This window comes from Eleutherodactylus coqui, chromosome 10 (genome assembly GCF_035609145.1).
Source record: "Eleutherodactylus coqui strain aEleCoq1 chromosome 10, aEleCoq1.hap1, whole genome shotgun sequence".
NCBI classification, from domain to species: Eukaryota; Metazoa; Chordata; class Amphibia; order Anura; family Eleutherodactylidae; genus Eleutherodactylus; species Eleutherodactylus coqui.
The window spans coordinates 1,865,245-2,009,423 of NC_089846.1; the positions used below are offsets into that span (position 1 = coordinate 1,865,245).

General features: G+C 49.2%; 3 protein-coding genes across 8 annotated transcripts; 1 reads left to right on the forward strand and 2 right to left on the reverse strand.

Annotated features, from left to right (window-relative positions):
• Positions 1-2,211: 2,211 nt before the first annotated feature.
• LOC136579890 (methyl-CpG-binding domain protein 1-like) lies at positions 2,212-85,440 on the forward strand. Of its 6 annotated transcripts, none has more exons than XM_066579970.1 (17): positions 2,212-2,277; positions 6,206-6,330; positions 6,943-7,054; positions 7,903-8,048; positions 8,787-8,872; positions 10,571-10,611; positions 11,588-11,731; positions 13,603-13,737; positions 14,326-14,379; positions 14,791-14,925; positions 17,739-17,783; positions 18,059-18,223; positions 25,596-25,697; positions 69,005-69,088; positions 69,283-69,384; positions 69,459-69,539; positions 82,564-85,440. In XM_066579970.1, exons 2-17 carry the CDS (start codon positions 6,221-6,223, stop codon positions 83,008-83,010), a joined length of 1,989 nt encoding a protein of 662 aa, XP_066436067.1. In that variant the 5' UTR covers positions 2,212-2,277; positions 6,206-6,220; the 3' UTR covers positions 83,011-85,440. The 6 variants fall into 6 exon arrangements, with proteins under 6 accessions (XP_066436067.1, XP_066436066.1, XP_066436068.1 ...); XM_066579969.1 differs by having other exon boundaries at positions 2,228-2,353; XM_066579971.1 differs by having other exon boundaries at positions 2,228-2,353; positions 18,062-18,223.
• A 21,456-nt stretch (positions 85,441-106,896) lies between these two features.
• LOC136579936 (olfactory receptor 1J21-like) lies at positions 106,897-107,853 on the reverse strand. The gene has a single exon (XM_066580043.1). It carries the CDS (start codon positions 107,851-107,853, stop codon positions 106,897-106,899), a length of 957 nt encoding a protein of 318 aa, XP_066436140.1.
• An 11,939-nt stretch (positions 107,854-119,792) lies between these two features.
• Positions 119,793-120,734, reverse strand: LOC136579937 (olfactory receptor 5V1-like). Its single transcript, XM_066580044.1, has one exon. The coding sequence runs from the start codon at positions 120,732-120,734 to the stop codon at positions 119,793-119,795; it is 942 nt and encodes a 313-aa protein (XP_066436141.1).
• Positions 120,735-144,179: the final 23,445 nt, after the last annotated feature.

Sequence of the window (144,179 nt, forward strand, 5' to 3'; positions counted from 1 at the left end):
GATTCTCCTCAGTATATACACATAGAGGGGAGGTAGATTCTCCTCAGTATATACACATAGAGGGGAGGTAGATTCTCCCCAGTATATACACATAGAGGGAAGGTAGATTCTCCTCACTATATATACACATGGAGGTGAGGTAGATTCTCCTCAGTATATACACATAGCGGTGAGGTAGATTCTCCTCAGTATATACACATAGAGGTGAGGTAGATTCGCCTCAGTATATACACGTAGAGGTGAGGTAGATTCTCCTCAGTATATACACATAAAGGTAAGGTAGATACTCCTCAGTATATACACATAGAGGGGAGGTAGATTCTCCTCAGTATATACACATACAGGTGAGGTAGATTCTCCTCAGTATATACACATACAGGGGAGGTAGATTCTCCTCAGTATATACACATAGAAGGGAGGTAGATTCTCCTCAGTATATACACATAGAGGTGAGGTAGATTCGCCTCAGTATATACACATAGATGGGGGTAGATTCTCCTCAGTATATACACATAGAGGTGAGGTAGATTCTCCTCAGTATATACACACATAGGGGTGAGGTAGATTCTCCTCAGTATATACACATAGAGGTGAGGTAGATTCTCCTCAGTATATACACATAGAGGGAAGGTAGATTCTCCTCAGTATATACACATGGAGGTGAGGTAGATTCTCCTCAGTATATACACATAGAGGGGAGGTGGATTCTCCTCAGTATATACACATAGAGGTGAGGTAGATTCTCCTCAGTATATATACATAGAGGTGAGGTAGATTCTTCTCAGTATATACACATAGAGGTGAGGTAGATTCGCCTCAGTATATACACGTAGAGGTGAGGTAGATTCTCCTCAGTATATACACATAAAGGTAAGGTAGATACTCCTCAGTATATACACATAGAGGGGAGGTAGATTCTCCTCAGTATATACACATACAGGTGAGGTAGATTCTCCTCAGTATATACACATACAGGGGAGGTAGATTCTCCTCAGTATATACACATAGAAGGGAGGTAGATTCTCCTCAGTATATACACATAGAGGTGAGGTAGATTCTGCTCAGTATATACACATAGAGGTGAGGTAGATTCTCCTCAGTATATACACACATAGGGGTGAGGTAGATTCTCCTCAGTATATACACATAGAGGTGAGGTAGATTCTCCGCAGTATATACACACAGAGGTGAGGTATATTCTCCTCAGTATATACACATAGAGGGGAGGTAGATTCTCCTCAGTATATACACATAGAGGTGAGGTAGATTCTCCTCAGTATTTACACATAGAGGTGAGGTAGATTCTCCTCGGTATATACACATAGAGGTGCGGTAGATTCTCCTCAGTATATACACATAGAGGTGAGGTAGATTCTCCTCAGTATACACAGAGAGGTGAGGTAGATTCTCCTCAGTATATACACATAGAGGGGGGGTAGATTCTCCTCAGTATATACACACGGAGGTGAGGTAGATTCTCCTCAGTATATACACATAGAGGTGAGGTAGATTCTCCTCAGTATATACACATAGAGGGGAGGTAGATTCTCCTCAGTATTTACACATAGAGGTGAGGTAGATTCTCCTCAGTATATACACATAGAGGTGAGGTAGATTCTCCTCAGTATATACACATAGAGGTGAGGTAGATTCTCCTCAGTATATACACATAGAGGGGAGGTAGATTCTCCTCTGTATATACACATAGAGGTGAGGTAGATTCTCCTCTGTATACACACAGAGGTGAGGTAGATTCCCCTCAGTATATACACATAGAGGTGAGGTAGATTCCCCTCAGTATATACACATAGAGGTGAGGTAGATTCTCCTCAGCATATACACACATAGGGGTGAGGTAGATTCTCCTCAGTATATACACACAGAGGGGGGGGGGTAGATTCTCCTCAGTATATACACATGGAGGGAAGGTCGATTTTACTCAGTATATACACATAGAGGATGAGGTAGATTCCAGCAACCTAATTGGTTGTTTAGGTTGGCTGTTTCAACCTGATTGGTTGTTTAGGTTGGCTGTTTCAACCTCATTGGTTGTCAGGGCAGAGGTGTAGCAGAAACTGATAATATGCCCGCGCATATGGCCTCCACTTCCCTCTTCCTGTTTACACTCTATATGCTGGGGAGGTTGGGGGCGTGTCCTGCGTGTGACGTCAGGGCAGTGGGCGGGGAGCCGTTTGCGTTCCAGCCCGTCTTCCTGATGCTTCCTGGTGGCGGATTATGGCCGCCTTGATCGTCTTGTACCTCGTTTGACCGGAAGAGGTAAGCAGTGTGCTTCCGGTTCCTGCAGCGCTCCCGCCCGCGGTTCGTCTCTTGCCCTGAGGATCAGTGTGAGCCGGTAAGTGGTGGCGGGGACAGTTAGTGGTGTGCGCGGAGCTGCCAATCACTGAGTCACGTGACTCCATATAACGTGTACCTCTCCTTCCAGCGCCAGTATACAGTGCCCCTCCTCCCCCTCCCCACTGTATACTGTCCCGAGTCCCCCTCCCCGCTATATACTGTCCCGAGTCCCCCTCCCCGCTATATACTGTCCCGAGTCCCCCTCCCCGCTATATACTGTCCCGAGTCCCCCTCCGTGCTATATACAGTGCCCCTCCTTCCCCTCGCCGCTATATACTGTCCCGAGTCCCCCTCCCCGCTATATACTGTCCCGAGTCCCCCTCCGTGCTATATACAGTGCCCCTCCTTCCCCTCCCCGCTATATACAGTGCCCCTCCTTCCCCTCCCCGCTATATACCGTCCCGAGTCCCCCTCCCCGCTATATACAGTGCCCCTCCTTCCCCTCCCCGCTATATACTGTCCCGAGTCCCCCTCCCCGCTATATACTGTCCCGAGTCCCCCTCCCCGCTATATACTGTCCCGAGTCCCCCTCCCTGCTATATACAGTGCCCCTCCTTCCCCTCCCCGCTATATACTGTCCCTCCTCCCCCTCCCCGCTATATACTGTCCCGAGTCCCCCTCCCCGCTATATACTGTCCCGAGTCCCCCTCCCCGCTATATACTGTCCCGAGTCCCCCTCCCTGCTATATACAGTGCCCCTCCTTCCCCTCCCCGCTATATACTGTCCCGAGTCCCCCTCCCCGCTATATACAGTGCCCCTCCTTCCCCTCTCCGCTATATACTGTCCCGAGTCCCCCTCCCCGCTATATACTGTCCCGAGTCCCCCTCCCCGCTATATACAGTGCCCCTCCTTCCCCTCCCCGCTATATACTGTCCCGAGTCCCCCTCCCCGCTATATACTGTCCCGAGTCCCCCTCCCCGCTATATACAGTGCCCCTCCTTCCCCTCCCCGCTATATACAGTGCCCCTCCTTCCCCTCCCCGCTATATACAGTGCCCCTCCTTCCCCTCCCCGCTATATACAGTGCCCCTCCTTCCCCTCCCCGCTATATACTGTCCCGAGTCCCCCTCCCCGCTATATACAGTGCCCCGCCTCCCTCTCCCCGCTATATACAGTGCCCCTCCTTCCCCTCCCCGCTATATACAGTGCCCCTCCTTCCCCTCTCCGCTATATACTGTCCCGAGTCCCCCTCCCCGCTATATACTGTCCCGAGTCCCCCTCCCCGCTATATACAGTGCCCCTCCTTCCCCTCCCCGCTATATACTGTCCCGAGTCCCCCTCCCCGCTATATACTGTCCCGAGTCCCCCTCCCCGCTATATACAGTGCCCCTCCTTCCCCTCCCCGCTATATACAGTGCCCCTCCTTCCCCTCCCCGCTATATACAGTGCCCCTCCTTCCCCTCCCCGCTATATACAGTGCCCCTCCTTCCCCTCCCCGCTATATACTGTCCCGAGTCCCCCTCCCCGCTATATACAGTGCCCCGCCTCCCTCTCCCCGCTATATACAGTGCCCCGCCTTCCCCTCCCCACTATATACTGTCCGGCGTCCCTCTGCTCAGGTGTACCTCCCCTCCCCGTGGCACGCCGCCCCCGCGTCCCTCCCCTCCTGTCCTAAGTGGGCCGCGGGGGTCCGCCCTCCCCCAGTGTCCTAGGTGGGCCGCGGGGGTCCGCCCTCCCCCAGTGTCCTAGGTGGGCCGCGGGGGTCCGCCCTCCCCCAGTGTCCTAGGTGGGCCGCGGGGGTCCGCCCTCCCCCAGTGTCCTAGGTGGGCCGCGGGGGTCCGCCCTCCCCCAGTGTCCTAGGTGGGCCCCGGGGGTCCGCCCTCTCCCAGTGTCCTAGGTGGGCCCCGGGGGTCCGCCCTCCCCCAGTGTCCTAGGTGGGCCGCGGGGGTCCGCCCTCCCCCAGTGTCCTAGGTGGGCCCCGGGGGTCCGCCCTCTCCCAGTGTCCTAGGTGGGCCCCGGGGGTCCGCCCTCTCCCAGTGTCCTAGGTGGGCCCCGGGGGTCCGCCCTCTCCCAGTGTCCTAGGTGGGCCCGGTGTTGGAGGTTTTGGTGTCCAGTCATGTGTTGGTCCCCGGGGGCCCTTTTGGTGCTGCCTCCTCCCCCATCACTATAACTACTACTCCCAGCATTTCTCCTACTACTATCGTCTTCTGCTATTGAAGTCCTTCTTATCCACCGTCAGACGATCGCTGCACCTCAGCGGAATTCACATTGTGGCCCCGGGAGTCTGCTGGGAGTTGTAGTGTCTCACCGTCCGTCTCTCTATTACAGTTTTCTGGATAACACATGCCGCCCCCTCCGTGTATATACCGCCCCGTGTATACGCACACTGCCGCCCCCTCCGTGTATATACCGCCCCGTGTATACACACACTGCCGCCCCCTCCGTGTATATACCGCCCCGTGTATACGCACACTGCCGCCCCCTCCGTGTATATACCGCCCCGTGTATACGCACACTGCCGCCCCCTCCGTGTATATACCGCCCCGTGTATACACCGCCCCATGTATACGCACACTGCCGCCCCCTCCGTGTATATACTGCCCCGTGTATACGCACACTGCCGCCCCCTCCGTGTATATACCGCCCCGTGTATACACCGCCCCGTGTATACGCACACTGCCGCCCCCTCCGTGTATATACTGCCCCGTGTATACGCACACTGCCGCCCCCTCCGTGTATATACTGCCCCGTGTATACGCACACTGCCGCCCCCTCCGTGTATATACTGCCCCGTGTATACGCACACTGCAGCCTCCTCCCTGTATATACTGCCCCGTGTATACGCACACTGCAGCCTCCTCCCTGTATATACCGCCCCGTGTATACGCACATTGCCGCCTCCTCCCTGTATATACCGCCCCGTGTACACGCACACTGCCGTCCCCTCCGTGTATATACTGCCCCGTGTATACGCACACTGCCCCCCCCTCCCTGTATATACCGCCCCGTGTATACGCACACTGCCGCCCCCTCCGTGTATATACTGCCCCGTGTATATACTGCCCCGTGTATACGCACACTGCCGCCCCCTCCCTGTATATACTGCCCCGTGTATATACTGCCCCGTGTATACGCACACTGCCGCCCCCTCCCTGTATATACTGCCCCGTGTATACGCACACTGCGGCCCCCTCCCTGTATATACTGCCCCGTGTATACGCACACTGCCGCCCCCTCCCTGTATATACTGCCCCGTGTATATACTGCCCCGTGTATACGCACACTGCCGCCCCCTCCTCTCTGACGTGCCGCTCCCCCTTCCAGCTCAGCGGCCATGTTTATGGCAGATCCTTGTTTTTACGTTTGCCTATTCTCTTTCTGTAACTCGTGCCTCCATGTGAAGCGACTGCTGTCCCCCATGCTTTACACTGCAGCTCTGCTTGTCTACTGTTTGGTGACTTTGCTGGCGTGCGTTCTGTGATTAAATCTTCATATGTAAAGTGATTTGCACCCATGTACGTTGTCACCCAGCTCTTCCAGGCTCCTGACCGGCAGATCTGGCTCTTGTTCTGTGGGTCTGCCCCTAGGTGGGCCGCTTCTCCCTGCAGGGGTTCAGCAGCATGGCTGCCATCTGCCGGAGGGGACTGTAGTGGCGGTATATTGGACATCTCAGTGACCCGTGTGTATAGCGGGCGTAGGATACGGATTTGGCACGGTGTAGTAATGTGACGTGTGAGACTACAACTCCCAGCATGCCGAGCTGCAGCCGGCGCATTGCAGGGTGTTCCTGTCTGCTGGGCTTCCTCCCACGGGCAGCGGCAGCAGGAATGTAGTGAGTCAGAGGCGGCGGCCGGCGGGGAGCATCCATGTGTGTCGGCGGCTCATTGATCATCTCCTCTCATTGTCTCAGGCGGCTCCCTCCACCATGTCCGAGGGCTGGCAGGACTGGCCCATCCTGGGCCCCAGCTGGAAGAGGCGGACGGCCGTGCGCAAATCCGGAGCGTCTTCTGGACAGTCGGACACCTACTATCAGAGGTACGGGGGGGCAGCAGAAGGCTTTCTCAGCTTTGCCGTTCAGGAGGCCAAGAAAGCTGGGTGACCGCTTGTAATGGCGCCATGTTGTTAACTGGCTTGACTAGCGTTCTTCATGCCGCCTGCTGACAGACGGTCAGCCCAACTTCCCAGGATCCGGCAATATGGCTGCTGGTAGGGCTTGTCCAGGGCTCTGGCACCCAGAGCCCATTTGACCCAGCTTTCTTGGTCTCCTGAATGGCTGTCATAAGGGGAAGATCCAGGTTGGGTGATGAGACTAGCCGGACAATGCGGCCGCCATCACAGGGCTTACACCCAGCTTTCTTGGGCTCCTGAATGAGATAGTGGCTGTTATACCTGGGTTCGGGAAAGCTGGGTGACATAACCGCTGTGTGCGCCGTAGTGACGGCCATATTGGTCTTACAAATGCATCTTTCATGGCCCTGTGGGAGAGATGGAGGCCGTTTCTTAAATGTCTCAGTTCCTGGGAAAGCTGAGTGGCATCCAATATGGCCGTCATCATGGCCCCCTTATGAGCCACCCCACGACACGGCGGATGTGCCAGTCAGGGCTGTAGACAGCTGTGTGACCGGGTTGGCTCTTTTTCCTCGGCAGCCCCTGCGGACAGCGCTTCCGGAGCAGGAATGAGCTGGCCAAGTTCCTGGGGGAGTCCGTGGACCTCTCGTGGTTCGACTTCAAGAGCGGGACGGTGTTACCAGCAGAGAAGGTAGGCAGTGCCGGGACCCCCGTGTCACCCCCGCGGCGTTTCCTGTCCTCATTAACCCCTTAGTGACGCCCACCTTGTGTTCTCCGCACCTTATAATGGCCTGAAGACTCTTAGAACCTCCAAGTGAAGTGACAGTGGAGTCCGGCCATCTTTGGGGCCGCGTGTCTGCGGTAAGGCCGCCCCGTTACGTTATTCTGCGGGTCGCATGACTTTTAACCAACCCAATATCTTGCACGTTTCTCTTCTGCCGCCGTCGCGGTGCGAGCGCTGGTATGTTTGCGGGACGTCCGGCGGTCTTTGGCACCACTTTGGGGTTCATACAGCCTTTTATTGTGGTAACGCGGCCTCAGAGGTGCAGCTCCGCTGCTGTGGCCGCGAGGTGAATGCCTTCCTCTGATCAGACGGTTGGGGGGGGGGGTCTCAGGTTTTCTGTCTTGTGAAGTAAGGTTTCTTCCATTTTTATCATATTTGGTATTTTTTACTTAGTTTTTCCTTTTTTTACTTTCTCGGTCCAGAAGGGGACTTGAACTCGTGAATGTTTGATTACCGGCCATCAGCAGAAGTACATGGCGGCCCTCACAAGACTCTGTGCTGCCATGATAGTCACATGAGCACTCACGATCTTGTCGCGTTTGGGGGGGCGCGTTCGGGACCCCCAAGCACGGAGCGGGACATTTAAATGCTGCTGTCAGAGACTAACTGGTATCTGCCTTGTATGGAGCAGGATCGGACCCCCAACCCTGACGTAGGTGTACATCCAGCAGCGTCGGGGGTCCGCGGGCCCTCAGTTCTGCCCCTTCCGTGTCTCTGTGACGCCCTCATATAACATTTCTGTGTTTTGCCCCCAGAGGAAGCCCCTTAGGAAGTACGTCCGAACTCCAAAGCCTTCAAAGGGCACGACCAACGCTCAGCCGAAAAAGCAGCCACCGCCTCCTCCTGTGGAGCCGGACCCCGACCTGCAGAACGGAAAGGACGAGGAGTCGTCGCAGATAGCGTAAGTGCGAGCGGCGTGTGCCGTGATGTCATGGAGGGTTATGGCGGTAGACGTCCTTACGTTTTTCTGACCCCTTTTATCCTGGGGGTTGCCATAGTGGATGCCACCCGCCGTGTATACCCGTACGGCAGTAGTGACTGACTTGGTCATTCGCCACACCCATGGTTATGGTCGTAGGGTGTACTGCGGACTATTCACTGTGACGCCCTCCTTGGCTACACACCGGCAATGTCGTCAGCTCCTCCTTGGTAGAGATGGTGCTGCCGGTAGACCAGCGCCGTGCACAAGGTCATCAAGTCAACTGCATAGCTGCTTCCTTCCAAGAACAGCGCCATCCCTGTGCACTGGCTGTTTGGGGTATTGCAGCTCAGCCCCATTCCCTGCATTACCAGACACTGCCTCTAGAGGAAGGAGCTGCCTTTCTTTTGTCCTGTACAACCGGCCCGATATCACGCTTGTGCCCGTGTGATGTACCATCAGGGACAGGCCACGCTTTTTTTTTTCTCCTGCACCGTGATGCGATTTCGGGAAAAAAATGGCTGACATGTGAAACCTCCCCCTCCCCCCCCTCCCCCCCAAAAAAAGAATGGGGTTCATATTAGTGCATCCTGCAGCACACACCGTGCCTGATCTTCCTGGTCGTATGGAGGCAAGAAGGAGGAGAGTCGGTAACGGTAGCACGTATAGAAGTGGCGCGGCCCTGTGGCTGCCAGCTGACGGCGCCCCCTTCTCTTGCAGGTGCTGCTCCGGCTGTGGCGCTTGGTTTACTGGAGTGGAGTTTGGTAAATCGAAGCAGGCGGTGTGGTTCTGCGCGGACTGCAGAGGTTAGTACTTGTGGCTATGGTTGTGGAGGCCTGTGAGCCGCGACGTCACGCAGCCGTACCCCCCAACTGTGAGAGAGGGGCAGCTGTGCGAGAAAAGCTTAACCCCTTCCTGACCGCGCACACTGACCTACATCGCTGCTCTTGTGCTTAGTGGGCGATGGCGCCGGCAGCAGATAACACATCCAACAGGATCTGGTTGACAGTCTGCGGTTTGAGGGCCGTTATCAAGACATGATTGGTTCAGGTCTTGAAGATGTCATTAGTGACACCCAATCACAGCGCAGGCCGGGGAAGGTTAAACTTGCAGAATTTGACACCGATCCGCAGCTAATTTCAAATATAGGAGTGAAATCTGCTGCGGATCCGCGTGATCCTCCGCAGCCGGCGGAATGCAGAGTTGGATGCAGATTGTGGTGCTGATCTTCTGCAGTAAAAATATGTGAAAATTCTGCTAAACATCAATTTTAAAGGGTCTGGTTACTGGAGACCCCCGCAGCAACATCACTGCCTGCATGAAAACAATCAGCTGAACTACACGAACCCCTCTGGTCGCTGGGAGCAGCGCTGATCCGCCAGCTGCGGAGGGGTCAATCCCCGGGGCTGCAGCGCTGATCCGCCAGCTGCGGAGGGGTCAATCCCCAGGGCTGCAGCGCTGATCCGCCAGCTGCGGAGGGGTCAATCCCCAGGGCTGCAGCGCTGATCCGCCAGCTGCGGAGGGGTCAATCCCCGGGGCTGCAGCGCTGATCCGCCAGCTGCGGAGGGGTCAATCCCCGGGGCTGCAGCGCTGATCTGCCCGCTGCGGAGGGGGTCAATCCCCGGGGCTGCAGCGCTGATCCGCCAGCTGCGGAGGGGGTCAATCCCCGGGGCTGCGGCGCTGATCCGCCAGCTGCGGAGGGGTCAATCCCCGGGGCTGCAGCGCTGATCCGCCAGCTGCGGAGGGGTCAATCCCCGGGGCTGCAGCGCTGATCCGCCAGCTGCGGAGGGGTCAATCCCCGGGGCTGCAGCGCTGATCCGCCAGCTGCGGAGGGGTCAATCCCCGGGGCTGCAGCGCTGATCCGCCAGCTGCGGAGGGGTCAATCCCCCGGGGCTGCAGCGCTGTCATTCCATAAACTTATTACATCACGTAGTATAATCATCATCAATACCGTGTGCAATAAGTAAAATTATACCCCCCCCCCCTCCTGGTCATGGACAGCCGGGAGGGCCACCCAACCCCCACTACCGCCCCACACTCGTGTAGACTGAGTTGAAGGAGCCGCAATCTGATGTTGATGGCGCTCGCTCCTGGTAGTGACCGGGCTGCTCTGTAACCATGGAGACGCACCATCTAACAGTGAGGCGCTCCTTGTTACCCTTAGCAACCAATCACAGCACAGCTATAATTTTTCCAGCGCAATTTCAGAAATGAAAGCTGCGCAGTGATTGGTTGCTGTTAGACGGCCCTGGATGCGGAGCGTCGCCTGCAGGGGCCGGAGCGGAGTTCATTCTTCATCAAAGCTATGTGAGAGGTTGCTGCTTTTTTATTTTAGCAGTAATGTGCAGAAGTATCCACCCCCGCGGGGGCCCCCACTCGGAGCCCCTGAGTCTGGTCCTCGAGCCCCCTGGATGTGACGACTCGCCCGTCACTGTTTATGGCGCCCGTGTACCCGCTGGTGGTTCTCTGCCAGCCTGCCGCAGTTACGTTTTCTTTCTTCGCAGCTTCCAGACGCGCCTTCAACAAGCAACAGAAGCTGTTAAAGGTGAGTCCTCCGTGCGCCCGGTGCGGACCCCCAGGAACACTGGACAGGTCCTGTTTTCTCCCGCCCTGCAGATCTTTCGGTGGATTGTTTTATGTCGGGCGGTCTGCGGTCTCTACTGCTGCCCTTTAACCTAATAACTAAAGGTCACCCCACATATTTGGTGTCGTCGTGTACGTAAAAGTCCGAACTGTTAGGGCTCACACCCAGAGGCGGAGCGGGATACACCATGGGGTTAAACAAAAAAGTCCCCGCCGGTGATCGTGGAAAAACGTTCTTTTTACGGCGTTTTCTGCGGTCTCCATTAATACTCTATCACTATAGTGGAAAAATGCGGTAAAATGGAACAGGCAGCAGAATCCGGCCTGTGAGGACTGGGGTATCGGGTTCAATAGAACCTAATGGCCGCATTGTCCGCCGCGGGGAGCGCGGCATTAATCCGTCCGTGGCCATGAGCCCTTAACCTGTCCTGCATGTAACATCACAGCCGTCTGAAGCGGCCGCTGCCTGCAGTCACGTACATTAATGGGGTCTTCCATCTCGGGAACCGCGCTCCGGTGTGAGTACAGCGCTCACCGATTACACGTGTTACTAAAACGCTTCTTTTTCTTGAAAAGCAGTAATGTTCATTGCGGTTGTTTACTGCTCGTTGCCAGGGCAACGGACCACCTCCACTGCGGACTTGTATGGACCTGGAAGCCCTTCTATGCGGTAGTTGGTGGCCGGGAGCGGTCGTGCTCCTGAGACCCCAGCAAATCGTTGTATGTGGAGGTAGGAGTGCGCCAGCAGCGAGCGGTAAGCAACGGCGCATTGTAGGAACACGTGTCGCTGGCGAGCGCTTTATATTCACGGTTGCTGCACACTGGGTAATACTCCTACGAGGGGTTAAACATTAGTGCATTGGCCATTTTGGGGCCTAGCGGTGTGACGCCATCATGCATCCTGGAGGATCCTGTAACCCGCTCTCCTCTCACCACAGACCAGCGGTTGCGGGACCTGCACCGCCTGCCGGCTCACCGAGAACTGCGGCCACTGCTCCGTGTGTCTCCTCCGCTCCCAGAACGCAGAATTCGGAAGCTCCTGGAAGTGCGTGAGAAGACGCTGCCTGCTGGTCATCAGGAAGGTTGGAGAGGGGTAGCTGATGGGGGTCTGCTCCGTGCTGGGGGCGGTAGTTACCAGGGGTCTTCACGTCCAGCGCCTCTTCAGGGTTAGATCAACATGGCGCCCCTGCTGGTAGTCAGGAAGGTTGGAGAGGGGTAGCTGATGGGGGTCTGCTCAGTGCTGGGGGCGGTAGTTACTAGGGGTCTTCACGTCCAGCGCCTCTCCAGGGTTAGATCAACATGGCGCCCCTGCTGGTCATCAGGAAGGTTGGAGAGGGGTAGCTGATGGGGGTCTGCTCAGTGCTGGGGGCGGTAGTTACTAGGGGGCTCCACGTCCAGCGCCTCTCCAGGGTTAGATCAACATGGCGCCCCTGCTGGTAGTCAGGAAGGTTGGAGAGGGGTAGTTGATGGGGGTCTGCTCAGTGTTGGGGCGGTAGTTACCAGGGGTCTTCACGTCCAGCGCCTCTCCAGGTTTAGATCAACATGGCGCCCCTGCTGGTCATCAGGAAGGTTGGAGAGGGGTAGCTGATGGGGGTCTGCTCAGTGCTGGGGGCGGTAGTTACTAGGGGGCTCCACGTCCAGCGCCTCTCCAGGGTTAGATCAACATGGCGCCCCTGCTGGTCATCAGGAAGGTTGGAGAGGGGTAGCTGATGGGGGTCTGCTCAGTGCTGGGGGCGGTAGTTACTAGGGGGCTCCACGTCCAGCGCCTCTCCAGGGTTAGATCAACATGGCGCCCCTGCTGGTCATCAGGAAGGTTGGAGAGGGGTAGCTGATGGGGGTCTGCTCAGTGCTGGGGGCAGTAGTTACTAGGGGTCTTCACGTCCAGCGCCTCTCCAGGGTTAGATCAACTGGCGCCCCTGCTGGTCATCAGGAAGGTTGGAGAGGGGTGGCTGACGGGGGTCTGCTCCGTGCTGGGGCGGTCGTTACTAGGGGTACAGATGTACTCGCTGCGTCCCCCCACAGTCGGTGAGCCCGGCCTTACTCATGGGGCCGGTGTGATTATGACAACACCACCATTATTTATTTTGTGTGTTCAGAGTTCCGTATCTCGCTTTCCCCGGACGGCGCTCCGCAAGGGCTTGTGTTTTAGTTGGTACCATTTTGGGGTGTATACGGCTTTTTTTGATATTTTAGTGTGTTATTTTGGGAGACGAAGCTTACAGAAATGTATTGGACGGGGCAGAAGAGCCCAAGAAAGGCTTTACTATTTTCTCCAAGTGTTTTTTCTTCTGGCCCTGTAGGGGACTTGAACCTGCGACCCCTGTGGTGGTGATGCATTATCACTATACAGAGTGAACCTAGGCTACGGCAGACTAGTGCCATTACATGGCGAAGGCCGGTGACATCACGGAGGGAGCGGTGGTTGTGGCATGTAAGGGGTTAACAGTGCCATCCGTAATACATAGGTTTACAGTAATGGGGGGGAAGGGGTTAAAGAAAGCAGCCGTGTTTTCCTAATCCTGCAGGCCCCTTTTACCCCTTATGCCATATGCTATAAACGTGCGGTGGGTCAGGCTCCAACGGCCCCTAATATGCTTTGTGTCCAATTCCTCACCACTTTCAACATCTCTGCTTGCTTTCAATGATTGCTGAAGACCCTGATGGCCACATCCTGCTGGCACAGCTGGGCGTCTGGTTACAGTGTGTTGGCGTTGGCTGTCCTCTAAACCCCGCAGGGCTGCACAGACTGCCGACTGATGGCTCTTACCTGTCCAGGTGCATTCATGTTTCCATTCCGTGACAGCAAGCAGAGATATTGGAAATTGTGAAGGGAATTGAGACACTAAGTGTATGGGGCACGCTTTCCTGCAGAGTGTAGCGCAGGACACATTTGTAGGGTTAATGGCAGAACTATTAGCCCCCATCCCCCACAATGACTGCTCTGTGTCCGCAGGGGGGTGTCTGCGGCCGCTGTCCTGGCTGCTGCATGAAGGAGGACTGCCGTACCTGCACCGTGTGTCTCCGCAGGCAGCAGAGTCCGGAGCCGGGCATCAGCGAGAAGTGTCTGAAGCGATGGTGCCACAATACGGTGAGGGCGCAGTAACGTCATGGAGCCCATGTCACCGGGGACACTGATGGACTTCCATCCACCTCTAGGGGAGTCCCAGGTCTGCCACTCCCTCCTCGGCCCCCATTGGCAATCTGGGCTAGTAAAATATCCCCAACCTGTGCTGCTCCAGGAAATTATGGTTAAATTGACATGTGGGCATTACCTTCCCCTTGTTGATGGGGTTCCCCAATACGGTCAGACTGTCGGGACTCCCCATTCAGAACAGGAATTATAGTTCCAAGTTGTCAGTTTATACCTACATTTCCAGGAGGAATGAAGGAGGAACAGTGTTGTAAGAAGAGATGCTCCAGTGTTGTTTTATGGAGATAGGAGTATCTAGTAAAGCACCCGAGCGGAGAGCAGCGCCTCCTCTGGACAAGTGCAGTGACGCAGGGGGTTTCTTGCCATGTGAACAGTCTGAGGTGACGGCCCTGTGCCAGCGGGTTGTTGGATCACTGGTGAAAGTGGTCTGGCCTGTAATACCAGACGCAGCCAGCAGAGGGCCCTGGCGCTGTTTCTGCCTCTCCTTCTGCCTTCATTGCATTTAACTTTTCCTTTTTCATGCAGAAACAAAAGATCAAAGCGCCCGCGTCCAAAAAGCTAACCAAGAAGCTGAACATGGTATGTGTCCTATGACCTGCCGGAGAACAGGAGCTGCAAACTATTGATGGCCTAGCCTTGGTCATCAGTGGTAGATTAGTGGAGGTCTATCGCCCAGGATCCCCGCCGGTGCACTTGTGAATGCAGACAGCTCCGTTCTCATTGCAGTGGCCGGGCTTGGTATTACAGGCTAAGTTCGCAGTGAAATAAATGGAACAGAACGTGTAATACCGAGCCTGGCCACTGCAATGAGAACAGAGCTGTGTGCTCCCTGCAAAAATCAGCTACATGCACAAGTGCATCGGCCCAGAGAACAACTGATGGGCGGCAGACCCCCACCAATCTACTATTGATGATTTATCTGGGATACGCCATCAGCAGTTCAGACTGGACAACCCCTTTAATGCTCTCTTGTATGATTTGATTCTGCAGGGAGGAAACTGCGGTCACTGCCTTGGCTGTTGCACATTAGACAACTGCGGCGTCTGTTCTCTGTGTGTCCGAAAACAGCAGAACCCAGGAAGGAAGATCAAAGGGAAGTGCGTGAGGCGGCGGTGCCACAATAAGGTAAGGGGGAGCCATGCGGCAGGGTCAGGGGTCGCCCTCTGTAATCCCAGGGTGGACAACTGGCTGACCAACTGCAGGGACCTCCACCAATCCCCAGATGTCAGTCCTGCTGCAGCCCAAGGTTCTGGCAGTGCAGGCGGCACTTGTGGGGCCACCGGAGATAGCCGGCTGCTTGAACTCTATCTCGGGCGTTCCATTGAAGTGAATGGAGCGGAGGCGCAGGGGTGTCCTCCTCTGTGGGGGCGGAAGTCTCTGGACTGGTGGGATGGAAATACCCCCTTAACCCTTTCCATTCCAAGGATGTAAGCTTATGTCCTATGGATGGCACAGCTCGGCTTCTGAGGCCACGCCATCCGCAGCAGCAGCACCAATCCCCACTATTAACCCCTTACATGCTGACCGCAGCATCTAAAGGGTACACAGAGGGCATGTAATTCTGGAAGGCTGATGGGTTGCTATAGCGATTGGATGCCAGACACTGGGGTCCAGGACTGCCATGGCCTGTGGTCGCTGCTATTAGAGATAAGTACTGCAGTGTATTATCAGTGTGCTCACCGCATCGCAGGGACATAAATGTGCATATAATATTCATGTGGAAGTTTTGTGCACTTGAGCTTTTAGTTTAACGGTACCCGTGTGGCGTTGGCACCCCTGGCACAGCCCTACCATAAATTGAACAAAGTTTTTATCCTCCACTGCAAACACTATAAAAAAATCAGACCAAATGCTAATAACAATAAAAGTGATCAAACAAGCCCATGTGAACCCAAAATGGTACAATATAAGCTACAGCTCGTCACGCAACAAGACCTGCAGCCTCAGAGCGCCGCGGGGGAAGGAAGACGTTACGGGAGGCGGCGATGCGAAGAAAGAAGGGGAAAATGTGCAATAGTTTAGTTCTTGTGATTGTTGTGACCCGCAGAGCGTTGTCCTTCAGGGGGTACTATGGGGCGGCACGCAGAGCGTTGTCCTTCAGGGGGCACTATGGGGCGGCACGCAGAGCGTTGTCCTTCAGGGGGCACTATGGGGCGGCACGCAGAGCGTTGTCCTTTAGGGGGTACTATAGGGCGACCCACAGAGCGTTGTCCTTCAGGGGGTACTATGGGGCAGCACGCAGAGCGTTGTCCTTCAGGGGGTACTATGAGGCGACCCGCAGAGCGTTGTCCTTCAGGGGGTACTATGGGGCAGCACGCAGAGCGTTGTCCTTCAGGGGGTACTATGGGGCGACCCGCAGAGCGTTGTCCTTCAGGGGGTACTATGGGGCGGCATGCAGAGCGTTGTCCTTCAGGGGGTACTATGGGGCGACCCACAGAGCGTTGTCCTTCAGGGGGTACCATGGGGCGACCCACAGAGCGTTGTCCTTTAGGTGGTACTATGGGGCGGCACGCAGAGCGTTGTCCTTCAGGGGGTACTATGGGGCGACACGCGGAGCGTTGTCCTTCAGGGGGTACTATGGGGCGGCACGCGGAGCGTTGTCCTTCAGGGGGTACCATGGGGCGGCACGCAGAGCGTTGTCCTTCAGGGGGTACTATGGGGCGGCACGCGGAGCGTTGTCCTTCAGGGGGTACTATGGGGCGGCACCCAGACACACTCTATGGGGCTGATCAGTCGCTGCACATCCCCTTCTTGGCTGTCTTCACGGATGAGGGTCGGACCTCCACGTGTGTCCGGGCGGTCATGTGATTCAGGACTTGGTGTACATTTCCAGACCTGTCTTTAACCCCTTAGTGACGCGCCCTGTTCTGCTCCTAAACACAATTTTCAGGAGATTTTCATTTCCACCTTTCCAAAGCCATGACTTCACTAGTTTCCTGCTGCAGCGGCCGTGCCAGGGCTTGTTGGTTGCGTGGCGAGGTGTAGCTGTCACTGGTACCTTTTTGGGTTCATATGGCTTTTTTTGATCACTTTTATTGCATTTTTTTGGGAGGCGAAGCAAACCGAAGAAGCATTTTGTCTCCCTGCTTCTGCTTGCTGTGGCGTTTGTATGCAGGTAAAAGGTTCCATCTACCTGTTGGGTCGCTGTGGATGTGACGATGATGCCAGGGTGCTTCTGTTCAGTTTTTTTAAAACCACTTGGAAAGTGGCAAAAGTAGTTTAATTTTTCTTACTTTTTTCCCCACTCTGTCCCTGTAAGGGACCTGAAACTTCTGGTGCTACAATCACACTGATAATACATTGCAGTACTAAGGTACTGCAATGCATTATCGCTTCTTATAGCGATCACAGGCCATGGCAGACTTGGACGCAATTCTCTGGTTTCTGTTGCTGTGACGTCATCTGCCCTTTACGAATATGCGGCAGAGGGAAGATGACGTCACAGGGGGCTCCCTCTCTCAGTGAACCCTTTACATGCCATGATAAGTGAGAGTATTGTTGCAGTAGAAGCCCGGCTGTCCTTTGCAGGAACCCATTCCCAGCCAGGATGTACATTTATGTCCTGGGCCCCCTTCCATACGCCCCATTATAGCATATCCACATCAGAGGAGGGTTCTTGCCTGGAATGCCCCTATACAGCCTCCTGTCCACGGGCGATATGTCACTGCATTACCCGCGGCGATAATCCGCATAGGATAACTATGGAGAGTGCAGCCCAGTGTGCAGCAGCGGACAATCAGTGCTTCCCTGCGGCGGCATATCGCTACGCCCGCGGACAGCCAGCTTAATTACGAGAATGTAGGCTTCAGTTCTGGAGGAGCCATGCAGTACTTCATCTCACCTGTAGGGGCATGAGACAAGGGAAGGCAGGGACCTAATTGGCTGCTCGGGGGGCCTCCAGTGCTGCTAATGATTTCTGGGGTTTTTTGTATTTCCAGAAAAAGAAAATAAAAGTAAAGTCGAGAATTGGGCTGAAAGGACAGGTGGGTGATAGGGGGTGATGGGGGGCGATGCGGGGCGAGAGTGCTGTCTGCAGCCGCTCCATCTCTCATGTCCTCCCATGCACGACCTCCCCTCCCTGTAGTAAGTTTCCTCTCCTCCCACTTCCTCTCATCACGGGGTCTCCTCTCTCGCTCTTCTGCATGTTCAGCTTGGGGACCCCCTGTACGCCCGTATTCATCTGCCGCAGCCTTTCTTTTGGCGGACGGCGAGCTCCTGATCGTTTCTTCTTGTCCCCCCCCTCTCCCCTGTGTTCCAGCAGTTTGCAGGCCGCCGCAAGAATCGGAAATGTGGAGAGTGCGATGCTTGCCTCAGGAGCGTGGACTGCGGTGAATGCGACTTCTGCCAAGACAAACCCAAATTCGGTGGCCGTAATCTAAAGCGGCAGAAGTGTCGCTGGAGGCAGTGCCTGCGCTTCGCCGTGGTGGGTTAATGTCTGCATGGGGGGTCTCTGGGGACCAGTGAAGAATGACTGCTGTGTATGGCAGCCTGCCGACAGGCGGCGCTGACCACCATATGACAGCGGTAACGCTGCTGTCATTCTCTGCAGCACAATAAGCAACTTCTGTTTACCCCTTCAGAGTGCGGCCCTTTTTTTTTTTCTTTTCCACAGTTCTTCCCACTTTCAAAAATAAAAGCTTTATCCGTCGCTGTCGAAGGGCTGCTTGTATTTTTCAGTGCTTTTATTTAATGTTCTGAAAAACTTTTAAAAAGTCCCAAGTGGAATGAAATGGGGAAAAAAGGTGCAATTCTGCCATCTTTGGTCTTATTTCTATGGCAAACACAATGCAGTAAAAACGACACGCTTCCTTTTATTCTGCGGGTTGGTACAACGGCAACGAGACCAGATTCATAAAGTCGGTAGTGTTGCAGTACTAATTAAAAAATAGATACAGGTTTTCTGGCACCATAAAGTTTTCATATTGCCATCAGTAAGGTTGTGCTCCCCCTTGTGTTTAGCGGGACGTCCTGTAGTTCATCTTGCCGTGGGTAAGGTTGTGCTCCCCCTTGTGTTGAGCGGGACGTCCTGTGGTTTATCTTGCCGTGGGTAAGGTTGTGCTCCCCCTTGTGTTTAGCGGGACGTCCTGCGGCTTATCTTGCCGTGGGTAAGGTTGTGCTCCCCCTTGTGTTTAGCGGGACGTCCTGCGGTTTATCTTGCCGTGGGTATGGTTGTGCTCCCCCTTGTGTTGAGCGGGACGTCCTGTGGTTTATCTTGCCATGAGTACGGATGTGCTCCCCCTTGTGTTTAGCGGGACGTCCTGCGGTTTATCTTGCCTTGGGTATGGTTGTGCTCCCCCTTGTGTTTAGCGGGACGTCCTGCGGTTTATCTTGCCGTTGGTAAGGTTGTGCTCCCCCTTGTGTTTAGCAGGACGTCCTTTGGTTTATCTTGCCATGGGTAAGGTTGTGCTCCCCCTTGTGTTTAGTGGGACGTCCTGTAGTTCATCTTGCCTTGGGTAAGGTTGTGCTCCCCCTTGTGTTTAGTGGGACGTCCTGTGGTTTATCTTGCCGTGGGTATGGTTGTGCTCCCCCTTGTGTTTAGCCGGACGTCCTGTAGTTTATCTTGCCTTGGGTACGGCTGTGCTCCCCCTTGTGTTCAGTGGGACGTCCTGTAGTTAATTTTGCCATCAGTAAGGTTGTGCTCCCCCTTGTGTTTAGCGGGACGTCCTGCAGTTTATCTTGCCATCAGTAAGGTTGTGCTCCCCCTTGTGTTTAGCAGGACGTCCTGTGGTTTATCTTGCCGTGGGTAAGGTTGTGCTCCCCCTTGTGTTTAGTGGGACGTCCTGTGGTTTATCTTGCTGTGGGTAAGGTTGTGCTCCCCCTTGTGTTTAGCGGGACGTCCTGCGGTTTATCTTGCTGTGGGTAAGGTTGTGCTCCCCCTTGTGTTTAGTGGGACGTCCTGTGGTTTATCTTGCCGTGGGTAAGGTTGTGCTCCCCCTTGTGTTTAGTGGGACGTCCTGTAGTTCATCTTGCCGTGGGTAAGGTTGTGCTCCCCCTTGTGTTTAGTGGGACGTCCTGTGGTTTATCTTGCCATGGGTAAGGTTGTGCTCCCCCTTGTGTTTAGTGGGACGTCCTGTGGTTTATCTTGCCGTGGGTCGGGTTGTGCTCCCCCTTGTGTTTAGCGGGACGTCCTGTGGTTTATCTTGCCGTGGGTAAGGTTGTGCTCCCCCTTGTGTTTAGCCGGACGTCCTGTAGTTTATCTTGCCTTGGGTACGGCTGTGCTCCCCCTTGTGTTCAGTGGGACGTCCTGTAGTTAATTTTGCCATCAGTAAGGTTGAGCTCCCCTTTGTGTTTAGCAGGACGTCCTGTGGTTTATCTTGCCGTGGGTAAGGTTGTGCTCCCCCTTGTGTTTAGTGGGACGTCCTGTGGTTTATCTTGCTGTGGGTAAGGTTGTGCTCCCCCTTGTGTTTAGCGGGACGTCCTGCGGTTTATCTTGCCTTGGATAGGGTTGTGCTCCCCCTTGTGTTTAGTGGGACGTCCTGTAGTTTATCTTGCCATCAGTAAGGTTGTGCTCCCCCTTGTGTTGGGTGGGACGTCCTGTGGTTTATCTTGCCGTGGGTAAGGTTGTGCTCCGCCTTGTGTTTAGCGGTACGTCCTGCAGTTTATCTTGCCATCAGTAAGGTTGTGCTCCCCCTTGTGTTTAGCGGGACGTCCTGTAGTTCATCTTGCCGTGGGTAAGGTTGTGCTCCCCCTTGTCTTTAGCGGGACGTCCTATGGTTTATCTTGCCGTGGGTAAGGTTGTGCTCCCCCTTGTGTTTAGCAGGATGTCCTGTAGTTTATTTTGCCTTGGGTATGGTTGTGCTCCCCCTTGTGTTTAGCGGGACGTCCTGTGGTTTATCTTGCCGTGGGTAAGGTTGTGCTCCCCCTTGTGTTTAGCGGGACGTCATGTAGTTAATTTTGCCGTGGGTAGGGTTGTGCTGCCCCTTGTCTTTAGCGGGACGTCCTGTAGTTAATTTTGCCGTGGGTACAGTTGTGCTCCCCCCTGTGTTTAGCGGGACGTCCTGTAGTTTATCTTGCCGTGGGTAAGGTTGTGCTCCCCCTTGTGTTTAGCGGGACGTCCTGTAGTTTATTTTGCCTTGGGTATGGTTGTGCTCCCCCTTGTGTTTAGCAGGATGTCCTTTAGTTTATTTTGCCTTGGGTATTGTTGCGCTCCCCCTTGTGTTAAGCGGGACGTCCTGCGGTTTATCTTGCCGTGGGTAAGGTTGTGCTCCCCCTTGTGTTTAGCCGGACGTCCTGTAGTTTATTTTGCCTTGGGTATTGTTGTGCTCCCCCTTGTGTTTAGCGGGACGTCCTCTGGTTTATCTTGCCGTGGGTAAGGTTGTGCTCCCCCTTGTGTTTAGTGGGACGTCCTGCGGTTTATCTTGCCGTGGGTAAGGTTGTGCTCCCCCTTGTGTTTAGCAGGACGTCCTGTGGTTTATCTTGCCGTGGGTAAGGTTGTGCTCCCCCTTGTGTTTAGCGGGACGTCCTGTGGTTTATCTTGCCGTGGGTAAGGTTGTGCTCCCCCTTGTGTTTAGCGGGACGTCCTGCGGTTTATCTTGCCTTGGGTAAGGTTGTGCTCCCCCTTGTGTTTAGCGGGACGTCCTGCGGTTTATCTTGCCGTGGGTAAGGTTGTGCTCCCCCTTGTCTTTAGCGGGACGTCCTGTAGTTTATTTTGCCTTGGGTATGGTTGTGCTCCCCCTTGTGTTTAGCGGGACGTCCTGTGGTTTATCTTGCCGTGGGTAAGGTTGTGCTCCCCCTTGTGTTTAGCGGGACGTCATGTAGTTAATTTTGCCGTGGGTAGGGTTGTGCTGCCCCTTGTCTTTAGCGGGACGTCCTGTAGTTAATTTTGCCGTGGGTACAGTTGTGCTCCCCCCTGTGTTTAGCGGGACGTCCTGTAGTTTATCTTGCCGTGGGTAAGGTTGTGCTCCCCCTTGTGTTTAGCGGGACGTCCTGTAGTTTATTTTGCCTTGGGTATGGTTGTGCTCCCCCTTGTGTTTAGCAGGATGTCCTGTAGTTTATTTTGCCTTGGGTAGGGTTGTGCTCCCCCTTGTGTTTAGCGGGACGTCCTGTGGTTTATCTTGCCGTGGGTAAGGTTGTGCTCCCCCTTGTGTTTAGCGGGACGTCCTGCGGTTTATCTTGCCTTGGGTAAGGTTGTGCTCCCCCTTGTGTTTAGCGGGACGTCCTGCGGTTTATCTTGCCGTGGGTAAGGTTGTGCTCCCCCTTGTGTTTAGCGGGACGTCCTGTAGTTTATTTTGCCTTGGGTATGGTTGTGCTCCCCCTTGTGTTTAGCGGGACGTCCTGTGGTTTATCTTGCCGTGGGTAAGGTTGTGCTCCCCCTTGTGTTTAGCGGGACGTCATGTAGTTAATTTTGCCGTGGGTAGGGTTGTGCTGCACCTTGTCTTTAGTGGGACGTCCTGTGGTTTATCTTGCTGTGGGTAAGGTTGTGCTCCCCCTTGTGTTTAGCGGGACGTCCTGCGGTTTATCTTGCCTTGGATAGGGTTGTGCTCCCCCTTGTGTTTAGTGGGACGTCCTGTAGTTTATCTTGCCATCAGTAAGGTTGTGCTCCCCCTTGTGTTGGGTGGGACGTCCTGTGGTTTATCTTGCCGTGGGTAAGGTTGTGCTCCGCCTTGTGTTTAGCGGGACGTCCTGCAGTTTATCTTGCCATCAGTAAGGTTGTGCTCCCCCTTGTGTTTAGCGGGACGTCCTGTAGTTCATCTTGCCGTGGGTAAGGTTGTGCTCCCCCTTGTCTTTAGCGGGACGTCCTATGGTTTATCTTGCCGTGGGTAAGGTTGTGCTCCCCCTTGTGTTTAGCAGGATGTCCTGTAGTTTATTTTGCCTTGGGTATGGTTGTGCTCCCCCTTGTGTTTAGCGGGACGTCCTGTGGTTTATCTTGCCGTGGGTAAGGTTGTGCTCCCCCTTGTGTTTAGCGGGACGTCATGTAGTTAATTTTGCCGTGGGTAGGGTTGTGCTGCCCCTTGTCTTTAGCGGGACGTCCTGTAGTTAATTTTGCCGTGGGTACAGTTGTGCTCCCCCCTGTGTTTAGCAGGATGTCCTTTAGTTTATTTTGCCTTGGGTATTGTTGCGCTCCCCCTTGTGTTAAGCGGGACGTCCTGCGGTTTATCTTGCCGTGGGTAAGGTTGTGCTCCCCCTTGTGTTTAGCCGGACGTCCTGTAGTTTATTTTGCCTTGGGTATTGTTGTGCTCCCCCTTGTGTTTAGCGGGACGTCCTCTGGTTTATCTTGCCGTGGGTAAGGTTGTGCTCCCCCTTGTGTTTAGTGGGACGTCCTGCGGTTTATCTTGCCGTGGGTAAGGTTGTGCTCCCCCTTGTGTTTAGCAGGACGTCCTGTGGTTTATCTTGCCGTGGGTAAGGTTGTGCTCCCCCTTGTGTTTAGCGGGACGTCCTGTGGTTTATCTTGCCGTGGGTAAGGTTGTGCTCCCCCTTGTGTTTAGCGGGACGTCCTGCGGTTTATCTTGCCTTGGGTAAGGTTGTGCTCCCCCTTGTGTTTAGCGGGACGTCCTGCGGTTTATCTTGCCGTGGGTAAGGTTGTGCTCCCCCTTGTCTTTAGCGGGACGTCCTGTAGTTTATTTTGCCTTGGGTATGGTTGTGCTCCCCCTTGTGTTTAGCGGGACGTCCTGTGGTTTATCTTGCCGTGGGTAAGGTTGTGCTCCCCCTTGTGTTTAGCGGGACGTCATGTAGTTAATTTTGCCGTGGGTAGGGTTGTGCTGCCCCTTGTCTTTAGCGGGACGTCCTGTAGTTAATTTTGCCGTGGGTACAGTTGTGCTCCCCCTTGTGTTTAGCGGGACGTCCTGTAGTTTATCTTGCCGTGGGTAAGGTTGTGCTCCCCCTTGTGTTTAGCGGGACGTCCTGTAGTTTATTTTGCCTTGGGTATGGTTGTGCTCCCCCTTGTGTTTAGCAGGATGTCCTGTAGTTTATTTTGCCTTGGGTAGGGTTGTGCTCCCCCTTGTGTTTAGCGGGACGTCCTGTGGTTTATCTTGCCGTGGGTAAGGTTGTGCTCCCCCTTGTGTTTAGCGGGACGTCCTGCGGTTTATCTTGCCTTGGGTAAGGTTGTGCTCCCCCTTGTGTTTAGCGGGACGTCCTGCGGTTTATCTTGCCGTGGGTAAGGTTGTGCTCCCCCTTGTGTTTAGCGGGACGTCCTGTAGTTTATTTTGCCTTGGGTATGGTTGTGCTCCCCCTTGTGTTTAGCGGGACGTCCTGTGGTTTATCTTGCCGTGGGTAAGGTTGTGCTCCCCCTTGTGTTTAGCGGGACGTCATGTAGTTAATTTTGCCGTGGGTAGGGTTGTGCTGCACCTTGTCTTTAGCGGGACGTCCTGTAGTTAATTTTGCCGTGGGTAAGGTTGTGCTCCCCCCTGTGTTTAGCGGGACGTCCTGTAGTTTATCTTGCCGTGGGTAAGGTTGTGCTCCCCCTTGTTTTTAGCGGGACGTCCTGTAGTTTATTTTGCCTTGGGTATGGTTGTGCTCCCCCTTGTGTTTAGCAGGATGTCCTGTAGTTTATTTTGCCTTGGGTAGGGTTGTGCTCTCCCTTGTGTTTAGCGGGACGTCCTCTGGTTTATCTTGCCGTGGGTAAGGTTGTGCTCCCCCTTGTGTTTAGCGGGACGTCCTGCGGCTTATCTTGCCGTGGGTAAGGTTGTGCTCCCCCTTGTGTTTAGCCGGACGTCCTGTAGTTTATTTTGCCTTGGGTATTGTTGTGCTCCCCCTTGTGTTTAGCGGGACGTCCTCTGGTTTATCTTGCCGTGGGTAAGGTTGTGCTCCCCCTTGTGTTTAGCAGGATGTCCTGTGGTTTATCTTGCCTTGGGTAAGGTTGTGCTCCCCCTTGTGTTTAGCGGGACGTCCTGCGGTTTATCTTGCCGTGGGTAAGGTTGTGCTCCCCCTTGTCTTTAGCGGGACGTCCTGTGGTTTATCTTGCCGTGGGTAAGGTTGTGCTCCCCCTTGTGTTTAGCGGGACGTCCTGTGGTTTATCTTGCCTTGGGTAAGGTTGTGCTCCCCCTTGTGTTTAGCGGGACGTCCTGCGGTTTATCTTGCCTTGGGTAAGGTTGTGCTCCCCCTTGTGTTTAGCGGGACGTCCTGCGGTTTATCTTGCCTTGGGTAAGGTTGTGCTCCCCCTTGTGTTTAGCGGGACGTCCTGCGGTTTATCTTGCCGTGGGTACGGTTGTGCTCCCCCTTGTGTTTAGCAGGATGTCCTGTGGTTTATCTTGGACACGCTCTGACCAGTGATGCACGAGTCTGGCCCTGCCTATTTTTTTCCTGGCTCCGCTCACCCAGAGATACATAATCCGTTCCTTTCGTGGATCGGACCTGTAGTTTCCTCTCTTGTTACTTGTGATTGTGCCATCACGCCGGCCTCACTCTGCAGGGCTCTGCTATAGATCGTGCTCCTGCATTCCATTAGGATGGACAGGCAAACATACCAGTCAGCCCTGGGGTCCTTCAGAAGGCCCTGACCTACCATGATAACCGAGTGCCAGCCTGCCATCTGCCTCTGGGCGGCCCGCTCACTGCATTAAAATGCCAGGATCAGTCGGCAGGGGCAATTGGCGATCCACGTAAACGCTGATTGTAGCGATCGGCTTCTGATTCCGCTCCTTACAAATCCCGGTGTCTGAGGGCAACGTGTATGCACAAAGTGTCAAGAGGTTCAGCGTGCCGACCGCACACACGGCCGACTATCACATGCCACTTGCATTTATTTGCCAGCAGTGGTTTTGGCATCCTGTATGGCTAGGAAGTGCCATTTGAGAAGCCAATGATAACTGCTAGTAAGCGCCCCCTACTGACTCCTCTTGTGACGGTTTATCCCATAGGAGAAGAACATACCGCTATATATCAAATCTTCCAATCACCCCATAATACTGGAGCGGATACAGAAGGAGGCGGAAGAGGCTGCAGAGACCATGGAAGTCCTGGTGAGTCTGGTAGAAGGGAGCAGAGCGACGATCCTTCTTGGGACCAAGCGGCAGCAAAAAACTAGTTCTACCACTAGTAGGCAGACGACTGGGTGCTGCCGGCCGAGCAACAGTCATTAGTGTAACACTATGAGATGAAAGATGAAAAAGAACTACAGCTCTGGAGGTACCTGCTGGGGGACATCAACTGTAGGAGGAAGGCAAGTCGGTGCAATGAATCCTGTAGAAGAACGCATTATTCCAGAAATCCTCCACATGTGGCCCAAACAAGTACTAAGGGTGCCCTGTGTAGCCATGTCTGGTCTATATATATTAGGACAAGTACTAAGGGTGCCCTGTATAGTCGTGTCTGGTCCCTATATATTAGGACAAGTACTAAGGGTGCCCTGTGTAGTCATGTCTGGTCTATATATATTAGGACAAGTACTAAGGGTGTCCTGTGTAGTCATGTCTGGTCTATATATTAGGACAAGTACTAAGGGTGTCCTCTGTACTCATGTCTGGTCCCTATATATTAGGACAAGTACTAAGGGTGCCCTGTGTAGTCATGTCTGGTCTATATATTAGGACAAGTACTAAGGGTGTCCTGTGTAGTCATGTCTGGTCCCTATATATTAGGACAAGTACTAAGGGTGTCCTGTGTAGTCATGTCTGGTCTATATATTAGGACAAGTACTAAGGGTGTCCTGTGTAGTCATGTCTGGTCTATATATTAGGACAAGTACTAAGGGTGTCCTGTATAGTCATGTCTGGTCCCTATATATTAGGACAAGTACTAAGGGTGTCCTGTGTAGTCATGTCTGGTCTATATATTAGGACAAGTACTAAGGGTGCCCTGTGTAGTCATGTCTGGTCTATATATTAGGACAAGTACTAAGGGTGTCCTGTGTAGTCATGTCTGCATCTCCTATATATTAGGACAAGTACTAAGGGTGTCCTGTGTAGTCATGTCTGGTCTGTATTTTAGGACAAGTACTAAGGGTGCCCTGTGTAGTCGTGTCTGGTCTATATATTAGGACAAGTACTAAGGGTGTCCTGTGTAGTCGTGTCTGGTCTATATATTAGGACAAGTACTAAGGGTGCCCTGTGTAGTCGTGTCTGGTCTATATATTAGGACAAGTACTAAGGGTGCCCTGTGTAGTCATGTCTGGTCCCTATATATTAGGACAAGTACTAAGGGTGCCCTGTGTAGTCATGTCTGGTCCCTATATATTAGGACAAGTACTAAGGGTGTCCTGTGTAGTCATGTCTGGTCCCTATATATTAGGACAAGTACTAAGGGTGCCCTGTGTAGTCATGTCTGGTCCCTATATATTAGGACAAGTACTAAGGGTGCCCTGTGTAGTCATGTCTGGTCTATATATTAGGACAAGTACTAAGGGTGCCCTGTGTAGTCGTGTCTGGGTCTCCTATATATTAGGACAAGTACTAAGGGTGCCCTGTGTAGTCATGTCTGGTCCCTATATATTAGGAGCAGTACTAAGGGTGCCCTGTGTAGTCATGTCTGGTGTCCTATATATTAGGACAAGTACTAAGGGTGTCCTGTGTAGTCGTGTCTGGTCCCTATATATTAGGACAAGTACTAAGGGTGCCCTGTGTAGTCATGTCTGGTCTCTATATATTAGGACAAGTACTAAGGGTGCCCTGTGTAGTCATGTCTGGTCCCTATATATTAGGACAAGTACTAAGGGTGTCCTGTGTAGTCGTGTCTGGGTCTCCTATATATTAGGACAAGTACTAAGGGTGCCCTGTGTAGTCATGTCTGGTCTGTATATATTAGGACAAGTACTAAGGGTGCCCTGTGTAGTCATGTCTGGTCCCTATACATTAGGACAAGTACTAACAGTGCCCTGTGTAGTCATGTCTGGTCTATATATTAGGACAAGTACTAAGGGTGCCCTGTGTAGCCATGTCTGGTCCCTATATATTAGGACAAGTACTAAGGGTGTCCTGTGTACTCATGTCTGGTCTAGATATTAGGACAAGTACTAAGGGTGTCCTGTGTAGTCATGTCTGGTCCCTATATATTAGGACAAGTACTAAGGGTGCCCTGTATAGTCATGTCTGGTCTATATATATTAGGACAAGTACTAAGGGTGTCCTGTGTAGTCATGTCTGGTCCCTATATATTAGGACAAGTACTAAGGGTGTCCTGTGTAGTCATGTCTGGTCCCCTATATATTAGGACAAGTACTAAGGGTGTCCTGTGTAGTCATGTCTGGTCTATATTTTAGGACAAGTACTAAGGGTGCCCTGTGTAGTCGTGTCTGGTCTATATATTAGGACAAGTACTAAGGGTGTCCTGTGTAGTCATGTCTGGTCACTATATATTAGGACAAGTACTAAGGGTGCCCTGTGTAGTCATGTCTGGTCTATATATTAGGACAAGTACTAAGGGTGTCCTGTGTAGTCATGTCTGGTCTATATATTAGGACAAGTACTAAGGGTGTCCTGTATAGTCATGTCTGGTCCCTATATATTAGGACAAGTACTAAGGGTGTCCTGTGTAGTCATGTCTGGTCTATATATTAGGACAAGTACTAAGGGTGCCCTGTGTAGTCATGTCTGGTCTATATATTAGGACAAGTACTAAGGGTGTCCTGTGTAGTCATGTCTGCATCTCCTATATATTAGGACAAGTACTAAGGGTGTCCTGTGTAGTCATGTCTGGTCTGTATTTTAGGACAAGTACTAAGGGTGCCCTGTGTAGTCGTGTCTGGTCTATATATTAGGACAAGTACTAAGGGTGTCCTGTGTAGTCGTGTCTGGTCTATATATTAGGACAAGTACTAAGGGTGTCCTGTGTAGTCATGTCTGGTCCCTATATATTAGGACAAGTACTAAGGGTGCCCTGTGTAGTCATGTCTGGTCCCTATATATTAGGACAAGTACTAAGGGTGCCCTGTGTAGTCATGTCTGGTCCCTATATATTAGGACAAGTACTAAGGGTGCCCTGTGTAGTCATGTCTGGTCCCTATATATTAGGACAAGTACTAAGGGTGCCCTGTGTAGTCATGTCTGCATCTCCTATATATTAGGACAAGTACTAAGGGTGCCCTGTGTAGTCATGTCTGGTCTATATTTTAGGACAAGTACTAAGGGTGCCCTGTGTAGTCGTGTCTGGTCTATATATTAGGACAAGTACTAAGGGTGTCCTGTGTAGTCATGTCTGGTCTATATTTTAGGACAAGTACTAAGGGTGCCCTGTGTAGTCGTGTCTGGTCTATATTTTAGGACAAGTACTAAGGGTGCCCTGTGTAGTCATGTCTGGTCTATATATTAGGACAAGTACTAAGGGTGCCCTGTGTAGTCATGTCTGGTCTATATTTTAGGACAAGTACTAAGGGTGCCCTGTGTAGTCGTGTCTGGTCTATATATTAGGACAAGTACTAAGGGTGTCCTGTGTAGTCATGTCTGGTCACTATATATTAGGACAAGTACTAAGGGTGTCCTGTGTAGTCATGTCTGGTCTCCTATATATTAGGACAAGTACTAAGGGTGCCCTGTGTAGTCATGTCTGGTCTATATATTAGGACAAGTACTAAGGGTGTCCTGTGTAGTCATGTCTGGTCCCTATAAGGACAAGTACTAAGGGTGCCCTGTGTAGTCATGTCTGGTCTATATATTAGGACAAGTACTAAGGGTGCCCTGTGTAGTCGTGTCTGGTCTATATATTAGGACAAGTACTAAGGGTGCCTGTGTAGTCATGTCTGGTCTATATATTAGGACAAGTACTAAGGGTGTCCTGTGTAGTCATGTCTGGTCACTATATATTAGGACAAGTACTAAGGGTGTCCTGTGTAGTCATGTCTGGTCTCCTATATATTAGGACAAGTACTAAGGGTGCCCTGTGTAGTCATGTCTGGTCTATATATTAGGACAAGTACTAAGGGTGTCCTGTGTAGTCATGTCTGGTCCCTATAAGGACAAGTACTAAGGGTGCCCTGTGTAGTCATGTCTGGTCTATATATTAGGACAAGTACTAAGGGTGCCTGTGTAGTCATGTCTGGTCCCTATATATTAGGACAAGTACTAAGGGTGCCCTGTGTAGTCATGTCTGGTCTATATATTAGGACAAGTACTAAGGGTGTCCTGTGTAGTCATGTCTGGTCTATATATTAGGACAAGTACTAAGGGTGTCCTGTGTAGTCGTGTCTGGTCTATATATTAGGACAAGTACTAAGGGTGTCCTGTGTAGCCATGTCTGGTCCCTATACATTAGGACAAGTACTAAGGGTGCCTGTGTAGTCATGTCTGGTCCCTATATATTAGGACAAGTACTAAGGGTGCCCTGTGTAGTCATGTCTGGTCTATATATTAGGACAAGTACTAAGGGTGCCCTGTGTAGTCATGTCTGGTCTATATATTAGGACAAGTACTAAGGGTGTCCTGTGTAGTCGTGTCTGGTCTATATATTAGGACAAGTACTAAGGGTGCCCTGTGTAGTCATGTCTGGTCCCTATATATTAGGACAAGTACTAAGGGTGCCCTGTGTAGTCATGTCTGGTCCCTATATATTAGGACAAGTACTAAGGGTGCCCTGTGTAGTCATGTCTGGTCCCTATATATTAGGACAAGTACTAAGGGTGCCCTGTGTAGTCGTGTCTGGTCTATATATTAGGACAAGTACTAAGGGTGTCCTGTGTAGTCGTGTCTGGTCTATATATTAGGACAAGTACTAAGGGTGCCCTGTGTAGTCGTGTCTGGTCTATATATTAGGACAAGTACTAAGGGTGCCCTGTGTAGTCATGTCTGGTCCCTATATATTAGGACAAGTACTAAGGGTGCCCTGTGTAGTCATGTCTGGTCTATATATTAGGACAAGTACTAAGGGTGCCCTGTGTAGTCGTGTCTGGGTCTCCTATATATTAGGACAAGTACTAAGGGTGCCCTGTGTAGTCATGTCTGGTCCCTATATATTAGGAGCAGTACTAAGGGTGCCCTGTGTAGTCATGTCTGGTCTATATATTAGGACAAGTACTAAGGGTGTCCTGTATAGTCATGTCTGGTCCCTATATATTAGGACAAGTACTAAGGGTGCCCTGTGTAGTCGTGTCTGGTCTATATATTAGGACAAGTACTAAGGGTGTCCAGTGTAGTCATGTCTAGTCTCCTATATATTAGGACAAGTACTAAGGGTGCCCTGTGTAGTCATGTCTGGTCTGTATATATTAGGACAAGTACTAAGGGTGTCCTGTGTAGTCATGTCTGGTCCCTATACATTAGGACAAGTACTAACAGTGCCCTGTGTAGTCATGTCTGGTCTATATATTAGGACAAGTACTAAGGGTGCACTGTGTAGTCATGTCTGGTCTATATATTAGGACAAGTACTAAGGGTGTCCTGTGTAGTCATGTCTGGTCCCTATATATTAGGACAAGTACTAAGGGTGCCCTGTGTAGTCATGTCTGGTCCCTATATATTAGGACAAGTACTAAGGGTGCCCTGTGTAGTCATGTCTGGTCTATATATTAGGACAAGTACTAAGGGTGTCCTGTGTACTCATGTCTGGTCTATATATTAGGACAAGTACTAAGGGTGTCCTGTGTAGTCATGTCTGGTCCCTATATATTAGGACAAGTACTAAGGGTGCCCTGTATAGTCATGTCTGGTCTATATATATTAGGACAAGTACTAAGGGTGTCCTGTGTAGTCATGTCTGGTCCCTATATATTAGGACAAGTACTAAGGGTGTCCTGTGTAGTCATGTCTGGTCCCCTATATATTAGGACAAGTACTAAGGGTCCCCTGTGTAGTCATGTCTGGTCTATATATTAGGACAAGTACTAAGGGTGCCCTGTCTAGTCATGTCTGGTCCCTATATATTAGGACAAGTACTAAGGGTGTCCTGTGTAGTCATGTCTGGTCTATATATTAGGACAAGTACTAAGGGTGTCCTGTGTAGTCATGTATTGTCCCTATATATTAGGACAAGTACTAAGGGTGCCCTGTGTAGTCATGTCTGGTCTCATATATTAGGACAAGTACTAAGGGTGCCCTGTGTAGTCATGTCCGGTCCCTATATATTAGGACAAGTACTAAGGGTGTCCTGTGTAGTCATGTCTGGTCTCATATATTAGGACAAGTACTAAGGGTGTCCTGTGTAGCCATGTCTGGTCTATATATTAGGACAAGTACTAAGGGTGTCCTGTGTAGTCATGTCTGGTCTATATATTAGGACAAGTACTAAGGGTGCCCTGCGTAGCCATGTCTGGTCCCTATATATTAGGACAAGTACTAAGGGTGCCCTGTGTAGTCATGTCTGGTCTATATATTAGGACAAGTACTAAGGGTGTCCTGTGTAGTCATGTCTGGTCCCTATACATTAGGACAAGTACTAAGGGTGTCCTGTGTAGTCATGTCTGGTCCCTATATATTAGGACAAGTACTAAGGGTGTCCTGTGTAGTCATGTCTGGTCCCTATATATTAGGACAAGTACTAAGGGTGTCCTGTGTAGTCATGTCTGGTCCCTATATATTAGGACAAGTACTAAGGGTGCCCTGTGTAGTCATGTCTGGTCTATATATTAGGACAAGTACTAAGGGTGTCCTGTGTAGTCATGTCTGGTCCCTATATATTAGGACAAGTACTAAGGGTGCCCAGTGTAGTCATGTCTGGTCCCCTATATATTAGGACAAGTACTAAGGGTGCACTGTGTAGTCATGTCTGGTCTATATATTAGGACAAGTACTAAGGGTGTCCTGTGTAGTCATGTCTGGTCCCTATGTATTAGGACAAGTACTAAGGGTGTCCTGTGTAGTCATGTCTGGTCTATATATTAGGACAAGTACTAAGGGTGTCCTGTGTAGTCATGTCTGGTCTATATATTAGGACAAGTACTAAGGGTGCCCTGTGTAGTCATGTCTGGTCTCTATATATTAGTACAAGTACTAAGGGTGCCCTCTGTAGTCATGTCTGGTTTCTATATATTAGGACAAGTACTAAGGGTGCCCTGTGTAGTCATGTCTGGTCTATATATTAGGACAAGTACTAAGGGTGTCCTGTGTAGTCATGTCTGGTCTATATATTAGGACAAGTACTAAGGGTGTCCTGTGTAGTCATGTCTGGTCTATATATTAGGACAAGTACTAAGGGTGCCCTGTGTAGTCATGTCTGGTCTATATATTAGGACAAGTACTAAGGGTGCCCTGTGTAGCCATGTCTGGTCTATATATTAGGACAAGTACTAAGGGTGCCCTGTGTAGTCATGCCTGGTCTATATATTAGGACAAGTACTAAGGGTGCCCTGTGTAGTCATGTCTGGTCCCTATATATTAGGACAAGTACTAAGGGTGCCCTGTGTAGTCATGTCTGGTCCCTATATATTAGGACAAGTACTAAGGGTGCCCTGTGTAGTCATGTCTGGTCTGTATATTAGGACAAGTACTAAGGGTGCCCTGTGTATTCATGTCTGGTCTATATATTAGGACAAGTACTAAGGGTGTCCTGTGTAGTCATGTCTGGTCTATATATTAGGACAAGTACTAAGGGTGCCCTGTGTAGTCATGTCTGGTCCCTATATATTAGGACAAGTACTAAGGGTGTCCTGTGTAGTCATGTCTGGTCTATATATTAGGACAAGCAGTAAGGGTGTCCTGTGTAGTCATGTCTGGTCCCTATATATTAGGACAAGTACTAAGGGTGTCCTGTGTAGTCATGTCTGGTCTATATATTAGGACAAGTACTAAGGGTGTCCTGTGTAGTCATGTCTGGTCCCTATATATTAGGACAAGTACTAAGGGTGTCCTGTGTAGTCATGTCTGGTCCCTATATATTAGGACAAGTACTAAGGGTGTCCTGTGTAGTCATGTCTGGTCCCCTATATATTAGGACAAGTACTAAGGGTGCCCTGTGTAGTCATGTCTAGTCCCTATATATTAGGACAAGTACTAAGGGTGTCCTGTGTAGTCATGTCTGGTCTATATATATTAGGACAAGTACTAAGGGTGTCCTGTGTAGTCATGTCTGGTCCCTATATATTAGGACAAGTACTAAGGGTGTCCTGTGTAGTCATGTCTGGTCCCCTATATATTAGGACAAGTACTAAGGGTGCCCTGTGTAGTCATGTCTGGTCCCCTATATATTAGGACAAGTACTAAGGGTGCCCTGTGTAGTCATGTCTAGTCCCTATATATTAGGACAAGTACTAAGGGTGCCCTGTGTAGTCATGTCTAGTCCCTGTATATTAGGACAAGTACTAAGGGTGTCCTGTGTAGTCATGTCTGGTCTATATATTAGGAGAAGTAATAAGGGTGCCCTGTGTAGTCATGTCTGGTCTATATATTAGGACAAGTACTAAGGGTGCCCTGTGTAGTCATGTCTGGTCTATATATTAGGACAAGTACTAAGGGTGTCCTGTGTAGTCATGTCTGGTCCCTATATATTAGGACAAGTACTAAGGGTGTCCTGTGTAGTCATGTCTGGTCTATATATATTAGGAGAAGTACTAAGGGTGTCCTGTGTAGTCATGTCTGGTCCCTATATATTAGGACAAGTACTAAGGGTGCCCTGTGTAGTCATGTCTGGTCTATATATTAGGACAAGTACTAAGGGTGCACTGTGTAGTCATGTCTGGTCCCTATATATTAGGACAAGTACTAAGGGTGCCCTGTATAGTCATGTCTGGTCTATATATTAGGACAAGTACTAAGGGTGCCCTGTGTAGTCATGTCTGGTCTATATATTAGGACAAGTACTAAGGGTGCCCTGTGTAGTCATGTCTGGTCTATATATTAGGACAAGTACTAAGGGTGCCCTGTGTAGCCATGTCTGGTCCCTATATATTAGGACAAGTACTAAGGGTGCCCTGTGTAGTCATGTCTGGTCTCTATATATTAGGACAAGTACTAAGGGTGTCCTGTGTAGTCATGTCTGGTCTATATATTAGGACAAGTACTAAGGGTGCCCTGTGTAGTCATGTCTGGTCTATATATTAGGACAAGTACTAAGGGTGCCCTGTGTAGTCATGTCTGGTCTCTATATATTAGGAAAAGTACTAAGGGTGCCCTGTGTAGTCATGTCCGGTCCCTATATATTAGGACAAGTACTAAGGGTGCCCTGTGTAGTCATGTCTGGTCTATATATTAGGACCAGTACTAAGGGTGCCCTGTGTAGTCATGTCTGGTCTATATATTAGGACAAGTACTAAGGGTGTCCTGTGTAGTCATGTCTGGTCTCGATATATTAGGACAAGTACTAAGGGTGTCCTGTGTAGTCATGTCTGGGCTATATATTAGGACCAGTACTAAGAGTGCCCTGTGTAGTCATGTCTGGTCTATATATTAGGACAAGTACTAAGGGTGTCCTGTGTAGTCATGTCTGCATCTCCTATATATTAGGACAAGTACTAAGGGTGCCCTGTGTAGTCATGTCTGGTCTATATATTAGGACAAGTACTAAGGGTGTCCTGTATAGTCATGTCTGGTCCCTATATATTAGGACAAGTACTAAGGGTGCCCTGTGTAGTCATGTCTGGTCCCTATATATTAGGACAAGTACTAAGGGTGTCCTGTGTAGTCATGTCTGGTCCCTATATATTAGGACAAGTACTAAGGGTGTCCTGTGTAGTCATGTCTCGTCCCTATATATTAGGACAAGTACTAAGGGTGTCCTGTGTAGTCATGTCTGGTCTATATATTAGGACAAGTACTAAGGGTGTCCTGTGTAGTCATGTCTGCATCTCCTATATATTAGGACAAGTACTAAGGGTGCCCTGTGTAGTCATGTCTGGTCTATATATTAGGACAAGTACTAAGGGTGTCCTGTATAGTCATGTCTGGTCCCTATATATTAGGACAAGTACTAAGGGTGCCCTGTGTAGTCATGTCTGGTCCCTATATATTAGGACAAGTACTAAGGGTGTCCTGTGTAGCCATGTCTGGTCTCCTATATATTAGGACAAGTACTAAGGGTGCCCTGTGTAGCCATGTCTGGTCTATATATTAGGACAAGTACTAAGGGTGTCCTGTGTAGTCATGTCGGTCTATATATTAGGACAAGTACTAAGGGTGCCCTGTGTAGTCATGTCTGGTCCCTATGTATTAGGACAAGTACTAAGGGTGTCCTGTGTAGTCATGTCTGGTCTATATATTAGGACAAGTACTAAGGGTGTCCTGTGTAGTCATGTCTGGTCTATATATTAGGACAAGTACTAAGGGTGCCCTGTGTAGTCATGTCTGGTCCCTATATATTAGGACAAGTACTAAGGGTGTCCTGTGTAGTCATGTCTGGTCTATATATTAGGACAAGTACTAAGGGTGTCCTGTGTAGTCATGTCTGGTCTATATATTAGGACAAGTACTAAGGGTGTCTTGTGTAGTCATGTCTGGTCCCTATATATTAGGACAAGTACTAAGGGTGTCCTGTGTAGTCATGTCTGGTCTATATATTAGGACAAGTACTAAGGGTGTCCTGTGTAGTCATGTCTGCATCTCCTATATATTAGGACAAGTACTAAGGGTGCCCTGTGTAGTCATGTCTGGTCTATATTTTAGGACAAGTACTAAGGGTGCCCTGTGTAGTCGTGTCTGGTCTATATATTAGGACAAGTACTAAGGGTGTCCTGTGTAGTCATGTCTGGTCTATATTTTAGGACAAGTACTAAGGGTGCCCTGTGTAGTCGTGTCTGGTCTATATTTTAGGACAAGTACTAAGGGTGCCCTGTGTAGTCATGTCTGGTCTATATATTAGGACAAGTACTAAGGGTGCCCTGTGTAGTCATGTCTGGTCTATATTTTAGGACAAGTACTAAGGGTGCCCTGTGTAGTCGTGTCTGGTCTATATATTAGGACAAGTACTAAGGGTGTCCTGTGTAGTCATGTCTGGTCTATATATATTAGGACAAGTACTAAGGGTGTCCTGTGTAGTCATGTCTGGTCTATATATATTAGGACAAGTACTAAGGGTGTCCTGTGTAGTCATGTCTGGTCACTATATATTAGGACAAGTACTAAGGGTGTCCTGTGTAGTCATGTCTGGTCTCCTATATATTAGGACAAGTACTAAGGGTGCCCTGTGTAGTCATGTCTGGTCTATATATTAGGACAAGTACTAAGGGTGTCCTGTGTAGTCATGTCTGGTCCCTATAAGGACAAGTACTAAGGGTGCCCTGTGTAGTCATGTCTGGTCTATATATTAGGACAAGTACTAAGGGTGCCCTGTGTAGTCGTGTCTGGTCTATATATTAGGACAAGTACTAAGGGTGCCTGTGTAGTCATGTCTGGTCTATATATTAGGACAAGTACTAAGGGTGTCCTGTGTAGTCATGTCTGGTCACTATATATTAGGACAAGTACTAAGGGTGTCCTGTGTAGTCATGTCTGGTCTCCTATATATTAGGACAAGTACTAAGGGTGCCCTGTGTAGTCATGTCTGGTCTATATATTAGGACAAGTACTAAGGGTGTCCTGTGTAGTCATGTCTGGTCCCTATATATTAGGACAAGTACTAAGGGTGCCCTGTGTAGCCCTGTCTGGTCCCCTATATATTAGGACAAGTACTAAGGGTGTCCTGTGTAGTCATGTCTGGCCTATATATTAGGACAAGTACTAAGGGTGTCCTGTGTAGTCATGTCTGGTCCCCTATATATTAGGACAAGTACTAAGGGTGCCCTGTGTAGTCATGTCTGGTCTATATATTAGGACAAGTACTAAGGGTGCTCTGTGTAGTCATGTCTGGTCTATATATTAGGACAAGTACTAAGGGTGTCCTGTGTAGTCATGTCTGGTCCCCTATATATTAGGACAAGTACTAAGGGTGTCCTGTGTAGTCATGTCTGGTCTATATATTAGGACCAGTACTAAGGGTGCCCTGTGTAGTCATGTCTGGTCCCTATATATTAGGACAAGTACTAAGGGTGCCCTGTGTAGTCATGTCTGGTCCCTATATATTAGGACAAGTACTAAGGGTGTCCTGTGTAGTCATGTCTGGTCTTTATATTAGGACAAGTACTAAGGGTGCCTGTGTAGTCATGTCTGGTCTATATATATTAGGACAAGTACTAAGGGTGTCCTGTGTAGTCATGTCTGGTCCCTATATATTAGGACAAGTACTAAGGGTGTCCTGTGTAGTCATGTCTGGTCTCTATATATTAGGACAAGTACTAAGGGTGCCCTGTGTAGCCCTGTCTGGTCCCCTATATATTAGGACAAGTACTAAGGGTGTCCTGTGTAGTCATGTCTGGTCTATATATTAGGACAAGTACTAAGGGTGCCCTGTGTAGTCATGTCTGGTCTATATATTAGGACAAGTACTAAGGGTGTCCAGTGTAGTCATGTCTAGTCTCCTATATATTAGGACAAGTACTAAGGGTGCCCTGTGTAGTCATGTCTAGTCTCCTATATATTAGGACAAGTACTAAGGGTGCCCTGTGTAGTCATGTCTGGTCCCTATATATTAGGACAAGTACTAAGGGTGCCCTGTGTAGTCATGTCTGGTCTATATATTAGGACAAGTACTAAGGGTGTCCTGTGTAGTCATGTCTGCATTTCCTATATATTAGGACAAGTACTAAGGGTGTCCAGTGTAGTCATGTCTGGTCTGTATATTAGGACAAGTACTAAGGGTGCCCTGTGTAGTCATGTCTGGTCTCCTATATATTAGGACAAGTACTAAGGGTGTCCTGTGTAGTCATGTCTGGTCTATATATTAGGACAAGTACTAAGGGTGTCCTCTGTAGTCATGTCTGGTCCCTATATATTGGGACAAGTACTAAGGGTGCCCTGTGTAGTCATGTCTGGTCTATATATTAGGACAAGTACTAAGGGTGCCCTGTGTAGTCATGTGTGGTCTATATATTAGGACAAGTACTAAGGGTGCCCTGTGTAGTCATGTCTGGTCCCTATATATTAGGACAAGTACTAAGGGTGTCCTGTGTAGTCATGTCTGGTCACTATATATTAGGACAAGTACTAAGGGTGCCCTGTGTAGTCATGTCTGGTCTATATATTAGGACAAGTACTAAGGGTGCCCTCTGTAGTCATGTCTGGTCCCTATATATTAGTACAAGTACTAAGGGTGTCCTGTGTAGTCATGTCTGGTCTATATATTAGGACAAGTTCTAAGGGTGTCCTGTGTAGCCATGTCTGGTCCCTATATATTAGGACAAGTACTAAGGGTGTCCTGTGTAGTCATGTCTGGTCTATATATTAGGACAAGTACTAAGGGTGTCCTGTGTAGCCATGTCTGGTCCCTATATATTAGGACAAGTACTAAGGGTGTCCTGTGTAGTCATGTCTGGTCTATATATTAGGACAAGTACTAAGGGTGTCCTGTGTAGTCATGTCTGGTCCCCTATATATTAGGACAAGTACTAAGGGTGTCCTGTGTAGTCATGTCTGCATCTCCTATATATTAGGACAAGTACTAAGGGTGCCCTGTGTAGTCTTGTCTGGTCTCCTATATATTAGGACAAGTACTAAGGGTGCCCTGTGTAGTCATGTCTGGTCTATATATTAGGACAAGTACTAAGGGTGCCCTGTGTAGTCATGTCTGGTCTATATATTAGGACAAGTACTAAGGGTGTCCTGTGTAGTCGTGTCTGGTCTATATATTAGGACAAGTACTAAGGGTGTCCTGTGTAGTCATGTCTGGTCTATATATTAGGACAAGTACTAAGGGTGTCCTGTGTAGTCATGTCTGGTCCCTATATATTAGGACAAGTACTAAGGGTGTCCAGTGTAGTCATGTCTGGTCCCTATATATTAGGACAAGTACTAAGGGTGTCCTGTGTAGTCATGTCTGGTCCCTATATATTAGGACAAGTACTAAGGGTGTCCTGTGTAGTCATGTCTGGTCCCTATATATTAGGACAAGTACTAAGGGTGCCCTGTGTAGTCATGTCTGGTCCCCTATATATTAGGACAAGTACTAAGGGTGTCCTGTGTAGTCATGTCTGGTCTATATATTAGGACAAGTACTAAGGGTGCCCTGTGTACTCATGTCTGGTCTCCTATATATTGGGACAAGTACTAAGGGTGTCCTGTGTAGTCATGTCTGGTCTATATATTAGGACAAGTACTAAGGGTGTCCTGTATAGTCATGTCTGGTCCCTATATATTAGTACAAGTACTAAGGGTGCCCTGTGTAGTCATGTCTGGTCCCTATATATTAGGACAAGTACTAAGGGTGCCCTGTGTAGTCATGTCTGGTCTATATATTAGGACAAGTACTAAGGGTGCCCTGTGTAGTCATGTCTGGTCCCTATATATTAGGTCAAGTACTAAGGGTGTCCTGTGTAGTCATGTCTGGTCACTATATATTAGGACAAGTACTAAGGGTGTCCTGTGTAGTCATGTCTGGTCTATATATTAGGACAAGTACTAAGGGTGTCCTGTGTACTCATGTCTGGTCTATATATTAGGACAAGTACTAAGGGTGCCCTGTGTAGTCATGTCTGGTCCCTATATATTAGGACAAGTACTAAGGGTGCCCTGTGTAGTCATGTCTGGTCCCCTATATATTAGGACAAGTACTAAGGGTGTCCTGTGTAGTCATGTCTGGTCTATATATTAGGACAAGTACTAAGGGTGTCCTGTGTAGTCATGTCTGGTCTATATATTAGGACAAGTACTAAGGGTGCCCTGTGTAGTCATGTCTGGTCTATATATTAGGACAAGTACTAAGGGTGCCCTGTGTAGCCATGTCTGGTCCCCTATATATTAGGACAAGTACTAAGGGTGCCCTGTGTAGTCATGTCTGGTCCCTATATATTAGGACAAGTACTAAGGGTGCCCTGTGTAGTCATGTCTGGTCCCTATATATTAGGACAAGTACTAAGGGTGCCCTGTGTAGCCATGTCTGGTCCCTATATATTAGGTCAAGTACTAAGGGTGTCCTGTGTAGTCATGTCTGGTCACTATATATTAGGACAAGTACTAAGGGTGTCCTGTGTAGTCATGTCTGGTCACTATATATTAGGACAAGTACTAAGGGTGTCCTGTGTAGTCGTGTCTGGTCCCTATATATTAGGACAAGTACTAAGGGTGTCCTGTGTAGTCATGTCTGGTCTATATATTAGGACAAGTACTAAGGGTGTCCTGTGTAGTCATGTCTGGTCTATATATTAGGACAAGTACTAAGGGTGCCCTGTGTAGTCATGTCTGGTCTATATATTAGGACAAGTACTAAGGGTGTCCTGTGTAGTCATGTCGGTCTATATATATTAGGACAAGTACTAAGGGTGTCCTGTGTAGTCATGTCTGGTCTCCTATATATTAGGACAAGTACTAAGGGTGTCCTGTGTAGTCATGTCTGGTCTCCTATATATTAGGACAAGTACTAAGGGTGTCCTGTGTAGTCATGTCTGGTCCCTATATATTAGGACAAGTACTAAGGGTGTCCTGTGTAGTCGTGTCTGGTCCCTATATATTAGGACAAGTACTAAGGGTGTCCTGTATAGTCATGTCTGGTCCCTATATATTAGGACAAGTACTAAGGGTGTCCTGTGTAGTCATGTCTGGTCTCCTATATATTAGGACAAGTACTAAGGGTGTCCTGTGTAGTCATGTCTGGTCCCTATATATTAGGACAAGTACTAAGGGTGTCCTGTGTAGTCGTGTCTGGTCCCTATATATTAGGACAAGTACTAAGGGTGTCCTGTATAGTCATGTCTGGTCCCTATATATTAGGACAAGCACTAAGGGTGTCCTGTGTAGTCATGTCTGGTCTGTATATTAGGACAAGTACTAAGGGTGTCCTGTGTAGTCATGTCGGTCTATATATTAGGACAAGTACTAAGGGTGTCCTGTGTAGTCATGTCGGTCTATATATTAGGACAAGTACTAAGGGTGTCCTGTGTAGTCATGTCTGGTCTCCTATATATTAGGACAAGTACTAAGGGTGCCCTGTGTAGTCATGTCGGTCTATATATATTAGGACAAGTACTAAGGGTGTCCTGTGTAGTCATGTCTGGTCTATATATTAGGACAAGTACTAAGGGTGTCCTGTGTAGTCGTGTCTGGTCTATATATTAGGACAAGTACTAAGGGTGTCCTGTGTAGTCATGTCGGTCTATATATTAGGACAAGTACTAAGGGTGTCCTGTGTAGTCATGTCGGTCTATATATATTAGGACAAGTACTAAGGGTGTCCTGTGTAGTCATGTCTGGTCTATATATTAGGACAAGTACTAAGGGTGTCCTGTGTAGTCATGTCGGTCTATATATATTAGGACAAGTACTAAGGGTGTCCTGTGTAGTCATGTCTGGTCTATATATTAGGACAAGTACTAAGGGTGTCCTGTGTAGTCATGTCTGGTCTATATATTAGGACAAGTACTAAGGGTGTCCTGTGTAGTCATGTCGGTCTATATATATTAGGACAAGTACTAAGGGTGTCCTGTGTAGCCCTGTCTGGTCCCCTATATATTAGGACAAGTACTAAGGGTGCCCTGTGTAGTCATGTCGGTCTATATATTAGGACAAGTACTAAGGGTGCCCTGTGTAGTCATGTCTGGTTCTCCTATATATTAGGACAAGTACTAAGGGTGCCTGTGTAGTCATGTCTGGTCCCTATATATTAGTACAAGCACTAAGGGTGTCCTGTGTAGTCATGTCTGGTCACTATATATTAGGACAAGTACTAAGGGTGTCCTGTGTAGTCGTGTCTGGTCCCTATATATTAGGACAAGTACTAAGGGTGTCCTGTGTAGTCATGTCTGGTCTATATATTAGGACAAGTACTAAGGGTGTCCTGTGTAGTCATGTCGGTCTATATATTAGGACAAGTACTAAGGGTGCCCTGTGTAGTCATGTCTGGTTCTCCTATATATTAGGACAAGTACTAAGGGTGTCCTGTGTAGTCATGTCTGGTCCCTATATATTAGTACAAGCACTAAGGGTGTCCTGTGTAGTCATGTCTGGTCCCTATATATTAGGACAAGTACTAAGGGTGTCCTGTGTAGTCGTGTCTGGTCCCTATATATTAGGACAAGTACTAAGGGTGTCCTGTGTAGTCATGTCTGGTCCCTATATATTAGGACAAGTACTAAGGGTGTCCTGTGTAGTCATGTCTGGTCCCTATATATTAGGACAAGTACTAAGGGTGTCCTGTGTAGTCGTGTCTGGTCCCTATATATTAGGACAAGTACTAAGGGTGTCCTGTATAGTCATGTCTGGTCCCTATATATTAGGACAAGTACTAAGGGTGTCCTGTGTAGTCATGTCTGGTCTCCTATATATTAGGACAAGTACTAAGGGTGTCCTGTGTAGTCATGTCTGGTCCCTATATATTAGGACAAGTACTAAGGGTGTCCTGTATAGTCATGTCTGGTCCCTATATATTAGGACAAGCACTAAGGGTGTCCTGTGTAGTCATGTCTGGTCTGTATATTAGGACAAGTACTAAGGGTGCCCTGTGTAGTCATGTCTGGTCTATATATTAGGACAAGTACTAAGGGTGTCCTGTGTAGTCATGTCGGTCTATATATTAGGACAAGTACTAAGGGTGTCCTGTGTAGTCATGTCGGTCTATATATATTAGGACAAGTACTAAGGGTGTCCTGTGTAGTCATGTCGGTCTATATATATTAGGACAAGTACTAAGGGTGTCCTGTGTAGTCGTGTCTGGTCTATATATTAGGACAAGTACTAAGGGTGTCCTGTGTAGTCATGTCGGTCTATATATTAGGACAAGTACTAAGGGTGTCCTGTGTAGTCATGTCTGGTCTATATATTAGGACAAGTACTAAGGGTGTCCTGTGTAGTCATGTCGGTCTATATATATTAGGACAAGTACTAAGGGTGTCCTGTGTAGTCATGTCTGGTCTATATATTAGGACAAGTACTAAGGGTGTCCTGTGTAGTCATGTCTGGTCTCCTATATATTAGGACAAGTACTAAGGGTGCCCTGTGTAGTCATGTCTGGTCTATATATTAGGACAAGTACTAAGGGTGTCCTGTGTAGTCATGTCTGGTCTATATATTAGGACAAGTACTAAGGGTGTCCTGTGTAGTCATGTCTGGTCTCCTATATATTAGTACAAGCACTAAGGGTGTCCTGTGTAGTCATGTCTGGTCTATATATTAGGACAAGTACTAAGGGTTTCCTGTGTAGTCATGTCTGGTCTCTATATATTAGAACAAGTACTAAGGGTGCCCTGTGTAGTCATGTCTGGTCCCTATATATTAGGACAAGTACTAAGGGTGTCCTGTGTAGTCATGTCTGGTCTGTATATTAGGACAAGTACTAAGGGTGCCCTGTGTAGTCATGTCTGGTCTGTATATTAGGACAAGTACTAAGGGTGTCCTGTGTAGTCATGTCTGGTCCCTATATATTAGGACAAGTACTAAGGGTGTCCTGTGTAGTCATGTCTGGTCCCTATATATTGGGACAAGTACTAAGGGTGCCCTGTGTAGTCATGTCTGGTCCCTATATATTAGGACAAGTACTAAGGGTGCCCTGTGTAGTCATGTCTGGTCCCTATATATTAGGACAAGTACTAAGGGTGTCCTGTGTAGTCATGTCTGGTCTCTATATATTAGGACAAGTACTAAGGGTGCCCTGTGTAGTCATGTCTGGTCTATATATTAGGACAAGTACTAAGGGTGCCCTGTGTAGTCATGTCTGGTCCCTATATATTAGGACAAGTACTAAGGGTGCCCTGTGTAGTCATGTCTGGTCTATATATTAGGACAAGTACTAAGGGTGTCCTGTGTAGTCATGTCTGGTCTATATATTAGGACAAGTACTAAGGGTGTCCTGTGTAGTCATGTCTCGTCTATATATTAGGACAAGTACTAAGGGTGTCCTGTGTAGTCATGTCTGGTCCCCTATATATTAGGACAAGTACTAAGGGTGTCCTGTGTAGTCATGTCTGGTCCCTATATATTAGGACAAGTACTAAGGGTGCCCTGTGTAGTCATGTCTGGTCTATATATTAGGACAAGTACTAAGGGTGTCCTGTGTAGCCATGTCTGGTCCCTATATATTAGGACAAGTACTAAGGGTGTCCTGTGTAGTCATGTCTGGTCTCTATATATTAGGACAAGTACTAAGGGTGTCCTGTGTAGCCATATCTGGTCCCTATATATTAGGACAAGTACTAAGGGTGTCCTGTGTAGTCATGTCTGGTCTATATATTAGGACAAGTACTAAGGGTGTCCTGTGTAGTCATGTCTGGTCTATATATTAGGACAAGTACTAAGGGTGTCCTGTGTAGTCATGTCTGGTCCCTATATATTAGGACAAGTACTAAGGGTGTCCTGTGTAGTCATGTCTGGTCTGTATATTAGGACAAGTACTAAGGGTGCCCTGTGTAGTCATGTCTGGTCTGTATATTAGGACAAGTACTAAGGGTGTCCTGTGTAGTCATGTCTGGTCCCTATATATTAGGACAAGTACTAAGGGTGTCCTGTGTAGTCATGTCTGGTCTCCTATATATTAGGAAAAGTACTAAGGGTGCCCTGTGTAGTCATGTCTGGTCCCTATATATTGGGACAAGTACTAAGGGTGCCCTGTGTAGTCATGTCTGGTCCCTATATATTAGGACAAGTACTAAGGGTGCCCTGTGTAGTCGTGTCTGGTCCCTATATATTAGGACAAGTACTAAGGGTACCCTGTGTAGTCATGTCTGGTCTATATATTAGGACAAGTACTAAGGGTGCCCTGTGTAGTCATGTCTGGTCCCTATATATTAGGACAAGTACTAAGGGTGTCCTGTGTAGTCATGTCTGGTCTCTATATATTAGGACAAGTACTAAGGGTGCCCTGTGTAGTCATGTCTGGTCTATATATTAGGACAAGTACTAAGGGTGCCCTGTGTAGTCATGTCTGGTCTATATATTAGGACAAGTACTAAGGGTGCCCTGTGTAGTCATGTCTGGTCCCTATATATTAGGACAAGTACTAAGGGTGCCCTGTGTAGTCATGTCTGGTCCCTATATATTAGGACAAGTACTAAGGGTGCCCTGTGTAGTCATGTCTGGTCTATATATTAGGACAAGTACTAAGGGTGTCCTGTGTAGTCATGTCTGGTCTATATATTAGGACAAGTACTAAGGGTGTCCTGTGTAGTCATGTCTGGTCCCTGTATATTAGGACAAGTACTAAGGGTGCCCTGTGTAGCCATGTCTGGTCCCTATATATTAGGACAAGTACTAAGGGTGCCCTGTATAGTCATGTCTGGTCCATATATATTAGGACAAGTACTAAGGGTGTCCTGTGTAGTCATGTCTGGTCTATATATTAGGACAAGTACTAAGGGTGCCCTGTGTAGTCATGTCTGGTCTATATATTAGGACAAGTACTAAGGGTGTCCTGTGTAGTCATGTCTGGTCTCTATATATTAGGACAAGTACTAAGGGTGTCCTGTGTAGTCATGTCTGGTCTCTATATATTAGGACAAGTACTAAGGGTGTCCTGTGTAGTCATGTCTGGTCTCTATATATTAGGACAAGTACTAAGGGTGTCCTGTGTAGTCATGTCTGGTCTATATATTAGGACAAGTACTAAGGGTGCCCTGTGTAGTCATGTCTGGTCTCTATATATTAGGACAAGTACTAAGGGTGCCCTGTGTAGTCATGTCTGGTCCTATATATTAGGACAAGTACTAAGGGTGTCCTGTGTAGTCATGTCTGGTCTATATATTAGGACAAGTACTAAGGGTGCCCTGTGTAGTCATGTCTGGTCCCTATATATTGGGACAAGTACTAAGGGTGTCCTGTGTAGTCATGTCTGGTCTCTATATATTAGGACAAGTACTAAGGGTGTCCTGTGTAGTCATGTCTGGTCCCCTATATATTAGGACAAGTACTAAGGGTGTCCTGTGTAGTCATGTCTGGTCTATATAGTAGGACAAGTACTAAGGGTGTCCTGTGTAGTCATGTCTGGTCCCTGTATATTAGGACAAGTACTAAGGGTGCCCTGTGTAGTTATGTCTGGTCCCTATATATTAGGACCAGTACTAAGGTTGCCCTGTGTAGACATGTCTGGTCCCTATATATTTGGACAAGTACTAATGGTGTCCTGTGTAGTCGTGTCTGGTCCCTATATATTAGGACAAGTACTAAGGGTGCACTGTGTAATCATGTCTGGTCCCTATATATTAGGACAAGTACTAAGGGTGCCCTGTGTAGTCGTGTCTGGTCCCTATATATTAGGACAAGTACTAAGGGTGCCCTGTGTAGTCGTGTCTGGTCCCTATATATTAGGACAAGTACTAAGGGTGTCCTGTGTAGTCATGTCTGGTCCCTATATATTAGGACAAGTACTAAGGGTGTCCTGTGTAGTCATGTCTGGTCCCTATATATTAGGACAAGTACTAAGGGTGCCCTGTGTAGTCATGTCCGGTCCCTATATATTAGGACAAGTACTAAGGGTGTCCTGTGTAGTCATGTCCGGTCCCTATATATTAGGACAAGTAGTAAGGGTGTCCTGTGTAGTCATGTCTGGTCTATATATTAGGACAAGTACTAAGGGTGCCCTGTGTAGTCATGTCTGGTCCCTATATATTAGGACAAGTACTAAGGGTGCCCTGTGTAGTCATGTCTGGTCTATATATATTAGGACAAGTACTAAGGGTGCCCTGTGTAGTCATGTCTGGTCTCTATATATTAGGACAAGTACTAAGGGTGCCCTGTGTAGTCATGCCTGGTCTATATATTAGGACAAGTACTAAGGGTGCCCTGTGTAGTCATGTCTGGTCTATATATTAGGACAAGTACTAAGGGTGTCCTGTGTAGTCATGTCTGGTCCCTATACATTAGGACAAGTACTAAGGGTGTCCTGTGTAGTCATGTCTGGTCCCTATATATTAGGACAAGTACTAAGGGTGCCCTGTGTAGTCATGTCTGGTCTATATATTAGGACAAGTACTAAGGGTGTCCTGTGTAGTCATGTCTGGTCCCTATATATTAGGACAAGTACTAAGGGTGCCCTGTGTAGTCATGTCTGGTCTATATATTAGGACAAGTACTAAGGGTGCCCTGTGTAGTCATGTCCGGTCTATATATTAGGACAAGTACTAAGGGTGCCCTGTGTAGTCATGTCTGGTCTCTATATATTAGGAAAAGTACTAAGGGTGTCCTGTGTAGTCATGTCTGGTCCCTATGTATTAGGACAAGTACTAAGGGTGTCCTGTGTAGTCATGTCTGGTCTATATATTAGGACAAGTACTAAGGGTGTCCTGTGTAGTCATGTCTGGTCTATATATTAGGACAAGTACTAAGGGTGCCCTGTGTAGTCATGTCTGGTCTCTATATATTAGTACAAGTACTAAGGGTGCCCTCTGTAGTCATGTCTGGTTTCTATATATTAGGACAAGTACTAAGGGTGCCCTGTGTAGTCATGTCTGGTCTATATATTAGGACAAGTACTAAGGGTGTCCTGTGTAGTCATGTCTGGTCTATATATTAGGACAAGTACTAAGGGTGTCCTGTGTAGTCATGTCTGGTCTATATATTAGGACAAGTACTAAGGGTGCCCTGTGTAGTCATGTCTGGTCTATATATTAGGACAAGTACTAAGGGTGTCCTGTGTAGTCATGTCTGGTCTATATATTAGGACAAGTACTAAGGGTGCCCTGTGTAGTCATGTCTGGTCTATATATTAGGACAAGTACTAAGGGTGTCCTGTGTAGTCATGTCTGGTCTATATATTAGGACAAGTACTAAGGGTGCCCTGTGTAGTCATGTCTGGTCCCTATATATTAGGACAAGTACTAAGGGTGTCCTGTGTAGTCATGTCTGGTCTATATATTAGGACAAGTACTAAGGGTGCCCTGTGTAGTCATGTCTGGTCTATATATTAGGACAAGTACTAAGGGTGCCCTGTGTAGTCATGTCTGGTCTCTATATATTAGGAAAAGTACTAAGGGTGCCCTGTGTAGTCATGTCTGGTCCCTATATATTTGGACAAGTACTAAGGGTGTCCTGTGTAGTCATGTCTGGTCCCTATATATTTGGACAAGTACTAAGGGTGCCCTGTGTAGTCATGTCTGGTCTATATATTAGGACCAGTACTAAGGGTGCCCTGTGTAGTCATGTCTGGTCTATATATTAGGACAAGTACTAAGGGTGCCCTGTGTAGTCATGTCTGGTCTCGATATATTAGGACAAGTACTAAGGGTGTCCTGTGTAGTCATGTCTGGTCTATATATTAGGACCAGTACTAAGGGTGCCCTGTGTAGTCATGTCTGGTCTATATATTAGGACAAGTACTAAGGGTGTCCTGTGTAGTCATGTCTGGTCTATATATTAGGACAAGTACTAAGGGTGTCCTGTATAGTCATGTCTGGTCCCTATATATTAGGACAAGTACTAAGGGTGCCCTGTGTAGTCATGTCTGGTCCCTATATATTAGGACAAGTACTAAGGGTGTCCTGTGTAGTCATGTCTGGTCCCTATATATTAGGACAAGTACTAAGGGTGTCCTGTGTAGTCATGCCTCGTCCCTATATATTAGGACAAGTACTAAGGGTGTCCTGTGTAGTCATGTCTGGTCTCCTATATATTAGGACAAGTACTAAGGGTGTCCTGTGTAGTCATGTCGGTCTATATATTAGGACAAGTACTAAGGGTGCCCTGTGTAGTCATGTCTGGTCCCTATGTATTAGGACAAGTACTAAGGGTGTCCTGTGTAGTCATGTCTGGTCTATATATTAGGACAAGTACTAAGGGTGTCCTGTGTAGTCATGTCTGCATCTCCTATATATTAGGACAAGTACTAAGGGTGTCCTGTGTAGTCATGTCTGGTCTATATATTAGGACAAGTACTAAGGGTGTCCTGTGTAGTCATGTCTGGTCCCTATATATTAGGACAAGTACTAAGGGTGCCCTGTGTAGCCCTGTCTGGTCCCCTATATATTAGGACAAGTACTAAGGGTGTCCTGTGTAGTCATGTCTGGTCCCTATATATTAGGACAAGTACTAAGGGTGTCCTGTGTAGTCATGTCTGGTCCCCTATATATTAGGACAAGTACTAAGGGTGCCCTGTGTAGCCATGTCTGGTCTATATATTAGGACAAGTACTAAGGGTGCCCTGTGTAGTCATGTCTGGTCTATATATTAGGACAAGTACTAAGGGTGCCCTGTGTAGCCATGTCTGGTCTATATATTAGGACAAGTACTAAGGGTGTCCTGTGTAGTCATGTCTGGTTTCTATATATTAGGACAAGTACTAAGGGTGTCCTGTGTAGTCATGTCTGGTCCCCTATATATTAGGACAAGTACTAAGGGTGCCCTGTGTAGTCATGTCTGGTCTATATATTAGGACAAGTACTAAGGGTGCTCTGTGTAGTCATGTCTGGTCTATATATTAGGACAAGTACTAAGGGTGTCCTGTGTAGTCATGTCTGGTCTATATATTAGGACAAGTACTAAGGGTGTCCTGTGTAGTCATGTCTGGTCTATATATTAGGACAAGTACTAAGGGTGCCCTGTGTAGTCATGTCTGGTCTATATATTAGGACAAGTACTAAGGGTGTCCTGTGTAGTCATGTCTGGTCCCCTATATATTAGGACAAGTACTAAGGGTGTCCTGTGTAGTCATGTCTGGTCTATATATTAGGACCAGTACTAAGGGTGCCCTGTGTAGTCATGTCTGGTCTATATATTAGGACAAGTACTAAGGGTGCCCTGTGTAGTCATGTCTGGTCTCCTATATATTAGGACAAGTACTAAGGGTGTCCAGTGTAGTCATGTCTAGTCTCCTATATATTAGGACAAGTACTAAGGGTGCCCTGTGTAGTCATGTCTAGTCTCCTATATATTAGGACAAGTACTAAGGGTGCCCTGTGTAGTCATGTCTAGTCTCCTATATATTAGGACAAGTACTAAGGGTGCCCTGTGTAGTCATGTCTGGTCCCTATATATTAGGACAAGTACTAAGGGTGCCCTGTGTAGTCATGTCTGGTCTATATATTAGGACAAGTACTAAGGGTGTCCTGTGTAGTCATGTCTGCATCTCCTATATATTAGGACAAGTACTAAGGGTGTCCAGTGTAGTCATGTCTGGTCTGTATATTAGGACAAGTACTAAGGGTGCCCTGTGTAGTCATGTCTGGTCTCCTATATATTTGGACAAGTACTAAGGGTGCCCTGTGTAGTCATGTCTGGTCCCTATATATTAGGACAAGTACTAAGGGTGCCCTGTGTAGTCATGTCTGGTCTCCTATATATTAGGACAAGTACTAAGGGTGTCCTGTATAGTCATGTCTGGTCTATATATTAGGACAAGTACTAAGGGTGCCCTGTGTAGTCATGTCTGGTCTATATATTAGGACAAGTACTAAGAGTGTCCTGTGTAGTCATGTCTGGTCCCTATATATTAGGACAAGTACTAAGGGTGTCCTCTGTAGTCATGTCTGGTCCCTATATATTGGGACAAGTACTAAGGGTGCCCTGTGTAGTCATGTCTGGTCTATATATTAGGACAAGTACTAAGGGTGTCCTCTGTAGTCATGTCTGGTCCCTATATATTGGGACAAGTAGTAAGGGTGTCCTGTGTAGTCATGTCTGGTCTATATATTAGGACAAGTACTAAGGGTGCCCTGTGTAGTCATGTCTGGTCTCCTATATATTAGGACAAGTACTAAGGGTGTCCTGTGTAGTCATGTCTGGTCTATATATTAGGACAAGTACTAAGGGTGCACTGTGTAGTCATGTGTGGTCTATATATTAGGACAAGTACTAAGGGTGCCCTGTGTAGTCATGTCTGGTCCCTATATATTAGGACAAGTACTAAGGGTGTCCTGTGTAGTCATGTCTGGTCACTATATATTAGGACAAGTACTAAGGGTGCCCTGTGTAGTCATGTCTGGTCTATATATTAGGACAAGTACTAAGGGTGCCCTCTGTAGTCATGTCTGGTCCCTATATATTAGTACAAGTACTAAGGGTGTCCTGTGTAGTCATGTCTGGTCTATATATTAGGACAAGTTCTAAGGGTGTCCTGTGTAGCCATGTCTGGTCCCTATATATTAGGACAAGTACTAAGGGTGTCCTGTGTAGTCATGTCTGGTCTATATATTAGGACAAGTACTAAGGGTGTCCTGTGTAGTCATGTCTGGTCTATATATTAGGACAAGTACTAAGGGTGTCCTGTGTAGTCATGTCTGGTCTATATATTAGGACAAGTACTAAGGGTGTCCTGTGTAGTCATGTCTGGTCCCCTATATATTAGGACAAGTACTAAGGGTGCCCTGTGTAGTCATGTCTGGTCCGCTATATATTAGGACAAGTACTAAGGGTGTCCTGTGTAGTCATGTCTGCATCTCCTATATATTAGGACAAGTACTAAGGGTGCCCTGTGTAGTCATGTCTGGTCTCCTATATATTAGGACAAGTACTAAGGGTGTCCTGTGTAGTCATGTCTGGTCTATATATTAGGACAAGTACTAAGGGTGCCCTGTGTAGTCATGTCTGGTCTATATATTAGGACAAGTACTAAGGGTGTCCTGTGTAGTCGTGTCTGGTCTATATATTAGGACAAGTACTAAGGGTGTCCTGTGTAGTCATGTCTGGTCTATATATTAGGACAAGTACTAAGGGTGTCCTGTGTAGTCATGTCTCGTCCCTATATATTAGGACAAGTACTAAGGGTGTCCAGTGTAGTCATGTCTGGTCTATATATTAGGACAAGTACTAAGGGTGTCCTGTGTAGCCATGTCTGGTCCCCTATATATTAGGACAAGTACTAAGGGTGTCCTGTGTAGTCATGTCTGGTCTATATATTAGGACAAGTACTAAGGGTGTCCTGTGTAGTCATGTCTGGTCTATATATATTAGGACAAGTACTAAGGGTGTCCTGTGTAGTCATGTCTGGTCTATATATTAGGACAAGTACTAAGGGTGCTCTGTGTAGTCATGTCTGGTCTATATATTAGGACAAGTACTAAGGGTGTCCTGTGTAGTCATGTCTGGTCCCCTATATATTAGGACAAGTACTAAGGGTGCCCTGTGTAGTCATGTCTGGTCCGCTATATATTAGGACAAGTACTAAGGGTGTCCTGTGTAGTCATGTCTGCATCTCCTATATATTAGGACAAGTACTAAGGGTGCCCTGTGTAGTCATGTCTGGTCTCCTATATATTAGGACAAGTACTAAGGGTGTCCTGTGTAGTCATGTCTGGTCTATATATTAGGACAAGTACTAAGGGTGCCCTGTGTAGTCATGTCTGGTCTATATATTAGGACAAGTACTAAGGGTGTCCTGTGTAGTCGTGTCTGGTCTATATATTAGGACAAGTACTAAGGGTGTCCTGTGTAGTCATGTCTGGTCTATATATTAGGACAAGTACTAAGGGTGCACTGTGTAGTCATGTCTGGTCACTATATATTAGGACAAGTACTAAGGGTGTCCTGTGTAGTCATGTCTGGTCTATATATTAGGACAAGTACTAAGGGTGTCCTGTGTAGTCATGTCTGGTCCCTATATATTAGGACAAGTACTAAGGGTGCACTGTGTAGTCATGTCTGGTCCCTATATATTAGGACAAGTACTAAGGGTGTCCTGTGTAGTCATGTCTGGTCCCTATATATTAGGACAAGTACTAAGGGTGTCCTGTGTACTCATGTCTGGTCTATATATTAGGACAAGTACTAAGGGTGCCCTGTGTAGCCATGTCTGGTCCCCTATATATTAGGACAAGTACTAAGGGTGCCCTGTGTAGCCATGTCTGGTCCCTATATATTAGGACAAGTACTAAGGGTGCCCTGTGTAGTCATGTCTGGTCTATATATTAGGACAAGTACTAAGGGTGTCCTGTGTAGTCATGTCTGGTCTCTATATATTAGGACAAGTACTAAGGGTGCCCTGTGTAGTCATGTCTGGTCTGTATATTAGGACAAGTACTAAGGGTGTCCTGTGTAGTCGTGTCTGGTCCCTATATATTAGGACAAGTACTAAGGGTGTCCTGTGTAGTCATGTCTGGTCTATATATTAGGACAAGTACTAAGGGTGCCCTGTGTAGTCATGTCTGGTCTATATATTAGGACAAGTACTAAGGGTGTCCTGTGTAGTCATGTCTGGTCCCTATATATTAGGACAAGTACTAAGGGTGTCCTGTGTAGTCATGTCTGGTCCCTATATATTAGGACAAGTACTAAGGGTGTCCTGTGTAGTCGTGTCTGGTCCCTATATATTAGGACAAGTACTAAGGGTGTCCTGTGTAGTCATGTCTGGTCCCTATATATTAGGACAAGTACTAAGGGTGTCCTGTGTAGTCATGTCTGGTCTCCTATATATTAGTACAAGCACTAAGGGTGTCCTGTGTAGTCATGTCTGGTCCCTATATATTAGGACAAGTACTAAGGGTGTCCTGTGTAGTCGTGTCTGGTCCCTATATATTAGGACAAGTACTAAGGGTGTCCTGTGTAGTCATGTCTGGTCCCTATATATTAGGACAAGTACTAAGGGTGTCCTGTGTAGTCATGTCTGGTCTCCTATATATTAGTACAAGCACTAAGGGTGTCCTGTGTAGTCATGTCTGGTCCCTATATATTAGGACAAGTACTAAGGGTGTCCTGTGTAGTCGTGTCTGGTCCCTATATATTAGGACAAGTACTAAGGGTGTCCTGTGTAGTCATGTCTGGTCCCTATATATTAGGACAAGTACTAAGGGTGTCCTGTGTAGTCATGTCTGGTCTCATATATTAGGACAAGTACTAAGGGTGCCCTGTGTAGTCATGTCTGGTCTATATATTAGGACAAGTACTAAGGGTGCCCTGTGTAGTCATGCCTGGTCTATATATTAGGACAAGTACTAAGGGTGCCCTGTGTAGTCATGTCTGGTCTATATATTAGGACAAGTACTAAGGGTGTCCTGTGTAGTCATGTCTGGTCCCCTATATATTAGGACAAGTACTAAGGGTGCCCTGTGTAGTCATGTCTGGTCTATATATTAGGACAAGTACTAAGGGTGTCCAGTGTAGTCATGTCTGGTCTCCTATATATTAGTACAAGCACTAAGGGTGTCCTGTGTAGTCATGTCTGGTCCCTATATATTAGGACAAGTACTAAGGGTGCCCTGTGTAGTCATGTCTGGTCTATATATTAGGACAAGTACTAAGGGTGCCCTGTGTAGTCATGTCTGGTCTGTATATTAGGACAAGTACTAAGGGTGCCCTGTGTAGTCATGTCTGGTCTATATATTAGGACAAGTACTAAGGGTGTCCAGTGTAGTCATGTCTGGTCTCCTATATATTAGTACAAGCACTAAGGGTGTCCTGTGTAGTCATGTCTGGTCTATATATTAGGACAAGTACTAAGGGTGCCCTGTGTATTCATGTCTGGTCTATATATTAGGACAAGTACTAAGGGTGCCCTGTGTATTCATGTCTGGTCTATATATTAGGACAAGTACTAAGGGTGCCCTGTGTAGTCATGTCTGGTCCCTATATATTAGGACAAGTACTAAGGGTGTCCTGTGTAGTCATGTCTGGTCCCTATATATTAGGACAAGTACTAAGGGTGTCCTGTGTAGTCATGTCTGGTCCCTATATATTAGGATAAGTACTAAGGGTGTCCTGTGTAGTCATGTCTGGTCTATATATATTAGGACAAGTACTAAGGGTGCCCTGTGTAGTCATGTCTGGTCTGTATATTAGGACAAGTACTAAGGGTGCCCTGTGTATTCATGTCTGGTCTATATATTAGGACAAGTACTAAGGGTGCCCTGTGTATTCATGTCTGGTCTATATATTAGGACAAGTACTAAGGGTGCCCTGTGTAGTCATGTCTGGTCCCTATATATTAGGACAAGTACTAAGGGTGTCCTGTGTAGTCATGTCTGGTCCCTATATATTAGGACAAGTACTAAGAGTGCCCTGTGTAGTCATGTCTGGTCTCCTATATATTAGTACAAGCACTAAGGGTGTCCTGTGTAGTCATGTCTGGTCTGTATATTAGGACAAGTACTAAGGGTGCCCTGTGTAGTCATGTCTGGTCTATATATATTAGGACAAGTACTAAGGGTGTCCTGTGTAGTCATGTGTGGTCTATATATTAGGACAAGTACTAAGGGTGTCCTGTGTAGTCATGTCTGGTCTGTATATTAGGACAAGTACTAAGGGTGTCCTGTGTAGTCATGTCTGGTCTATATATTAGGACAAGTACTAAGGGTGTCCTGTGTAGTCATGTGTGGTCTATATATTAGGACAAGTACTAAGGGTGTCCTGTGTAGTCATGTCTGGTCTATATATTAGGACAAGTACTAAGGGGGCCCTGTGTAGTCATGTCTGGTCCCTATATATTAGGACAAGTACTAAGGGTGCCTGTGTAGTCATGTCTGGTCTGTATATTAGGACAAGTACTAAGGGTGCCCTGTGTAGTCATGTCTGGTCACTATATATTAGGACAAGTACTAAGGGTGCCCTGTGTAGCCATGTCTGGGTCCCCTATATATTAGGACAAGTACTAAGGGTGCCCTGTGTATTCATGTCTGGTCCCTATATATTGGGACAAGTACTAAGGGTGCCCTGTGTACTCATGTCTGGTCTATATATTAGGACAAGTACTAAGGGTGTCCTGTGTAGTCATGTCTGGTCCCCTATATATTAGGACAAGTACTAAGGGTGCCCTGTGTAGTCATGTCTGGTCTATATATTAGGACAAGTACTAAGGGTGTCCTGTGTAGTCGTGTCTGCATCTCCTATATATTAGGACAAGTACTAAGGGTGCCCTGTGTAGTCATGTTTGGTCCCTATATATTAGGACAAGTACTAAGGGTGCCCTGTGTAGCCATGTCTGGTCTATATATTAGGACAAGTACTAAGGGTGTCCTGTGTAGTCATGTCTGGTCCCCTATATATTAGGACAAGTACTAAGGGTGCCCTGTGTACTCATGTCTGGTCTATATATTAGGACAAGTACTAAGGGTGTCCTGTGTAGTCATGTCTGGTCTATATATTAGGACAAGTACTAAGGGTGCCCTGTGTAGTCCTGTCTGGTCCTATATATATATATATAGACAAGTACTAAGGGTGCCCTGTGTAGTCATGTCTGGTCCCCTATATATTAGGACAAGTACTAAGGGTGCCCTGTGTAGTCATGTCTGGTCTATATATTAGGACAAGTACTAAGGGTGTCCTGTGTAGTCGTGTCTGCATCTCCTATATATTAGGACAAGTACTAAGGGTGCCCTGTGTAGTCATGTTTGGTCCCTATATATTAGGACAAGTACTAGGGGTGCCCTGTGTAGTCATGTCTGGTCTATATATTAGGACAAGTACTAAGGGTGTCCTGTGTAGTCATGTCTGGTCCCCTATATATTAGGACAAGTACTAAGGGTGCCCTGTGTAGTCATGTCTGGTCCCTATATATTAGGACAAGTACTAAGGGTGTCCTGTGTATTCATGTCTGGTCCCCTATATATTAGGACAAGTACTAAGGGTGCCCTGTGTAGTCATGTCTGGTCCCTATATATTAGGACAAGTACTAAGGGTGCCCTGTGTAGTCATGTCTGGTCCCCTATATATTAGGACAAGTACTAAGGGTGCCCTGTGTAGTCATGTCTGGTCTATATATTAGGACAAGTACTAAGGGTGTCCTGTGTATTCATGTCTGGTCCCCTATATATTAGGACAAGTACTAAGGGTGCCCTGTGTAGCCATGTCTGGGTCCCCTATATATTGGGACAAGTACTAAGGGTGTCCTGTGTATTCATGTCTGGTCCCCTATATATTAGGACAAGTACTAAGGGTGCCCTGTGTACTCATGTCTGGTCTATATATTAGGACAAGTACTAAGGGTGTCCTGTGTAGTCATGTCTGGTCCCCTATATATTAGGACAAGTACTAAGGGTGCCCTGTGTAGTCATGTCTGGTCTATATATTAGGACAAGTACTAAGGGTGTCCTGTGTAGTCATGTCTGGTCCCTATATATTAGGACAAGTACTAAGGGTGCCCTGTGTAGTCATGTCTGGTCTATATATTAGGACAAGTACTAAGGGTGCCCTGTGTAGTCATGTCTGGTCTATATATTAGGATAAGTACTAAGGGTGTCCTGTGTAGTCATGTCTGCATCTCCTATATATTAGGACAAGCACTAAGGGTGCACTGTGTAGTCATGTCTGGTCTATATATTAGGACAAGTACTAAGGGTGTCCTGTGTAGTCATGTCTGGTCCCTATATATTAGGACAAGTACTAAGGGTGCCCTGTGTAGTCATGTCTGGTCTATATATTAGGACAAGTACTAAGGGTGTCCTGTGTAGTCATGTCTGGTCCCCTATATATTAGGACAAGTACTAAGGGTGCCCTGTGTAGTCATGTCTGGTCTATATATTAGGACCAGTACTAAGGGTGCCCTGTGTAGTCATGTCTGGTCTATATATTAGGACAAGTACTAAGGGTGCCCTGTGTAGTCATGTCTGGTCTATATATTAGGACAAGTACTAAGGGTGTCCTGTGTAGTCATGTCTGGTCTATATATTAGGACAAGTACTAAGGGTGTCCTGTGTAGTCATGTCTGGTCTATATATTAGGACAAGTACTAAGGGTGCCCTGTGTAGTCATGTCTGGTCTATATATTAGGACAAGTACTAAGGGTGTCCTGTGTAGTCATGTCTGGTCCCCTATATATTAGGACAAGTACTAAGGGTGTCCTGTGTAGTCATGTCTGGTCTATATATTAGGACCAGTACTAAGGGTGCCCTGTGTAGTCATGTCTGGTCTATATATTAGGACAAGTACTAAGGGTGCCCTGTGTAGTCATGTCTGGTCTCCTATATATTAGGACAAGTACTAAGGGTGTCCAGTGTAGTCATGTCTAGTCTCCTATATATTAGGACAAGTACTAAGGGTGCCCTGTGTAGTCATGTCTAGTCTCCTATATATTAGGACAAGTACTAAGGGTGCCCTGTGTAGTCATGTCTAGTCTCCTATATATTAGGACAAGTACTAAGGGTGCCCTGTGTAGTCATGTCTGGTCCCTATATATTAGGACAAGTACTAAGGGTGCCCTGTGTAGTCATGTCTGGTCTATATATTAGGACAAGTACTAAGGGTGTCCTGTGTAGTCATGTCTGCATCTCCTATATATTAGGACAAGTACTAAGGGTGTCCAGTGTAGTCATGTCTGGTCTGTATATTAGGACAAGTACTAAGGGTGCCCTGTGTAGTCATGTCTGGTCTCCTATATATTTGGACAAGTACTAAGGGTGCCCTGTGTAGTCATGTCTGGTCCCTATATATTAGGACAAGTACTAAGGGTGCCCTGTGTAGTCATGTCTGGTCTCCTATATATTAGGACAAGTACTAAGGGTGTCCTGTATAGTCATGTCTGGTCTATATATTAGGACAAGTACTAAGGGTGCCCTGTGTAGTCATGTCTGGTCTATATATTAGGACAAGTACTAAGAGTGTCCTGTGTAGTCATGTCTGGTCCCTATATATTAGGACAAGTACTAAGGGTGTCCTCTGTAGTCATGTCTGGTCCCTATATATTGGGACAAGTACTAAGGGTGCCCTGTGTAGTCATGTCTGGTCTATATATTAGGACAAGTACTAAGGGTGTCCTCTGTAGTCATGTCTGGTCCCTATATATTGGGACAAGTAGTAAGGGTGTCCTGTGTAGTCATGTCTGGTCTATATATTAGGACAAGTACTAAGGGTGCCCTGTGTAGTCATGTCTGGTCTCCTATATATTAGGACAAGTACTAAGGGTGTCCTGTGTAGTCATGTCTGGTCTATATATTAGGACAAGTACTAAGGGTGCACTGTGTAGTCATGTGTGGTCTATATATTAGGACAAGTACTAAGGGTGCCCTGTGTAGTCATGTCTGGTCCCTATATATTAGGACAAGTACTAAGGGTGTCCTGTGTAGTCATGTCTGGTCACTATATATTAGGACAAGTACTAAGGGTGCCCTGTGTAGTCATGTCTGGTCTATATATTAGGACAAGTACTAAGGGTGCCCTCTGTAGTCATGTCTGGTCCCTATATATTAGTACAAGTACTAAGGGTGTCCTGTGTAGTCATGTCTGGTCTATATATTAGGACAAGTTCTAAGGGTGTCCTGTGTAGCCATGTCTGGTCCCTATATATTAGGACAAGTACTAAGGGTGTCCTGTGTAGTCATGTCTGGTCTATATATTAGGACAAGTACTAAGGGTGTCCTGTGTAGTCATGTCTGGTCTATATATTAGGACAAGTACTAAGGGTGTCCTGTGTAGTCATGTCTGGTCTATATATTAGGACAAGTACTAAGGGTGTCCTGTGTAGTCATGTCTGGTCCCCTATATATTAGGACAAGTACTAAGGGTGCCCTGTGTAGTCATGTCTGGTCCGCTATATATTAGGACAAGTACTAAGGGTGTCCTGTGTAGTCATGTCTGCATCTCCTATATATTAGGACAAGTACTAAGGGTGCCCTGTGTAGTCATGTCTGGTCTCCTATATATTAGGACAAGTACTAAGGGTGTCCTGTGTAGTCATGTCTGGTCTATATATTAGGACAAGTACTAAGGGTGCCCTGTGTAGTCATGTCTGGTCTATATATTAGGACAAGTACTAAGGGTGTCCTGTGTAGTCGTGTCTGGTCTATATATTAGGACAAGTACTAAGGGTGTCCTGTGTAGTCATGTCTGGTCTATATATTAGGACAAGTACTAAGGGTGTCCTGTGTAGTCATGTCTCGTCCCTATATATTAGGACAAGTACTAAGGGTGTCCAGTGTAGTCATGTCTGGTCTATATATTAGGACAAGTACTAAGGGTGTCCTGTGTAGCCATGTCTGGTCCCCTATATATTAGGACAAGTACTAAGGGTGTCCTGTGTAGTCATGTCTGGTCTATATATTAGGACAAGTACTAAGGGTGTCCTGTGTAGTCATGTCTGGTCTATATATATTAGGACAAGTACTAAGGGTGTCCTGTGTAGTCATGTCTGGTCTATATATTAGGACAAGTACTAAGGGTGCTCTGTGTAGTCATGTCTGGTCTATATATTAGGACAAGTACTAAGGGTGTCCTGTGTAGTCATGTCTGGTCCCCTATATATTAGGACAAGTACTAAGGGTGCCCTGTGTAGTCATGTCTGGTCCGCTATATATTAGGACAAGTACTAAGGGTGTCCTGTGTAGTCATGTCTGCATCTCCTATATATTAGGACAAGTACTAAGGGTGCCCTGTGTAGTCATGTCTGGTCTCCTATATATTAGGACAAGTACTAAGGGTGTCCTGTGTAGTCATGTCTGGTCTATATATTAGGACAAGTACTAAGGGTGCCCTGTGTAGTCATGTCTGGTCTATATATTAGGACAAGTACTAAGGGTGTCCTGTGTAGTCGTGTCTGGTCTATATATTAGGACAAGTACTAAGGGTGTCCTGTGTAGTCATGTCTGGTCTATATATTAGGACAAGTACTAAGGGTGCACTGTGTAGTCATGTCTGGTCACTATATATTAGGACAAGTACTAAGGGTGTCCTGTGTAGTCATGTCTGGTCTATATATTAGGACAAGTACTAAGGGTGTCCTGTGTAGTCATGTCTGGTCCCTATATATTAGGACAAGTACTAAGGGTGCACTGTGTAGTCATGTCTGGTCCCTATATATTAGGACAAGTACTAAGGGTGTCCTGTGTAGTCATGTCTGGTCCCTATATATTAGGACAAGTACTAAGGGTGTCCTGTGTACTCATGTCTGGTCTATATATTAGGACAAGTACTAAGGGTGCCCTGTGTAGCCATGTCTGGTCCCCTATATATTAGGACAAGTACTAAGGGTGCCCTGTGTAGCCATGTCTGGTCCCTATATATTAGGACAAGTACTAAGGGTGCCCTGTGTAGTCATGTCTGGTCTATATATTAGGACAAGTACTAAGGGTGTCCTGTGTAGTCATGTCTGGTCTCTATATATTAGGACAAGTACTAAGGGTGCCCTGTGTAGTCATGTCTGGTCTGTATATTAGGACAAGTACTAAGGGTGTCCTGTGTAGTCGTGTCTGGTCCCTATATATTAGGACAAGTACTAAGGGTGTCCTGTGTAGTCATGTCTGGTCTATATATTAGGACAAGTACTAAGGGTGCCCTGTGTAGTCATGTCTGGTCTATATATTAGGACAAGTACTAAGGGTGTCCTGTGTAGTCATGTCTGGTCCCTATATATTAGGACAAGTACTAAGGGTGTCCTGTGTAGTCATGTCTGGTCCCTATATATTAGGACAAGTACTAAGGGTGTCCTGTGTAGTCGTGTCTGGTCCCTATATATTAGGACAAGTACTAAGGGTGTCCTGTGTAGTCATGTCTGGTCCCTATATATTAGGACAAGTACTAAGGGTGTCCTGTGTAGTCATGTCTGGTCTCCTATATATTAGTACAAGCACTAAGGGTGTCCTGTGTAGTCATGTCTGGTCCCTATATATTAGGACAAGTACTAAGGGTGTCCTGTGTAGTCGTGTCTGGTCCCTATATATTAGGACAAGTACTAAGGGTGTCCTGTGTAGTCATGTCTGGTCCCTATATATTAGGACAAGTACTAAGGGTGTCCTGTGTAGTCATGTCTGGTCTCCTATATATTAGTACAAGCACTAAGGGTGTCCTGTGTAGTCATGTCTGGTCCCTATATATTAGGACAAGTACTAAGGGTGTCCTGTGTAGTCGTGTCTGGTCCCTATATATTAGGACAAGTACTAAGGGTGTCCTGTGTAGTCATGTCTGGTCCCTATATATTAGGACAAGTACTAAGGGTGTCCTGTGTAGTCATGTCTGGTCTCATATATTAGGACAAGTACTAAGGGTGCCCTGTGTAGTCATGTCTGGTCTATATATTAGGACAAGTACTAAGGGTGCCCTGTGTAGTCATGCCTGGTCTATATATTAGGACAAGTACTAAGGGTGCCCTGTGTAGTCATGTCTGGTCTATATATTAGGACAAGTACTAAGGGTGTCCTGTGTAGTCATGTCTGGTCCCCTATATATTAGGACAAGTACTAAGGGTGCCCTGTGTAGTCATGTCTGGTCTATATATTAGGACAAGTACTAAGGGTGTCCAGTGTAGTCATGTCTGGTCTCCTATATATTAGTACAAGCACTAAGGGTGTCCTGTGTAGTCATGTCTGGTCCCTATATATTAGGACAAGTACTAAGGGTGCCCTGTGTAGTCATGTCTGGTCTATATATTAGGACAAGTACTAAGGGTGCCCTGTGTAGTCATGTCTGGTCTGTATATTAGGACAAGTACTAAGGGTGCCCTGTGTAGTCATGTCTGGTCTATATATTAGGACAAGTACTAAGGGTGTCCAGTGTAGTCATGTCTGGTCTCCTATATATTAGTACAAGCACTAAGGGTGTCCTGTGTAGTCATGTCTGGTCTATATATTAGGACAAGTACTAAGGGTGCCCTGTGTATTCATGTCTGGTCTATATATTAGGACAAGTACTAAGGGTGCCCTGTGTATTCATGTCTGGTCTATATATTAGGACAAGTACTAAGGGTGCCCTGTGTAGTCATGTCTGGTCCCTATATATTAGGACAAGTACTAAGGGTGTCCTGTGTAGTCATGTCTGGTCCCTATATATTAGGACAAGTACTAAGGGTGTCCTGTGTAGTCATGTCTGGTCCCTATATATTAGGATAAGTACTAAGGGTGTCCTGTGTAGTCATGTCTGGTCTATATATATTAGGACAAGTACTAAGGGTGCCCTGTGTAGTCATGTCTGGTCTGTATATTAGGACAAGTACTAAGGGTGCCCTGTGTATTCATGTCTGGTCTATATATTAGGACAAGTACTAAGGGTGCCCTGTGTATTCATGTCTGGTCTATATATTAGGACAAGTACTAAGGGTGCCCTGTGTAGTCATGTCTGGTCCCTATATATTAGGACAAGTACTAAGGGTGTCCTGTGTAGTCATGTCTGGTCCCTATATATTAGGACAAGTACTAAGAGTGCCCTGTGTAGTCATGTCTGGTCTCCTATATATTAGTACAAGCACTAAGGGTGTCCTGTGTAGTCATGTCTGGTCTGTATATTAGGACAAGTACTAAGGGTGCCCTGTGTAGTCATGTCTGGTCTATATATATTAGGACAAGTACTAAGGGTGTCCTGTGTAGTCATGTGTGGTCTATATATTAGGACAAGTACTAAGGGTGTCCTGTGTAGTCATGTCTGGTCTGTATATTAGGACAAGTACTAAGGGTGTCCTGTGTAGTCATGTCTGGTCTATATATTAGGACAAGTACTAAGGGTGTCCTGTGTAGTCATGTGTGGTCTATATATTAGGACAAGTACTAAGGGTGTCCTGTGTAGTCATGTCTGGTCTATATATTAGGACAAGTACTAAGGGGGCCCTGTGTAGTCATGTCTGGTCCCTATATATTAGGACAAGTACTAAGGGTGCCTGTGTAGTCATGTCTGGTCTGTATATTAGGACAAGTACTAAGGGTGCCCTGTGTAGTCATGTCTGGTCACTATATATTAGGACAAGTACTAAGGGTGCCCTGTGTAGCCATGTCTGGGTCCCCTATATATTAGGACAAGTACTAAGGGTGCCCTGTGTATTCATGTCTGGTCCCTATATATTGGGACAAGTACTAAGGGTGCCCTGTGTACTCATGTCTGGTCTATATATTAGGACAAGTACTAAGGGTGTCCTGTGTAGTCATGTCTGGTCCCCTATATATTAGGACAAGTACTAAGGGTGCCCTGTGTAGTCATGTCTGGTCTATATATTAGGACAAGTACTAAGGGTGTCCTGTGTAGTCGTGTCTGCATCTCCTATATATTAGGACAAGTACTAAGGGTGCCCTGTGTAGTCATGTTTGGTCCCTATATATTAGGACAAGTACTAAGGGTGCCCTGTGTAGCCATGTCTGGTCTATATATTAGGACAAGTACTAAGGGTGTCCTGTGTAGTCATGTCTGGTCCCCTATATATTAGGACAAGTACTAAGGGTGCCCTGTGTACTCATGTCTGGTCTATATATTAGGACAAGTACTAAGGGTGTCCTGTGTAGTCATGTCTGGTCTATATATTAGGACAAGTACTAAGGGTGCCCTGTGTAGTCCTGTCTGGTCCTATATATATATATATAGACAAGTACTAAGGGTGCCCTGTGTAGTCATGTCTGGTCCCCTATATATTAGGACAAGTACTAAGGGTGCCCTGTGTAGTCATGTCTGGTCTATATATTAGGACAAGTACTAAGGGTGTCCTGTGTAGTCGTGTCTGCATCTCCTATATATTAGGACAAGTACTAAGGGTGCCCTGTGTAGTCATGTTTGGTCCCTATATATTAGGACAAGTACTAGGGGTGCCCTGTGTAGTCATGTCTGGTCTATATATTAGGACAAGTACTAAGGGTGTCCTGTGTAGTCATGTCTGGTCCCCTATATATTAGGACAAGTACTAAGGGTGCCCTGTGTAGTCATGTCTGGTCCCTATATATTAGGACAAGTACTAAGGGTGTCCTGTGTATTCATGTCTGGTCCCCTATATATTAGGACAAGTACTAAGGGTGCCCTGTGTAGTCATGTCTGGTCCCTATATATTAGGACAAGTACTAAGGGTGCCCTGTGTAGTCATGTCTGGTCCCCTATATATTAGGACAAGTACTAAGGGTGCCCTGTGTAGTCATGTCTGGTCTATATATTAGGACAAGTACTAAGGGTGTCCTGTGTATTCATGTCTGGTCCCCTATATATTAGGACAAGTACTAAGGGTGCCCTGTGTAGCCATGTCTGGGTCCCCTATATATTGGGACAAGTACTAAGGGTGTCCTGTGTATTCATGTCTGGTCCCCTATATATTAGGACAAGTACTAAGGGTGCCCTGTGTACTCATGTCTGGTCTATATATTAGGACAAGTACTAAGGGTGTCCTGTGTAGTCATGTCTGGTCCCCTATATATTAGGACAAGTACTAAGGGTGCCCTGTGTAGTCATGTCTGGTCTATATATTAGGACAAGTACTAAGGGTGTCCTGTGTAGTCATGTCTGGTCCCTATATATTAGGACAAGTACTAAGGGTGCCCTGTGTAGTCATGTCTGGTCTATATATTAGGACAAGTACTAAGGGTGCCCTGTGTAGTCATGTCTGGTCTATATATTAGGATAAGTACTAAGGGTGTCCTGTGTAGTCATGTCTGCATCTCCTATATATTAGGACAAGCACTAAGGGTGCACTGTGTAGTCATGTCTGGTCTATATATTAGGACAAGTACTAAGGGTGTCCTGTGTAGTCATGTCTGGTCCCTATATATTAGGACAAGTACTAAGGGTGCCCTGTGTAGTCATGTCTGGTCTATATATTAGGACAAGTACTAAGGGTGTCCTGTGTAGTCATGTCTGGTCCCCTATATATTAGGACAAGTACTAAGGGTGCCCTGTGTAGTCATGTCTGGTCTATATATTAGGACAAGTACTAAGGGTGTCCTGTGTAGTCATGTCTGGTCTCCTATATATTAGGACAAGTACTAAGGGTGTCCTGTGTAGTCATGTCTGGTCCCTATATATTAGGACAAGTACTAAGGGTGTCCTGTGTAGTCATGTCTGGTCTCCTATATATTAGTACAAGCACTAAGGGTGTCCTGTGTAGTCATGTCTGGTCTGTATATTAGGACAAGTACTAAGGGTGTCCTGTGTAGTCATGTCTGGTCCCTATATATTAGGACAAGCACTAAGGGTGCCCTGTGTAGTCATGTCTGGTCTATATATTAGGACAAGTACTAAGGGTGCCCTGTGTAGCCATGTCTGGTCCCTATATATTAGGACAAGTACTAAGGGTGTCCTGTGTATTCATGTCTGGTCTATATATTAGGACAAGTACTAAGGGTGTCCTGTGTAGTCATGTCTGGTCCCTGTATATTAGGACAAGTACTAAGGGTGTCCTGTGTAGTCATGTCTGGTCCCCTATATATTAGGACAAGTACTAAGGGTGTCCTGTGTAGTCATGTCTGGTCCCTATATATTAGGACAAGTACTAAGGGTGTCCTGTGTAGTCATGTCTGGTCCCTATATATTAGGACAAGTACTAAGGGTGTCCTGTGTAGTCATGTCTGGTCCCTATATATTAGGACAAGTACTAAGGGTGTCCTGTGTAGTCATGTCTGGTCCCTATATATTAGGACAAGTACTAAGGGTGCCCTGTGTAGTCATGTCTGGTCCTTATATATTAGGACAAGTACTAAGGGTGCCCTGTGTAGTCATGTCTGGTCTATATATTAGGACAAGTACTAAGGGTGCCCTGTGTAGTCATGTCTGGTCCTTATATATTAGGACAAGTACTAAGGGTGTCCTGTGTAGTCATGTCTGGTCTATATATTAGGACAAGTACTAAGGGTGCCCTGTGTAGTCATGTCTGGTCTCCTATATATTAGGACAAGTACTAAGGGTGCCCTGTGTAGTCATGTCTGGTCCCTATATATTGGGACAAGTACTAAGGGTGCCCTGTGTAGTCATGTCTGGTCCCTATATATTAGTACAAGTACTAAGGGCGTCCTGTGTAGTCATGTCTGGTCTATATATTAGGACAAGTACTAAGGGTGCCCTGTGTAGTCATGTCTGGTCTGTATATTAGGACAGGTATTAATATTATGCAGGTGTCCCCCGCAATCTCTCTATTTGTTATTACTGCAGTGTATTATGGCACAAGCTGAGGATACATCATGAATGTTTCAGATGGGAATATCCTTGTAGCCGTCCGACCTGCGGATGTGATCGAGGTTTCTAGGTGTGCCGGCCCCCTCCCGCCAGTCGCCGGCCCCCCTCCCGCCAGTCGCCGGCCCCCCTCCCGCCAGTCGCCGGCCCCCCTCCCGCCGGCCCCCCTCCCGCCGGCCCCCCTCCCGCCAGTCGCCGGCCCCCGTCCCGCCGGCCCCCGTCCCGCCGGCCCCCGTCCCGCCGGCCCCCGTCCCGCCGGCCCCCGTCCCGCCGGCCCCCGTCCCGCCGGCCCCCGTCCCGCCGGCCCCCGTCCCGCCGGCCCCCGTCCCGCCGGCCCCCGACAGTCGCCGGCCCCCGGCCCGCCAGTCGCCGGCCTCTCCGTAGTAATGGCACCGCATACAATAATGCAGAGCGTTGCAGTGTGAGAGGTGAGGAAGCCGAGGGGATGAAGGACGGGCTGAAACCTGGAAGACGTAGCGACAGAAGTGGAAATAGAAGATAAACGTAGATGTAATAGAGAGAGGATGCAAACCTTCAGCCGGACAGTGGGAGCCGTGAGGATATAGCTTGTATACGGACACCAGGCCGTATGCTGACAGAGGACCGTATAGACGCTGGATCACTGCCCCCCCATCACAGGATGCGGCTGCCGGCACCACCTGTTTAACTATAGGCTATATGTCTCAGTGTATCTATAGGTGTACTTCTATAAGGTCATTGGATTTTATGCTTGACCAGGTGAATCGCACTGAAACGCGTTGCTTTATAATGATCAGCGCAGCGGGCGGCCCATCGGCTCTGGTACAATCCTTTGGCGTGTGGAGTGCGGGGAAACCTTCTTTCCCGTCTTGTAAAGTTCTCATCGAGCCGCAGTCATCCAGTGGGCTTTCTATCCTGCGACGCTTCTCCAGATGGTTGGGTTTGAGGTCCAGGGAGGTTGCCGGGCTCTCCCGGCCACGGGGTGCGCCGGCTCTCCCGGCCACGGGGTGCGCCGGCTCTCCCGGCCACGGGGTGCGCCGGCTCTCCCGGCCACGGGGTGCGCCGGCTCTCCCGGCCACGGGGTGCGCCGGCTCTCCCGGCCACGGGGTGCGCCGGCTCTCCCGGCCACGGGGTGCGCCGGCTCTCCCGGCCACGGGGTGCGCCGGCTCTCCCGGCCACGGGGTGCGCCGGCTCTCCCGGCCACGGGGTGCGCCGGCTCTCCCGGCCACGGGGTGCGCCGGCTCTCCCGGCCACGGGGTGCGCCGGCTCTCCCGGCCACGGGGTGCGCCGGCTCTCCCGGCCACGGGGTGCGCCGGCTCGCCCTACCAGGTGAATGCTCGTTGCAGTTTTATATACTGCTGGCTTTCTTGAAGACGAGGCGCTCATGGTGTCTACCTATATCGTCTGTGCTTCTAGAGCCGTATCGCTGACAGTCTATGTCCACCGACGGGGTGCGGCAGACTTAGTTCGTTGTCACCTCTCATCTCATGGCTAGTTGCATTGCTTCAGTGCATCGAAAATAAAAAGTCAAGCAGGTTGTAGGGCTGCACAGCATTGGAAAAACATGGCTGCCTTCTTCCAAAAACAGCGCCACCCCTTTACATGGCTTGTCTGGTATTGCAGATCGGATCCATTGACGTGAATGAAGTGGAGCTGCAATACCTCCTGTAGCCTGCGGACAGGAGTGGTGCTGTTTCTGGAAGAAGGCAGCCATGTTTTTTTCCTAATCCCGGACAATGCTTTAATATGTTCTGGAAGCCTTTGCCTGGGATCTTGACATCTTTAATGTTCCTCTACAGAAACAGGATGAAGTGGTGCAGCTGCCCCCCCGCATACCCGTCATAAGGCTGGCACTGAAAAATGGAGGATACCCTTCTGCAGATGTAAGGATTGCTGGAGACGTCCTGTAATTGTGTGTGATTTGGGGCACCACCGTGGATGGGAGTTGTGTGGGATCGGCGATGCAGATAGGGGCCACGTCCCTCTAGATGGCTCTATAGACAGCGGAGCGCGTGCAGAGCCGCGGACGGGGCCCCCCATACAGCAGATTGATATTGCTACCCATTGATTGTTACAGGGGACACGTGGTGGCTGGGTCATCGGTGGAGTGGACACCAATGGGATGAGACCAGAGATGGAGACCACCATCATTGAGGACGATGACGACGAGCAGCCGCTGGTACGCCCCGCGCCTCTGGGTGTCGCCCTGATGATGCGCTTCTCCTGGTTTTACTCCTTTCTCTCTCCTTCCAGGATCTCCACTGCCCAGTGAAGTCCCAGGAGTTTGTGACGGAGGACGATGACATCGAGATGGCTGATGACAATACTCCGGTGGTGAGTGCTTACCCCCCGGCCGTAGGCCCGCTCACTAGGCCTCCCAGCCCGTAGGATGCAGTAGGGGAGGTCTGCAGAGTCCGATTTCCAGTTTAGGAAACAGAACCCAGACAGATTGGGCGTCATTGTGCTCCGCGGAAGACGGACGGAAGTGGAAAACAAGCCGTTGTTCGTGGTGGCGGCTCAGCAGTGAATGTGGCTCAGCGGTCAGCACCGCGGTGTTGGGTTCAAAACTCATCCATAGTCCGACATGAAATCTAGAAACCCAGTGCTAACCGCTGAGCCAGCAGGCCCCTTGTTTCTGCTAACCGCTGAGCCAGCAGGCCCCTTGTTTCTGCTAACCGCTGAGCCAGCAGGCCCCTTGTTTCTGCTAACCGCTGAGCCAGCAGGCCCCTTGTTTCTGCTAACCGCTGAGCCAGCAGGCCCCTTGTTTCTGCTAACCGCTGAGCCAGCAGGCCCCTTGTTTCTGCTAACCGCTGAGCCAGCAGGCCCCTTGTTTCTGCTAACCGCTGAGCCAGCAGGCCCCTTGTTTCTGCTAACCGCTTAGCCAGCAGGCCCCTTGTTTCTGCTAACCGCTGAGCCAGCAGGCCCCTTGTTTCTGCTAACCGCTGAGCCAGCAGGCCCCTTGTTTCTGCTAACCGCTGAGCCAGCAGGCCCCTTGTTTCTGCTAACCGCTGAGCCAGCAGGCCCCTTGTTTCTGCTAACCGCTGAGCCAGCAGGCCCCTTGTTTCTGCTAACCGCTGAGCCAGCAGGCCCCTTGTTTCTGCTAACCGCTGAGCCAGCAGGCCCCTTGTTTCTGCTAACCGCTGAGCCAGCAGGCCCCTTGTTTCTGCTAACCGCTGAGCCAGCAGGCCCCTTGTTTCTGCTAACCGCTGAGCCAGCAGGCCCCTTGTTTCTGCTAACCGCTGAGCCAGCAGGCCCCTTGTTTCTGCTAACCGCTGAGCCAGCAGGCCCCTTGTTTCTGCTAACCGCTGAGCCAGCAGGCCCCTTGTTTCTGCTAACCGCTGAGCCAGCAGGCCCCTTGTTTCTGCTAACCGCTGAGCCAGCAGGCCCCTTGTTTCTGCTAACCGCTGAGCCAGCAGGCCCCTTGTTTCTGCTAACCGCTGAGCCAGCAGGCCCCTTGTTTCTGCTAACCGCTGAGCCAGCAGGCCCCTTGTTTCTGCTAACCGCTGAGCCAGCAGGCCCCTTGTTTCTGCTAACCGCTGAGCCAGCAGGCCCCTTGTTTCTGCTAACCGCTGAGCCAGCAGGCCCCTTGTTTCTGCTAACCGCTGAGCCAGCAGGCCCCTTGTTTCTGCTAACCGCTGAGCCAGCAGGCCCCTTGTTTCTGCTAACCGCTGAGCCAGCAGGTCCCTTGTTTCTGCTAACCGCTGAGCCAGCAGGCCTCTTCTGTCTGCTAACCGCTGAGCCAGCAGGCCTCTTCTGTCTGCTAACCGCTGAGCCAGCAGGCCCCTTGTGTCTGCTAACCGCTGAGCCAGCAGGCCCCTTGTGTCTGCTAACCGCTGAGCCAGCAGGCCCCTTGTGTCTGCTAACCGCTGAGCCAGCAGGCCCCTTGTGTCTGCTAACCGCTGAGCCAGCAGGCCCCTTGTGTCTGCTAACCGCTGAGCCAGCAGGCCCCTTGTGTCTGCTAACCGCTGAGCCAGCAGGCCCCTTGTGTCTGCTAACCGCTGAGCCAGCAGGCCCCTTGTGTCTGCTAACCGCTGAGCCAGCAGGCCCCTTGTGTCTGCTAACCGCTGAGCCAGCAGGCCCCTTGTGTCTGCTAACCGCTGAGCCAGCAGGCCCCTTGTGTCTGCTAACCGCTGAGCCAGCAGGCCCCTTGTGTCTGCTAACCGCTGAGCCAGCAGGCCCCTTGTTTCTGCTAACCGCTGAGCCAGCAGGCCCCTTGTGTCTGCTAACCGCTGAGCCAGCAGGCCCCTTGTTTCTGCTAACCGCTGAGCCAGCAGGCCCCTTGTGTCTGCTAACCGCTGAGCCAGCAGGCCCCTTGTTTCTGCTAACCGCTGAGCCAGCAGGCCCCTTGTTTCTGCTAACCGCTGAGCCAGCAGGCCCCTTGTTTCTGCTAACCGCTGAGCCAGCAGGCCCCTTGTTTCTGCTAACCGCTGAGCCAGCAGGCCCCTTGTTTCTGCTAACCGCTGAGCCAGCAGGCCCCTTGTTTCTGCTAACCGCTGAGCCAGCAGGCGCCTTGTTTCTGCTAACCGCTGAGCCAGCAGGCCCCTTGTTTCTGCTAACCGCTGAGCCAGCAGGCCCCTTGTTTCTGCTAACCGCTGAGCCAGCAGGCCCCTTGTTTCTGCTAACCGCTGAGCCAGCAGGCCCCTTGTTTCTGCTAACCGCTGAGCCAGCAGGCCCCTTGTTTCTGCTAACCGCTGAGCCAGCAGGCCCCTTGTTTCTGCTAACCGCTGAGCCAGCAGGCCCCTTGTTTCTGCTAACCGCTGAGCCAGCAGGCCCCTTGTTTCTGCTAACCGCTGAGCCAGCAGGCCCCTTGTTTCTGCTAACCGCTGAGCCAGCAGGCCCCTTGTTTCTGCTAACCGCTGAGCCAGCAGGCCCCTTGTTTCTGCTAACCGCTGAGCCAGCAGGCCCCTTGTTTCTGCTAACCGCTGAGCCAGCAGGCCCCTTGTTTCTGCTAACCGCTGAGCCAGCAGGCCCCTTGTGTCTGCTAACCGCTGAGCCAGCAGGCCCCTTGTTTCTGCTAACCGCTGAGCCAGCAGGCCCCTTGTTTCTGCTAACCGCTGAGCCAGCAGGCCCCTTGTTTCTGCTAACCGCTGAGCCAGCAGGCCCCTTGTTTCTGCTAACCGCTGAGCCAGCAGGCCCCTTGTTTCTGCTAACCGCTGAGCCAGCAGGCCCCTTGTTTCTGCTAACCGCTGAGCCAGCAGGCCCCTTGTTTCTGCTAACCGCTGAGCCAGCAGGCCTCTTCTTTCTTCCTCTTTTTGCTTCCTCATTCTCTGGAGGAAAAGAATGAGAAGGAAATGATGATCTTCTCTCCCTTCCCACTTCCCCTCCTTCTCTCTTCTCTCCCTTCCCACTTCCCCTCCTTCTCTCTTCTCTCCCTTCCCACTTCCCCTCCTTCTCTCCCTTCCCACTTCCCCTCCTTCTCTCTTCTCTCCCTTCCCACTTCCCCTCTTTCTCTCCCTTCCCACTTCCCCTCTTCTCTCTTCTCTCCCTTCCCACTTCCCCTCCTTCTCTCTTCTCTCCCTTCCCACTTCCCCTCCTTCTCTCCCTTCCCACTTCCCCTCCTTCTCTCTTCTCTCCCTTCCCACTTCCCCTCCTTCTCTCTTCTCTCCCTTCCCACTTCCCCTCCTTCTCTCTTCTCTCCCTTCCCACTTCCCCTCCTTCTCTCTTCTCTCCCTTCTTACCCCCCCCCCCTCCTTTTTCCCTTCCCTATCACTGCCAATAACTACCATTAGGAATGCTTTCTCTTTCGCTTCCATTTTTTGACTTCAGGTTTTAGTAAAACTGCTGGTGTGAACGCTCCCTCCGAGCCGCTCCCTCCGAGCCGCTCCCTCCGAGCCGCTCCCTCCGAGCCGCTCCCTCCGAGCCGCTCCCTCCGAGCCGCTCCCTCCGAGCCGCTCCCTCCGAGCCGCTCCCGTTCTGCTGGGCTTTCTGCCTGTACTACAGTTTCTCTTCATGGCTGCCCGCAGCTTTCCCTGCCTACTTCACTGCTTGCCATGACTTCACCCCCAGCTCTGCATTCTGTGGGGTTAAGCATGTTGGCGCTGCACCTTTAAATACTTGAACCTTTTGTGCTGGAGATTTAAGGGGCTGTCCAGTTGCAAACTATTGATGGGCCTATCTGTAGGATAAGCCGTCAATAGTAGATTGGTGGGGGTCCACCGCCCAGGACCACCACTGATCAGCTGTTTGCCAGGTGAGTGCTCATGTACACTTAGCTGGGTCATTCCGTGTCAGTTCAACCAAGGCTCCCGGTCGACCATCTCAGATTTCAATGAAACTTTGCACAAAGATAGACCCTGACCCTAAACTAAGATAGCCGGAATATTAGGCTTCAGACTGCTTTGGTTCACGAGCTACAGGTCTTAATCTAGGGGGTTGTCATGTGATTACAGCCTACAGGTCTTAATCTAGGGGGTTGTCATGTGATTACAGCCTACAGGTCTTAATCTAGGGGGTTGTCATGTGATTACAGCCTACAGGTCTTAATCTAGGGGGTTGTCATGTGATTACAGCCTACAGGTCTTAATCTAGGGGGTTGTCATGTGATTACAGCCTACAGGTCTTAATCTAGGGGGTTGTCATGTGATTACAGCCTACAGGTCTTAATCTAGGGGGTTGTCATGTGATTACAGCCTACAGGTCCTAATCTAGGGGGTTGTCATGTGATTACAGCCTACAGGTCTTAATCTAGGGGGTTGTCATGTGATTACAGCCTACAGGTCTTAATCTAGGGGGTTGTCATGTGATTACAGCCTACAGGTCCTAATCTAGGGGGTTGTCATGTGATTACAGCCTACAGGTCCTAATCTAGGGGGTTGTCATGTGATTACAGCCTACAGGTCTTAATCTAGGGGGTTGTCATGTGATTACAGCCTACAGGTCTTAATCTAGGGGATTGTCATGTGATTACAGCCTACAGGTCTTAATCTAGGGGGTTGTCATGTGATTACAGCCTACAGGTCTTAATCTAGGGGATTGTCATGTGATTACAGCCTACAGGTCTTAATCTAGGGGGTTGTCATGTGATTACAGCCTACAGGTCTTAATCTAGGGGGTTGTCATGTGATTACAGCCTACAGGTCTTAATCTAGGGGGTTGTCATGTGATTACAGCCTACAGGTCTTAATCTAGGGGGTTGTCATGTGATTACAGCCTACAGGTCTTAATCTAGGGGGTTGTCATGTGATTACAGCCTACAGGTCTTAATCTAGGGGGTTGTCATGTGATTACAGCCTACAGGTCTTAATCTAGGGGGTTGTCATGTGATTACAGCCTACAGGTCCTAATCTAGGGGGTTGTCATGTGATTACAGCCTACAGGTCTTAATCTAGGGGTTTGTCATGTGATTACAGCCTACAGGTCTTAATCTAGGGGGTTGTCATGTCATTACAGCCTACAGGTCTTAATCTAGGGGGTTGTCATGTGATTACAGCCTACAGGTCTTAATCTAGGGGGTTGTCATGTGATTACAGCCTACAGGTCTTAATCTAGGGGGTTGTCATGTGATTACAGCCTACAGGTCTTAATCTAGGTGGTTGTCATGTGATTACAGTGCACAACCTGAAAAAAGGGGCGATTTCAATCCATTGCCAAGCCAGTTCCAATGACTCTAGAGCAATGAACCTTCACACACTAGGAGACCTTTTGGTGCTGCATCCAGCTAAGCTCCTCAGACTGCCCCTCTTATCATCATTCTGCCCCTCTTATCATCATTCTGCCCCTCTTATCATCATTCTGCCCCTCTTATCATCATTCTGCCCCTCTTATCATCATTCTGCCCCTCTTATCATCATTCTGCCCCTCTTATCATCATTCTGCCCCTCTTATCATCATTCTGCCCCTCTTATCATCATTCTGCCCCTCTTATCATCATTCTGCCACCATCGCATGTCAAAGGAGCTGAAAAATTCTATCGCGCAAAATGAAACTATTTTAGGCAGTAATAACTCGTAATCAATGCGATCCGACTCGGCTCTGAATGTATCAATGTGCACTCCATAGAAATGGTCCTCATAATTCACATTATGGACCCAAAAGGATGCAGAGCTCTTAAGATACAAGGAGTCAAAAATGGCAAAAAACACTTTTTTGCTAATTTTTCCCTTTTTCAAAGGCGAAAATCGGAAGGTACTCCATTTTTATTTTTTTTCATTTTTGTTCTATTTGGAAGAGAATTTTTTGCTCTACAAGATTCGATGTTTTTCATTTTGTTCCCAGACCTTCTAGATGGGAAAATATCAATGCCTGTGAAGGTCCTATGCACTCGGAGGTCAAATAATAAAAGAAGTGGAAGTTTGGCATGGATGTATAATTAGTTTAGAAATCAGGAGAAGGTAAATTATTTTTGGAATGAGACAACTTTTTGTGCTCAAGAAACTTATGTGATCAAACATTGCCTGGCGAGTTCAGGTGAGCCCCAAGCTTTGGCCTAAGATGGTCCGAATATCATTGATTGTGGTATATTACAGTGATCACTGGGCTTATTTAGCACTCTATCCATATTGGATACTAAGATTAGTTATAAAATAACTAGTTATTTATTCCACAAATGCTAACCTTAGATAATCTTAGTATCCAATATGGATCGATGCTAAATAAGCCCAGTGATCACTGTAATATACCACAATCAATGATATTCGGACCATCTTAGGCCAAAGCTTGGGGCTCACCTGAACTCGCCAGGCAATGTTTGATCACATAAGTTTCTTGAGCACAAAAAGTTGTCTCATTCCAAAAATAATTTACCTTCTCCTGATTTCTAAACTAATTATACATCCATGCCAAACTTACACTTCTTTTATTATTTGACCTCCGCGAGTGCATAGGACCTTCACTGACATTGATATTCTCCCATCTAGAAGGTCTGGGAACAAAATGAAAAACATCAAATCTTGTAGAGCAAAAAATTCTCTTCCAAATAGAACAAAAATGAAAAAAAATAACAATGGAGTACATTCCAATTTTCGCCTTTGAAAAAGGGAAAAATTTGCCTAAAAGTGTTTTTTGCCATTTTTGACTCCTTGTATCTTAAGAGCTCTGCATCCTTTTGGGTCCATAATGTGAATAATGAGAACCATTTCTATGGAGTGCACATTGATACATTCAGAGCCGAGTCGGATCGCATTGATTAGGAGTTATTACTGCTTAAAATAGGAGTTTTATTTTGCGCGATAGAATTTTTCAGCTCCTTTGACATGCGATGGGGGCAGAATGATGATAAGAGGGGCAGAATGATGATACGAGGGGCAGAATGATGATAAGAGGGGCAGAATGATGATACGAGGGGCAGAATGATGATAAGAGGGGCAGAATGATGATAAGAGGGGCGGAATGATGATAAGAGGGGCAGAATGATGATAAGAGGGGCGGAATGATGATAAGAGGGGCGGAATGATGATAAGAGGGGCGGAATGATGATAAGAGGGGCAGAATGATGATAAGAGGGGCAGAATGATGATAAGAGGGGCAGAATGATGATAAGAGGGGCAGAATGATGATAAGAGGGGCAGAATGATGATAAGAGGGGCAGAATGATGATAAGAGGGGCAGAATGATGATAAGAGGGGCAGAATGATGATAAGAGGGGCAGTCTGAGGAGCTTAGCTGGATGCAGCACCAAAAGGTCTCCTAGTGTGTGAAGGTTCATTGCTCTAGAGTCATTGGAACTGGCTTGGCAATGGATGGAAATCGCCCCTTTTTTCAGGTTGCGCGCTGTAATCACATGACAACCCCCTAGATTAAGACCTGTAGGCTGTAATCACATGACAACCCCCTAGATTAAGACCTGTAGGCTGTAATCACATGACAACCCCCTAGATTAAGACCTGTAGGCTGTAATCACATGACAACCCCCTAGATTAAGACCTGTAGCTCGTGAACCAAAGCACTTTGAAGCCTAATATTCTGGCTATCTTAGTTTAGAGTCAGGGTCTATCTTTGTGCAAAGTTTCATTGAAATCTGTGATGGTCGACCGGGAGCGTTGGTTGAACTGACACGGAATGACCCAGCTGATTTCTGCCGGAAGCAGACAGCTCAGTTCCCACTGCAGTGGCCGGACTTGGTATAACAGGCAAAGTTCCTTTCTCGTCCATATCATTGAGGGACATAGCAAGACCTTGGGTGTATAGCTTCTGTGTAAAAGTGTTAACTCCTCCTACTGCAAGCACCAATCTAGCTCAGTTTTAGCTTAGTGTCTGCTGGAGGCAGACCTCTTCAGGACTACAGGAATGTGGGCACACAGGGCAGGCCGGTTGCTACCTGTTCCCCATGAGGAGGGCGGACTGTAAGTGTCTGTCCTCCTCCAAGAACAAAAGGAGACACCCTCATGCCTTTGTGCAATACATCACTGCCCGCCAGCTGTAGGGTTCCCCATCCTGGAGGATTCCCTCTTTGTAGGTCGTGGAGCAGATGGGGTTCACTGCTGGATTTGAGGGTGTATTTCTCAGCATTAGGACACCCAGCAGAATAGGTAAGTACATAGCTGAGTATCTCTCCCCTTCCTCCCCCCTCCTGTCTAACTGTGTCTGCCATGCGTTTTGTACTTGTGGGTTTTTTTTTGCCACCCCGCGGCTGGTGTATTGTGCCGCCATGCGGCTGGTACATGTCTTTAGCTGCGCGGCCTTGTGCCTTTTACCACCGCACGGCCATGTAACGTTTCATTTTGGTCTGTGGACGTCAACATCGGGTAGGTGGGATGCAGCGGCCTGTGCATTTTGTCTATATTGGTCGCCATGAGGTCTGTGCGTATGAGGAAGCCTTTATGCATGACCGCTGTGTATTCTGTGTGGATTGCTGCCGGGTGGCCAGTTTAGCTCACCGCCGTGCGGTCTGCATGCCGGAGAGGGCCTGCGGTCATTTTGTGTAGGTCGCTGCTGGGCGGCTTGTGTAGTTTGCTGCCATGCGGCCAGTGTATATTACCACTGTGTGGCCTGGTTCACTGACATGCGGCAGCTTTCGCGGCTGACGGCCACCTTACAGACGGTTTGCTGATGGCTGGAATGTGTCTGTCCTGGCCGTCCTGCGTTGCGTGTGTAGGCCCTGTTGTGGCCTGATTGGCGGCCGGTGTTTCCAACGTGTAGGATCCTATGTGGCAGGTACAGTGGCTGCGGGGCAGCCTGTGTGGCAGCCTGTGTGGCGGTGCGGCTAGTGACTGACACTGGTCCTTTGGAGGTAGCTGAGCACCAGTCTTGGCTATGGTGGCCTACTGGCCACTCCATGCACAGCATGCCCCCCACCACCACAACACAGGCCCTCCTCCTCCCTGCCTAATCCACCTCAGTGAATCTGGGCTTGCTGAGACCTGTGGTACCTTCATTACCGGATAGAGTACTTGCACTGGAATTCTGCGGACAGATTGCTCCTCATGCCTGCTCCGCAGCGGGCTGAGCCCTGCCTAGCGGCTACCTTCCCTGTCGTTGCCCCTCCTGCAGGTTCCTTGCAGGCAGCTTTAGCATGATCTCCGATTACAGGGGGGCCGTCCAGGGCCGCATCCTACGGTATGTGCGCGCTCACCATGTGCGAGATTGACATCCAGTCAGAGTATCTCGTCTTACGCACAGTCTGGTTCTGTTTATGTATAGTGGCGATTTCGGGGTCCCACCTCTGACAGGGAGCCTGGGGGCTGTAGATCGATCTACTGGTACCCCTCCAGTCAGCTGAACCACTATGGGTACGATCCCTCTCAGGGCGGTCTCACAACCACAAGGCGTCTGGTGCTTTCTGGGAAGACTGTAGCGCTTGTTCAGTCGTCCGAGTCCATGCGGACGTAGGCAGCTCAGGTCGGCTGTAATGCATGTATAATACCTGCCGAGACGGAATCCTCGGCCGACCCTAATTGGCAGCGGAACGGGACACACATCCTCCACTACTGTGCATGGCCGGACGGTCACCATAAGGAGTACTCTGTAATTTCACAGCAGTCTCCAACTACGCTACTTGAGCATTGGCTACGGATCCTTCGCGGGGTTCTGGTCCAACTTGGAGCCTGTCCGACATCTGCTTCACTAATCCGAACAGTTGGGATGTCTTGCATCCTCTAGTTTCTCGGTTGGCGAGTCAACTTGCTCTCTGGCGAACGCGCCTCCCTTCAGATAGGTGGAATTGCATCAGCAGAGTGTTTGCTTGTCCTCAGCAACTACACCGAGACAAGGTCACTCCTATTCCTTCACGGGACGGATCTTATAGCCAAGCTTCCCATACATGCCGAGCTCTTTGCTTGGCCGGCTCCGACATCCATGGACTCTGTCCCCGGAGTTATCATCTCTGGACGCACATGCCATTTTTCAAGGTCCTCATTTGGCGCCAGCCCTCGGTATGGCTGGGAGACGCCGGCAATGCATGTTTTTGGCTTCTCACATCGGACTGAGCCTTAAAGAGCGCTGTCCATCAGACGGATCCAGAAGCACTCTGCAATCCTCCTGCGCTGTTCCGTCTTACATTATTCCATGCAGGAGACCGTGAAATGGTATATACTTATAGTAACATAGTATGTAAGGCTGAATGAAGACATTGTCCATCTAGTCCAGCCCGTCTATCCTCCTGTGTTGTTGATCCAGAGGAAGGCAAAAAACCCCAAGAGCAGAAGCCAGTTAGCCCTTTTGGGGAAAAAATTCCTTCCCGACTCCCTAATGGCAATCAGACTGTTCCCTGGACCAACCCCTAATAGTTCCTACCTGCCTGTATACCCGGATTGACAATTAACCTAAGATTTATATCCTGTAATATCCTTCCCCTCCAGAAAGACATCAAGTCCCCTGTTAAACTTATGTTGCTTTCAATTCTTTGCACTCGTCGCTCTCCTGATGTTTCCACAAAGGGACCAGCGAGATTCCCGTACTGATGTAATCTTGCCGTAATGCCATCTTTACATTTGCCTAGTGAGCATCATGCGGTTGCCATATCTTGGTACAGGGCCAACCCTAGTTGACTACCCAGTGAGTCGCCATTTCCAAGGCTAGACTTTGGAAACCTATAGGCTTCAAAGTGGAGGCTGTGGTCATTGTCTCAGGCTCACAGGGCTGACAGATCTCTTGGCGCAAGTCATTTTCGCCCTACAGCTAATAAGACAGCCGATGTCACAGGTGGGTATTTTTTGGGATGTGCAGCATCAGGCAACTATGTGGCCTGGGGCTGGAGAGCAGTGCCGGTGTTCTAGGTCCCCACATTCTGGTGGGAGTCTGCTGGATATACGACTTCTTAAAGACAGTCCTGAGGACCTCTTCCCGCAAGCTTTCCAGCAATGGTCAACATGAGACTCCAACTAGATACAGTTGTGAAACGCAACAAGGTTTTTCTTTTTTGGGGTCCGAATTCGATCGGCTTCCTTCTTCACGGCGGGACTGTGAAGGTGGTGTTTACAGTTTGGATTTCTGTGGAAGCTGCCGTCCAACTAGGTTGACGGCTAGAAGGCCCCCAGCTTTCTGAAGTTACAACGCTGATGACACTGCAGCTCTTTTCGGTATACTTATTCGTACTGAAGGTGTTACAGCTGATTTTTTTTTTTTCACGCCCTGAGGTCACGTCCGGCTCGCATTGGCTAACTGTCTCCCTTCCGAGCAGGAGGCTCTATCGGGCAGATGTTTCTTTGGTCGTTTTGTCATGGGGAGATGGTCGTTATCAACCTGTTGCATATACTCTTGCTGACGGTGGTATCGGAATCCACTACAGTGAAGATTTCGGTTGGAACTTTTCTCGGTGGCGGTTCGTCCCAAGAAAGGCATCGGTCAAAAGTGGGGTCTGTCTGACTTCACAAGATTACCTCTCTCAAGTGGCATTCTTCAGTCCCGCTGGCTCTCTGCTGGTCCTCCTGACAACACAAGTCGTGTCCTTGGTTTTCTAAGGTGGGCTCCTCTCACTGCCTCCGCTCTGCGGCAGTACAGGGTCACCTTGCCAGGGACATATCTTCAGGCCGCATGACGACACATATTACTCGGACAGCGAGTGCCCCGTCGGGAGCCTTTTCCCGGTGAGTGGATGGATGAGACTGTTACTCAGGCCCCTTTATACTCTGTCTATGAGCTCGTTGGATGTCTAGGCATCCATTAATGCTAGTCGCAGTTAAAGAGCTGGTTACGCTTTCTTTACATCTGCGGCTTCTTATGTTTTCCCACCCCCTTGGGTACTGCTGTGGAACGTCCCAAGGTCTTGCTGTGTCCCCTAATGATGCAGACGAGCAAACAAGATTTTTGGTATAACTTGCCGTAAAACCACTTTCCCATCCTCTTCATTGGGGGACACAGCACCCGCCCAGTCTGGTATTAGGACTGTGTCATCTAATCCTCTTGGTTGGAGTGTTCTCAGCGCGGTCGCTCTTGGTGGGTACTATTAGTTACAGTTCTTGAGCATTGTTATTTGTTAACTATTGTTGTCGTAACCTACTTGGCTGCTCTAACTGCTTGCAGGAGGGGTGTAGCTAGTAAAAGGAGTTAACACTTTTATGCTTAGTGTCACCTCCTAGTGGCAGAAGCTATAACCAAGGTCTTGCTGTGTCCCTCCAATGAACGTGACAAGAAATTGATTTTGCGGTAAGTTATACCAAAAATCCTGTTGTTCACTTCAGTGGTGTTAGTGCAAAACAACAATATTTGCTACAATATGCTTTTGGGGTCTTAATTCTTAGAGGATAAGCTGAGTTTAGGAGATTAACGTCAAACCACACGGCTAGGGATGTGATCCAAAGTTATCTGTTTATTGATTGACAGGCAGCAGTTTTTATAGGGGCACATGCTTGAATTATAATAGATTTGAATTATTGTAATTGATGTATTACTGGTCAAAGAAGCATAAACAAAATATGAATATGCAAGATAAGGAATTTAACATCTAAAATTAAAAGAAAAAACACACTCAACCACAGAAGAATCCTATGTGATGAACTCCTTAGAATACAAAGGTACGGTAAGTATAAACAATAGGCTGTTTAGAGAGAGACAGGAGAACGGGGCGCAATGACCCAAGACATTCAGTCTAGAGCCTTGGAATCTTCTAATCACCAAGGTCTTTTTTTATTCTTCAATACATTTAAGCAAATCTTGTTAAAGCAAAAGTACAAAACCTTGACACAGACTATATCATACAAAATGGAAGGAGCATACTATAAGATATACAAGGGAAGGTGGAGTCATACTCATTTCACGAACAATGGCAACTTGGCCTGCAATACCAAACATGGCTACTGCTGGGGAACAGAGCTGTTTGCTTCTTGCAGCAATCCGTTCTGTGTACGGGCACAGTGGTCAGCAGGGATTCAGGGTGGCGGACCTCCGTTGATCTAATATTGATGGCCTATCCTGCAGAAAGGCCCATCAATAGTTTTCAACTGGACAACCCCTTTAACACTTGGTCTTTCCTGTTGCTCTGCAGATCATGGAGATTTACAGTCTGGGCGACTACAGTACCAGCAGTAGTCTGGACCGGGTCCTGCAGGAATTTATGGAGGAGCTAAATGAGATTCCTTTACCGGCGCACTGGGAAGTTCTTCCTCCTTCCGGCCCCAACCTGCACCTAATCCAGAGGTCCAGGATATCCACCATGTCAGAGACGGTCATCCACATCTTACCGGGACTCCACTTTGACATTGCTGTGAGGAATTATACTGTCCCTTCTTACCACGAACTGTTTAGCAAGCATCCGAGTCGGCTCACCACTGTGGATGAAGTAGTGGAGCTCATTTGTGACCTGGAAGCTTATCGTCCTTGTGCAGGTCTTCCAAAAAGTGGGCCACCTTCTCCAAACTGTTTGATCTTGGTGTACGAGGAACGCTGCCCCGAATGTTGCACAATGCCCTGGCCGTCAGGAAATTATCACTGAAGCCAAGGGAGACGGGTGGGCCAGCGCTCAGGGACAAGGAACCGCTCGCGAGACTTTAGCGGAAGCATTAGATTGGACATTCCGAATAAAGGAACATGGCGGATACCTTCGGCTTGGATGGACAAACCTGTGTATTCATTAGCTGTGGTGCAGCTGGATGGTGAAACATCCCCTTCCCGGTAACATTCAGCACCTCCGTACACTTCTCCTCCTTATACATAGATCTCCAAAGAAGAGCGAGCCAAGAGCGCCACGTTCTCGGGTTGGTAGTGGGGGCTAGGAGCTTGGTAGGGGGGCTGTTCAGGTTTTAGCTGTCAGGAGGTTGCCTAACGGGACATCTGCCTAAAGCTTCCACCCGGCTTCAGTAATGGGGACCAAATAAAAGCCATGTATTCCATTAGTGTGAGGTTAATGTGTGTAGGCCGCAGGTTCCAGCACGTTAAATGGTCTATACCAACATGACGATGAACTCCCAGGAGCAGATACAGTCCAGCCCGCCCGTCGGACCGCTGCGTCCCCATGAGCATACGGCTAGGAACATTATAAACACCGTTTTCCAAGGCATGCTGCCGCCTTTACTTAAGCAAGCAGCAGATTTGGAAACCGCTAAACTTCACCATCATGTTGGTACAGACGGCGTTATATGCTGAGAACTGTTGACAGGTTCCCTTTAACTTAAAGGGGAAGTATGACCCCGCCTCTTTTACGTAGGGACATTTTACAGTGAGAACTTGCAGGGAAAGTTTAAGGGGCTTTCCAATAAGTACGTGACAGAGGGAGACCCCGCTGTAAGAACCGCTCCCGTCCCGGCAGACCCAGCACAGCTAGTCCATTCACTGGAATGACCTACATATAATGGAAGAGGATCGGGGCGACTTCTGGCCTGCAGAGGGTTCGGCTCTGTTCAGTCTAACAATCTAACAGACCGCCCGCCTCGCCTTCCTTCTCTCGGCGCCGTCCGCAGACGGACTGTTCGGCTCTGTTCACACCTCAATTGGGGTTTCTGTTTATAATGGCTCCATCTACAATCCCATAAACAGATCCCGAACCAACAGCGTTACCCTCCATCCGTATCGGTTTGTCATCCCGTTGCAACCTTTTCCATGAATCCATTTTTTTAGTGTGAATTTTTATCTAGTTTGCACCTGAGCGTGCAGGAAACACGGATAACTGCGGGAGATTAATGTAGCCGCTATCGCTCCAATAATGCTTTTGCCATGGCCGTGGGTGCAAGCATACCCGTGAATTGGCGCCCGTGCCGTGAAGTTGGGTAGCAGCGCATGCACAGGGGAACTGTCCCTTCTGTGGACAGAATTGCACAGGTTATTTGCACATGTGCGACATTTAACAGCGATGCATGGAGGGCGCTTCCAACGTTGTCCATGTGACAGGATGCTAGAGGGGTGGGCTACTGGGCAGAGACGGTCCGGCCCGCCCACCGGACTCCTCTGCCGGATTTAAATGTCAAGTGGAACTTTTTCAGAGTTCCAAATTCTCCGGTGCGCCTTCAGCCGCGGGCAAAGCGAAGACATTGTTAGAGAGAGTGACGCCACATTAATCTACCGCTGCTGTTGGTTCACCTTGACAGGTTCCCTTTTCTTTTAAAAAAAACACAACCTTTCCTTCAGGTTTCTGGATTATTTTTGGATGAAAAGAATAGCGCAGCAGACTATTATCTCTGAAAAACAAAAACCCGGAAACTTGGCTGAGAGGACATGAACCGTGAGAAACTCCTCCGAAATCCATGGGAAGATCACCTTGTCGGCTTATGAGGAGACAGAAAAACCCCGAATGCGGGTGTGAACAGAGCCGTAGAAGAACCGGACTGGCAGCGACGCGCCTCGCACCGGGCTTTGGGGATTTACGGAAGGGGTTCTCTTACCACGATGCTTTGGGTTGTAGACCTTTTCTGGGATATCATTGGGGCCAGTTGTAAAGTTGTGTTGGGTGAGGTCCGAATACTGGTGGGACCTCCAGCCGTGACCTGAGCGAGGCTGCTCTCAGGAGAGCCCCTAGATGTAGTGAGATGATCGCCAGAAGCTGCGGCGGGGGCTGACCAGGCTGGGTTGCGTTGAGCTGTGCCTGTAGGGGTGGTCTTGTGATGTTCTGCGTGGGCAGCTGTTTTGGACAGGTTTCCCTTTTCTACACTGGATATAGCTGAGGCTGGGCCGCAGATACTATAAACTAGTTTAAGTTCTTCAGAAGTTACTTTCAGGTTTTTTTGCAGAGTTGGATTTATTTTATTACTGTTCCAATAGTCACTTGTAACGATGTATCAGAGCGTCTGCCTCGTCTTCCTTCTCTCGGCGCCGTCCGCAGACGGACTCTTCTTCCTTTCGCAGACGCTGTTTCTCACCATAACTCTCAGAAAAGAAAAAAATTGCTGCTTTTTAAATAAAGGATAAATCTCTCTATATTTGTTACACTGTACAGAGCGGCCTGGTTTGTGCGTCGCGGTGACCTATCAGATCTGTATATAGCGGCGGAGGTGGCCAGGATCCTGCAGTTGGTTACTAATCATCTACTAGCCGTCTGGCGCTGTTAACAGATCCCTTTAAATCAGAGTAGCCACAAGATCCTCCGCAAGGCGGAAGCCAGTAGGGCGCACTGGAACTCTGGGAACTTCTGAATGACCAAGGCAACTGTGAACTACACAAGTCCCACAGTCTGTATGTTCGGGGGAAGTTTAGTGGGAACTAACGCCCCCACTAGCTCAGCTCTGTTGGAACATCTTGTGAATACTATCTTCCAGGACTATAAAAAAGTTGAGTCACTGTGTAAATACATTACCTAACCTGTCTTGTACTGCTGAGTTGCATCCTGTATTATACTCCAGAGCTGCACTCACTATTCTGCTGGTGGAGTCACTATATACATACATTACTTATCCTGTACTGCTCCTGAGTTACATCCTGTATTATACCCCAGAGCTGCACTCACTATTCTGCTGGTGGAGTCACTATATACATACATTACTTATCCTGTACTGCTCCTGAGTTACATCCTGTATTATACCCCAGAGCTGCACTCACTATTCTGCTGGTGGAGTCACTGTGTACATACATTACTTATCCTGTACTGATCCTGAGTTACATCCTGTATTATACCCCAGAGATGCACTCACTATTCCGCTGGTGGAGTCACTATATACATACATTACTTATCCTGTACTGCTCCTGAGTTACATCCTGTATTATACCCCAGAGCTGCACTCACTATTCTGCTGGTGGAGTCACTGTGTACATAGATTACTTATCCTGTACTGACCCTGAGTTACATCCTGTATTATACTCCAGAGCTGCATTCACTATTCTGCTGGTGCAGTCACTGTGTACATACAATACTTATCCTGTACTGACCCTGAGTTACATCCTGTATTATACTCCAGAGCTGCACTCACTATTCTGCTGGTGGAGTCACAGTGTACATACATTACTTATCCTGTACTGCTCCTGAGTTACATCCTGTATTATACCCCAGAGCTGCACTCACTATTCTGCTGGTGGAGTCACAGTGTACATACATTACTTATCCTGTACTGCTCCTGAGTTACATCCTGTATTATACCCCAGAGCTGCACTCACTATTCTGCTGGTGGAGTCACTGTGTACATACATTACACAGGATGTAGGATAAGTAATGTATGTACCCAGTGACTCCACCACCAGCAGAATAGCAGCACAGGATAAGTAATGTGATTCCACCAGCAGAATAGTGAGTGCAGCTCTGGAGGATAATACAGGATGTAACTCAGGATCAGTACAGGATAAGTAATGTATGTACACAGTGACTCCACCAGCAGAATAGTGAGTGCAGCTCTGGAGTATAATACAGGATGTAACTCAGGATCAGTACAGGATAAGTAATGTATGTACACAGTGACTCCACCAGCAGAATAGTGAGTGCAGCTCTGGAGCATAATACAGGATGTCACTCAGGGTCAGTACAGGATAAGTAATGTATGTACACAGTGACTCCACCAGCAGAATAGTGAGTGCAGCTCTGGGGTATAATACAGGATGTAACTCAGGATCAGTACAGGATAAGTAATGTATGTACACAGTGACTCCACCAGCAGAATAGTGAGTGCAGCTCTGGAGCATAATACAGGATGTAACTCAGGATAAGTAATGTGACCCCAGCAGCAGAAGAGAGAGCGCGGCTCTCCAGTATAATACAGGATGTAACTCCGGACCAGTACAATCTAAACCTTTAAAGCAACCCCGCTTTCTCTCTCTGTATATAAACTGTATAGAGGTGTACTCTTATGAGGTTGAACTCCCAGTAGCCCCAGCAGTACAGCACAGTACAGGTATTGCAGTGTACTTACAGCTCATCTTTTTACCTAGTCTATATGTGTGACTGTGAATGTTTTCAGAGCTGGAGGCGCCCTGTAGAGACTTCTGTCTTGGTGACACATGCCTTTTAATGCCACCTAGTAGCTTGAAGTCAGACTATTCCAAAGAACAAAGGCCGTGAGCCATCCCATTATTCACCCGCCTTCGGTTGGCGTTGCCCTGTAATTCAGTTAGTTCCGTTGTATTTCACGTCATTTTGTGCAGCCACCTCTGTGAGGACATACTCTAATATTTGGGTGTCATGGTATAAAACACTGGAGCGTGTCTGTAGTAGAGGAAATGTCCGGACCGGTTGTATTACGCCACCTCCGAAGAAACAGACGTTTGCACTGCCGCACCCGGCACAGTATTACCTCCCCAGATAGGCACAGTAGCTGCTTCGCCAACCGTTATTCATGTGGACTTCTCATATACTCATAGTGGAGGCAGCCATTTTGGTAGGAATTGCATCCTCTGGGGTTCCAGCTACTACTGATGGGTCTCTTGTCATGCATATTTATTCCTTTGAGCTTCCAAACAAAAATGTCGGCCTCCATTGTGTGTCGGAGACCGATCCATTCTAAGGCTTCTAGTCTTATTTCTGATCTGCCGTCAGTAACTTGTTGTTCCTATCAAGGAGGTTTATCTTTCTTCAATAAAGTTTATTTTGTTTACGACCATCTTGTTTCACTTCTTCTATGTGGCTACAATGTTCATCCAGGTGACTTGTGGAGTAAACTGCCCTCATGACAGCTCCACTACAAATATGGGCTTCGTGGTTGGCGTGACGACTCTGCGAGAAGGTTCTTCAGACTCCTTAACATGTTTGTTCCTGAGACTGTACATAAAAGGCCAAGGATCCTTCCAGACGAGCGGAGTCTTGTTTGGACAAGCCAGTAACATCACCGCTAACTCGTGGCTCTCTCGCAGTGGAGCCGGTTGGAGCGACAGATTCAGCGTTGGCCCGTTCAGGCTTTCACCTGTGCTGTATAAGCGAGAACGACGGAACGAGCGCCGTGTAAACTGAACGAGGCGACGATTTTTATGCTGCATAAAGAGAACGACGAACAAAAAGTAAATGACTTGTTTGTCGTTTGGTGACTGACTGCGTTTAAACAAAATGATCATTGTTCACTTTCACTCATTTGCCCCCCACCATCCTGTGCGGTCCGGTGATGTGTAGCATCAGGTATAAAGGAGAGGGCCACACAGAAGACCCCAGTACAGAAACCAGTTGCCAACAGGTGTAGAGCTGGCAACTGGGTCTGGCGGGGGGATGTCAGCAGGTGTAGAGCTGACAACAGGGTCTGGCAGGGGGATGTTAGCAGGTGTAGAGCTGACAACGGGGTCTGGTGGTGGGATGTCACCAGGTGTAGAGCTGACAACGGGGTCTGGTGGGGGGATGTCACCAGGTGTAGAGCTGACAACGGGGTCTGGTGGGGGGATGTCACCAGGTGTAGAGCTGACAACGAGGTCTGGTGAGGGGATGTCACCGGGTGTAGAGCTGACAACAGGGGTCTGGTGGCGGTAGGTCACCAGGTGTAGAGTTGACAACTGGATTTCGCTTTAGGATGTCAGCAGGTGTAGAGCTGACAACTGGGTCTGGCGGTAGGATGTCAGCAGGTGTAGAGCTGACAATGGGGTCTAGTGGCAGTAGATCAGCAGGTGTAGAGGTGACAGCAGGGGTCTGGTGGCGGTAGGTCAGCAGCTGTAGAGCTGACAACGGGGGTCTGGTGGCGGTAAGTCAGCAGGTGTAGAGCTGACAACGGGGGTCTGGTGGCGGTAGGTCAGCAGGTGTAGACCTGACAACGGGGGTCTGGTGGCGGTAGGTCAGCAGGTGTAGAGCTGACAACGAAGTCTGGTGGGGGTGATTTCAGGTGTAGAGCTGACAATAGGGTCTGGTGGCGGGAGGTCAGCAGGTGTAGAGCTGACAACGGAGTCTGGCGGGGGGATGTCATCAGGTGTAGAGCTGACAACGGGTCTGGTGGCGGGAGGTCACCAGGTGTAGAGTTGACAACGGGGTCTTTTGGCGGGAGGTCACCAGGTGTAGAGTTGACAACGGGGTCTTTTGGCGGTAGGTCACCAGGTGTAGAGTTGACAACGGGGTCTGGTGGCGGGAGGTCACCAACCAAACAGTGCGACACATTGCAGCTTCTGGACTTTCCCTAGTCCACTGTTGGTCATGTTATTGAGAGATGGAAGCTGTGCGGTGCAGCCACATTCAATGAAACTTCATAAACTGACAGAACGTGGACAACGAGCCGTGATGGTATATCACACATCATCTTCCCTCACTCAGGAGGTCTCAAATTGGAATGTCCATTAGCACCATCTGTAGGGAACGGCATGCAAAGGGTTACCATGGACGAGCGGCTGCACACAAACTCGCTATCTTAGACCTAATTCTTACCAACAGGGAGGGAATGGTTGAGGAAGTAAGGGTGGCTCGGACCTTAGGAGACAGTGATCATGATATCCTTGGATGTTGGCTAACAAGGGGAGGAAGACCTGAGAAGACTCAGACCTCGAGGTTGGATTTCAGAAAGGCAGATTTTAATGGACTCAGAAAGAGGAAGAATCCAATGACTGGATGTTCTTAAGGACAGAAATGCCCAAGAAGGTTGGGAAATATTGTGAAATGAGATTCTCAAAGCACAATCGTTACCAATCCCTAAAAGAAGGAAGAATGGGAAGCATTTAAAGAGGATGGATGAACACAGAACTTGTACACATGTTAAAGAGGAGGAACATATGTTTATCAAATGGAAAGAGGGGAAAATATCTAAAGAAGAACATAATGCGGTCTGCAGAAACTGTAGGGCAAGGGTCAGAAAAGATAAAGCTGATAATGAATTGTGGCTTGTAAGAGAGGCCAAAAGCAATAAAAAAGGATTTGGGGGGTCAAAAGCAAAAGAAAACTCAAAGATGCTATTGGATGCTTACAGGATGAAAATGGTGAATTGGTTAAGAATGATGTTGAGAAGGCCGAACTTTTAAATTCCTATTTTGTATCTGTTTTCTCTCAGAAAGTAGATGGAACATCAACTGATCTTCCCTGTGCTATTTGGGGAATAAAAGAATGCAGGCTATCTGTAAGCAGAGAGATGGTGAGGGAACGCTTAGCTAACTTACATGAATTTAAGTCCCAATGTCCAGATGAATTACATCCTAGGATACTAAAGGAAGTAGCGAAGGTAATTGTTGAACCACTCGCCATAATCTGTGAAAATTCCCAGAAGATTGGAAAAGGGCAAATGTTGTCCCTATCTTCAAAAAAGGGAAGAAGGTGAATCCAGGTAACCACAGGCCTGTGAGCCTGACTTCTATACCGGGAAAGATCTTTGAACAAATTATTAAGCAGCACATATGGAAGTACTTGGATGAGAATTGTAGTAATTAACCAGAGCAGCATGGGTTTGTAACAAACAAGTCATGCCAGACTAATCTAATTCCCTTCTATGACAGAATCACCGACTGGGTTGATCAGCGAAATGCGGTGGATATAGTATATCTTGGCTTTAGTAAAGCATTTGACAAAGTATCTCATACCATACTTATTGAAAAAATGACCAAATCTGGGATTGACAAGGCAACTGTTGGGTGGATTCACAACTGGCTGAGTGATTGTACTCAAAGAGTGGTCATAAATGGCTGCACATCCAAGTGGAAGAATGTATCAAGTGGGGACCACAAGGCTCTGTCCTGGGCCCAGTGTTGGTCAACATTGTTATACATGATCTGGAGGAGGGAATTGTGGGAAACTGATCAAATGTGCCGACGACACAAAGCTAGGGATAGCTAACACTAGGGAAGAGAGAGAGAGGATTCAAAAAGATCTAGAAAAGCTTGAACAGTGGGCGGCGACTAACAGAATTGTATTTAACAAGGAGAAATGCAAAGTCCTACATCTGGGCAAGAAAAATGAAGTAAGCGCATACAGAATGGGAGGAATTGGGCTAAGCAGCAGCACATGTGAAAAAGACTTGGCTATACTAATAGATCATAGACTGAACATGAGTCAACAATGTGATGCAGCAGGCAAAAAGGGAAACACAATTCTGGGATGTATTAAGAGAAGCATAGAGTCTAGATCACGTGAGGTCATTATCCCCTCTACTCTTCCTTAGTCAGACCTCATCTGGAATACTGTGTACAAGTCTGAGCACCCCACTTTAAAAAAGACATCGACAAACTGGAGCAAGTTCAGAGAAGAGTTACCAAGATGGTGAGCGGTCTGCAAATCATGTCCTATGAGGAACGGTTAAAGGATCTGGGAATGTTTAGCAGAAGAGAAGTCTGAGAGGAGACTAAATAGCGGTCCACAAATATCTGAAGGGCTGTCACAGTGCAGAGGGATCAGCCCTATTCTCATCTGCACAAGGAAAGACTAGAAGCAATGGGAGGAAACTGAAAGGGAGGAGACACAGATTAGATATTTGACAGTGAGGGGGATCAATGAGTGGAACAGGTTGCCATGGGAGGTGGGGAGTTCTTCAATGAAAGTGTTCAGAGGCCAGCCTGACATCTGTCTGGGATGCTTTAGTGAATCTTGCACTGAGCAGGGGGTTGGACCCGATGACCCTGGGGGTCCCTTCCAACTCTACCATTCTATGAATGTACAGCGCGTCTGCGATGGGCTCCGGAGCATTGGACTGTGAGTGGAAGCAAGTGTTGTGGACCGCTGATGGTCGCACTTGGGTGTGGCGGGTGCCTGGTGAGCGATTTCTATGTGACTGCATCATCCCAATGGCTTAACCTACCCTATGGTAATACTCGGGTACAGCTTCGTGTCTCCACCAACATGAGCAAGCACCATGTCATCCAGCACGCAGTGTTGATGCTTGTTTTAGGAATCCGAATGTCTACATACTTCATTGGCTGGCCCAAAGTCTGTATCCCAATCCTATCGAGCGGGACAACCAGAACGCTGTATCTGTGCACGCCCATTATCCCCCACACCACTATGTGACGCTCTTCTGGAGGAACTAGGTAAATCCCTCCACACGTCTATGGGAATCTGGAGAAATGCAGCCGCAGAGGGTTTCTGCACTCATTGAGGTGAAAAGTGGCCCAACGCTATGCTGAAAACCTGGGGATCATATTGAATTTCACCATCTTTTCTGTGTCTCAAATACTTCTGTCAGCATAATGCCGAGATGATGCAAATGTCAACAAAGGAGAATGAAATACTCGGGAGTGCGCTCTCTGGTCATTATTGGTGATGCTCATTAATGAATTGGCCCGAAGAGTTGGCAAATAGTGTTAAAAAGAAACCATGTGATCTGCTGATGATGAGACCCAGAAGAAAAAACTTGGTGACCTGATGCCTTTTATTTGTGCGCATGGGCCGAGGCTACGTGGATGAATTTAATTTGGCAACAAAGAAACTCTTTCCCACTAAAAAGGCAGCTGGTGACTTTCTCTTTGTTGCGTTGGGGAATATCGCCAAGAACCACGGGGTATAGCTGCTGCCACCAGGAGGTGGACACTTATTCTTTGGTTTTCCTGACCAGGGAACCTCAGGGCGGGCATTATAATCTGCCTGTTTACCCCACAGAGGAGAGCAAACAGACCGGATTTAACCCCTCTGTTCACAACCCAATGGTCAGAAGACAAGGCGGCACAATCAATATTAGTTTGACCCTGACCCACAAGCCATAGTGACCCCCACATTAAAACACCCCCTTCCTCCTCAAACGCAGGTGAGCATCAGGGGGTACACTCTTGGAAAGTGTGAGCTGGACACTTCATCATAAAGGTAAGTATTCCCTCTGCTGGGGTAAGTATCCTCCTCCCACCCTTTCTTCTATCCTTCCTGTCATGGCCTTCTTTTACCGCTATCACCACCAGTGTGTTCTATCTTCCCCCCCCCATAGCATACCTCCAGTAGCTGGGGTGCGACCTCCCCTTCATTTTTCCTACTTTGGCCCCCGTGGTGCTTCTCAGGGGTTTTCGTTGCCAGGGGAATTTGGCTTTCAGTGCTGGTCGATGGGCTTCTGCCCTCCCTCCCTCCAATTTTCTGGCTTGGTGCCTGAATCTTCCCTTTCCATTGGCTCCTCTGCTACAAAACCCATTCTCAGATCCTGTTTGTTCCCCTGTGCCTCAACACATTGCTCTCTGCTGCTGGGACCGGTAGTGCACCTAATGACTTCCTGATTCCTGTTCCATCACAGCTCTGCAATACCACCAGCCCATGACTGGCTAAGTGCTGCCTGGTGGTGAGACCCCTCCTGCAGCATTCAATGCAGCAGCCACTGTGTCCAGCTCCAGGGCTGACGGACAGACTCGCATTTTGCTTGCACTCTGCAGTATGACATTTCCATGTGGACAGTTGCAGCCGTTATGTCCCAACTGTCTTCCCCTTGGGCACTCATCCTGTCCAACCTCATCCATCTGTCGAACTGGAATAGGCTCGCTCCCTCTCTTGGGTAGTATGAGACAATACTAAAGCCTCCGCCACCGTCATATACAGGCTGGACCACTTTCCGCTACCAAGCATGTCTGAAAACTATTTTGCCACATGTGATCCTCTACGCGATAGATCTCGGAACTGGCTAGGCCTCCTCACATGAAGCATCCCTCCAGTTCCTACAGGGGCGCGTTTGAGGCTGTCTTTCAAATATAACAGTTGCTCCCAGGGGGAATTTTCTTGGTCTTATGCGGACCTCGACCTTGAGGAGGAGCAGGCCTCGAAACTCAACAGGTGATATTCTGATGGTGGCAGTGAAAGAGACCCTTCAGATTAAAGACCAGCCGCTAACTACATCTATGGCACCCAAACTGTTCCTCAAGTGTTCCCTTCCCATTTGGAGTTATAAGATGTTTTAGTCCAGGAATGGAACCTGCCTGACCAGCGCTATACCAAACCGAAGCGTTTAACCTTCCTGTTTCCCTTTACAGAGGATTTGGTGAAGTGGTGATCCTCTTAACCAGTAGTGAAGACCACCAGTGTCCTGTTTATCCAGGCAGATTATCTTGCCTATGGCTGATGGTTGCGCCCTTTAATGAAGAGCCTTATGTGACACACAGAGTAAGGCTGGGTTCGCACAGGGCGCAATTGCCACGTTTCTGCTGTGCTTTGCCGTTGCATGGCCGTAGGACGGACAAAGTCAATGTGTTATAACAAAAAGCTGTTTTCACAGAACCGTTTTTTTCGCACTGCCGTATTGTGGAATTGTTGCGTTTTTTGAAGACGCAGCATGTCAATTCTTTGGACGTTTCCGCTGCGTTATTTTGTCCATAGGCCTCCATGTACGCAGCAAAAAACGGGAGGAAATCCGCAGTTGCTTATTTGGCTGTGGAATTTATAGCTGATCCACAGCAGATTGCTTGTCTTGAAGGGAGCCAATAAAGTTGATTAGGAAGTAGGAAATGGTAGAGCGGCCATTTTAGATAAAGAGGAACAAGGAGGTTGGCGCCATTTGCGTTGGCGAAGCAGCGTGGGAACAGCAGCAGCACTACTACTTTGTGGCCCAAGGTAATAGCGACATGCGGTGTGTTTGCCGGCCTCTCGCCGGGTGCGTGCGGTGTGGTTTGCCGGCCTCTCTCTGGGTGCGTGCGGTGTGGTTTGCCGGCCTCTCTCTGGGTGCGTGCGGTGTAGTTTGCAGGCCTCTCTCTGGGTGCGTGCGGTGTAGTTTGCAGGCCTCTCGTCTGGTGCGTGCGGTGTGGTTTGCAGGCCTCTCTCTGGGTGCGTGCGGTGTAGTTTGCAGGCCTCTCTCTGGGTGCGTGCGGTGTGTTTGCAGGCCTCTCGCCTGGTGCGTGCGGTGTAGTTTGCAGGCCTCTCTCTGGGTGCGTGCGGTGTAGTTTGCAGGCCTCTCTCTGGGTGCGTGCGGTGTGGTTTGCAGGCCTCTCGTCTGGTGCGTGCGGTGTGGTTTGCAGGCCTCTCGTCGGGTGCGTGTGGTGTGGTTTGCAGGCCTCTTGCCTGGTGCGTGCGGTGTGGTTTGCAGGCCTCTTGCCTGGTGCGTGCGGTGTGGTTTGCAGGCCTCTCGCCTGGTGCGTGCGGTGTGGTGTGCAGGCCTCTCGTCTGGTGCGTGCGGTGTAGTTTGCAGGCCTCTCTCTGGGTGCGTGCGGTGTAGTTTGCAGGCCTCTCTCTGGGTGCGTGCGGTGTAGTTTGCAGGCCTCTCTCTGGGTGCGTGCGGTGTAGTTTGCAGGCCTCTCTCTGGGTGCGTGCGGTGTAGTTTGCAGGCCTCTCTCTGGGTGCGTGCGGTGTAGTTTGCAGGCCTCTCTCTGGGTGCGTGCGGTGTAGTTTGCAGGCCTCTCTCTGGGTGCGTGCGGTGTAGTTTGCAGGCCTCTCTCTTGGTGCGTGCGGTGTAGTTTGCAGGCCTCTCTCTGGGTGCGTGCGGTGTAGTTTGCAGGCCTCTCTCTGGGTGCGTGCGGTGTAGTTTGCAGGCCTCTCTCTGGGTGCGTGCGGTGTAGTTTGCAGGCCTCTCTCTGGGTGCGTGCGGTGTAGTTTGCAGGCCTCTCTCTGGGTGCGTGCGGTGTAGTTTGCAGGCCTCTCTCTGGGTGCGTGCGGTGTAGTTTGCAGGCCTCTCTCTGGGTGCGTGCGGTGTGGTTTGCAGGCCACTCGTCGGGTGCGTGCGGTGTGGTTTGCAGGCCACTCGTCGGGTGCGTGCGGTGTGGTTTGCAGGCCTCTCGTCGGGTGCGTGCGGTGTGGTTTGCAGGCCTCTCGTCGGGTGCGTGCGGTGTGGTTTGCAGGCCTCTCGTCTGGTGCGTGCGGTGTGGTTTGCAGGCGTCTCACCTGGTGCGTGCGGTGTGGTTTGCAGGCGTCTCGCCTGGTGCGTGCGGTGTGGTTTGCAGGCCTCTCGTCGGGTGCGTGCGGTGTAGTTTGCAGGCCTGCCTCTGGGTGCGTGCGGTGTAGTTTGCAGGCCTCTCTCTGGGTGCGTGCGGTGTAGTTTGCAGGCCTCTCTCTGGGTGCGTGCGGTGTAGTTTGCAGGGCTCTCTCTGGGTGCGTGCGGTGTAGTTTGCAGGGCTCTCTCTGGGTGCGTGCGGTGTAGTTTGCAGGCCTCTCGTCTGGTGCGTGCGGTGTGGTTTACAGGCCTCTCTCGCCTGGTGCGTGCGGTGTGGTTTACAGGCCTCTCTCGCCTGGTGCGTGCGGTGTGGTTTACAGGCCTCTCTCGCCTGGTGCGTGCGGTGTGGTTTACAGGCCTCTCTCGCCTGGTGCGTGCGGTGTGGTTTGCAGGCCTCTCTCGCCTGGTGCGTGCGGTGTGGTTTGCAGGCCTCTCGCCTGGTGCGTGCGGTGTGGTTTGCAGGCCTCTCGCCTGGTGCGTGCGGTGTGGTTTGCAGGCCTCTCGCCTGGTGCGTGCGGTGTGGTTTGCAGGCCTCTCGCCGGGTGCGTGCGGTGTGGTTTGCAGGCCTCTCGCCTGGTGCGTGCGGTGTGGTTTGCAGGCCTCTCGCCGGGTGCGTGCGGTGTGGTTTGCAGGCCTCTCGCCGGGTGCGTGCGGTGTGGTTTGCAGGCCTCTCGTCGGGTGCGTACGGTGTGGTTTGCAGGCCTCTCGTCGGGTGAGTGCGGTGTGGTTTGCAGGCCTTTCGTCTGGTACGTGCGGTGTGGTTTGCAGGCCTCTCGTCTGGTGCGTGCGGTGTGGTTTGCAGGCCTCTCGCCTGGTGCGTGCGGTGTGGTTTGCAGGCCTCTCGTCGGGTGCGTGCGGTGTGGTTTGCAGGCCTCTCGTCTGGTTCGTGCGGTGTGGTTTGCAGGCCTCTCGTCTGGTTCGTGCGGTGTGGTTTGCAGGCCTCCCTCTGGGTGCGTGCGGTGTGGTTTGCAGGCTTCCCGCCTGGTGCGTGCGGTGTGGTTTGCAGGACTCTCGCCTGGTGCGTGCGGTGTGGTTTGCAGGCCTCTCACCTGGTGCGTGCGGTGTGTCCTTCTGTTAACACAAGCTTCTTGTTTCTGACTGTTTTGTTTTGTCCTCAGCATCCTATCCAGTTTGGCAAGCTATGGCGTGGTACCAGAGGACGGGTATCACCGTTTCCAGACTAATTTTGCAGGATGTGAAAAGTCGCTGGAGGTCTGTCCCTGTGCACGTCTATAGCAGTGATTGGCTGGCCGGATCAGGTGACCTAGGATCATAAAAACTCAGGTCACCTGAGGCTCGCCTCACACGGAGGCTGGATTAGCTGAGGGACAGAGCTGCTGTGAATGAGGGAGAGCGTTAGAGTAGGATAGAAGGAGCATGTAGGCAGGGATCCATCTTCAAAGAACCCAACAGTCCTTTTTAGGACTACAACTCCACTTTTGTGCATCATCAGTTTGGCTGCCTGGGACCAGTAGTGCGCACAAAGCATTCACAAGCATCCCGGCTGTATACTGCATACTGTTACCGCTTCTATACAGTATACTGCTAGTGGTGTACACAGACAATATAGGAACTAACAAAACTCCTCTCGTTTTCATATCTTTATTTGTTTTTGGCTGAAAGCATTTGCATAATAGGCCCAAGTGTTATATAGTGCAGATCGGGAGGACACACAGGACTGTGCACATTTTACACTGTCTATTTTTGGCTTAAAGCGTACGTAAAACACCTCGCAGTTTGCGTAGCATTTTGACGCAGTGCATTATACCACATGATCAACACTAGGGGTAAGGGTCGAGGACGTGGGCGTCCGAATGAGGGTGTGGGCAGAGGCCGAGGTCCTGGGCGGGGTGAAACAGTGCCTGCTGCTGAGGGAGAAGTAGAATGCAGATTATCTACGCTCCATAGCTTCATCTCACAGTTTGCAGGTCTGCGTAGTCCTCCATTATTAAAACCACAACTGTGCGGTCAGGTGATGATGTGGATAGCGGATAATGCATCCAGTAATTTATCCACCATCCAATCTTCCACGCAGTCCACTCACACTGATCCTCCTTCCTCCCAGCCTGGTCACTCCAGGAAAAGGAGAGATTCAGAACAGGCATACTCACAGGAACTCTTCTCAGATCCCTTCCCTAAGTTGGAAACAATGGTTTATGAGCCACCCGAAGAGTTTGCCGTGGCCAAAGCCCAAAATTTGGACATTTCACAGTCTCAGGGTGATGAGGGTGGGGACTTCCAAGTAGTGTCTCAAGAGGTATTTGTTGATGATGATGAGACACAGTTGTCTGTCAGTGAGGTTGTTGTTAGGGCAGTAAGTCTGAGGGAGGAGCAGACTGAGGATTCAGAGGAAGAGCCGCTGGACGATGAGGTGACTGACCCGACCTGGGTTGCTAAGCCTACTGAAGACAGGGCTTCAGAGGGGGAGGCAAGTGCAGCACCAGAACAGGTTGGAAGAGGCAGTGGGGTGGCCAGAGGGAGAAGCAGGGCCAGAGCAAGTAATCCCCCAACTATTCCCCACAGCACCTCCTTGCAGCAAGCTCCTGTGCGGAGGGCTAGGTGTTCGAAGGGCTGGAGGTTTTTTTTAATGAAAGCATGGACGATCGACGAACTGTGGTGTGCAACCTGTGCCGCACCAAGATCAGTAGAGGAGCCACCACTGCCAGCCTGACCACCACCAGCATACGCAGGCATATGATAGCTAAGCATCCGACGAGGTGGAAGAAGGCCATTCACTGCCTGCGGGTCACACCACTGCCTCTTCCCCTGTGTCACATGCTGGCACTGAGATGCAATCCCCCTCCCAGGATGCAGGCACGAGCGTCTTCCAGCCTGCACCCACCCCTTGCACGGTCCTCCACTGCCTCCACCAATGTGTCCGAGGGCAGAGTTCAGTTGTCCATAACACAAACAGACCACAAGCGCAAATATGCAGCCACCCACCCGCATGCACAATTGCTAAACGTGCATATCTCCAAACTGCTGAGCCCGGATATGCTGCCATTATAGGCTGGTAGAAACTGAGGCTTTCCGCAACCTCATGGCAGCAGCCGTCCCTTGCTACTCGGTCCCCAGTCGTCACTATTTTTCCCGCTGTGCCATCCCAGCCCTACACCAGCACGTCTCACACAACATAAACCGTGCCCTCACCAACGCAGTTACTGGGAAGGTCCACTTAACCACGGACACATGGACAAGTGCTGGCAGGCAGGGACACTACATCTCCCTGACGGCACATTGGGTTAACCTGGTGGAGGCTGGGACCGAATCTGACCCTGGGTCCGCTCACATGCTACCCACACCGAGGATTGCGGGTCCTATCTCGGTCATGGTTTCTCCAGCTTATTATGCCACCTCCTCCAAACACCCTCTCCTCCTCCACCTCTCAATTAGCATCTGTGAGCACGTCGCCTGCAGTTGGTAGCTCGAGGCGCTGCAGCACTGCCGTGGGGAAGCGTCAACAGGCCGTGCTGAAACTCCTGAGCTTAGGTGACAAGAGACACACCGCCCAAGAGCTGTTACAGGGTTTGACGGAGCAGACAGATCTGTGGCTTTCGCCGCAGAACCTCTAACCGGGCATGGTCATGTATGACAATGGGCGTAACCTGGTGGCGGCTCTGCAGTTTTGCAGACTAATACACGTGCCATGCCTGGCCCACGTGTTCAATCTGGTGGTTCAGTGATTTCTTAAAAACTACCCCAATTTGTCTAAGCTGCTCAGCAAGTTGTGTCGCGTGTGCACACATGTCAGAAAGTCCACCACAGATGCTGCCACCCTCAGGACACTGCAACAGCACTTCCAGCTGCTAGTTCACTGACTGTTGTGCGACGTGCCCACGCACTGGAATTCAACTTTGCACGTGTTGGCCAGGGTTTACAAGCAGCGTAGAGCCATTGTTGAATACCAGCTGCAACATGCCCATCGGAATGGTTGTCAGCCTCCGCAGTTCTTCACAGAGGAGCGGGCATGGATGTCTGATATCTGTCAGGTGTTAGCAAACGTTGAGCAGTCAACATAAATGGTAAGCGCTCATGCCATTATCAGCGTAACCATCCCGCTGCTTTGCCTACTGAGATGGTCGCTGCTAAGCACTAGGGCCAACGCTTTGCGGATAGAACAGGAGATGGAAATGACAATAACGTCGCTTGATAGCTAGACCACCCTCAGGTCTGTTTCTCAGCACGTATTGGGGGAGGAGGGGGAAGAGGCTGCTGCCCACACTGCAGACGGTATCCATGCTACTTCCTTCACATTTGTTCAGCGTGTATGGGCTGAAGAGGAGGAGAAGACTGAGTGTTATCCTGCTAGTGAGGACAGCGATGTGTTGCGTACTGGGACTCTGGCACACATGGCTGACTTCATGTTAAGCTGCCTTTCCCTTGACCCTCGCGTTAGACCTATTCTGGCCAACACAGATTACTGGGTGTTCACCCTTATCGACCCATGGTATAAGGAGAACCTTTCCACTCTCATTCCTGAAGAGGAAAGGAGTACGAGAGTGATGTAAGGGCCTGGTGGAAAAGCTGATGCTAAACTTCCCATCTGACAAACGCTAGCGGAAGAAGACGTAGTTCAGTGGGCCAACTAGAAGGGAGACGAGGGGAACAGGCACCATGTCCGTGATCCCTCTGCTCCATACAACTTACGGCTTGGAGGTGCTGGCCTGCCCTGCCGCTAGCGTGTTATCAGAGAGGGTGTTTAGTGCTGCTAGGGGGATTATCATAGATAAGCGTACCCGCCTGTCAACTGACAGCGCCGACAGGCTTAAACTTATTGAGATGAACAAAACCTGGATTTCCCCAGACTTCTCTTCTCCACCGGTGGAAAGCAGCTTAACATAAAGTATCTTTAAGCTGGAACTGGAGAACCATACACCCTCTATTACCCCACAAAAGGGTAGAAGTAGCTTGGTCTATCCCTCTCTGTTTTTCCTCTTCCTAAACTAGCATGTCAGCACACTGAACAGCCAATTTTTCAGACGGCCAAAAGGCTCTGTAAAAACTATATTTTTTGGAGGGCTGCCTCCAGGCTCTGTCAAAACAATTTTTTCTGAGGGCCGCCTCCAGGTTCTCGCCCCCAGTTTTGAAGAGGTTCACCACTGGAGTTCAGCAAACGTGCTGGTTCCAGCTTCATACGCCCACAGAGTCCACAAATATATCCCAGCGCAGTGTCCAGCTATCTGACACCGAGACAGAGTGAATTGTCCTGGTTTGGCCACTCTAATTTCTTCATAGTACATGCTGCCTTTTCCTGGGGCACTGGTTATAAAGCCCCTCGGGGAGAGGCAGGGGCTGGGACAGGCGGTAGCTTGCCTGTCGGTGGACCGCCACCTAAATCCCATTAAGCAAGTACAAGCTCTATGTTAAAAAAAATGTTTCGGGGTTCACCTGCACTCTGGTTAAACAACTCTTTCAGGCGTTCGTCTATACTCTGGGTACACAAATGTTTCAGGCGTTCTCCTATACTCTTGGTAAACAAATCCTTTTAGGGGTTTGCCTATAGTCTTGGTACACAAATGTTTCAGGGGGTCGCCTATTCTCTTGGTACACAAATGTTTCAGGGGGTCGCCTATACTCTTGGTACACAAATGTTTCAGGGGGTCGCCTATACTCTTGGTACACAAATGTTTCAGGGGGTCGCCTATACTCTTGGTACACAAATGTTTCAGGGGGTCGCCTATACTCTTGGTACACAAATGTTTCAGGGGGTCGCCTATACTCTTGGTACACAAATGTTTCAGGGGGTCGCCTATACTCTTGGTACACAAATGTTTCAGGGGGTCGCCTATACTCTTGGTACACAAATGTTTCAGGGGGTCGCCTATACTCTGGGTACACAAATGTTTCAGGGGTTCGCCTATACTCTTGGTAAACAAATCCTTTTAGGGGTTTGCCTATAGTCTTGGTACACAAATGTTTCAGGGGGTCGCCTATACTCTTGGTAAACAAATCCTTTTAGGGGTTTGCCTATAGTCTTGGTACACAGATGTTTCAGGGGGTCGCCTATACTCTTGGTACACAAATGTTTCAGGCGTTCGCCTATACTCTGGGTACACAAATGTTTCAGGGGTTCGCCTATACTCTTGGTAAACAAATCCTTTTAGGGGTTTGCCTATAGTCTTGGTACACAAATGTTTCAGGGGGTCGCCTATACTCTTGGTAAACAAATCCTTTTAGGGGTTTGCCTATAGTCTTGGTACACAGATGTTTCAGGGGTTTGCTTAAATACTTGGTACACAAATGTTTCAGGAGTTCGCCTATACCAGTGGTGGTGAACCTATGGCACGCGTGCCAGAAGCAGCTTGCAGAGGCTACCCTGCTGGCAAGCGCCGCTATCGCTGCTCACCACTAGTGAATACCGGCAGGGGCTGCGGCTCCCCTGCTGGTATTCAATCACAGCGCTGCTAGCCGTGCTGATCACAGTGCACACTGTGACGTTAGTGTGCAGCCAGGATCCTCCTCCTCTCCCCCTTCCCCGACATGTCCTCTTAGGTTCCGCGAGAGCAGCGGGAGGAGGCGTCCGGCAGCACACTGATGTCACAGTGTGTTCCGGGATGCATATTAAGTCTTTCTTCCCCTCTTCTGCCCTAATCAGCAATTCCAGCAACCTGATTGGTTGTTTGGGTTGACTGATTCTCCAAATAACCAATCAGGTTGCTGGAATTGCTGATTAGGGCAGAAGTGGGGGAAGAAAAAGTTAGGGATCATCGCCGAGCAGAAGAGAATCTGAGCTTTCAGGAGGAGGAGGGGGTAAGGGGGTAAGTATGTGGGTCTCGGGGGGCACTGCACTGGGGGCCGCTGTGTGTGTGTGTGGGGGGGTCACTATTACCGCTGGGGCCGCTGTGGGGGTCACTATTATCGCTGGGGGGGTGTTACTATTATCACTTGCGCCGCTGGGGGGGAAGGGTCACTATTACTGCTGGGGTATGTTTATATGTGGCAGAAGTGGGCAGAGTTGTTTCAAAATAGACTGGGTGCAGATTTTGACTGCTTTTTGGATGCGGAAATACTGCAGAAATTTCCGCTGAGGACATTCTTCAGAATTCCCGCATCCAAAAAGCTGTCAAAATCTGCACACTGTCTATTTTGAAGCGGCCCTGTCCTTTTTAGAACGATGGGGGTAAAATCCTACGTGGTGATAAGCCCCGCCCCCTGATGTGTTGGCACTTTGCCATAAGTGAGTGGGTTTTGGGTTGCAGTTTGGGCACTCGGTCTCTAAAAGGTTCGCCATCACTGGCCTATACTCTTGGTAAACTAATGTTTTGGGGGGTTCGTTTATACTCTCGGTATACAAATTTTTCAGGGGCACACCTATACTCCTGGTAAACACATACCCTGCACTCTCGCACAAAAAATGTTTCAGGTTCTCACCTGCAAATTTGGTAACCTTTTGTGTGATGGTTAGGAGCTTAACACATAACATGGCCAAAGATCACACTATAGACCTGCTGTAGTGCCCCAGAACCTCATCCTGGTCCTATGTAGATGCACTGTACGAGCCTGTCCTGTCATATCCAGTGTGTGTGTTGCACAGCTGCAGCGCTTGAGAGGTTAACAGTAATAAAATCATTGCCGGCATGTAGATGTATTAGTTTGTCATGTTGTACAAGTGAGGTTATAAATGGGAGAGATTGAGAGCGGGAAAGGAGTCCATCTTCAGGAGTTACTACAGTGCTAACACACAGTGACATGGGAGCACCTTCAGCTTCCATGTAGGTGAAGATGGAGGAAGAGGAGCGACATCCCGTAGCATTTGGAGTGTGGATGTGAAGGAGTGAGTCCCAGCAACAGAGAGAGAGCGCACTCTCCTGTGCGGCCATCCGTAATTAGGATCACCGCACAGAGGTACTTTTAGCGAGACACCCATACATCTGCCATGCAGGGTGTGTATTGGCTAAGCCTCCCTAAATAGTTGTTTGCCAGAGTGTATGTGGAGTGACCCTTACGACCCCTTCCTCTGGAGTGCTCCCAATCCAGGATCGGTGACATACAGATAACGTGGACTGTAGGGCTGTACTCATCCTGTGTATCCTCCTTACCTCTGAGCTATAGCCTGTAACTGCTCAAAGTGAATTGTACCTGCATTACCTGTTATACAAGTTTAATACCAAGTAAAAGTTACATCGGGCCCTAACCGTTCCTAGGGACCCGAGGTATTGCACACAAGTCTCCATGTTTATTACTCTGCCACATAGCATACCGGTGTTTGGGAACAGTGGCGTCACAAGTGATATATACTACTACTCTCCCCATCCCATTTATTGATGGTCCCTAACATAGGGGTGTGGAATCTGGCCTGTGATCCTGCTCTGGCCTTGGCTACGTGTCATGCCCCTGGGACCAGAGCCTGGTGAGTGCCGCTGTGACGAGCCCTCCCAGCTCTTCAAGTCAGCCAGGTACCCGGGGTCACCCCTCTGGGGTGTTGCACTCCTACATCCCATCCTAATGTAAATGAAGTTGCTCACAAGTTGCCGGACCAAACTTGATGGATTTCTTGTGATTGTCTGGCTGTATCAACTCCATAGTGTGGCACTCAGTCTGTCTAAATGTGAGGAAACAAAACCTTTTTAACGTGCTGCTAAATATTTGTGCGTTTTGACACTAGAATTATGGCATTTGAATTGGCGCTGTTTTGTGGTTAGGGTATGTTTACTCCAATGTGAAGTGTCAGTCGTACGGCTGGATCTCTGGTGGGAATCCACTGGTGGGGCATCCCTGTACTGGGGGGAAGGCAGCCATATGTCACCTACTGACAATGTGGTTGACTGTAAGGTGTGTCCACGATACTTGGTGTAGGGTGTCCTACGAGGGCACGCTGAGGCTCGTTAATAAGCACATGGCTACTTAACCATCAGTAATGATCGGCATGGGTTGGAATCCTTTTCACAGAATGTCTTACAAGGGATTCACCAATATCGGGATGGTTGCCCCAAGCCTCTGTGCACATTTGTGTTTGAGGTTTTTAGTACTTTTAACGGCGCGTTGTGCCGCATACAACACTGTTCTTGACACCAAAGAAACCTCAGTGGTGTCCGATGGGGCAGATCGGGACAAGAAACATTTGGTTCCCATTTCTCTCATCTTGGCAAAATAAAGTGTTGGTTTCTCTTCCTATTGGGATTGGTTTTCGGCTCACCCTACAGCCGTAGACATTAACCGGGTCACATAATTCCTTTTGCAGTTTACTGTTAAATGCTTAAAGGGGTTGTCCCGAGGCAGCAAGTGGGTCTGTACACTTCTGCATGGCCATAATAATGCACTTTGTAATGTACATTGTGCATTAATTATGAGCCATGCAGAAGTTATAAAAAGTTTTATACTTACCTGTTCCGTTGCTGGCGTCCTCGTCTCCATGGTGCCGACTAATTTTCGCCCTCCGATGGCCAAATTAGCCGCGCTTGCGCAGTCCGGGTCTTCTGCAGTCTTCTATGGGGCTCCGTGTAGCTCCGTGTAGCTCCGCCCCGTCACGTGCCGATTCCAGCCAATCAGGAGGCTGGAATCGGCAGTGGACCGCACAGAAGAGCTGCGGTCCACGGAGGAAGAGGCCATCTTCAGCGGTGAGTAGAGAAGTCACCGGAGCGCGGGGATTCAGGTAAGCGCTCCGGTGAGCTTTCTTTACCTCCCTGCATCGGGGTTGTCTCGCGCCGAACGGGGGGGGGGTTGAAAAAAAAAAAAACCCGTTTCGGCGCGGGACAACCCCTTTAAGCTTGGTGTGATTGGAGGCCGGTCTCTATCTGCATGATAACAGCTTCCTATTGGAGGAGAGGGCTTCTGTACTGTCATAGAAAGAAGCCGGGGAGATGCTTGCATGGTGGAGACAGCATTGTGAGACTTGTACCCAGAGACGACCCGTGTGTGTGAGTCATATGAGTCCAGATTTCTGTTGATGATGGGAGATCAGAATTTGGCGCAAGCAGCATGAATCGCTGACCCCTTCCTGTCAGCCGGTCAGAACATGTCAGCACCGCCATCTAATCTGCAGCGACTACAAGAAGCTTCCTGTCCGCAGGGGCCGGTATTCCTGTAGGACCATTTCATCACCGAGTGGGATCAACAACATGAATTGCTGCTGTTCTGAAGACTAAAGGAGTCCAAGGCGACTAGATGGGGGTAATAAAGGGGCGGTCTGCACATGCGTACTGCATGGTTTCCTTCCAGGTCACTATGTCCTCCAGTCCATGTTTACCCTAGTAGTTTTGGCTGAGCACGCACTCTGGTCCCAAGGGAAAAAGGAAAATGACATGAAGCGTCTTATCGAAGAGCTGCCACTCCTTCTCCATCCGCATCTTCGCACTTCTTTCACTGTCATCATTCTGACCTGGGATTGAGATGATCACGTACAAAGTCGCATCGCCTTTAAAAATGTTAGAGACCAAATTTTTCTTTTTAACAATACATTTTAACCCTTTCCAATCCAACTTTCCTTCCGCCCGCTCACTCCCAGCTCTTATTTTGGGTGGAAAAGCGCTTTACGGATATCCTGGCGTTTCTCAATAGACACAGAAAAAATTAGCTTAAATGATGATTTTATTAGCAAGTTATTGAAAACTAAAAAGTGAGTTAATATGTATCTTCTATATGTATATTACATGATGCAGAAGAGAAGCCGACATCACAACCCTCCTCTTCATCATGTTAGAAACATGTTGTGCCTCGCCCAGCAGCGGATATATGCAGGGAAATCTCAATGTCGGACAAGGTCCAACACTGGATTGGAAAGGGTTAATGCAATGATTAGACAAGAACCGTCACTCTTAACGTGTCTAATTACCATGAGGTTTAGAAGGAATTCCCATTGCTTTCCTCATGGCTTGCTTTACCTCCCTGTTTCTTAGGCTGTAGATAATGGGGTTCAGCATGGGCGTCATGATGGTGTAGAGCACAGCCACCACCTTCACATCTTTGTCCATGGTGTAAGTAGAGGAGGGCCAGATGTAGCTGAAGATCCCACTGCCGTAATATAGGGCCACTACCATGAAGTGAGGGGCGCAAGTAGAGAAGGTCTTTCGACGACCTTTGTTGGTGCTAATCTTTGTAACTGCAGCAATGATCCGGCCATAGGTCACTAATATAAAGATGAGGGGTCCCATCCCCGCAATGACCACCACTATCATGAACAGTCCCTCTCCAACTTTTGTGTCAGAGCAAGACAACTTAAAGAGTGGGGTAACATCACAAAAGAAATGGTCCACCTTGTTTGGACTACAAAAGTCAAGGCGACATACCGAAACGGCTTGGACCATCGAGTTCAGGAGACCACTGGCCCAGCAGGTGAGGACGATCCTGATCCTGATTGCTCTACTCATGATCAGGTTGTAGTTAAGTGGGAAACAGATGGCCACATACCTATCATAAGCCATCACTGTAAGGATGTAACACTCCACCACCATGAAAAGCTGGAAAAAGTAGAGTTGGGTGAGACATCCTGCGTAAGAAATGGACTTCTGGGCAGTGACCAAAATGACCAAGAGCTTGGGGGTGGTGACAGAAGACAAGAAGATATCAACTGCAGCAAGATTGGCCAAAAAGAAGTACATAGGCGTGTGTAGTCTTTGGTCAGAGGAAATCACACTTAGAATCATTATGTTTCCTATGACCGTGGTGAGGTATATGGCCAAGAAGACGAGAAAGAGGAGAATCTGAGGATCCGCTGTTTCCGAAAGGCCAACAATCATAAAGACAGACACCGAAGACTGGTTGATCCATTTAGAGTATTCCATCGACGGGTTTTTATCTAAAATGTTAAGAGATGATTGTTGGGTAGAGCAGATTTGTGTATCGGTCCCCTACTCCTAGCGTTATAGGGGTGGTCTTACTCATCCCGCATCCTGTACAGCATACCTCCAGTTACAAGTACTTTAACTAGGTTGTGGCACATGCCAAGACAAGTCCCTTGATCAGACACCCGGCTTCATGGCTATAGTTTGCAGTAGCACCTAAGACAATCTATCACTAAAGGCAATGTATCTTCAGAAAATGACCTAACTAAATCACAAATTTTAAGTTTTGGTCACAATTTATACTTTAAAGAAAATTCTCAAATCTTTCCTTTTTCACACTGACCACAAAGCCGAATAATAGTCTGACAAAGCTCACCTCCTCCCCTCCCTGCACACTGACCACTAGTCCTAATAATAATCTGACACTACCTGTTCTGTAGAAGAAGCTTCTCAGCTGTCTCTCATTATCACAAACAGCATTACACTGAGAGGAGACACCTATATATAGATAACACAGGATCCACCATTCACAAGTCACAGCTCACCTCCTCCCCTCCCTGTACAGACAGGATTACACTGAGAGGAGACACCTATATATAGATAACACAGGAGCCACCATTCACAATAGTCACAGCTCACCTCCTCCCCTCCCTGTACAGACAGGATTACACTGAGAGGAGACACCTATATATAGATAACATGTGACCCACCTCACAATATTCACAGCTCCCCTCCCTGTACAGACAGGATTACACTGAGAGGAGACACCTATATATAGATAACACAGGATCCACCGTTCACAAGTCACAACTCACCTCCTCACCTCCCTGTACAGACAGGATTACACTGAGAGGAGACACCTATATATAGATAACACACGAGCCACCATTCACAATAGTCACAGCTCCCCTCCTCCCCTCCCTGTGCATACAGGATTGCAGGGAGAGGAGACACCTATATATAGATAACACAGGATCCACCATTCACAAGTCACAGCTCACCTCCTCACCTCCCTGTACAGACAGGATTACACTGAGAGGAGACACCTATATATAGATAACACACGAGCCACCATTCACAATAGTCACAGCTCCCCTCCCTGTACAGACAGGATTACACTGAGAGGAGACACCTAAATATAGATAACACAGGACCCACCATTCACAATAGTCACAGCTCACCTCCTCCCCTCCCTGCACAGACAGGATTACACTGAGAGGAGACACATATATAAATAACATGTTTTTTTGATTGTTCCTTCTTTTTGTTTTTTTCATGTATTTATATTTTTTTGGCACAGTAATGTTTTTATACCTTAAGGTTTTTTTTTAATGACATCTTAATTGTTATAATTTATAAATGATTCGATATACTTCTGGAATGCGGCACACGAGCCTCACAAACATCCTGAACCACACGCTCAGAGAACATGTATTTCGAAGGGGAAGCATGCCATTTCCGTTTGATGGAACGCATGACTGCTTTTGGCATGGTTTTTTCGCTGGAGTGCCATGTTAGCGCTGTGAGACTTATGAATATGTTACCATGGTGTGTCATTTTATATATGAATCTTCACACTTTATCTGTAATACACTGTTTGTGCTTGGAAAAGGAAATTTAGTCTGGACGCAAATCTCAATGTTAGATGGGCAGGAGGTCGAGGCTGGACACGAGCCTCGGTGGGAGGTCAGGGCTGGACACGAGCCTCGGTGACAGATGGGTGGGAGGTCGGGGCTGGACACGAGCCTCGGTGGGAGGTCAGGGCTGGACACGAGCCTTGGTGACAGATGGACAGGAAGTCGAGGCTGGACACGAGCCTTAGTGACAGATGGACAGGAGGTCGAGGCTGGACACGAGCCTTAGTGACAGATGGACAGGAGGTCAAGGCTGGACACGAGCCTTAGTGACAGATGGACAGGAGGTCGAGGCTGGACACGAGCCTTAGTGACAGATGGACAGGAGGTCGAGGCTGGACAAGAGCCTCAATGACAGATGGGCAGGAGGTCGGGGCTGGACACGAGCCTTGGTGACAGATGGGTGGGAGGTTGAGGCTGGACACAAGCCTCGGTGAAAGATGGGTGAGAGGTCGTGGCTGGACATGTGCCTCCATGTCAGATGGACAGGAGGTCGAGGCTGGACACGAGCCTCGGTGACAGATGTGCAGGAGGTCGAGGCTAGACACGGGTCTCAGTGACAGATGAGTGAGAGGTTGGGGCTGGAAACGAGCCTTAGTGACAGATGGACAGGAGGTCGAGGCTGGAAACGAGCCTAAGTGACAGATGGCCAGGAGGTCGAGACTGGACACGAGCCTCAATGACAGATGGGCGGGAGGTCGGGGCTGGACACGAGCCTCAATGACAGATGGGCGGGAGGTCGGGGCTGGACACGAGCCTCAGGAACAGATGCGCAGGAGGTTGAGGCTGGACACGAGCCTCGGTGTCAGATGGGTAGGAGGTCAGGGCTGGACACGAGCCTTGGTGACAGATGGACAGGAAGTCGAGGCTGGACACGAGCCTTAGTGACAGATGGACAGGAGGTCGAGGCTGGACACGAGCCTTAGTGACAGATGGACAGGAGGTCGAGGCTGGACAAGAGCCTCAATGACAGATGGGCAGGAGGTCGGGGCTGGACACGAGCTTTGGTGACAGATGGGTGGGAGGTTGAGGCTGGACACAAGCCTCGGTGAAAGATGGGTGAGAGGTCGTGGCTGGACATGTGCCTCCATGTCAGATGGACAGGAGGTCGAGGCTGGACACGAGCCTCGGTGACAGATGTGCAGGAGGTCGAGGCTAGACACGGGTCTCAGTGACAGATGAGTGAGAGGTTGGGGCTGGAAACGAGCCTTAGTGACAGATGGACAGGAGGTCGAGGCTGGAAACGAGCCTAAGTGACAGATGGCCAGGAGGTCGAGGCTGGACACGAGCCTCAATGACAGATGGGCGGGAGGTCGGGGCTGAACACGAGCCTCAATGACAGATGGGCGGGAGGTCGGGGCTGGACACGAGCCTCAGGAACAGATGCGCAGGAGGTTGAGGCTGGACACGAGCCTCGGTGTCAGATGGGCGGGAGGTCGGGGCTGGACACGAGCCTCGGTGACAGATGGGTAGGAGGTCAGGGCTGGACACGAGCCTTGGTGACAGATGGACAGGAAGTCGAGGCTGGACACGAGCCTTGGTGACAGATGGACAGGAGGTCGAGGCTGGACACGAGCCTTAGTGACAGATGGACAGGAGGTCGAGGCTGGACACGAGCCTTAGTGACAGATGGACAGGAGGTCGAGGCTGGACACGAGCCTTGGTGACAGATGGACAGGAGGTCGAGGCTGGACACGAGCCTTAGTGACAGATGGACAGGAGGTCGAGGCTGGACACGAGCCTTAGTGACAGATGGACACGAGGTCGAGGCTGGACACGAGCCTTAGTGACAGATGGACAGGAGGTCGAGGCTGGACACGAGCCTTAGTGACAGATGGACACGAGGTCGAGGCTGGACACGAGCCTTAGTGACAGATTAACAGGAGGTCGAGGCTGGACAAGAGCCTCAATGACAGATGGGTGGGAGGTCGGGGCTGGACACGAGCCTTGGTGAAAGATGGGTGAGAGGTCGTGGCTGGACACGAACCTCCATGTCAGATGGACAGGAGGTCGAGGCTGGACACGAGCCTCGGTGTCAGATGGGCGGGAGGTCGGGGCTGGACACGAGCCTCGGTGACAGATGGGCGGGAGGTCGAGGCTAAACACGAGCCTCGGTCACAGATGGGCGGGAGATCAAGGCTGGACACAAGCCTCGGTGACAGATAGGCAGGAGGCCGAGGCTGGACATGAGCCTCGGTATCAGATGGGCGGAAGGTCGAGGCTGGACATAAGCCCTGATGACAGATGGGAAGGAGGTCGAGGTTGAACACGAGCCTCGTTGACAGATGGGCTGGAGGCTGAGGCTGGACACGAGCCTTGGTGACAGATGTGTGGGAGGTTGAGGCTGGATACGAGCCTTGGTGACAGATGGGTGGGAGGTTGAGGCTGGACACGAGCCTCGGTGACAGATGGGTGGGAGGTTGAGGCTGGACACGAGCCTCGGTGACAGATGGGTGGGAGGTTGAGGCTGGACACGAGCCTCGGTGACAGATGGGTGGGAGGTTGAGGCTGGACACGAGCCTCGGTGACAGATGGACAGGAGGTCGAGGCTGGACATGAGCCTTGGTGACAGATGGACAAGAGGTCGGGGCTGGACACGAGCCTCAATGACAGATTGGCGGGAGGTCGGGGGTGGACACGAGCCTCAATGACAGATTGGCGGGAGGTCGGGCTGGACACGAGCCTCGGTGAAAGATGGGTGAGACGTCATGGCTGGACACGAGCCTCCATGTCAAATGGACAGGAGGTCGAGGCTGGACACAAGCCTTGGTGACAGATGTGCAGGAGTTCGAGGCTGGACACGGGTCTCAGGGACAGATGGGTGAGAGGTCGGGGCTGGACATGAGCCTTAGTGACAGATGAGTGAGAGGTCGAGGCTGAACAAGAGCCTTGGTGACAGATGGGCTGGAGGCTGAGGCTGGACACGAGCCACGGTGACAGATGGGCAGGAGGTCGAGACTGAACACGAGCCTTGGTGACAAGATGGGCGGGAGGTCAGGGCTGGACACGAGCCTTGGTGTCGGATGGGTGAGAGGTCGGGGCTGCACACGAGCCTTAGTGACAGATGGACAGAAGGTTGAGGCTGGACACGAGCCTAAGTGACAGATGGACAGGAGGTCGAGGCTGGACATGAGCCTTAGTGACAGATGGACAGGAGGTAGAGGCTGGACACGAGCCTCAATGTCAGATGGACAGGAGGTCGAGGCTGGACATGAGCCTCGGTGAGAGATGTGCAGGAGGTCAAGGCTGGACACGAGCCTCAGTGTCAGATGGGCGGAAGCTCGGGTCTGGACACGAGCCTCGGTGACAGATGGGCTGGAGGCTAAGGCTGGACACGAGCCTTGGTGACAGATGTGTGGGAGGTCGAGGCTGGATACGAGCCTCGGTGACAGATGGGCTGGAGGCTGAGGCTGGACATGAGCCTTGGTGACAGATGTGTTGGAGGTTGAGGCTGGATACGAGCCTCGGTGACAGATGGGTGGGAGGTCGAGGCTGGATACGAGCCTCGGTGACAGATGGTTGGGAGGTCGAGGCTGGATACGAGCCTCCGTGACAGATGGGTGGGAGGTCGAGGTTGGACATGAGCCTCGGTCACAGATGGGCGGAAGGTCGGGGCTGGACACGAGCTTCGGTGACAGATGAGCAGGAGGTCAAGGCTGAACACGAGCCTTGGTGACAGATGGGCTGGAGGCTGAGGCTGGACACGAGCCTCTGTGACAGATGGGCTGGAGGTTGAGACTGAATCGTGTTCAGTCTCAACCTCTTGCCCATCTGTCACCAAGGCTGAGGCTGGACAGGAGCCTTGGTGACAGATGGGCGGGAGGTCAGGACTGGACACGAGCCTTGGTGTCAGATGGGTGGGAGGTCGTGGCTGGACACGAGCCTCGGTGACAGATGGGCGGGAGGTCAGGGCTGGACACAAGCCTTGGTGTCAGATGCGCAGGAGGTCGTGGCTGGACACGAGACTCGGTGACAGATGGGTGTTCGAAGCTAGACACGAGCCTTGATGAAAAATGGGTGAGAGGTCAGGGCTGCACACGAGCCTTAGTGACAGATGGACTGGAGATTGAGGCTGGACACGAGCCTTGGTGATAGATGGGCTGGAGGCTGTGGCTGGACACGAGTCTCGGTGACAGATGGGTGGGAGGTTGAGGCTGGGCACGAGCCTTGGTGTTAGATAGGCGTAAGGTCGGGGCTGGACACAAGTCAAGGTGACAGCTGGGTGGGAGGTCTGGGCTGAACTAACCTTCAAGACTGTTATATAGATACACTTGTCTCCCGATTGGCTCCTTGGTGAAAGAAGCAGACACGTCACATCCATATTGAGCACCACCCAACCTGCCCTTACTTATAACTCCTTTATGGCATCTAGCTCTGCCTTCACACCGCTCTCCGCTGACATCGTCAAAAATATGTCAAAAACTCTATAACCTGACAATCCTGTAGCCCTGTTTCCAGCGCCATCCCAGATGTATTTCAGGTGTCCTCGCACACTTATGGTGGGAAGAACCTCCTGTCTCATTCAAGCAACTTATTCCCTCAGTATTGATTGACCCATCGGCGCAGCGTGAATTCCTACAAACACCGCGCTGCTTGCAGGCACAGAAGCCGCTATTTCAGGGTCATTTAAATATATTTCAAATGTTCTCTAAAGGAATGAAAGGATTGAGGCCCCACGGTCCGCTTGCGTCTATAGACCCGCTGTCTGAGAGCGGGAGAAGGAGCCCGTCTGCTTCCTTAGACCCGCCGTCTGAGAGCGGGAGAAGGAGCCTGTCTGCTTCCTTAGACCCGCCGTCTGATAGCGGGAGAAGGAGCCTGCCTGCTTCCTTAGACCCGCCGTCTGAGAGCGTGAGAAGGAGCCTGTCTGCTTCCTTAGACCCGCCGTCTGAAAATGGGAGGAGCCCGCTTGCGTCCATAGACCCGCATTTTGAGTACGGGAGAAGGAGCCCACTCACTTCCGTAGACCCGCCATCTGAGAATGGCAGAAGGAGCGGGCTCAGACATTCAGCGACAAAGGATAGAATGGAGTCCTTTCTCTGACCCGTAAAGCACATGTAGAAACACGAATCAATCACGCCGCGCCAAAGTGTGTGCCAACTATCCAGCTGCCTGGCGGAGCGCTTCTGGCAGCAGCGGATCCTTGCTGCGTGTCTTATGGTACCGCCCTCCATCAGTACTGGGACTCCGTGTCTGGTTATTATCCCCTCTGGCCGGATGCCTAAGCCCAGCCTTCACCTCCCGCTCGTACTCCACGGCTTCCTCGCCGCTTTTGTTGTGAAGAAATGTTCTAATAAATATGATTACAACATAAAGTGTTATTGCGCAAATGTAAAAAAACGGAAGAAGCAGCAGAAATGCTGTGGAAGCCAATCGTGAAAACGCGGCGAAGCTGAACTGCCGCTGAATTTATTCCCCCTCAGATTGTTCATCCACGTGCGAATAAAACCACCCAAATAATCCGCTTTATTTCCGTCCGACTTCAGTCCTGAAATCAGGAGGAAAAAAGTGTCCGTGTGACTATCCCCTTCGCTCCGTGCACACGACCGCGCAGATGTGACCATTGGCTGCTGTGGTGGGTGTGGCTTGGCTGCTCAGTCTTACTCAATGCCGCGGACGCACTGCCATATTTTAGCCACCATTTTGTGTCCGTAATACAGCCGTCCGTCTCCATGGTAGGAATGCCCGTTGCTCGGAGTCTGGGTCAGGACGCCTGTGGTCGGGCTGCTGCGGATACAAAATGGAGGCCAAAATCGGCAGTGTGTCACCGGCCTTATCTCACAAGACTATGGTAAAACTACAAGTCCCAGCATGCCCTCCCCCACCAGCAGCATTATCCCCCTCCCCTCCATGTGGTGCAGGAGTTGCAGGGGTCGTGACGTTGTCGCAGCTCTTTCACGCACTGAGGAGGCGGGACAGCGTCCTGTAACCAGGACCCTCCTGCAGAAGGTTGGGAGGCCTACTTTAACCCCTACCCTCCATATGATGTAAGGGTACATCATAGCAGCAGGCTACTTCCCACAGCTGGACATACCCTTATGTCCTGTGGATAGCGCGAGATCAGAAGAGATCTCACGCTATCCGGCAGTGGGAGGCGGCTGTCACTGATAGCCGGCCTAGATCGCGGCATGGCAAGGGTTCACAAAGGGAGCGAGCACCCTCTGTGATGTCATCAGGCTCTAGTGATGTAAGTGCAAAGCATCTAGCTGGTTTCCATGGTAACAGGACGCCACCTACAGGCGTCCTGTATAAACACTGCCAATGATCGCTATACTAAGCGATAAGGCATTGCAGGAGAGAAGTCCTGCAATGCCTTATCCCAGCGATCATCGGGGCTACAGTGTATGTCCCCCAGAGGGACGCAAATGGTGTAAAAAAAGACCAAAATAATGTACAAAAAAGAAAAATGTAAAACAAAATTGCAAAAAAAAACCGTTTTTCTCATATTAGCATAAGAAAAAAAACCCAACACATATTTGGTATCGTCGTGTCCGTAACGACGCGTACAATAAGATGAACATGCCTGTAATTCTGCACGGCAAAAAGCGTAAAGAAATGCTAAAATACTGAGGCAGAATAAAAACGCAATAAAAGTGATCAAAAAAGCTGTATGTACCTCACAATGGTTCGAACAAAAACTACAGCTCGTCTCGCAAAAAATGAGCCCCCACAGAGCTCCGCCCATGGGAAATAAAAAAGTTACAGGACTTTGAATGCAGTGATATAGGAAAAAAAATTCCAAAAAAGGGTTTTTATTGCAGAAAAGTGGAAAAACCTAAAAAAAAAAAATGTATGAGGATTATGGTATCGTAACCGTAGCACCCGCAGAAAAAACGTATCGTGTCGTTTAAACGCAGGATTAACGCTATGAAAAAAAACACAAAGAACTGGCAGAATTGATGCGTTTTCTCTCCCTGCGATCATAAAAAGATTAATAAAAGTGTTACAATACGGTCAGCGGACCCAAAAATGGCAGCGATAAAAACTACAGCGCGTCTCGCAAAAGACGGGCCCTCATACGGCCGCAGCGACGGAAATGAGAAGGTATGGCTTTTGAAAAATGGAGATGAAAAAATACCAAAAATCGTTGCCTCCCTGAGCCCAAAGTAGGCCATAAGGGGTTAAACCTGAAAACTGGAGCGACATTAAAGGGTTAATACTCATTATTATTCCCGTTATTAATGGTACAGCGGCGCAGATCTGTCTGTATGCGGCCGTCGGGACCTTCTCGTTGGCGGATCTGACATGGACATTATTATTTTCTAAAGAAAATTGGAATTGCCATCAGAGTAGTAATGATGCCGCTGCTCGGGGCGCCGCTGCTCGGGGCGCCGCTGCTCGGGGCGCCGCTGCTCGGGGCGCCGCTGCTCGGGGTGCCGCTGCTCGGAGTGCCGCTGCTCAGGGCGCCGCTACTCGGGGCGCCGCTGCTCGGGGCGCCGCTGCTCGGGGCGCCGCTGCTCGGGGCGCCGCTGCTCGGGGCGCCGCTGCTCGGGGCGCCGCTGCTCGGGGTGCCGCTGCTCAGGGTGCCGCTGCTCAGGGCGCCGCTGCTCAGAGTGCCGCTGCTCGGGGTGCCGCTGCTCGGGGCGCCGCTGCTCAGAGTGCCGCTGCTCAGGGTGCCGCTGCTCGGGGCGCCGCTGCTCAGGGCCGCCGCTGCGCATCATCCCTCAAAAGTACACAAAGTAATCCTGTGAAGACTAGTATTTAACCCCTCGGTGCCGTGTGCACCCCATTTGTTGGAGGCGTGATCCCACTCCATATGCGGTGGGTGATGGCTGTAAAATACTCCCGACTGTGGCGATAATCCGGCCGTTAACCCTTTGGATGCTGTGACAGAGGGAGGGGCTCCTGATTGGCCCCCCAGTCATGAGATTACAGCATACCATGGCAGCCCGGGGACTGGTGAAGGCTCCCACACCTGTCAGCCCACGGGCTGCTGCACACCACGCAATATACTGCAATACTGAACTCTTCACTACGCTGCAGTGTATTGTACAAGTGATCAATCACCGGTCCGGCCCCCGAGGGGCAGGAAGAAGGGAGGTAATCAAAGAGTGTTCAAATGTATCCAAACAAATGAATATTAAACGTTCACATCTAGAGATGAGCGAGCGTCGTCCTCACCGAGTGCCTGCAGGAGACCCCCCCCCCCCCGCGCGTCTCTGCGGACGAGCAGGCAGGCACTCGCTAATGACGATACTCGCTAATGACGATACTCGCTAATGACGATACTCGCTCATCTCCACTTACATCCACTTTTCACATTTTGAAGCCCGTTCCTTTAGAGTCACACAAGAGCGCTGCGGCGCACGTCCCATCTATTCCTCAGAACGCAGCGCCGTCCAATGGGACAGTAAAACACAGCGCACGGCGTGGGAGGGGCCTGCGAGGAATCCCATTGGTAACCATAGGAAACACTGCCGATCCTCCAACATGGCTGACAGCCGCCCCGGACGGTCGCTACTTCCCTGAAGTGAGCAGTTTTGTCAGAAACATGCCTCCCATCGGCGTGATCTTGGCCCGTCTGTAGGAAGCCTAAGGCTGCCTGTCCACGGGCGTTTTTGAATTGCGTTTCCCACGGGGATAATCTGGCCGCAGGGAACGCAATGCACGCTTGCCATAGCTTCGCTCGCGGCCGGCAAATTGTAACATGCCGTGATCTGACGCGATTCTCCACAGTTAGCTTATCTTTCAGATAGGCTGACCGCGAAGATCTGCCTGCCGGCTCCTGCTCCCGGGCGGCGGCTCACACGGCGGAGATTCGCAACGCCCGTGGACAGGGGGCCTTATGTGTAAATAAAGGTAAAACAAAGACATTTAGTATTAGCGCGTCCGCAGACGGTTGATCTACAAAAATGTCGCTTTATTTATCCTGCACAGCGAGCGCCTTAAAAAAATGCAAACCGCTAGAAATGCGCATTAGTGGTCACCGCATGTTCACAAAAATATGAAAAAAAGCCATGTAAAAGTGCTGTGTGCCCCCTAGTGGTAGCAGGGGGCCTCACAAGATACGCCACCTGTATAAACCCACCGCACCCGTACGGACCCCCAGAGAAAGGTCGACATGTCATGCCGTAAAAACAAAACATCCCAAATATGGCGCAACTCCCATTTCACCCCAGAATATTACACGCTGCATTAAATGGAAAAAACAACCAGCGCTGAAGGAGCGAAGTCACCGAAAAATGGAAAAGTTAGGATGGTGGCGGTGGCGGTGGATTTCTGAATATAATTGAACAGATTTTCTGAGAGCGCTGATAAATAACAGCAAGGAGAGTAAAAGGCAAATAAAGTACACCACTAACAGACATGGCGGACCGGGGCGGGGGGATGGGGTGAGGCCGTCTGTTCCAGAATAGAGCCCCAATAAAAGAACATACCTGCTCAGTAACTGCCATACAGGAACATTACAGCTAAAAGTAAGTGCCCCCCGGCTCACCCGACATCATACTCACAGTCTGTCCGCCAGCAGCTGCCGCATCCTCTGTTGTCTCTCCGCTTCTATAAAGCCCTCAGAGAGTTCCCCCGGCGACGGCATCTGGGAGACTCAAGAGTTTAATTACCTCAAAACTTGTCACATAGAAATAAAGTTCATAAACTGTGATGAGAAGTGATGACGCCCCCCCCCCCCCCGGCACCCATCCCCCCCCCCCCCCCCCCTGCACCCATCACCCCCAGGTCCCCTCCCACCCCCTGCACCCCCCACCTCCCACCTTATTGTGTTCTTCACACACATCACTTCCTGCTCTATAGATGCAATAATGTAACAATAAATTGCCAACATCTAAACTTCATCTTTTTGACCCGAACACCACGAACAGCCGTAAATAAGTGACAACCCTTCCGTGTCTGGGCCTTTAATAATTAAACAACGTCTTGAGGTCGGTGGTTTGGGATACAGCGGCCATTGGGTCTATGGAGAGAGGGGGCAGGTCGGCTTGGTCCACCAATGTGTATGGCCTCAGGGTCTTACCACCTTCTTCTCCTACGAGGGATCCATGGAGGAGACATTCTGTCCGGACGGTGCGGTGGAGGTAACCACCTGTAGGACATGGGAGCAACTATTGTGCCAAATGTAAAATTAGGACAACGTTGGGACTGCAGCCTCTCATGGTCATAGGGCATCCCACCAGTGGAGGCAATGAGGTCCTGACAAGATGGGCCTAACCTGAAAATCAATGGCTCTCCAGCCGTTGAGGCCCGCCCAGCCCTTCTCGTTTAGTTTTGAGGAGGTCTTCGGCATGTGCTACAATTTAAATTTCTATTGATAGTTTGTGGCAAAACATGAAGGACTGTAGATGCATCCAAATCTCATTGCATTTCTTTGCTCCCCAACAGCTTTTTCAGTGCCCGTTTTACCTCCCTGTTTCTCAAGCTGTAGATAATGGGGTTCAGCATGGGCGTCATGATGGTGTAGAGCACAGCCACCACCTTAACATCTTTGTCCATGGTGTAAGTAGAGGAGGGCCAGATGTAGCTGAAGATCCCACTGCCGTAATATAGGGCCACCACTGTGAAATGAGAGGCGCAAGTAGAGAAGGTCTTAGAACGACCTTTACTGGTGCTAATCTTTGTAACTGCAGCAATGATCCGGCCATAGGTCACCAAGATGAAAGTCAATGGCCCCATCCCAGCAAACACAACCACCAGCAAAAATATAGCTTCACCAAGTCTTGTATCAGAGCAAGACAACTTGAACAGAGGAGTAACATCACAGAAAAAATGATCCACTTTATTCGGACCACAAAAAGCAAGACGGGCGATTGAAACGCCCTGGATGACCGAGTTCATTAGACCACAACCCCAACAAGCAAGAACCATCCTGAACCTCACCTCCCGGCTCATGATGAGGGTATAGTTGAGTGGGAAGCAGATGGCCACATATCTATCATAGGCCATGACGGCTAGGAGGTAGCACTCTGCCACCACGAAGAACTGGAAAAATGATAGTTGGGTGATACAGTCTGAGAAAGAGGTGGCCTTCTGAGCAGTGAGCAGAATGAACAGAAGCTTTGGGACGGTGACGGATGAGAAGATGATGTCAATAATGGAAAGGTTGGCTAAGAAGAAGTACATGGGGGTATGAAGCCGCTGGTCGGAGGAGATGACACTTAGAATAACAATATTGCCTAAAATGGTTATGAGGTAGATGGCGAGGAAGATGAGGAACAGCACAAACTGAGGTTCATCTGAGTCACATAGACCCACTACCAGAAAGACGGAGACAGTTGACTGGTTTTCAGTTTTTGCCATGGGATTACCGGACATCTGAACAAGAGCTTTAAAAATTACAAAAATGGTCAAAAGGAAAAAAATTCCAAAAATTCCCAACAAACTAATTAATGTTTTTGAGAGTTTCTCCTCCAGTCGTTAAAACTTGTAAGCTTTCAAAGGACAGCTGCCCATGTATGCCACCAGATTGGGCAGCTGTTCTATCTGGGAAGGCCTACCATTGAGGAGTTGGGTAAATCCTGGCGATAAGCTATGGTACTCATACAATGTGATTGTCGTCAGATCGGGCCAGCCTCAGATTTTCAGATCCGCCAAGTACCTGGAATGTTCATATACATATTTGTGGTTACTAGATTACGTGTATTTTTACTATTTGACCGAGTCTCACCTTGAGGCGATCTCCATTAATGTCCATCATCAAGCCAAGTTCTTCTGTAGTTCTTAGGATGGGGTCAGCGGGCGCTCCTCATCGGTGCGGTCCCACCTGAACCAAAGAAGAAAAATGAGCCAGAAATGCCAGGTCTAACCATAACTCGTTGTGTGGGTCCTGGCGTGATGTGAGCCTATCAGATGTCTTGCCTTCCTGCTCCATGTCCACCTTCCTCTCCCGAAGTTTTACTGAAACACCAAGTGAGGAATTGCAGCTGCATCCCCCTCCACCCCCATCTTCTTCAATTACTATTTGACACTAAATGGATTTTTAGGGGCCCGAGGAGCCTGCAGGTGTGGAGAAGGGGTGCAGTCTACTAGAAGATGCTGGGAGGACACCACCATCCCGTAATAAGATATATTAGTCTACAGAACCCTCCAACTCAGCGCAGTCCCCGTGTTCAAAGCAACCCACCACCGTATCCTCGCTACATTACTGATGGGGCGATGCTGCTCTCAGCTATAATAGGTGACTGTATATATTAGGCAGCTACCAGCCCCACTGACCTCATTGTAGTCTTTAGCAGGAGATGTGGTGATACTGCCCCCTAGCTACACTGGACTATAGCTGGCCATACACCTATCCATAGGATCACACCCGATGCCATAACAGCACATCATGGGAGCTAGGCTGTGACTGTGAGTCGCTGTACTATTACCATGCAGAGATGGCATGGGCTCAGACCTTCCACCTCATGGGCGCCAGCTGCCAGATCAGAGATGACTCGGTGCTGACCGTGGCATCTAAGTGGTTGATAGAGAAAGAGGGCTTTCCCTGTGAATGCCAATGGATTGCCATAGCAGTTAGGGCCCCACCAATGGCTTTCAGACCTGCTGTGTATGGATACCCATTAGGGTACTTTACGCTGAGCAGCAAGCCTTTACATAGTTCCTCAGAAGAGTGGCTGAATCGCGTGATCGCCGGCTGCTTCACGCCTTGTGGGCGGAGCGATGATGGTCATTAGCTGCTCGCCGATATATGATTCGTTGGGGATCTCCATGCTAATTTGTTCACGTTGTTCAAGTACAAACAACTGCGCCTTTACAGCCGACGACTCTGATCGACCAGGGAGCGAGTGGCGGGAGAATTATCGCTCGTCCCCTGCTGGCGGTCGTGTTTACGCTGTTCGCATTCGCTCTTTTAGGCAATTATCTGGATGATCGGCAATGACAGTCGGGACCGGGCGGTAATGGCCACAATCGGAGATAACTCCAATCCTAGCTGTTAACCATTTAGATGCTGCTGCCGGTTCTGAGCGCGGCATCCATGTGATGTGACAGAGGCCCCGGTAAGCACATCAGAGGGTGTCATGGCGGCTCGGGGCTTGTCAGGGCCCCCAGAGCTGCCAAGAATGTCTGTCTGTGGCATGTGGCCCGTCTTCATACAATGCTGGCAGAAATATAATATACTGCAATACTGAAGTACTGCACTGGGTCACATAAGTGATCGAATGACCACAAGTTCAAGTCCCACTAAAAAAAGCTAAAATAAGTGAAATATAGTAAAGAGGGATGTATTTAAATAGCTTATTTTTTAAAACTAGTACAACAGAATAGCGCTATCAACAATAAACCCCCCAAATATGGTGCCATTGGGTTTAGAAAGTATCACTGAGGAACAAACTCGTCCCGCAAACCACAAGCGTCCGCGGGCGTCTCCGTCCGCACAACAATGACAGCGGGGAGGAGAAACCCAAAATAGAAGAATGACAAATGGCTCGGGACGGAAGGGGTTAAGTGCTTCACATGGCAAATCACAATGGACTTGTGCAGCGTAGCAAATGATTGGCTGAAATTGACCAATCACATCGCACAATTGTATTTTCAGCGAATCACAGGCAAAAAAATTCAACATAACGAATCCCAGCAGTCGGCCGTCGCGAGAGACTCTGGTGCATAACAGCTGTGCTCGCTGGTGGCCGGAGGGCGGCCATTTGTAATAGACAGCGCCGGGGGAGGGGCGGGCGGCGCCGGTCATCCGCTTTGTGGTATCTTCACGCGTAGAGGCAGAAAATCTACAAGAAATTCTACATAAATTCCACGTCAAAAACCGCATTAAATCGCCCCCATTTTCTGCTGAGTGAACGTTCCCTTCCTGCAGCCTACTTTGGGCTTCCTCTTCTCAGCACCATCTCTGCTTGCAGTCAGAGAATAGCAACATTCTTGATTGCATCCAGGGAGTATAAGACCCATCATGACCCGGTCAGCTGCAGTGTGTAACAGGGTACCAGTTCAACCCATAGCTCTACAGCTGATGGAGAACTACAACTCCCAGCATGCTTGGGGCTGCAGGTTTACAGCGGCTGGAGAGCCGCCGGTCGAGGGAATTGTCGTGAGTGAAATCCAGCAGCAGCACAAATCACTCCTCGGGCCGGGACCCTCAGCTGATGACCAGGGTCCTAGTTACTACGGGAGGGGGCAGTAGGGGAAGCAAAACCTCCCCGTGACTCTGGTGGTGCGCCTACTGATAGCAGCGGGACAAGGCTGTGAATCCTCAGCAAGCAGAGATCTGGAAGATGGTGAGGAATGGAAACACAAGGAGCATTAGACTGCTGGAAGAGCGGGTGCTATACAATAAAATTAGACATAAATACAGTACCAGGACCAAGCTCATAACACAAATACAGTACCAGAGCCAAGCTCATAAGACAAATACAGTACCAGGACCAAGCTCATAACACAAATACAGTACCAGGACCAAGCTCATAACATAAATACAGTACCAGGACCAAGCTCATGACATAGAACTCAACAAAGAGAATAATCTGACTGCACTGACCTTACAGAGCGTAAAATACATCAGCGTGTACAAATTATTATTCTCTGTTATCAGCCATTTCAGATGGGGCAGGCTGACTGTATGACCCCTGAGAATCTCCAGAGACAGCCCATAGTTTTCCTAAGCTCCAGCATGCGCCATGTGTTGCGATCTCGCAGCGCTGTGCCTCACCCTGGCCAGCGGCCGTCGGAGGATGTTAGGGGCTTATTCACAAGGCGATTTGGCAGCCTGTGTTCTCTCCATACTCCCAGCGCTCGCATGAGGCCGCAGCGGTCAGTAGCGCAGCGCATTCTGTTCCGATTGCTTGGACCTCAGTGTGCGCTCTGCTGCTCACGGCTCACTACTGAGCAGGGCTAGAAAAACAATGGCGCCTCCTTACGTTTTTTGTGTTTGAGAAGAAAACTATATGACAGACAGAAGTTAAGAAGGACGGTGCGATGCAGACGGCGCAACATCAGCGGACGCACGATTAAAACCAGCCCCATCCTCACGGACAGAAATCAGATCCGCTCATCTAAATAACCCGAAAGCGCAGAAAAGATGTCAGAAAAACGTGCGAGCAACCGGGGGAAATAACCTAAAAACGGCCTAAAATACATAGAACACAGTGTCGGGGCGCAGCCACGGGCGCATCGGCGCACTGTGCATGTAACGCGGCGAGCTGACGCCCCGCAGGTTGTACTCCCGTCCATATGTATGCACCTGTAACGCTTGCAGCGCCCCCTGTCTTGGTCCGTAATACCGAACATCACGGTGTGAATACGCGGTGAATATGCGGGATACAAACGTATTCGTGGCGAATCTACACATGAAGTCAACGGCGCCGCCCTGCAGTTTTTGTGAATATGCATGCAAAAAGGAAATACACGAGGAATACGCGGTTTCAGTCTATGAAGCGCTGAACGCAGCGGAGTGCGCCCGTGTGAATGAGCCCCAAAACAGAGATCCCCACAATGCTGAATTATAGAATGCATCCAGAAAGCATCAGAGGCGGCGCTCCGCGGTGGGAGGACGGGCGGCGCTGCGCCAGAGTAACCTTACAGGAATCGGCAGCTTGGAAATGAAGTGGAAAAACCGCGGAAATCAGCGCCAAATCCGACATCAGAATAATTACATTTAAAGCGACGACACAAAAAAGGAGACGTTAAGGAAAAGATGGAATGAAACGCCGGGCAGTAAAATGGCGACACGATTATCACACGTCTGCAGATCCCAATAAACACGCAGGCTGCTGTGAGCGGTAATGTCGCGGTGGGCGGGGCGTCAGGCACGTCACCTGCTGCCGGCATCATACTCACACTGTGTCTGCGGGCCCGGCTGCTGCGCTCCGCTCTCATATAACGGTGTAGAGAGGCTCCCCGGTGGCTGCTCCGCTCCCAGGCCGATAACGACGCAACCTGCAAAACAGCTGAAGTGAAAACAAGCTCATCGGGGACAGAAGCCACAATTATGGTGCATGCTGAAAACTGCAACTTTGGGGCACTTACACTGCTGTAAGTGGGGAGCCCGGGTGGGTGTTTGTGCTGGCATGGGTGTACTCGAGTCGTGCCCTGCCGTCCGTCCAGCACCAGCCACTTGTTACCTCCCACCTGAACACTTCCGGTTTGGGATAATTTGACCACAGCAGCCATTTTATTACAATTTTACATAAATTTACATAAATTAACCCAACTTAACCCTCCAACACCAGGGGAGCTCCTTGGAGCTCCAACAACTGTCACCGCACCGTTTTAAAGCCTCGTGTGGCACAGAGTGTAAGCTCTCGCTCATGACCTGAAGGTTGCAAGTTCAATCCCGGGATGGTTCAGGTAGCCGGCTCAAGGTCAACTCAGCCTTCCATCCTTCCGAGGTCGGTAAAATGAGCCCCCAGCTTGGTGGGGGGTAATAACTAAATCACCTGAAAGCTGCAGAATGAGTTGGCGCTATACAAATACCAAGATTTATTTTTTAATATATATATACCAAAATGCCTCCAGCCGCTTCGGAGACCCACTAGCCCACCAGCATCTCCACAGGGACTACCCTCTGCCAGAGCCAAGACCAACCATCCATAACCAAGGGGGAAGGCGGCTCTCCACCGCTGCCTCCCCCCCAACCAATTTTGTTACCAACTCCAAGGACCCTCCAACCCACCACAGCAAGCATGGTCTGACCACCTCGGACCTGCGCCGCACCCTACAGAAACAGCGCCCTCTCGATCCCTTCTTGGATCGCCAATGACCATAAGTCAATAGCCACCGAGTTCAGGTGAACACCATCACTCCTCCAAACATTACCCTATAAAGATCCAAATCCACATGGCGATCAGCCGCACCACCACTGCGAACCTCGGAAAATCTCCCCGCTTAACTTAATCTGCGCTTTATTCAACCTCTCCACCGACCTTGCGTTACGCCACAACTTACGCAGCACAATCTCTGACCACCCCACCGACAAACCCGGGAAGGACTTCAGTCAACGGAACATATAACGAATAGCCCTTGAAAGCTTCCGAGAAGGTCTTCTCCCCAAATCATTCCTCCCAACGAGCAGTACCAAAACATTGGGTACCCTGTCCAGCTCCACGAAAGGCTGACACTCCAATATTACCCCACACCATGACATACCCCGTAAACCAGTGCTGCATTCTCCACAAACCCCAAATGTCTTCCTTTCAGGTGTATGCTAGCCCTCGCGGCACCCAATAAACAAGAAAGGAGAGAAGGGGGTGGGGGGTGGGGGGAATAGGAGGAGATGGGAAGAGGAGTAATATCACCCCAAATAACTTTGAGAGAGACAATAGATATCAGCACCCCTCTTCTCCATGCCCCCCCCATTACCGTACCCCTCTTACTCCCTTCACCCCTGCCTTTATAACAACTGCGGTCTGATATAATCCTCTTAATTACCTCCAGACTCAAACCACTTTCTGACGCCTCCGTTGCTGCACCAACCCTAAATGAGTGGGACCCAAACTTGGAGCTATCAAGCCCCAAACTAGACAAAACCTTCCGAAAAAATGCAGTAAATTAAAGTTTGGACCCAACTGTGTGACACAAGAAAGGTCCTTCCCCACACCGGAGGCCTCACAATAAACCTTCCAACACCCGACAGGGCACGTCCCCATGAATGCATTTCCCAGCCTTATAGTAATGCTGCTTCTCTGTCCTCATGCTACCTAAGGACACCAGCCAATTATTCCACTCCTCCTACACAGCCGCGTACACCACCACTGTACCCGGCGCCAATGATGGATTGATCAGGTGATCCGCTGCTTACTGAGCAAATTCCAAAAGAAGAGTCGGGCATGTACTCCCCTCTTCTTCAGCCCCCGGAGCCAACTCTTGAAAACAGTCCCACTGAAAATGAGAGAGCATCCGCTATTGAATTTTTTACGCCCAGTACATGCATCGCCTACACCCACATATTCAGTGACTGGTAATTATTCGGAAATTATAGTACCAGAGTTTTTGGTGGCGCAATGCACCCCACAGCTGTGCTACATGGTACGTCCATTATGATCCCCGCACATCACACACAGCTGTGGTATATCCATGCTGATTTCCAGACATCACCAGCTCAGCAGACTCCTGGATACAGTGATCCTCCCCTGGTCATGTGATCCCTGACTCCATCCACACAGGTGATCACATGACGGTGACATCATCACAGGTCCTGGTGGCTGCTGTCGGCTTATCCAGTATACAGAACTTTCTACCAAACTGCACAATGTCTCCTCCCACAGCAGTGCTGTCACCGCAGGTCCTTCAGCCCACCGGTGGCGGTAGGTCGGTATCTTCTCTCAGGACCACTGAGTTGTGTCTGAGATAATAGCGGTTTAGTTGTATTCTCAGTGTGTTATTTTTGTCCTCCCCTTCCATGAGCCCTAACTGTGTTGTTCTTCTGTCAGTCAAGCTCTGTGTTTTATATATGTTGTAGGACCTTCAATGACATCACCAGGGGGCGGAGCATGAGAAGCACTCACACACAAACCTACATACTCATGGTCAAGTGGTCGTTAGTAGCAAGCTCACCACTGGGGGAGAAGATACCGTTAAACTAATAATGGCTTGTACCACCCCATATAGTCGTAATGAGAAGGCACCTTTTTGACAGCTCGTAGTCAAAACTCTCCACCACCTCTTCGAAAATCACCGATTTACTGTTATAGCACTCTAAAAAAGACAACCATCACCCCAAGTCCTCCTTATCCTCTTTCCCAGAGGAATAAAATGATGTGCCGATTTTGCTCCTGATGTTGAGAAGCCAGTCTTCTGCAGAAAACCCTTCCCATGGACATAATCCTACATGCAACGCTAAGCTTACCCAATAGGGATTGCAAATCCCAAAGCGTGACCTTGTCTACTCGCCGAGTCCTCTGCAATCCCTGAGGCAGAGACTGTACTTCTTCCACCAGTAGCCTACACTCCATTTACTCCGTATCAGTAGTAATGCCCACAGAATTCAAACATGTCGATGGACCCTCCGTTTTATCTGGAGCCAACGGTACTCTGAAACGATGTGCCATCCATTGCACCGCCGCAAGAAGCGTTGGACAAACTGGCAAACTTACAGGCTCAACACACAAAAAAATCATCCAGGCAATGGATCACTGAACCAAAGGGACCACATCCTTCATCACCCATTCCAAAAACCAACTGAATGCCTCAAAATAAGCACATGAAATCACACACCCCATAGGCCAACACCTGTCTGCAAAATAGCCTCCTTCCCAGTAACACCCCAATGAACGGCTGCTCTAAGGATGTACTGGGAGAAGGCGAAAAGCCAATTCAATATCCGTTTTAGCCAATAAGGCCCCTTTGCCAAACTTCTAACCCAACTTACAGCCGCACCCAATGATATATAAACCACCGAATAGACCTGGATCAATCCAGGGGACTTCCGGCAACTGTCTCCAGAGCTTTCAGTGGGTGAGGAGGATGAGGATGAGGATGAGGAGACACAGTTGTCTGTCAGTGTAAGGGCAGTAAGTCCGAGGGAGGAGGGCACTGAGGATTCGGAGGAAGAGCCGCTGGACGATGAGGTGACTGACCCCACCTGGTGTGATAAGCCAACTGAGGAGAGGTCTTCAGAGGGGGAGGCAAGGGCAGCAGCAGGGCAGGTTGGAAGAGGCAGTGCAGTGGCCAGGGGTAGAGGCAGGGCCAAAGTGAAGAATCCACCAACTGTTTCCCAAAGCACCCCCCCCGCGCCATGCCACCCTGCAGAGGCCGAGGTGCTCAAAGGTGTGGATGTTTTTCACTGAGAGCGCGGACGACCGATGAACAGTGGTGTGCAACCTTTGTCGCGCCAAGATCAGCTGGGGAGCCACCACCACCAGCCTCACCACCACCAGCATGCGCAGACATATGATGGCCAAGCACCCCACAAGGTGGGACGATGCCCGTTCACCGCCTCCGGTTTGCACCACTGCCTCTTCCCCTGTGCCCCAAGCTGCCACTGAGATCCAACCCCCCTCTGAGGACACAGGCACTACCGTCTCCTGGCCTGCACCCACACCCTCACCTCCGCTGTCCTCGGCCCCATCCACCAATGTCTCTCAGCGCAGCATCCAGCTGTCGCTAGTGCTAGCCTTGGAGCGAAAGCGCAAGTACGCCGCCACGCACCCGCACGCTCAAGCGTTAAACGTGCACATAGCCAAATTTATCAGCCTGGAGATGCTGCCTTATAGGGTTGTGGAAACGGAGGCTTTCAAAGGTATGATGGCGGCGGTGGCCCCGCGCTACTCAGTTCCCAGTCGCCACTATTTTTCCCAGTGTGCCGTCCCAGCCCTGCACGACCACGTCTCCCGCAACATTGTACGCGCCCTCACCAACGCGGTTACTGCCAAGGTCCACTTAACAACGGACACGTGGACAAGCACAGGCGGGCAGGGCCACTATAACTCCCTGACGGCACATTGGGTGAATTTAGTGGAGGCTGGGACAGAGTCAGAGCCTGGGACCGCTCATGTGCCACCCACACCCAGAATAGCGGGTCCTACCTCGGTGCTGGTATCTGTGGTGTATTATGCCACCTCCTCCAACCCCCCCCCCCTCCTCCTCCGCCGCCTCCACCTCTCAATTACAAAGTGTGAGCATGTCGCCAGCAGTTGGTGTGGCGCGGCGCGGCAGCACACCGGTGGGCAAGCGTCAGCAAGCCGTGTTGAAACTCCTCAGCCTAGGTGACAAGAGGCACACGGCCCCCGAACTGTTGCAGGGTCGGACAGAGCAGACCGACCTCTGGCTTTTACTGCTGAGCCTCCAACCGGGCATGGTCGTGTGTGACAACGGCCGTAACCTGGTGGCGGCTCGGCAGCTCGGCAGCCTCACACAGGTGCCATGCCTGGCCCACGTCTTCAATCTGGTGGCTCAGCGGTTTCTGAAAAACTATTCCCACACTTGTCTGACCTTCTCGGCAAGGTGCGCCGTGTGTGCGCACATTTCCGCAAGTCCACCACGGATGCTGCCCCCCCTAGGACACTACAACGTCGGTTTCAGCTGCCAGAGCACCGACTGCTGTGCGACGTGCCCACGCACTGAATTCTACGCTGCACATGTTCGCCAGGCTGTACGAGCGGCGTAAAGAAATTGTGGTCTGTCCCAAGTAAATTGTTAGGGGGGTGACGCCAGACTCTTGCCCCCATTGGGGCTTAATAGTGGGACCTGGGAGCCTCACATGCAGCCATGCATGCTGCCCCTGCTGTTCCCTATCCGTTTCTATGGTGTTTCCATGACTTTCTGATGTTTTCTGGTTTTTCACAAGTGAAGACCTATGCGGAGCATCGATCCCACACAAAAATGCTCGAGTCGCCCGTTGACTTCAAATGGGCGGCTCGAGCATTACGGAAAGCTTGACTGGAGCAACGAGCACCCGGGCATTTTGCTGCTCGTTCATCTCTAGTCACAACTGAAGTGTTTCTGTCGGGGACATCGACTATTAAGATACCTTGTTTTAGTAGCTCAGCTCTTCTGGCAAGAACTGTGAGTTTCCAGTACCCCGCTACCGGCACCGGCAGTCCATTACTGGTGGTGACATTTATCCGTATTTTTGGCGGGCAGCTCAGCGCGTCTAGAGTCCAATATTTCTCAAAGTCTATTCTCTTAATAGTGGTCACTTGTGCCAAGGCACGCCATCCACCTATATTATCACTTCCGGACATGGCCTGACATACTTAGATACTCCCTTGGGGATGATTAGACCTATTTTTTGTCCCCCCGGGGGATGGGAAGGGGGGTCCTCCTTTCCGGGGGATATCCCTTATAATGCCCAGCACTTACTTTCTTGGTGGCCATAATGGTGACGGTGCTTACAGTAGGGTCGTGCACCTCGGGAACAGATTCTAGTGGGTCGCCGGAGGGGGTCTATACTTATTGGACACCGGTTGTGGAAAGACCTTTGGCACTCCAACTCTCCCATCTTCTACACATCGCTGCCACATTGACAGAGTCAGATCTCTTACTTCTTACTTGGATGCGATAAAGAATCTCCCTTTCCTGTGTCTGGGCCGTCAGCGGCAGGCTGGAGGGGCTCCTGCAGGGTAGATTATATTCCCCTGTTCATTAACTGCACAACGGGAGGTAACACTCACTATTATGATGGCCTCTCTCTCTGACTGACTCCGATTTTCTTACTCAGGGTGGAGGAGAAACTCCACTGCTCTCCATTCTTCCTCCCTCTGTCTCTTCTGATGGCGCCCTCGCTGTCTCACCGCACTATATGCCTCTCCTGCTCTTGTCTTTGCATCTGCCCTCCTCAGCCCCCAATCTCCAACTCCTAACTGACAGCGTAAAGCACACTTAAAAATTAACTTTTCTATGTAGGCTCTGCTGTTGCTAAGCAACTAAAGCACCAATCAGTAAGCTGCAACTAAAGCACCAATCAGTAAGCTGCAACTAAAGCACCAATCAGTAAGCTGCAAGTAAGCACCAATCAGTAAGCTGCAACTAAAGCACCAATCAGTAAGCTGTTGCTGGGATAGCTATTTCAGGAGTAACAGCTTCTATCTCAGGTGGGGCCCCTCCGATGTCCCCTTGAGGCTCATAGAGAGATCCCAGGAACTTATTAACTCTTTCTGACTACTCTGCAGGCCCTCCCGGTCACTACACTGAGCCCTAAGAGAGACTGCATTGCTAGGAGAGAGCTGCCAAAGCAGTGAGGAGTCGGCCTGCGGAGCTGTGGAGGACGAGTCCTGAAGAATCTGGGGCTGTTAGAGGGTGAGAGCGGCACAAGGAAGGAGGCAGCCGGGGTTTGAGAAGTGCAGCTCCACAATGCGCTAGAACCGACATCGCTGGTAGACCAAAGCTGAAGGGACTCCAGCCAGAGAGACGGCTACAAAGGAGTCACATCATCTGCAGCTCTGAGAGGGGGGACCAAGAGACGTCCAAACACATCACCTACATACAGGAGATATGTAAGTGAGGAGGGTCCTCAGGACAAGGCCCGGCCTGTGCACACGGGTAGTGACTAAAACACGGGTCTGCCAGATAACATACATGAACCACACATCCATCCGCCAGTTGTGGACAACACTTGTGTGTGGGCGGTCACCATTGCTGGGTGAGAGGGCTGCTTCTACAGGGAAGTGTGTTACTGATCTCTGTGATGTATAACAGATCGTTATCATCCCCCAAGGGAGGTAAGCCGACTCCTAGTCAGTTGGGTTCTAACATCTCTTAATAACGACATATTACTTATCTGTTACCGGAAGCTTCTACAGAAGCTTCATCTCCAACTCTGTGTTATAATACATGTATAACTATCTGAAAGCCCGATGTCCGCACTGTGCCCCGATTCCTGCATCGCCTGCCCCAAGCACTACATGCCCCCCACTGGTGCCCGCACTGTACCCCGATTCCTGCATCACCTGCCCCAAGCACTACATGCCCCCCACTGGTGCCCACATTTTACCCCGATTCCTGCATCGCCTGCCCCAAGCACTACATGCCCCCCACTGGTGCCCGCACTGTACCCCGATTCCTGCATCACCTGCCCCAAGCACTACATGCCCCCCACTGGTGCCCACATTGTACCCCGATTCCTAGGTCTCCTATAATCCACCTTCTCCTGCGCAGAGCTGTGGAATTACCATCGGAGCCGCCAGACGAGACGCGTGGAGAGGCCGCGGATCTCAACGCATCGGTCACTCATAGCCAAGTCAGTCATAATCTGAGCACAACAATTGCGTGTTGTTTGGCCCCGCCTATTTTGGGGGATCCCCGTCTGTAAGGCCGGAGTCACACGGGAGACCCCATTGGTTGCACTAAGTTCCTTCCCAGGGGCGCTCTACTCTCTCCAGGTTTGTTCAAGAGACGAAAACGTCTGCTATATAAGGGGTTTGGCCTTTCAATGGCAGGAGCGTCGGCAAAAGGCGCAGTGAAGACCGCAGTTCCCACGCAATCCTCAGAGAATGGGGCCCGGCCCGTCAGCGGGTTCCTTCACACTTCCTCTTCACAAGCTCTGTCCAGAACGCTGCAGCCTTGTGGGATCGCACAGCTGTAGACGTCAGTGCGTTCGCAGCGAGCGTCGCGGGCCGCTACAACTGTGGGGTCGCAACAAGAGTTCCAGCGGCCGGCCAGTCGCACTGTAAGGGCTCATTCACACAAGCGCATGCCTACCGATCCTTACATGTGGCCTTGCTGGCTTTGTGCGTTTCGGTCCGTCCGTGTCGCATCCAGGTGTCATTCGTTTTTCACATGTGCAGAAAAAAAAGCAAGAAGGCCGAAGTGATGTCAGTTCTGTGCCAACCCTCAAACAGGATGCGCAGAGCATGCAATGAGCGCTGACGCCGCGGCGCCCGCTGACGGGTTCTCCTGGCAATTTGATGCAGATCAAAATCCGACTGACTGCATCCGTTTGTCAGGAGTCCGTCTGCAAAAAAACGGACTGAATATGGCAAGAAAACACGCGGGTGCGAATGGCTACAAAGTGATCTTTGGTCATGTGACCCCTGCTGCTGCCAAAGTCATAACAATAGCCGTAATTACACCTCATCCGCGTGACCACAGGAGGGGATGTATTCCAGGGTGATGAGCCACGTGGAGGGGATATGATCCATGACGACTAGCCACATGGAGGGGATATGATCCATGACGACGAGCCACGTGGAGGGGATATGATCCATGACGACGAGCCACGTGGAGGGGATATGATCCATGATGACGAGCCACGTGGAGGGGATATGTTCCGTGATGACAAGCCACGTGAAGGGGATATGTTCCGTGATGACAAGCCACGTGAAGGGGATATGTTCCATTGCAACGAGCCACGTGGAAGGGATATGCTCCATGACAATGAGCCATGTGGAAGGGATATGCTCCATGGCGATGAGCCACGTGTAGGGAATATGTTCCATGATGATGAGCCACGTGGAGGGGATATGTTTCATGACGACAAGCCACGTGGAGGGGATATGTTTCATGACGACGAGCCAAGTGGAAGGAATATGCTCCATGATGATGAGCCACGTGGAGGGGATATGTTCCATGGCGATGAGCTACATGGAAGCGATATGCTCCATGACCACGAGCCATGTGGAAGAGATATGCTCCATGACCACGAGCCACGTGGAGGGGATATGTTCCATGGCGATGAGCCACGTGGAGGCGATATGTTCCGTGACAACGAGCCACGTGGAGGCGATATGTTCCATGCCAATAAGCCACGTGGAGCGGATATGTTCCATGACAACAAGCCACGTGGAAGAGATATGTTTCATGACAACGAGCCATGTGAAAGGGATATGCTCCATGGCGATGAGCCACGTGTAGGGAATATGTTTCATGATGACAAGCCACGTGGAGGGGATATGTTCTGTGATGACAAGCCACGTGAAGGGGATATGTTCCATTGCAACGAGCCACGTGGAAGGGATATGCTCCATGACAATGAGCCATGTGGAAGGGATATGCTCCATGGCGATGAGCCACGTGTAGGGAATATGTTCCATGATGATGAGCCACGTGGAGGGGATATGTTTCATGACGACAAGCCACGTGGAGGGGATATGTTTCATGACGACGAGCCAAGTGAAAGGAAAATGCTCCATGATGATGAGCCACGTGGAGGGGATATGTTCCATGGCGATGAGCTACATGGAAGCGATATGCTCCATGACCACGAGCCATGTGGAAGAGATATGCTCCATGACCACGAGCCACGTGGAGGGGATATGTTCCATGGCGATGAGCCACGTGGAGGCGATATGTTCCGTGACAACGAGCCACATGGAGGGGATATGCTCCATGACAATGAGCCACATGTAAGGTATATGTTCCATGCCAATAAGCCACGTGGAGCGGATATGTTCCATGACAACAAGCCACGTGGAAGAGATATGTTCCATGACAACGAGCCACGTGGAAGGGATATGCTCCATAACGATGAGCCACGTGGAAGGGATATGTTCCATGACAACGAGCCACATGAAGGGGATATGTTGCATGACAACGAGTCATGTGGAGGGGATATGTTCCATGGCAACGAGCCACGTGGAGGGGATATGTTCCATGACGACGAGACACATGGAGGGGATATATTCCATGATGACGGGCCATGTGGAGGGGATGCGTTCCCTGACGACGAGCCACGTGGAGGGGATATGTTCCATGACAAAGAGCTATGTGGAAGAGATATGCTCCATGGCGATGAACCACATGGAGGGGATATGTTCCATGGCGACGAGCCATGTGGAGGGGATATGTTCCATGGTAACGAGCCACATGGAGGGGATATGTTCCATGGTAACGAGCCACATGGAGGGGATATGTTCCATGACGATGAGCCACAAGGAGGGGATATGTTCCATGATGATGAGCCACAAGGAGCGGATGTATTCCAGGGTGATGAGCCCCGTCGAGGGGATATGTTCCATGATGACGAGCCATGTGGAGGGGATATGATCCATGACGACGAGCCACGTGGAGGGGGTATGTTCCATGGCAATGAGCCACGTGGAGGGGGTATGTTCCATGGCAATGAGCCACGTGGAGGGGGTATGTTCCATGGCAATGAGGCACGTGGAGGGGGTATGTTCTATGACGACGAGCCATGTGGAAGGAATATGCTCCATGACAACGAGCCACATGGATGCGGATATGTTCCATGATGACGAGCCACGTCTAGTGGACATGTTTTATGAGGACTCCACAGCTGTTCTGCAACATTTAGACCACTGTGGAATTCCTGCAGAGTTGCTGCAGGTCCTCTGTTGCGACTCCTCCGTGTGAGCACCGGCAGAAGGCTAATTTCACTTAGACGAGAATCTTACAGAAGTTTTGCGCATTGTGAGGCTTGTGTGATTGTGAATGCGAGTCACACGTGAGCGATATCTAGATGATCCTTGTGAGTTTGATGTGTTCAGCGATGGGGAAAAGTTCTATTCAGAACCTCCAATGGTCTCTTTATAGGCAGGACTTTTCGACATCACGGAGACGTCATTGAAGTAACGGTTCAGTACTGGGATGGGAGACTTGTATGTCCCTGCATTCGATCTCTCTAACATTGATTCCACGACATCTCCAACTTCATCTGCCGCCTGTTTGTGCCTAATGCCCGGTTTAGACACAATGATAGCGCGATCGTTGTGTACATTTAGCAGGGTGATCGCTCAGCGTTTGAGTGATCACCTTGCGCTCCGAGTGGGGCATGCAGAAGACAAGCTGGAGCGCTGTGTTTTTCATTCCCCGGCTGTTCTCTTCTTGGAGCGCTCTGCTTTCATACAGCTGAGCGCTCCGAGCTGGGTATGCAGAACACAGCTGGACCGCTGTCTCCTGCATACCCCATCTGTGTTCACGGGGTGGGATGTAAGCTGAAACAATAGTATCAGCTGTATCCCGCTGTGAATCCCTGATAAGGCTGATGGGCAGCACACTGAAAGAGAGCGATCAGCGATTCGTTGACGAAAAACTGCAGGATGTCAGTGCAGTCAGACACAACGATTCTCGCTCAAAAGACGGCTTTGAGCGATTTTTGAGCGAGAATCATCAGGTCTAAATGAGCCTTTAGAAAGAGCCCTTTATCAACAAGACAGATGTCCTCCAAAATCCTGATTCCACTCTTGGTTGGGAGTCTCGGACCACAGATATGTGGGAAGCAACCTGGGGCTGGAACTTTACCTATTCGGCTCCACTTTCCGTCCTGGGCTGCCTGTAATGGTACTTTCCAGAAGGTCGCCTCCACCCACCGGTCAATAGTGGAAAAGCGAAGCATCAGGGTCAACGTCCGACCTCGCATCCATCCCTCTCACCGCCTTCATCCGCAAGAGCAAAGTGAATGGAGAGACTCTTCACTAGAAGTAAAGGGAGTACGGAAGGACTTGTGTACGATAACCGAGGTGGAGACCAAGCGGGAATACGAAGGCGAGTTAGACTATACAGGCCAGCCCCTTACACACGAGGGTGTCTATGCTTCCCTGGAACTGAACCGATGACTAGAAGGTGCTGCTGGAGGCCGTGCAGGGACCAGGTGGGACTCTGTGTCTGGCTATAGGAGGCTTGGTCACTGTAGGCAGCGGTCTGTTCTAGAAGGCTTCTTTATGGACATTTCATCCCCTTTGTTGGAGTTTGGGTTCCTGAAGACTTTCAAGGAGTTGTGATTCCTTCAGCTCCCGCACAACAACCTAATGCAAGCATGGCTTCTACCAATGTATGCCTATGGCTTATTCTTTCTTGCCCATCTGTTTACTGTTGCGTGACTGGGCTGCTTGCTGTACATTTGTTGGGGGACTGCAGTTTGCAGGAGGCTGGCAAGGGTCTTTTATGAAGGTACCTGACAGTTATTATAAAAACACAAATCTGATGAATGCCAATAAATTGCTGCTTGTGTGTGACGCCTGTGCAGCAGAGCTGAGTGTGTGTAGCAGAGCTGAGTGTGTGTGACGTGCATGTAGCAGAGCCGAGTGTGTGTGACGTGCTTGTAGCAGAGCCGAGTGTGTGTGACGTGCTTGTAGCAGTGCCGAGTGTGCGTGACGTGCTTGTAGCAGTGCCGAGTGTGTGCAACGTGCATGTAGCAGAGCCGAGTGTGTGCAACGTGCATGTAGCAGAGCCGAGTGTGTGTGACGGGCATGTAGCAGAATCGCAAGTGTGTGACAGGCATGTAGTAGAGCCGAGTGTGTGTGACAGGCATGTAGTAGAGCAGAGTGTGTGTGACAGGCATGTACTAGAGCAGAGTGTGCATGACGGGCGTGTAGCAAAGCAGAGTGTGTGTGCGACTTGCATGAAGTCGAGCTGTCTGTGTGTGACAAGCATGTAGCAGAGCTGTATGATGCATTGCGTCACCAGAAATACTGGTGCTACAATTTCTTACAAGTATATTTATACACAGCTATTATAGGGCCCCTTCTTACAGTCCTCAGTATAATAGATGATGGGAGAGATCTCTGCACTGACCCCTGATATATTATACATAGTTATTAGAGCGCCCCCTTGTTACAGTCCTGGATATAATAGATGATGGGAGAGATCTCTGTACTGACTGCTAATATATCTATACATAGTTATTAGAGTGCCTCCTTGTTACAGTCCTGGGTATAATATATGATGGGAGAGATCTCTGTACTGACTCCTGATATATCTATACATAGTTATTAGAGCGCCCCCTTGTTACAGTCCTGGGTATAATAGATGATGGGAGAGATCTCTGCACTGACCCCTGATATAGTATACATAGTTATTAGAGGGCCCCCTTGTTACAGTCCTGGGTATAATATATGATGGGAGAGATCTCTGTACTGACCCTTGATATATCTATACATAGTTATTAGATCGCCCCCTTGTTACAGTCTTGGGTATAATAGGTGATGGGAGAGATCTCTGTAGTGACCCCTTATATATCTATACATAGTTATTAGAGCGCCCCCTTGTTACAGTCCTGGATATAATATATGATAGGAGAGATCTCTGTACTGACCCTTGATATATCTATACATCGTTATTAGAGCGCCCCCTTGTTACAGTCCTGGGTATAATATATGATGGGAGAGATCTCTGTACTGACCCCTTATATAGCTATACATAGTTATTAGAGCGCCCCCTTGTTACAGTCCTGGGTATAATATATGATGGGAGAGATCTCTGTATTGACCCCTGATATATCTATACATAGTTATTAGAGCGCCCCCTTGTTACAGTCCTGGGTATAATATATGATGGGAGAAATCTCTGTACTGACCCCTGATATATCTATACATAGTTATTAGAGCACCCCCGTGTTACAGTCCTGGGTATAATATATGATGGGAGAGATCTCTGTACTGAACCCTTATATAGCTATACATAGTTATTAGAGCGCCCTCTTGTTGCAGTCCTGGGTATAATATATGATGGGAGAGATCTCTGTACTGACGCCTGATATATCTATACATAGTTGTTAGAGAGCGCCCTTGTTACAGTCCTGGGTATAATATATGATGGGAGAGATCTCTGCACTGACCCTTGATATATCTATACATAGTTATTAGAGCGCCCCCTTGTTACAGTCCTGGGTATAATATATGATGGGAGAGATCTCTGTACTGACCCCTGATATATCTATACATAGTTATTAGAGCGCCCCCTTGTTACAGTACTGGGTACAATAGATGATGGGAGAGATCTCTGTAATGACCTCTGATATCTCTATACATAGTTATTAGAGCGCCCCCTTGTTACAGTCCTGGGTATAATACATGATGGGAGAGATCTCTGTACTGACCCTTGATATATCTATACATAGTTATTAGAGCGTCCCCTTGTTACAGTCCTGGATATAATAGATGATGGGAGAGATCTCTGTACTGACCCCTAATATAGCATACATCGTTATTAGAGCGCCCGCTTGTTACACACCTGGGTATAATATATGATGGGAGAGATCTCTGTACTGACCCTTGATATATCTATACATAGTTATTAAAGCAACCCCTTGTTACAGTCTTGGGTATACTAGGTGATTGGAGAGATCTCTGTACTGACCCCTTATATATATATCTATACATAGTTATTAGAGCGCCCCTTTGTTACAGTCCTGGGTCTAATAGATGATGGGAGAGATCTCTGTACTGGCCCTTGATATATTCATTCATAATTATTAGAGCGCCCCCTTGTTACAGTTTTGGGTATACTAGGTGATGGGAGAGATCTCTGTACTGACCTTTGATATATATATATACATAGTTATTAGAGCGCCCCCTTGTTAAGTCCTGGGTATAATATATGATGGGAGAGATCTCTGTAGTGACCCCTGATATATCTATACATAGTTATTAGAGCGCCCCCTTGTTACAGTCCTGGGTATAATAGATGATGGGAGAGATCTCTGCACTGACGCTTGATAAATCTATACATAGTTATTAGAGCGCCCCCTTGTTACAGTCCTGGGTATAATATATGATGGGAGAGATCTCTATAGTGACCCCTGATATATCTATACATAGTTATTAGAGCGCCCCCTTGTTACAGTACTGGGTATAATACATGATGGGATAGATCTCTGTACTGACCTCTTTTATATCTATACATAGTTATTAGAGGGTCCCCTTGTTACAGTCCTGGGTATAATATATGATGGGAGAGATCTCTGTACTGACCCCTTGATATATCTATACATCGTTATTAGAGCGCCAGCTTGTTGCAGTCCTGGGTATAATATATGATGGGAGAGATCTCTGTACTGACCCTTGATATATTCATTCACAATTATTAGAGCGCCGCCTTGTTACAGTCTTGGGTATACTAGGTGATGGGAGAGATCTCTGTACTGACCTTTGATATATATATACATAGTTATTAGAGCGCCCCCTTCTTACAGTCCAGGGTATAATATATGATGGGTGAGATCTCCGTACTGACCTCTTTTATATCTATACATAGTTATTAGAGGGTCCCCTTCTTACAGTCCTGGGTATAATATATGATGGGAGAGATCTCTGTACTGACCCCTTATATAGCTATACATAGTTATTAGAGCGCCCCTTGTTACAGTCCTGCGTATGATAGATGATGGGAGAGATCTCTGTAGTGACCCCTGATATATTATACATAGTTATTAGAGCGCCCCCTTCTTACAGTCCTGGGTATAATATATGATGGGAGAGATCTCTGTACTGACCCCTGATATAGCTATACATAGTTTTTAGAGCACCCCCTTGTTACAGTCCTGGGTATAATAGATGATGGAGAGATCTCCGTACTGACCCCTGATATATTATACATAGTTATTAGAGCACCCCCTTGTTACAGTCCTGGGTATAATATATGATGGGAGAGATCTCTGTACTGACCCCTGATATATTGTACATAGTTATTAGAGCACCCCCTTGTTACAATCCTGGGTATAATATATGATGGGAGAAATCTCTGTACTGACCCCTGATATATCTATACATTGTTATTAGAGTGTCCCCTTGTTACAGTCCTGGGTATAATAGATGATGGGAGAGATCTCTGTACTGACCCCTGATATACCTATACATAGTTATTAGAGCGCACCCTTGTTACAGTCCTGGGTATAATAGATGATGGGAGAGATCTCTTTAGTGATCCCTGATATATCCATACATAGTTATTATAGCGCCCCCTTGTTACAGTCCTGGGTATAATACATGATGGGAGAGATCTCTGTACTGACCTCTTTTATATCTATACATAGTTATTAGAGGGTCCCCTTGTTACAGTCCTGGGTATAATATATGATGGGAGAGATCTCTGTACTGACCCCTGATATATCTATACTTAGTTATTAGAGCGCCCCCTTGTTACAGTCCTCGGTATAATAGATGATGGAAGAGATGTATGTACTGACCCCTGATATATTATACATAGTTATTAGAGCACCCCCTTGTTACAGTCCTGGGTATAATATATGATGGGAAAGATCTCTGTAATGACCCCTGATATATTATACATAGTTATTAGAGCACCCCCTTGTTACAGTCCACGGTATAATATATGATGGGAAAGATCTCTGTACTAACCCTTGATATATCTATACATAGTTATTAGAGCGCCCCCTTGTTACAGTCCTGGGTATAATATATGATGGGAGAGATCTCTGTACTGACCCGAGATATATCTATACATAGTTATTAGAGCGCCCCCTTGTTACAGTCCTGGGTATAATGGATGATGGGAGAGATCTCTGTACTGACCCCTGATATATTATACATAGTTATTAGAGCGCCCCCTTGTTACAGTCCTGGGTATAGTAGATGACGGGAGAGATCTCTGTACTGACCCCTGATATATCTATACATAGTTATTAGAGCGCCCCCTTGTTACAGTCCTGGGTACAATGGATGACGGGAGAGATCTCTGTACTGACCCCTGATATATCTATACATAGTTATTAGAGCGCCCCCTTGTTACAGTCCTGGGTATAATAGATGACGGGAGAGATCTCTGTACTGACCCGAGATATATCTATACATAGTTATTAGAGCGCCCCCTTGTTACAGTCCTGGGTATAATATATGATGGGAGAGATCTCTGTACTGGCCCTTGATATATCTATACATAGTTATTAGAGCACCCTCTTGTTACAGTCCAGGGTATAATAGATGATGGAGAGATCTCTGTACTGACCCCTGATCTATCTATACATAGTTATTAGAGCGCCCCCTTGTTACAGTCCTGGGTATAATAGATGATGGGAGAGATCCCTGTACTGACCCCTGATATATCTATACATAGTTATTAGAGTGCCCCCTTGTTACAGTCCTGGGTATAATAGATGATAGGAGAGATCTCTGTACTGACCTCTGATATATTATACATAGTAATTAGAGCGCCCGCTTGTTACAGTCCAGGGTATAATAGATGATGGGAGAGATCTCTGTACTGACCCCTGATCTATCTATACATAGTTATTAGAGCGCCCCCTTGTTACAGTCCAGAATATAATAGATGATGGGAGAGATCTCTGTACTGACCCCTGATCTATCTATACATAGTTATTAGAGCGCCCCCTTGTTACAGTCCCGGGTATAATAGATGATGGAGAGATCTCTGTACAGGCCCCTGATCTATCTATACATAGTTATTAGAGCACCCCCTTGTTACAGTCCCGGGTATAATAGATGATGGAGAGATCTCTGTACTGGCCCCTGATCTATCTATACATAGTTATTAGAGCACCCCCTTGTTACAGTCCTGGGTATAATAGATGATGGAAGAGATCTCTGTATTGACCCCTGATATATCTATACATAGTTATTAGTGGGCCCCCTTGTTACAGTCCTGGGTATAATAGATGATGGGAGAGATCTCTGTAGTGACCCGACATATATCTATACATAGTTATTAGAGCGCCCCCTTGTTACATTACTGGGTATAATATATGATGGGAGAGATCTCTGTACTGACCCTTGATATGTCTATACATAGTTATTAGAGCGCCCCCTTGTTACAGTCCAGGGTATAATATATGATGGGAGAGATCTCTTTAGTAACCCCTGATATATCTATACATAGTTATTAGAGCACCCCCTTGTTACAGTCCTGGGTATAATAGATGATGGGAGAGATCTCTGTACTGACCTCTGATATATTATACATAGTAATTAGAGCGCCCGCTTGTTACAGTCCAGGGTATAATAGATGATGGGAGAGATCTCTGTACTGACCCCTGATCTATCTATACATAGTTATTAGAGCGCCCCCTTGTTACAGTCCCGGGTATAATAGATGATGGAGAGATCTCTGTACAGGCCCCTGATCTATCTATACATAGTTATTAGAGCACCCCCTTGTTACAGTCCCGGGTATAATAGATGATGGAGAGATCTCTGTACAGGCCCCTGATCTATCTATACATAGTTATTAGAGCACCCCCTTGTTACAGTCCCGGGTATAATAGATGATGGAGAGATCTCTGTACTGGCCCCTGATCTATCTATACATAGTTATTAGAGCACCCCCTTGTTACAGTCCTGGGTATAATAGATGATGGAAGAGATCTCTGTATTGACCCCTGATATATCTATACATAGTTATTAGTGGGCCCCCTTGTTATAGTCCTGGGTATAATAGATGATGGGAGAGATCTCTGTAGTGACCCGACATATATCTATACATAGTTATTAGAGCGCCCCCTTGTTACATTCCTGGGTATAATAGATGATGGGAGAGATCTCTGTACTGACCCTTGATATATATATATATATATATATACATATACATATATATATATACATATACACATAGTTATTAGAGCGCCCCCTTGTTACAGTCCTGGGTATAATATATGATGGGAGAGATCTCTGTACTGACCCTTGATATGTCTATACATAGTTATTAGAGCGCCCC

What these genes read in the sequence shown, in the direction of transcription:
- LOC136579890 (XM_066579970.1), top strand. Translation starts at nt 6,221, where the DNA reads ATGTCCGAGGGCTGGCAGGACTGGCCCATCCTGGGCCCCAGCTGGAAG. An exon ending in TAACCAAGAAGCTGAACATG is followed by an intron (nt 14,380 to 14,790) that starts GTATGTGTCCTA and finishes TTGATTCTGCAG; the next exon opens with GGAGGAAACTGCGGTCACTG. An exon ending in GAATTGGGCTGAAAGGACAG is followed by an intron (nt 17,784 to 18,058) that starts GTGGGTGATAGG and finishes CCTGTGTTCCAG; the next exon opens with CAGTTTGCAGGCCGCCGCAA.
- LOC136579936 (XM_066580043.1), bottom strand. Translation starts at nt 107,853, where the DNA reads ATGGAATACTCTAAATGGATCAACCAGTCTTCGGTGTCTGTCTTTATG.
- LOC136579937 (XM_066580044.1), bottom strand. Translation starts at nt 120,734, where the DNA reads ATGGCAAAAACTGAAAACCAGTCAACTGTCTCCGTCTTTCTGGTAGTG.